Source organism: Sebastes umbrosus, chromosome 3, assembly GCF_015220745.1.
Source record: "Sebastes umbrosus isolate fSebUmb1 chromosome 3, fSebUmb1.pri, whole genome shotgun sequence".
NCBI classification, from domain to species: domain Eukaryota; kingdom Metazoa; phylum Chordata; class Actinopteri; order Perciformes; family Sebastidae; genus Sebastes; species Sebastes umbrosus.
Window position 1 is genome coordinate 29,950,934 of NC_051271.1, and position 102,364 is coordinate 30,053,297.

The window sequence follows — 102,364 nt, forward strand, 5'->3', positions numbered from 1 at the left end:
TATTTTACAAATCGTGAGAAAGAATTGTGAAATTTATGATGTAGAGTAAGAATAACTTTTGAAACCTTAATTTTATTTATTAAATATGCTGTTATTGCAAATAGATGATGTAGTCTACAGTCTGACTTGAGATCACAGTAAATCCTGGATTCATACAATAGTAAAAGGATAACTGTGATTGTACTGCACTGCGTCCCTTTACTTCTTCTGTTCCGTGTCCTCTACATTCATCCACCACAACATTAAACCATTACTTATGCTATTGTAACATGTTTCTTTCCACCACTGCATTGCTGCTCGCCAGGGTTACTGTTGTTAAACTAAGATACGCTTGCAGATACATCTTGTATTGATTCAGTGATCTGTACGCTTGATAATAAGCATTGGACCTTGTGCTATTATGAAGTGGCTGTACTCTGAGGCATGTGATGGCGTGTTTTACAATTTGTAGGTAAAGACAGCATTACGTGTTTAAAGGTAAGAATTCAGCAGCATATGTTTGCCTCTTTGCATCAAGAGTTATGCACATTGAAACTGCCAAAGCCTCTTTCTGTATGAAATGAATGGACTCTGACCATCTTCTCTTGCTCGAGCTAATTAGTCGGTCCAGAGTTCCCGTGAAGGTCATCCGGGCACATTCTGGGTTCAGTTGGATTTCCAGTGATATCCCGTGACAGGACCTGTTGGAGATGGCAGCTCATTTTTGGGAGAAAACACAGATACATCACACAGTATTTTAAAATGCAGATGGAGGTGACGAATCAGTTGCTGCTGAGCATGTGTAGAGATTTACAGTGTCTAATCCCACTCAACAAAAAGTTTAATATAAAAAATGTGTAATTTGAAGATTTAGTCATGTGTGTCTGTGTATTAGTCTCTGTGGAATAAAGTTGGTCATTCATGGGGATTTCTACTTGTGGGCGTACACAACTATAGATTCAACCGTGAGCCTTGGCTATTTTCTAAAAAGGTACATTAAAGGGACAGTGTGTAGATTTTAGTGACATCTAGCGTTGCGGTGTGGCTCGCTCAGAGGCCATCCTTACCATAATAACACTACTTTAGGAGCAAAAGAAGTTAGACGGCGGCTGGCGGTACCACGGTTTTGCACTCTGCTGCTCACGTTACCGAAGATTCACAAGCGTGTCGGAGAACTACAGTGGCCTTCAGGTAACATAAAAACGCGAAAGTCTCTCTCTAGAGCCAGTGTTTGGTTTGTTCGTTCTGGGCTACTGTCGAAACATGGTGGAGCAACATAGCAACTTCCGTGGAGAGGACCCGCTCCCTATTTAGATATGAAGGGCTCATTCTAAGCTAACGAAAACACAACGATTCTTAGTTTCAGGTGATTACACACTAATGAAAATATTTTATTCCATTTCTGCTAATAAGATTCCCCAAAATCCTACACACTGACCCTTTAACACTTCTTCTCACAAAAGACACCAGACTGGCAGCTCTAACATCCGGCCTTCAGCATGCATGACATGATTTATTTCAAAAATCCAGATATTTTACACACATAAACTATATATCATATAAAAGGCTCAAAGCATTTTATTTCCATTCCCGCCTTAAAAAAAAAAGGGGGGAACATGACCGGCGAAAGTAGCCCACAGAAAAACAAAAGGTACCAAAATCTGTCTGCCAAATTGCATCAATATCATGCTCTTTATTATATAATCAGAATTTAGAAAATAATCATTCCTCCTTCATCTCCTTAGTTTGTTCCCATCGTCTTTGCACGTATTAAAAAAGCCGTCACACCTCTCCTTCCCTTCAAACTCATGGCATTCATGAATCACTGAAGCAGACTACTACAGTATCATACAAAGAAAATATACACTGATCCTTCAGATACAAAAACTGTCTGTGAAACTAAAAACAACAGTTACACAAATACAAAAACCCCTAAAATTAGCAAGCAACCAAACACGTTCTCGCACAAGCTTTGAACTGGGAGGCTGTGGGAAAAGAACTAGACTAGGGCTCAGATTGTCTCGTATTTGTGATTAATGACTTGATTTGATTATCTCAGTGGTCACAGTCTAGGTCAAATCAAGTGCCAACGCGACGTTTGATTGTTTCCGAATGTCTACACGCTGGAAAACACAGAATATCAATGAAAAATATATATAAATCCCTGTAGTTAATTTCGCTGGCAAAATTATATTCCATGATTAATCTGAAAAGCCCTTCATTGCCTGTACTTTTACACCATCGTGATGCACATATAGATTACTGAAGTAGCAGCTTGTCTCTACTTTGTCTGTTTAAACCTGCAGTAGGCAGAATATTTCTGGCATCATTGGGCAAAAATTGCATAATAACCTTTCAGCATATTGTAATTCCAGTCGTCTGATAGATAACTAGACTTCTGCACCTCCTCATGGCTCTGTTTTCAGGCATTAAAATATCTAGCCCGTGACGGGAGATTTTGGCCAATCACAGGTCATTTCAGAGAGAGAGCGTTCCTATTGGCTGTTCATTCAACTGAGACAGCTGTCAATCACTCACAAACTCCAATCAAATGGTCGAACTAGAGACTTTGCTCTGGCTGTTGGGCGGTGCTTGGTATTACCTCAACTGATCTCAACATGGCTGCTGGGTCACAAACTTTCTCATTTTACAGCTAAACTACACTACAAGATGTTTCTGAAAACATTTGAGGAGAGAAATAGGCACTACAGTAACAGAATATTGATTCATATTTGATCAGCGCTGCCTAGTTTGACCGCTTGATTGGCGCTCGCGAGTGATTGACGGCAAGACTCAGATACGGCAAGGCTCCAGCTCGACTCTGATTGGTTGTTTTCCTCCAGTCTGTGAAATCTTGCAGATGCCATTAGGAGCACCGGAGGACACAGAGGCACATGATTTTTTTCAGATTACCTGTCTCATGCACTACTGTCAGGATATAGTGATCGTTTTATAAAAATAACTTTCTTTTTAAATCATATTTGCTCCAATTCTACCTACTTCAGCTTTAAGCAGCTTGTCTCTACTTTATTGTCTGCTTTTAAATTTCAGTGGCTATCGCTCTTTGGCAGTGTCCTAGCTCTTCTCCTTTTATTTTAAGTATATTGTGCTCTCCTCTCGTGAATTGAGGTGGTCTGTTGGTGTGTAAAGGGCAATCATATTACTCTGAAATATGCGTCAAACACACACACATTCGCACACACACATACACACATACACACAGTGAAAACACAGCCACAGAGCATGCACACAAAGTAGGCTGGGGCAGGCTACACACCCTTCCAAACTAATTTGCTCCCCTACTGTGCACACATCATATGAACGCCATCGAACTATCCAAAACATGCTCATATAGGCCACGAATAAAGGGAACTCATGCGCGCCAACTCATGCAGGATCTCACACACACATGCAGGATCTCGCACGCGTATACACACGCACACACGCCTCAGCAATATGGCAAAGTTAGTCATTGTAAAAGTGCGGATTAGTCCCAGTTTCACAGAGTTGTTTTTATTTGCCATTTAGTATTGGAATATTTTTGCCAGTCAAAGACACTTAATTTCACAGTGCAACACAGTATGACAAAACGCCGACATTAGGGGTCAAGACATATCATATGGGTGAGGTTAAAAAAAAGTCCATACAAAAAATAACAAAAAGAAAAAAAAGGTAAAATAAAATAAAAAGTGCAAAAACAACTCAACAGTCACTGAAAATAGCATTAATTCCAATATTTTTTTTTTTGCGTTAATTGTGCGAATTTAAGTTCACTATAAACAAAAATTATCAGTAGCAGCAAAAACAAAACAAAAAAAAGAATATGGACCATTTTTAAAACATTATAAAGATCACAATGACATTGCCAATCACTGTTTTACTTAAGATATCAATATGGCATCAAACGGATATCAGTACGAATGTAGACATAAACATGTACGCACGCTCACTCTTGCACGCAAACACACACACACACACACACACACACACATACACACAAACACTTGGTCACAGTTAACAGGTGCCAAGGACATTGCGGTGGGAGTCAAGTTTTAGCTCGGTACCATATCAAAAACAATACATATTTCACACACTGTTAACACAGAATGCCGAAGTGAGGATTTACAAACTGGACATGCACGCTCGCGCACACACACACACACACACACGCACACACATATACGCACACAAAACCTCAAAGAGGACAACTAAGGATGTGATTTTTCTTTCTACGATTTCCTCCCCTCTGGTGAGGAAACTAATGTGTTAGCCCTAATCCTCCCTTCCTAGAGGAATGGTTTCTGTGAAGCCACGAGGAAAGACACTTGCTCTTGTTTTTGTTTTTCTCTCTCTCTCTCTCTTTCTCCTTTTTTTTTGATCAGGTAGAAAATGTGATAGGAATATGTCTGACAAATGGATAGCTCTGTGAAGCAGCACTCTGGTCAAAATGAAAGGTAGGAAACACAGATAGCGAGGTTATCTTACAGCTAAGTAGAATTCAGTGACTACGGATGAAGTAATTCATATTGAATCCTATTTCCCCGGAAAAAGAAAGATATCACCCAGAAAACGAACAGAGTTTAGACCCCTGTCTTGTCTGTCCCTAACTACATGTAGTAGGTCTCAAAAAAGTCTAAATGATAGTAGTGCCACCCACAGTCAGTTTCCATGTACTGCATGTGCAAAGTGTATGTGTGTGAGTCGATGTTGGTCTGTCTCGGTCGGTCTCGAGTTTAAGAATCCCATTAAAATCTCAACTGTCCCTGTCCTCCCAGTAACAGACCTTTCTGTGGCTCTTTTTCCTTGCTGTGTGACTGATTCCCCTCCCGCTCTTTTCCCTGAACTTTCTCTCTGTCGCTCTCTCTCTTTTTCCAACTTGTCTTTCCCTCCGTCTCTCCTCCGTGTCCTTCTCTCTATCTGTCCCTACCAGTTAGTTTTTCTGTGTCGGGTCCCTGCCTAGTTAATCTAGAGGTGTCCCTCTTTCCCACCCTCCCACCCGCCCACCCTCCCTCTATGGACAAACACATAGGGCGTGGGGGCCGTCCGTCAGGGGGAGCGGCCAATAGCGTCCCTCTCCCTCCCCCCAGATCAGGGCAGTGCAATACACAGATGGATGAGTTTCCCATTCACCCTCCTCCTGCTGGTTCACCTGGGAGGACGGATACAAAAAGGGACACAGTGAGGTTAACTTCAGTAGAAACATTTGTATACCTTGGAGTTTAGATAATAATGTGTGTGGGATTACCTTATGGGTGGGTGTAGAGAATCTAAACGCCATAGCACGCTGCCAGTCTCTCCTTCAGCAGTGGGGGGAACTGCTCTGAGAACTGCTGCCAGTTCTCCTCCCCAACCTGCTCCTTAAAACCGTGCAGGATCTGCAGGAAGGGGCAGAAGATGGGGGAGATTTAATTTCAGGCACATCCTCAAGTAATCTTTAACTTCGTAGGGGCTGTACACATGCCGCGTCTAAAAACACGTGGGAAACGCCAGCCATGTCGCTTTCATCCTTTTATCCAAGGTGGTTTGGAGGTTGCCCTCCTGACGCGCCTGCCGTTACTAAGCAACCAAAATGTGCACGCTGCAATGACGATCATTTCTGCACAGTTCTTCAACCATGTATTATGTATGTATACGTAGCTTCATACATCTGAGACATGGCCCTAACAAAAACAAACTAACACTACATTTCTACTGTAAAACGAAAACTAAATACAGTTTATAAAAACTAAAACTTTCTGAAAAATTTAAACTAAAACTAGCAAACGCAAATTCAAAACAATTATAACCTTGCAATGAACACAAAGCAGGAGGCAGGGGTCAATAGTTAATCCAGCTATGGACTGCAAATCTGTTTTAAGCCTGAAACACAGAGTGAATTTGATATGCATCATACTTATTTTCCCAATGTACCCACTGTTAAATTGCCAGTCACACACTCCAGGCAAAAAAAAGTGTTGATTTAAAATGCTGATGGTGTCAAGAAGCAGCCAAACAGGACTAGCTGCTCCAACCGAGCCAGCGCAGCCCTCATCGCAGAGCAGTGGGAGAAGAATAAGTGTGCACTATAAATGTTCCTTACTGGGTGAAACAGAAATAGTGTAAAGATAGTGACACAGACAGGCTTGATCACCAGGTTAATTTGGCCACATGTGGATGCAGTCTGCAGTTAACACACTGGTTAAATGTCCCTAAAGGAATATTATAGAAGTATTGCAGAAATGGTGGATTAGTGTAAATACATGAATCAGTGGATTTTGCCATCACTTCTCTGCAGAACAAGAGCAGCGTCCTTGTTGCTGAAATGAACACAGTCTGCTTGGCCTGAGGTCTGTACACCTCACAGTGACTCATGCAGCAGGCAGAGAGGAGAGTGAGGTGCGTGATGATGTCACGGTGAGTTAAAATCAGCCTTTGGATGGAACTGGTTGTGGAAAAACAAGAACTTGCTCCCTAATATCACCTGGACTTTGTTTCTACCCCTGATCAACAACGTGTCCCCCAGTGAGCCCCTCACCTTATAGAACATGTCTCTCAAATCGTCTTTAGGATTCACCCAGGAGGCCACCGCGTCACAGAAGAAGATGAAGTCCTGAACAAACACAGAGGAAGAGGTGAGGAGGTTTCAACATCAAAACATCTGTGGGTTTACAGCCAAATACAGACTGTGAAAGCCTTAACTTAATGCATACAGTGTGCAATGACTCACCTGCACAACTCCTCCTGGGTTCACACCGATCATCATGCAGATCCCGCGAAAGGCGGAGTCTTTCTCCTCGTTGTCTCTGATGTTCCGCAGGGACGTACACCTGCAGTGTGCAGTTATTAACCAATTAGCAGCTGTTAGACTTAAAGCTGTTACTACTAAGAATCAGCGTTCCTATACATTTTCCATTTCACAATGCCATACTTTCCAGACTCAAATATTCAGTCTTCTCGGTAGATTTTTCAGACCATATTTGACTTTGTGACTTGGGGAGTTTGCATCCAGCTCTCTGTTCCCATTTGGAGTTGTCAACCAACCAGACTTTGTATTTGGGAACATCAAGCCAGCCCTCAGAAAACTTGCATTTACCCATTGTGGCTGTTCAGTTCACAGGCCTACGGAGGAAGTTGGACGACGTTCCACTGTCAAATATCTTGCACTCGGGGCAAGGCTGCTCTATTAGCAACAGGGACAGACTGGGACAGAAATCCATCCAAGGACTTTGAGATTGAGAGGCCTATGCGAGCGAAAACATTTTGCGCAGTAATTTTAACACTAATACAGTTTCTGTGGTATAAAGAGAATCTGATGATGCTGAAGACCTTCATAGTGGATGACTACGAGTTTGTGTAAGCACGTTACCACTGCACTGAATCAAAACCAGACCGGCCAGCCAAGCGGAGTTGAGCTGGAACACAGTTACAGTTCATCACGTTCACCATGTAAATGACTTCAACCAAAATGAGGATCAGTCCAAGTTATTATTATATATATTGAAAGTATTAGATTGGCCCAGTCTGACCGGCAGCGTTCTGCTCTGTGCCGTCAGCCTGCAGTTACTGCTATTGGTTACTTCTTCTTATTATATTATTATTGTTATTTTGCTCATGATGAATAGTTGGCCCACATTTCGCTACCCTTGCCAAAGTGTCACCCTAGGCAATAACCTAGTTCGCCTATATGGACGCATCGGCCCTGGCTATGACGTACAGGCATAGAGGCAGCTCTGCGTAAAGGTGCCATCGCCTACTTCTTGCCTTGCTTTCGACGACATCAAGCTCGCTCTGGCCTGCGCTCTCTCTCACACAGTAGTAAACACTTTGGCTGCACTGGCTGCTCCAAACAAGGGAAAACACTGCTGCTTGTATGATTAATTCACTTTCAGAAATTCTAAATTTTAGAAAACAGAATAGGGGCAACAGTCTGGAAACAGAAACGTATTTCCCATACTCTCTTTTCTTTTTTTCCATTCTTATCCAGACCTGGAAATTATTCAAATCAAATTCCATGCTTTTCCATACAAGGTAGGAACCCTTTCAACTCTCTTATCTTTTTTATGAGAGAACATTTAGGAAATGAGAGTGAGTGAGCTAAAACCAATTTCAAAAAGTGAAATGTAACATCTGGTCATCATCTTACTGTGTGGGAGAACATTTGTCTTTTTCCTAAGCTTGAGAAAACTCACAGATGGAAGAAGGTATAATTCTCACTGTATGCTGATTCCAATCATTTCAAGAATTTATTTAAAGAACGTCAACACTGCGGCCCTCGTAACGCTCTGATTGCAGCAATGTGATCGCACAAAAAAGCACGGAGGAAAAATTAGAAAAATAAGAACAGAAATGTGTAACCCCTGATAGGGACCAAAAAAACCTGCACAAATGTGTCTTGCAAGTACAGATAAGATAACATTATGTGCAGAATGGAAAGAGAGAGAGGAAGAGAGAAATGTGGTGAGACCACAGAGGATAACAGCAAGAGAGCAATATGTGTCTGCTGCTGAGTGTGTGATATAGGGATGTGACGGTGAGGAAATATTCCCACTGGTTAATAAACTTGTGACAACACCGGTGTTGGTAACATCGGGCATTTTACAAGAAAAGATGACAGTCAATATGTGTAATGCGCTTGCATTGATCTTTAACGTTGGATGACTGTGTGTCATTAACGCTAAAGTTCGCTTATTACATTGGGATTAAATCCGAAATATTGCCAAATAGGCGCTTTGCTTTACACTTTGACAAAAATCCTCTGCCATCGTCTTGTCTGTCAACTCTCTCTCATCCCTTGTGTGTGAAATCTGACTCCTGCTACTCTGTGCTGAGACTCCATACGGACCTGACACTTTCTCTTTCAGTTCACAGCGTCTGTCTATATATTGATCACGCTGCTGATTCGTGAGAATTATCTAAATGGATTTTATTTTTATATTAAAAAAAAGCAAAATGACGGTGGGAACAGTGTGCAAGTAATGTAAACACCGTATGCCTGAACACCGTGCAACACCGGTAACACTGACTACCGCGGCAAGCCTGGTGTGATATATGTGTGCAGATGTTGTAAATTAAAATGACGCCACAAATATGTCATAGCATTTGGAATGAAAGACACAGAAAAAAGATCTAACGTTTGCTCACCAGGGTCGGATAAACTGCGGCAGCATGGGCGCCACCTCCTGAGGACACACGTAGCCCAGTCGACCGATGGTGATTGCTGGAGGAGGAGAGAGAGGAGAAGGGACGGCTGTTAGAATAGTGTGCGTGCAGCATGACGCTGAACATCTGTCTACTTCCCTTTGAAAAACAAGTGTTAAAAATAACTGTGTATCTATGTACCGGTGTTCTCCAGCAGGGTCTTGGGGGTGTTGGGTCGATTAATAATCTCAACCAGCTGGTTCAGAACCATGGCGATGTACGGCTGCATCTCCACTCCTGATAAGAGACACACATCAATACACTGCATCTCATATTCAACCACACAGGCACTTAAATGCATCACGCAGAAATAGATTTGCTCCAACTCACCCATCTGCATACAGATCTCTCCTATGGCCCAGGTAGCATTGTTGCAGACAGAGATGAACTCCGGGTTCAGATTTGTCCCGAGGATTGGCATGAATTCAGCTGCAGGACACGCACACAAGAAAAAAAAATATTATCATATTAGACACAGAAAAAAAGAGGATGATGGAACATTATGTATGTACTGTATGTGAGTGAGAGAAGGAGTGAGATAATTACCAATACACGGTTTGACATGAGGGAAGCAAGCCTTGGTCAAGTCCCCCAGCAGAGCAAATGAGCTCTGTCTTACTTCAGGCATCGTATCCTGGGACAAAAGAGACAGAGAGACAAAGACAAATGTGAACACACACCGTTAACAGAGTGGATGGAATTGTTCAGTGTCACCCGACCAACAGGATATTGACTTGGACCTAAAATTGAAAAAGATTACCTGGGCTTACCACTGCCCTCTTTGGAGTTAGACCACAAGGCTCAGTGTGGCCTTCAGGGATGTATAACGTTATCGCTTTTACTTTTCGCGTCTAACTAAAAACCCATTCAAAAACCCATTGACTTCTAGATAAGGGAACCGGAAATGCTAAAATGCTAACTCATTTCCGGGTTTTAGGACTCCTGTAGCATTCTACATAGTTGTTCTCATTTACATATGTTTCTGTTGTCAGATAACAAATATGAAATTCGGTCGCAGTTATATTGACATTTAAAATGAGTGATCACACAAAAGGTTAGAAACAACAAAAGGTTGTCATATTCTAGTATTGCCAAAAGGCATCTGTTACCACATCCAATTGAGCTGCAAACATGTGTTTGTGGTTGTAAAAAACAAAAAATATCGGTAAAACAACTTTTAACTACATTATAAATGTGGCTGCTGAAGAAAACAGAAATGTCGCGGTTGCTGTGTGCAGTCGGCATTACAGTATCAAGTAAATTAGACTGATGAAAAACACACATCGAGTTTGAATGCACTTATTGTAAAAAGGCCTTTGCACACCAAGTAAGTATTTTTTGTCCAAAATTGGCCCCCGTTTAAAAACAAATACGACCTCACGTTGTGTCAATCACGTTGACACACCAGCTCCAAAACCTTTGTCCGTCATTAAAGTTTCCGGAACAAGTTCGATTTCTGCATTTTTTTTTTGCATCCGTCAAAAGGCAAAAGAGGGTTGTTTGACCACTCAGAGCCACTGTCCGTGCAAATGTCACCAAGATGGCATGAATCATTCACTCCATCTCCCAGCACAAAGCACTTTACGATAAAGAAATAAAAGAATACAGAGATGCAGAATTTAAAGATATATTGTGACGGGTGATTGTAGAACAGCTTGGAACTGGGGATGATCACAAAACAAAGGATGTGGGAAAGATTAGACAGCAGTGATTGTGCTCTAGGCAGCTAAAGGATAGCCTCTCTGGCCCCAGTTTGGACTAGCGCTATCCATCGCACCCACTTAATTAATTCAGTTTTGTCTCGTATTGCGAATTTTCACAACGTTTTTTTATCGGATGACAGATTAAAAAAAGGGGGGAAAAAATCATTGAAGGTCAAATTAAGACACACACGGGCTCTCCTCACCTGCATGCACTGGAAAAGCAGCGTCATGATGTTACTGCGGGCCACAAGCGTGTCCACGTGGCCCCCCAGTCCCTCAGCTAAGCCGCTTAAAAGATCCAAAGCCACGATCATGAAGTCCTTGTCGGGTGCTTCGTACTGGTCAGGCTGCTGACTGTACATCTGTGACACACACACAGAAGAGAAGGTGGTGAGAAAAGGTCAGAAGTGGGACGATGGGATGAAATTTCGTGTATGTTAAGCAGCAAAAACATAAATTCCCCCTGCAAAGTCATGCGAGTGTGGCTCACCATGGCCTGAGCCAGTGTCTTCTGGACCAGGGTGACGCAGCGCTGGTAGACGGGCTCGCAGTAGGGGAGGAAGCCGCTCTGCAGTGCCGTGGCAACGGACGACAGACACTCAAGTAGAGGGAAGAGATCTTTGTCTTCGTCCTTCAGCTCGTTCCACTTGGCTATCAGCGGAGGCATCAGCTTCTGGATGTACTCCTGAAAACACAAGTGTGTGATTTTGGGCTTTCGTTTGTTTAATTTAAATGCAAAACAAGGCTGTGTAAATGTGTGCATTTTGTGCTCACGGGCTGGTTGAGATGGTGTCCCACTGAGTCCGCCAGTGTTCCTATAGCATCGTAGAGGATGAGCAGGTTCTTGTGCTGGTACTTCCCAAAAGCAAAAACCAGCGTGTCCAGGATGAAGCTCAGGTAAGGCACCAGCTCCGTACATGCCTCCTCCTCCAGGGTGGCAAACGCGCTGCAGGAAAGACGAGATGGGTTAGACGTATGAGCGGAAAAGCGAGAAAACACAGCAGAGTGGAACACATGGAACTGCTGTACCTGCAAGCTGCTTCCTGTACCCTCTTGTTGCCATCCAGGATGCGTTTGAGCAGCTCAGTCATGAGGGGTTTTAGGTGAGCGTCAGGGGGCTGGCTGACCACCCAGTGGGCGTAGCGGCTGAGGGTCCAGCAGGCGATGGAGCGGACCAGGGCCTTCTTGTCGCACAAACACTGGATGAGGTGGGGGATGAGCTCGGGCAAGTAAGGTACCATGCCTTGCATACAACCTGGAGGGACAAAACAGTTTTATATGTCTGAAAAGGAAACATTTTGAGAATTTTGTTTCCTTGCAAAGAGTTAGATCAGAAGGTCAATGCCGTTCTCATGTCTGTACATCATTTGTTCTGTTTCATTCACATATCTTGAAGTCAGAGGTCAAGGGACCCTTTGAAAATGGCCATGCAAGTTTTTCCTCGCCAAAATTTAGCGTAACTTCGGAGCGTTATTTCGTCTCCTTCCCGAAATGCAAGCATGACATAGTTCGCAAGGTTTTCTAGCTTCATATGATACCAGTACCTTCACTCTAGCTTTACAACTGAGCCAGCTACAACCTCTGAAAGACAGAATAGCGGACAGGTCCACCGGTGGCCGGCGGATTTTTAAGAGGTTAGTTAAAAATTGATACAGCCTTTTGGAGAATCAATAGAGTATTACAAAACATCATTTTGCGATACTCTTGTGTATCGATATTTTCTTACACATTACATCTGGTTTGTTTAATCCGTACAAAAAAAACCTGACAAATCCTAGTTTTACGAGGGGGTTATTAAATGTGTTAATTAGGCTAAAGTAAACTGCATTTCAATAGCAAGTCTGTGCCGCGTCTCACCCTCTGCGATGGCTCCCAGCACTAGGATGCCAGACTCCTTGATGACCCAGTCAGGGTGGAACAGCAGTCCTTTGAGCAGGGGCAGGAGATGGGGAAGCAACTCCTCACGAAACACGTTGGCAAGAACGTCCAGAGCCGCGGCCGAACACTTCCCTGGAGGGGAAAACCACCATCAGCATTTGATAACTTTGAATGTGTAATAATGCTCTGTGGAATCAATGGCACAACACAGCAGAAGAGAATCCAACTACAGATATAGTGAAACAAATTGTGGGTAACACAGATAGTAAAAAAACAATGGTATAAAAAACAATGTACTACATGCCGTATTTATGCCTACATGACTTTATGTTGAGTGTTCATGGAATAGCTACAATGTTAGCATAGCCTGGCTTTGATCGATCCAAACTCCATTCTGAAAACTAGCATTTTAAAAGTTGTTTGCTTGTCGTCTTGCGGACAGACCTGACATGGCATGAATTCAGACTTTTTCCAAATCAGAATTATTATGTAGTTATTTCGGCATCCTTTTGATCTGTTTATTGCAATTAAATCACAGCACAATCTGTTTATTTTGGGTTCATAACACAGTAGCGACATGTGGCTTGCTAGAGACAGTCAGTGCAATGGCACTGTATGTGAAAACAGCTCGCCACCAGGTGATGTTATGAACCCAGACACGACGGTGTTTGGTTTTCTGACATATCTGGGACTTCCACAACATGCACAAAGTAGCAACAGTGGTTATTTCCTCCATGGTTGATGGCGGAGATGGTGGAAAGAAAAATTGTTGGTATCTATGGAGACAAGCCCCTTCTCCTCTCCGGTACATCTAGCGCGAATGAACACAAACAATCCCGGCGTTCCAACTCCTGCGAGTAAAGCGAGGCAAAAATTTGCTTCACCTCTTGGTGTGAATGCAACATAACAATGCACTTTAGGAGTAAGAACTGCCACATGGTCACCAGAGAGGATTACTAAAGCTGCGTGTCTATTACTTACGTAGGTTCCAATCAGACAGAGTATCATCATCGTCGTCCTCGTCTTCATCGATGTCCTCCCCCTCCTCGCCCTCCCCTCCTTCGTGCTGCAGGGTGACGGTGCGGGACTTGTGGAAGCGAGGCTTGATGTCTTGCTCGCTGTCAGGAACCGCTTCATCCTCTTCAACGTCGCCCTGGAGGACAACGGGGAGAAAGGTGAGTGCAGAATGGACACAGGTGGAAAAGGGAGGAAACAAGAAGAAGTATGAGGAGCTGGGATTGTCTGATTTGTCCAGGAGTGGCTCACCTTTAGAAGAATGATGTCAATCTCAGAGTATTTCATCCCATTCACCAGGATAGGGATCAGTCTGTAAGAAGAGACAGACAACGGCATTACTACTCAGATGAAATTCATACAACACTTGATTTTCACTGCCTTGTCATCAACTCAAACTGCTGGCATGTGAGCACTTACTGGACCAGGTGGCCGGACAGGGCCTCTTTACAGATGGGCTGTTCAGCCAGAGTCAGCCAGAACTCACAGGCCTCCAGAGCCACGTTCTCATCTGGGTCTTGGGTCCGCTGCAGCATGTACTGGTGACAGACAATAAGAGGTGATGAGGAGGACGAGGAGGAGGAAGGGAAAGACAAACATTCTCTGTTTAAAGTGGTGTGTAAGATCAAGTCCCACTCTCACCTGGATGATGCTGTGCATGTGTGGGATGAGGCGGTCGATGCGGACTTCCAGCAGCATGACCAGAGCCCTGCATACGTTCTTCCGCACTTCACAGTCTTCGTCACCAGCCAGTGCAAAAAGACTCTGGATACGAAAGAGACCAGGAGAGAAAGGAGAGAAAGAGGTTGGGGGGGGGGGCACCAAATGTGGGGGAAGACAAGAAATGGGGTTAACGGAGAGATATTAGAAGCAGCTTCCAAATATGCACTTTAATCTGTTATGCTTTGCCACATTTACATCTTGACAGTGTTTGAGAAGGACCTGAACAGGGTTTTCAGGGTTTCTCACTGTGTCGTCATAGCCATTGATGATACAAGTCTAGCTGGTCAAAATAGAGGTAGACCGATTAATCGGCTCCGATAGGATCATTATCGGCGGAACTTGTTCCGATAGTGGCCGATGGCTGCGCAGCCACCACCTGTCACGCAGGGATGTATATCACTGTTTTGCATGGAGGCTTCATACACAAAGTTAAGGTAGACGGGGAGAAAAAAAGTTATCTCTTGAATATATAGCGCACCACTATCAGCTCTTTGTCCCAGATACAAGACAGGCAGACAGTGAAGAGAAGAAAGGAAAACATCAATGTTACTATAACTTGTTTACCAATCTGACGTTCTCTGTTCCATATAATCCAGCCATTACCCTGGGAATATTCACTTGTGAATTCACCAACATTAGTTGTTTGTAAGAGCATTAAACAATGTAACGGACGTGCAACAGAAGTAATCCTGGCCCATCACACGCCACGGAACGGCGCATTGCCCATTGCAATGAAATCACACTTCTGGATGTTCTCTTACGAATAATTAAATTCGGAGTGACAAAAAATGTTTTATTAAAAACGGTGTATGCAAAAGTAGCCGACTAGGCTGCTGCAGAGGTAAAGAAGATATCGCAGATTAATCGTCTATCGGCTTCTTCCCGCTCCAAACTATAGTTATCATATCGGATTTTAAAAATCCACTATCGGTCGACCTCTAATACAAACTAACTTGAATACTAAACTAACTTCAACTCTTTTGTATTAGATGGACACTATAAAATGACGCTGTAAATGCTGCGCCTCGATCAGGGAGATTGTTTTAAAGCTTTTAAAGCAGCTTTATCCATTATTGATAAAGTTGCATTAAGTTAAATGGGACAATAGAACATATCCAAAGCAGAGACCTGTGTTTGAAAGTAAAAACACATAACTTTAACAGTAGGGGTGTAAGAAAATATCGGTACACATGAGTATATGAGAATTTTTTTTTTTTTTAAATCGCAAAATATCGCCTTTTTTACAGTGTTGCAATATATCACAATATATTGAATTGTTCCCCCTGTATCATGATACATACCGTATCGCCAGATTCTTGCCAATACACAGCCCTATTTAACAGTTGATGCGTTGTTACATATCCCATCTCTGAAAGGGGCTAAAGGGAAGGAAGTGAGGTTTGAAAACAATGGAAATTAAACCAACACGTAATCCTGTAGTGCTCACCTCAATGAAGGTGTCAATGTTATCCATCAGAGCCTGAGCTCGACCAATGATGAACTGGTTCACACACGCTATAGCATGGGACCTGAGAGAGAGACAAACAAGAGGGATCTATAATGATTCTAACAGTCAAAGTGGAAAGTCTGAGGCGGTGAGATGAGTGCCACTAGAGACAGAGTCAGGAGGCAAAAGACTGGCGTTTCACTGACCTGATCTTGGGGCTGCAGTGCTTGAAAAACTGTAGGAACTTTGGGATCATGATGTTGAGGGGTCTGTTCAGAGCATCACTATCCAACAACTCCGACGAATCTTCGCAAATCTTCTGCAATGCTCCAAAAGAACCCTGAAAGGTGGAGAAAAATCATAAAGAAAGAATGTTACAAAGAAAATGAACAGATATAAAAATCTGATTATCGCATTGCAAAGCTATAAGTGTGTGCAAGCATGTGAGCCCGACCTCGCAGGTGTTATAGTCGTCTGAGTTGAGCAGATTACAGAGCTGAGGCAACAGCTCCGGCCAGGTCTGCAGCTCTCCTTTAGAGGCTATGGTCGTGATCAGGATACCTTTAAGATAGAGAATAGAAAGGTTACACAAGGATAAACATCATTCAATCATTCAAAACATCTTGAGAAAAACGCAGCGCTCGCTCCCACACATTACCTGCAAAAATCCAACCACCTACATAGTAGTCTGACTCACACTGGCTAGAAAACGCAGCCAACACTAGCTTTCTCTTTCTCAATCTTCTCTTTCTCACTCAAACACCCACCGATCGTAGCCCTGATAAGCGGTGAAGGGTCTCCGATGTTGTTGAGGCATTCTCGTTTGATGAAGTCAGCCACATTGGGAGGGAAGTTCTGGTAGTGAGCCTTGACATTGTTCTTCAGTATCAGACCGCTCAGGGAGCGAGTGGGCTCGTCTTGAGAGGGAAGACAGCGGAGAGGAAGAGCATAAAGAAAAGTTTAAAATGGGAAAGATGAGGTAAATATTTGCACACAAGCAATGTTATTCGGTAAACAACAATCCTGATCTATTGTTAGAATCGTTATATTTGACTTGCGCATACATACCCTCAGATTTGAGGCTCGTGAGGACAAAGATGAGATAGTTGTTGAAATCTGGAAACTGGTTGAGTTGCTCCAGTTTCTACAGGCTATGTTAAGGAGCGCAACCATCCGCGCAAACATAGCAAAAGCTCACACACACACCCTCACATAACTTGTTCTCTTTGGCATTTGGGCAGCGTAGAGTAATATACAAATCACAATCAATTGCACCAGTTCACGTGATGCAAACTGCTTGCAGCCACACATACCCACTTTGACACACAAGCTCTCATGCCTGTAGCTAAATCTCACACATTTTTCTCTCACCCTCACAATCACACACACACAGATATAAGGATACTTCTTGCACAGCTCTCTGCGTTGCTGTGTCTGGCGACTGGGAGTCCTTGAGTAGCTGAAGCACTTGCTGCAGACCCTGTTCATCTGGCTGCCACTCCATCCTACAGGACACAACACACACACACACACACACACACGTTAACTGTTTATGAAGCATCTACTATACATGTACTGGTTCCCGAAACCACCTGGCCCCACCTGAGACCTCCAGTACCTTGTTTATTGTTTATTTATTTTTGCACAATTTAAGACTATACAACATAACAAAAGAAATAAATGAATAATATAAAGTGCAGGAAGAGGCAAGAAAAAACACTGGGCTTGTCTGAAGCCTCCACCTAAAGACAAAATGAATATAAAGAAATAATATGACTACATAATACTGATAACAAACAATTAGGACAAAATGAATATAAAGAAATAATATGACTACATAATACTGATAACAAACAATTAGGACAAGATATATATATATATATATATATATATATATAATAACAACAATAACAATACAGTAACTATATAAAAAAAGACAAGTGTGTGTTGCGTGGAAGTGTATGGTTAGTGTTAGTGAGGAGGATATTAACTATTACTTTAATTAATTAATACCGTAATACTCAAATCACGGAGTAACGCAAAGCTACGCAGTAACGATTCCAGAACAACCAGTTACTAATAGCAACAACTAGTCAGATTACTAACCTTCGTTTTAGGGGACAATACTACATGAACTGTGAATCACTGTCTGCAACACAGCACTGCAGTGACTGCGTTCATGTTAATGCACATCGTCTGGCTACATCAGGAAAGCTATATACGCATTTATTAATTAGTTAGTAAGTAGATAACTAAGTTGCATGAATAAGTATCCACACAAACTACTAATCTGGACGTTTAACACAGGAGGCCCGGACGGATCAGACGCTAACGTCTGGCTCATTCAAGCTAGCTTAGCATGCTAGCTTAGCGTCGCTAGGATACCTCACACGTACAACATCCACACAGCTGCTAAACACTATCTTAATAACCAACAGGATGCATTGTTACGCTGTCAAAGTAGTGTTAGTAAGCAAAGCAACACAGATATTATGATTAATCACAACAGTCGCATATCAACCCCCCGGCAGCTAGCAGCTAGCATGGCTAGCTAGCTAGCATCATCTTGAAAGTACCGCGAAAGGTTTTTACCTGGTCACTCCGGTGCGGTAGATATATCTATATTCCTATCGTTACACTGTGACGACTAACATTAAATACAGTGTGACTGCGATGTGTGTGTGTGTAGCTGAATAGCGGACTCTCTGTAGATGTGTTTGGTTGCTATGCTAGCTGGTATGAGACAGAGATTGCATGCCTTGCAATCAAGCCGGGTAATCAGTCTGATCATGTTCGGCTTCCGTACTGGACAGACCGTCTGGCAGGGTTGACCTGTGTAGTGAGGAGAGTCAGCTATACTGAGTTTATCATCTATTAGACAGCCTGGACACAGTGTCAGTATATCAGTGTTTGCTGTTCTCTCAAACTTAGTTAACTAAAGATGAGTCACATATTTCAGATCTGTGAACAATAGACATGTTTTGTGTTGTGTTTCATGTCTGACCAGCAGATGGTGTATGAAGTGCTACAGGGCGTGGACACTAAATCAGGAACACCAGTGAAAAGCTCACAACAATTACTGCCTTTGTGAAGCATGCTGTGGTCAGTTTTGATGATAATATGACTCAACATGACTGTGATAACTTTTTCAAAGTTTTCTTTCTTTATTTAGTTCTTTATCTGTTTATTTATTTATTATATATAAATATATATAAATAATTAAAAAACATTTTTCTTAAATTTTTTTTCTATTCATTTTGTTTTATCCATATTTCATTTTATTTTATTTTGTTATGAGGAAAGGGAAGAAAAGAAAAAAAACGAAAAAAAATATATATATAAACTGGAAAAACAAAGTTCGGAAACTTGTGTTTGGTGGATTATTTCTCTGTTGTTACAAAGCTAATGGTCATTGTATTTTACATCGTTGGAAAGCCTGTTTATTTACCTTCACAATGATGTCCAACTTGTAAGGATCATGCATTTGTGGAATGAGCAGCACAGCTGATTATGTGGGTAGCGCCCAAGAAAAATTTGCCAAAATGCTCTAAACGGTGTATTCTCATAAGGCTACGAGGAAGCCTGCAATGACTGCCCTTCACCGTCAGGCCCGTTTGCGCTGGTGTCGACAACACAGACAATGGAACCTGAACATGTGGGGGAATGTCATGTTCAGTGATGAGTCCAGGTTCTGTCTGCCAAAGTTGGACGGCAGGTCAAAGTATGGAGACGACGCGGAGAACGCTATGCTGATTGTTGCACCGATGGAGTAACAGCTTTTGGTGGAGGCTGTGTCATGGTGTGGGGCGGCATCTCCCTCACTGGCAAAACAAGGCTTGTCATCATTGAAGGCCATCTCAATGCAGTGAGATATCGGGATGAGATTCTGCAGCCAGTGGCGATCCCATATCTCCACAATCTGGCACCTAACTTCATCCTCCAAGATGACAACGCTCGCCCCCACAGAGCCAGAGTTATCACAGACTTCCTCCATAATGTGGGAGTACAGAGAATGGAACGACCTGCCAAGAGTCCAGACCTCAACCCAATTCAACACTTGTAGGATCAGCTTGGGCGTGCTGTACGTGTTAGAGTGACCAACACAACCTCGTTGGCTGACCTGCAACGAATCCTGGTTGAGGAATGGAACGCCATCCCACAGCAACGTGTGACCAGGTTGGTGACCAGCATGAGGAGGAGGTGCCAGGCTGTTGTGGCTGCGTATGGATCTTCCACCGCTACTGAGGCTCCTGACGGTGTATTAAATGAATAAAGTGTAAAATAGTCAATATATCTTGTTTGTTCCTTGTTACTGATAGAGAGTTCAATCATCCAATCCACCAAACAACTCAAAACAAGAGTCAACACCAGCAGGAGAATACACTGTTTTCCGTTGATGGAGCATTTTGGCAAATTTTTCTTGGGCACTACCCACATAATCAGCTGTGCTGCTCATCCCACAAATGCATGATCCTTACAAGTTGGACATCATTGGGAAGGTAAATAAACAGGCTTTCCAACGATGTAAAATACAATGACCATTAACATTGTAACAACAGAGAAATAATACACCAAACACAAGTTTCCAAACTTTGTTTTTCCAGTATAGATATACAGTATATGTATATGTATAAAAAGAAAAGAAACAAGAAAGGAAAAAAAAAAAAAAAAAACTCCTCAACTGGCCTGGCATGGGCCATGATGCCTCTACACCAACTGGGCTCCTCCTCCATCTCCTCTCTCCTCCCTCCAATGATTGTCTATGGATAGAAAAGGGCATAAGCCCTGAGCTATCAAACCAGGCTCACGAATTTACGATACGATACGACTGTGATAATTCATCTCTGCTAGGAGGATGAGCAAATTCCCATGAACACATGCTGATATAAACAACCAAAATCCAACATCATAGGTCTAGTATTCTGTATATATATATATATATATATATATATATATATATATATATATATAGGTATACTGGATATATGTATACTGGATTATATATATAATCCAGTATACTAGACCTACAGTATATACCGAGACTACCGAGAGAATATATATTTAAAAATCTGGAAATCAATTAACAACACAAAACTATAACAAATATTGTCCAGAAACCCTCACAGGTACTGCGTTTAGCATAAAAAAATATGCTCAAATCATAACATGGCAAACTGCAGCCCAACAGGCAACAACAGCTGTCAGTGTGTCAGTGTGCTGACTTGACTATGACTTGCCCCAAACTGCATGTGATTATCATAAAGTGGGCATGTATCTTGAGGTCAGAGGTCAAGGGACACCTTTGAATATGGCCAAGCCAGTTTTTCCTCGCCAAATTTAGCGTAAGTTTGGAGCATTATTAAGCCTACCAGACAAGCTAATATGACATGGTTGGTACCAGTGTTGGAAATTAACTTTTTTGTCCACCTGCCACTGTGGCTGATGAATTCCAAAATCTACCAGCCACTCAATGGATTACCATTGTTTTTTTGGCTGGTGAGTGAAGCAAATCTACCAGCCACTTGTATATTTTACCAGCATTTCGCTGGTAAAATGGTACCCTGGTTGGTACCAATGAATTCCTCAGGTTTTTTAGTTTCATATACCAGTATCTTCAATCTAGCTTTAGCTGAGCCCGCTAGAATTTAAAAGCTGCAAGTTGTTTTAAAGTGTTGAAATAATGTTAAATTGTTAAAAGAAATTTGTGGTGTTAAAAAGAATTTGCGTTTAATTGTTATTATTGCATTAACTTTGACAGCCCTAGTATATATAAATATGTCACATGTGACATCCTTCCCCTGTAAAATCACAGAAAACATCTATAATTCAGTGAATAGGAAGCCACTCTGTGTATAGTCATCCCTACTTCCTTTCATTTCGAAATTCTTGACAAAACTCAAGCTGCATTTCTAAAACAAAGCTTTAGAAAAGCGGAAGTGTTCCAACAGCATGAAATATCATTTTAGTATCACTTTTGTAAAAGGAACAGAGACTTTTTTTACCAACTACACAAAGCTTTATTAAACATATAGTTATGTAAAGAAATCACAGTAAAGACATTTTGACTACACATTCACATTCCTGTAGTAGTCAACACATGGACAGTGAGTTTGATGGGATATTTGAAGAATTCAAAGTGTGAAGACATGAAGGGATCATAAAGGAAAATAGTAGAGCTCTGCATTAGTGACAGGACAAAAAACAAGACTCAGCACAGAGAGCTGATTTCACTCTTGCTACAGCCCCACTTGCAGCAGGCGTTGGACAGTCCGACCACTACGTCTCGTCCTTTCCTGTCTGTGCTCCGTAGAGCCTCCAGCACCTCCTCTGAGATTGGTGAGCGAGCTGAGCGGCTGAATCCAGCAGCCACAGATGCCTCGTTCAATTTTTGATCTCTCCATACTTGGGACTCTGCAGGATCCTGCTCACCGGTAAGTTGAGGGATGGGATTTGTGTTCCATGGGTCAAAGGCCTCTTCTCCAATGCGAGCTGATAAAAAGCAAGGGCAAAATCTTGATACTACTGCTAGGAAAACATGGCACATCACAAAAAAAATAAACTTGTATGCACACTCTTACCTGAGTCTCCTAAGCTTCTCCTCCAGCGAGAACCACCGCAGGTAAAGATGACAGCCCGTATGAACTCTCTTCCACACAGTTTCACCCCATAGAAAGAGGGATGGCCGTCATTGGACTGCACCCTGTCCACCAGTGCCACCAACAAGCCCAGGGTCAAGAGCGCTGCCTTCCACATGATGAGAGTGAAAAGATGCCGTATAGGTGTCTCAAATGCTGCTTGAGGTGTCTGTGTGGTGTGTGTTTCTTTCTGGACAGCTCCTACCTTATATAGGCCTCAGCATCTCAGAGAAGGACCACAATTCACCTCCACTCTTCGTCATGCCCATATGAGATAAGACCCGGAGACCTTTAGGGGCAACAATGCACATTGAGAGAAAGAGAAGTTGTGATAAAGTAGCGAATGATGCCAGAGGTGATGTCAACAGAGCTCTTCTTGGCTATCTAATCACCTGTGACCTTTTGCTGGCCTTTCTGTCCATCACATCAGTTGGGTTGTGCCGTGTGTCACCACCCAATCTCCGGCTTGCTATCTGCTCTGCCGTACATTGGATGGAGATCACTATCCATTCACCTCTAAGATAACTGGGCTGCTATACATTGGTGTTCACTACAAGTGGCACACACATACACACTATGGAGATATTTCAGAGGCCAACTGGTGATGCAGTGACTCAAATCAACAGTTAACTTCTATGTTGTATAAATAATAATAATAATAATAATAATAATAATAACAATAACTTGGATTTATATAGCGCCTTTCAACAAACCCAAGGACGCTTAACATAGACATAATAGACACAACAAACAGAACATAACAGTATAGCTAGAGGCCATAGGCCCTGGTGAAGAGGTGGGTTTTAAGGAGTTTTTTTAAGCTGTCCAGAGATGGGGCGTTGCGGAGCTCTGTGGGGAGAGAGTTATAATAATATATAATAATATTAATTATTTACATGAGCCTATAGAGGGGTCAGAGATCAGAATCCGGTTTATTGCCACGTAGGTTTTCACATACAAGTAATTTTCTTTGGTGTATTGGTGCATAGACAAATGAACAGGGTCTGAAATTAAGTTGTTTCCTGACCTGCCACTGTGGCAGGTCACTGAACATTTCTACTGTCCATTCAATTTTTTTTTGTCTGAAATCTATGTAGAACGCTTTGGAATTGTAAATACTGAATCATCAGTACCTGACATTGGAAATGTGGAATATAATTAATCCCTGCCTATTCTTAATTTAAGATTGCTTTTTAAAAAATAATATTTATTAACATATGGGAAACCTATCTGCCATTGTGGCAGGTGAGCTGGAATTGTAACCTGGTACAGTCAACATTTACCCTGTATTTGGCAGATGCTAATTTCATTCCCTGCACATGAATATAGATTAGAAAATAAAATTACAATAAAAATATTTTAAAATACTTTTTAAAAAGGAAATAGCTAGTCAGGAATGTGCAAGAATATATTCAAGAGGATGTGCAAATTTAATGTTTACAGTATTAATAATAAAAAAATAATATGCAATGTACAGAAATAATAGTCCAAAAAGATGTACGTAGATAGATGATAAGTGGCAGTAGTAACATTTAAGATAAGATATTCCTTTATTATTCCCGCAGCGGGGAAATTTGCAGTGTACAGCAGCAAAGGGGATAGTGCAAAAATAAGATGCATCAGCTAACATAGTAAAAAGTGTGTAAGTGAATTTATGTGAAGTGAATGAAATCACATTATAGATTAGAAAAAAAATTACAATAAAAATATTTAAAAATACTATTTAAAAAGGAAATAGCCAGGCAGGAATGTGCAAGAATATATTCCAGAGGATGTGCAAATTTAAGGTTTACAGTATTAATAATAAAAATAATATGCAATGTACAGAGATAATAGTCCAAAAAGATGTGCGTAGATAGATGATAAGTGGCAGTAGCAACATTTATGTGAAGTGAATGAAATTACATTTTCCATCTTATATACTTGACATCCTGAGCAATCACAAAAGTAACATTAAAAGTGCTCTTTTGACGTGCGGCTCTGGTGAAAGTGACAGACAGGGACCATCAGCCAATGAGCGACGGATTATCTTACATGACGCTGCGACCACCTCCCAAATCAGCCAATCAGCGTTTAGTGTAGGGCGGGTTCGATGACGAGAGGGTAGCAACAGTTGCCCCGGTGAAGGCAAGGCGCCATAGTCACGGTAGTCCTGGCGACAAGAACCAAGCAACGGGAGTCAACAACAACAACAACCTAAATCTAAGGGGAAAAAACACTTCAACGACTAAAAAAAGGACAATATTGGGATAAACAAAGAGGTGAACAAGTAAAATATCTATCTATAATATAGTTTTGTCTTATTGTGTATACGTGGTGCCTGTTTGTACAGCCCGAGCAGCGTTAACGTGAAGCTGCTGGAGCTGGTCGGTGATGGAAGCGGTTGCTAGCTTCTCTCCTAACGCAGACCGTTGTTATGGCGATGTCAGATCTGTGATAAGAGCACAAGATGGCGGGTGTGTTGTAGGGTGCCAATCCTACTTTTGTTTGGGCTCATTTGTTAGACTGTTCTGGGGTTTTCTTACAGTTTACGGTGACATCATAATGAGTTTGGTGGCGTGGTCGTGGATTTCTTAATAACTATCCAACAGGAGTATATCTACTAGCAGCTCGCTCTAGAGTTTAACGTCACAACTCAGCGCGAGCTGCTAGCTGGAGGAAGCTATCACTCTCTCCTCCTCAACTCACTTTCCAAGCAAAGCTATTCACACACATTACATACAGGAAGCTGCACACCAAGCTGCCCACGCACACTCACTCGTTTAGGAGTTTGTAAAACGCTGAAATGTGCGTGTAAGTGTGTTTCATAATCATTTTTTGTGACTTTGAAAAAAGTTTTTTGGGTCTGACATTGATTTCGGGCAAGTCACTCTCCCGTGAACACGATGTGCCGGATGATCATCATCATGTCTTGTTTGCCGTGTTGGTTTACACAGCACAGGAGTGGCTTATCTTCTAAGTGGGATGGCCTACAGTTTTGACTGACAGTGGGTCCAAAGATTAATATGAGTTTATTTCCACATGGTAATATCAGGGGCTGTCCACAGTCTCTTCTGCACTATATTCACTTTTTTAATAGTCGTGTATCACAGTTGTTACCCTGCACTATATTCAGTTTGAACAGTTTTTCTTCATCTCCTTGTATTTTTATATCTGGTATATATTTTTTTGTACTTTGTACTTTGCACTACTAACTTTTTTACTGCCTTTTTACTAACATGTTTTGCACTATGGAGCTGTGATGCTGGAAACTTGAATTTCCCTCAGGATTAATAAAGTTACTATCTATCTATCTATCTATCTATCTATCTATCTATCTATCTATTTTCAATTTGTTTGTTAGTCATTTAGTTGTTTTATTTCACCTGAAAACACCATGGTCAATCAACAAAAACCTTGTTTTGGATATTTAATTCATTGCTTTACTCGTGGTGCTTAAAGCCGCAGTGTGTTTCATACTGAACCAAACAGGAAAAGCTCGAGACATCTCAGACAAAAGCCCTACTTCCTCCTCTGGTTTATGTTCCACGCACACACACACACACGCTACTGTAGGTCTGTGTGGCAAAATTACAGATGGGTGAAATAACATGCCAACAAGGGAGATTGTTATGTATGTATTGTAGCACTTTCATTAATGAGTGCCATCTCTCCTTTTTATCCACAGAACTGGTGCCTCAAAGCATTGGTTGCCATGGCAACTTCTGGATACTCGGAGGACCTTCAGCCTCAGCAGGCCAACGCAGTAACCATAGCAACACCTGCTTCCACCACCACACCCTCGTCTGCAAAGACCGCACTCTTCCGGTCGGAGATCCCACCGAGCTCTGGAACCGGTGCGTCGGCGAACCAATCAGCCGCCGCCTCAAAGACAGGACAGGATGCACTTTGTTCTCAAGCGCCGCCCACCAGCCAGAGCCAGAAGGCAGTGGTTCTGACCACTCCCACGCAGCACTATGTGACCCCAGAAATCCAGCACTCTGTGGTCCAGAAAAGTAACGGTCAGAGCAACTCGCCCCAGTACATCATAGTAACTGTTACAGGTGAGAGACTGACTAATACCTGCATATTACATACTGTGCACAAACACACACAATACACATTTTCTAGCAGCAGTACACCATGATATGGCATGCAGCCTGATCAAGCTTCAGTTTGCCCCGCAATAAGTGTATCTGGGATGTAAGCAACAGGCAGGATCCTGGCTGGAGACTGGCACTTTGTCCCGTACATAGTGGTGGATTCTATTTACCAAACAGCACGGCGGGGAGTTGAGTATAAATCTTTAAAATTACGACAAATGCTTGTCGCTAGCTGCCAGGGCCCATCGCAATCTCTTGAAAGTTAAATCAAAGTTGTATCAAACAGTGCTTAAACAATTAATCCATTAGTTAATTGACAGAACATTAATTGTCAACAAGTTTGATAATGAAGTAATTGTCATTTATCAAGGAAAAGGCCCAAATATTTGCTGTTTCAGGGTTCTCAAATGTGAGGATTTTCTGCTTTCCTCTGTTTTACATCGTTCTAAATTGAATACTGTCATTGTAGAATTGAATATACAATAAATGTTTTCACTATTTTCATTGCATTTTACAGACTAAAAGATTATTTGATTAATATTTTTTACTTGATAAACAACTAGTACCACTAATCAAAAGTATTCTGTATTAGTTGACCTAGGTAATCATTTTAGCGTTTTGAAGCTGAAGGAGGCAAGATTGGAGCAAATATGATTAAAAAAAGTTATTTTTATAAAACGGTCACAATACAGTATACTGTACATGATACAGATAATCTGAAAAAAAACATGTGCCCCTGTGTTCTCCGGTGCTCCTAATGGCATCTGCAAGATTTCACAGACCGGAGGAAAACAACAAATCAGAGCCGAGCTGGAGCCTTGCCGTCTCTGAGCAGCTGTCAATCACTCACAAACTCCGATCAAACGGTCAAACTAGGCAGCGCTGATCAAATATGAATCAATATTCTCTCTCCGTTTGATAAGAGTTTGCGAGTGATTGACAGCTGCCTTGGTTGAATGAACAGCCAATAGGAACGCTCTCTCTCTGAAATGACCTGTGATTGGTCAAAGTCTCCCGTCACGGGCTAGATTTTTTAAAGCCTGAAAACAGATATATTATATACATTCTGCCTACTGCAGGTTTAATGTGCCCCAAGTGCACACCCATTTTTATATCTTTATCCCAAGCCTATATAACACTTCACAAAAACATGTTTCAGTGCTATCCACTGACATTTTGGGGTCTATCTGACTACATTTGTGTATAACCAACTGCATATTAGAATAGTTCTTAGTTATGATCAGTGCTGCTTGGTCATGTAGGTTACAGCTTTTCAGCCCTACCTAGTTGCATTCTTTCTTTATAATAGTCTGATTAGATGGCTAGAATGAAGATAAGCAGAGATCTAAGTCCCACCAGGATCGATAAAAAACACTGATGTAGTTTGCCTGTCTGGTCGGGTGATGCATACATTATGAGGACAAAATAAGCTGATGGACTTGGTTGCTAGGCTGCGTAGTCCCAAACGTGGGAGCATGGAAGGCTGATGGATAGAACCTGACTTCACTTCTACTCTGCTGATTTTGCTGTTATAGAGAGTCGGTGGTATACTGATATATATGTACATATATATTTTTAATTATATTCATCAGCATTGCTTTAAGTGTGCAATTCGTGCAGTGGTACAACAAACGAGATAAACCTTTATCTATGGTAGCTAATGTAATGTAATGTGTGCTTACAAGGCTCTGGACCATTTGCAGTTATTATTAATTTAGACTGTTGCTTTTTCAAAATATATCCTATGGTGTTAACTAGTGGAAATGACAGCGTATTGACCAACAGTGGTGTCTATCTGTATGTTTATTTTGGGGTCGTCTATTCGTAGATCTTTTTGCCTGGTAGTATCAAGTAACACTGTGCACTCTCACCCAGAGAGAGACTCACAGGCCTTGGGCTTGTCTCACTCTCATGAAGTAGGACTACTAAGTTAGCTGAGTAACTGTACTTATTGAAACCTGGCATTCCCTCATATCTATGGACTGCAGTAAATAGGGCTGGGTTCTACACAGTACAGTTATGCGGCTTTCTTAGAAATCATGTTCCTGAAAAGAGAATACACTTTGTGCTTTTTTGTTCTATATATCCACATTTATGACAGCAGGCTAGAATGGTAGCTCCATAAAGTTATCCACTGAATACAATATAACTATACGCAAGGTTTTAATACGGTGATAACCTGCTTCTTTTGAATAGACAGCATCTCTTTTCATCCTCTGTCTGAAACGCTCTGTTTGACCTCCTGTCCCGCCCCCCGAAAAGTCCTGTCTGTTCTTGTTGGTCAGCTGGCCCACTGTTGTGATTGGTCAACCGAACCAAACTCTTTGGACTCCACTCCAGCTCCGCTCTAACTAGCTTTGTTTGAAGGCGTGCCAAACTAGCAGTTATACAAATGTGTTACTTGATGACATCACCACGTTACGCAAAAAAAGGCAGGACTTCAAGCAAGGCGTTTCAGGCAGTTTAAAACATTGTAAGTGTAAACAGCAGTAACCCCTCTTGGACTGAAATTTTGGCTTTGTAACTTTGCATATATTTAACATGCACAAAAAGATATATAACACACTAAAGGAAAGGGAAAAAGCACAAAAGCATAATAGGTCCCCTTTAAGTATTCATTGCTCTTGAATCGTGCTATGGGAGGAAGTTCAGTTGTTTAAATAAAAAGTTGTTATTAAGTGTTTTTCAAACTGCCAAGTGGGAAGGAACACTTAGTTCTGACTTTCCATCACTTCATAATGCTAAATGATATTGAGTGGTGGGCTGTGCAGAGTTGTGCTGGATCAAGTGTAACTACGGGCATGTTTACAGCAGTTAACCCAGGTAGAAGTAAGAGAGCAGGACGGTGCAAAACAGGTTAAGTAAAATGTTTTCCCACCTGAAAGGTACAAGGAAGTGAATATTACCCTCTCCTCCGCCCACCCTCCATCCTCTGTTTTCCCCTCCTCTATCCATCATGCCTCGTGTATCTCTCATTTCCCTCTCTCATCCGATCTGCATGTTTACGAGATGGAGTGATTTCTCTCTCCATCTGGGGAGATTAGCTGTCCAAGGCTGTCCTTTCTGCAGCTAGATATAAGGATGAAAGCAGAGATGGACATACACACTCTCTCTCCTCCCCACTATCAGCCTCTCCTCAGTGGAGAAAAATAAAAAACTTTGTTGCAGGATGTTCTGCGGTGGCTGTTATTACGATTTGGAAGCAGCGTGTCGTGAGTACTGAGCTTGTGGTAATGGCAGCTGGCTTTTCTGTTGATATTTGTTCAATCGTCTGATAAAATCTCTCTCTCTCTCTCTCTCTCTGCCATCCCTAGAGGGCTCCGTTCACTCCAATGACAGCCTGTCAGACTCCAGCCCACCTGCCCCTGGTGTTCCTACTCAGGTGGTCCAACCGGTGCAGACCACCCAACAGGTAAGACGCACACATACAGCATCCATTTACCATTGGACAACATAGGAGCAAGTTACAACAAATAGTTGAGCACCCATAGTTCCATCTGACACTGTGGCTTTACTCACCTGCAGAGGTCAGTGTTGCAATCGGTGTTGCAGGCAGCCAAGAGGATTCAGACTGGCCACATCAACAGCCTACAGTCGGTGCACATTAACCAGGAGGTAAACAGACATACAAAACGTGTCTCTCATCCTGTAAGAAAATATACAATAATTACATTCAGTTAGAAGTGTAAAGGTAATTTGATCATGCGTGTTTTAGTAATGGTCCACTGTTACAGGTAGGTAGAAAGAGAGGGGTGTAGGAGAGAAAGCCCTTAGTGCTCTTTTGACGAAATAAATGATTTACGACCGGTTTTGCATGTCTTTTCACCTCCGTCACTACGGCCTCCCCAGGCTGTCTGACATGTACCTGAACACTGAACTCTGCACGTCATGCTGTTTACCTCTATGAGTGAATGAGGATTGTTTTTGGACCATCATCTTCAATGGCAGACTACTACCCTACTACTTTGTTTTCTACTACGTTGTATTTCTTAATGCCCGTCTTTAAACTATCACGTCTATCAAGAAATGCTGCCAACAACTTGGCTTCCGTTTATGTGTAACAATAACGATGATGAGCTGTCAGACAGGTTTCAGAAATTGTGCCTGCGCGGCCTTTCCTCTGAACATAAACCCTCTTGACCCAGTTATGCAGTCTTTATTCAGTAGAACAACAGTATGTGCTGTAGGGCTGGAACTAACGATTTTTTTCATTGTCGATTAATCTGTCGATTATTTTCTCGATTAATCATTAAGTTGTTTGGTCTATAATATGTCAGAAAATGGCGAAAACATTTTGATCAGTGTTTCCCAAAGCCCAAGATAAGGTCCTCAAATTTCTTGTTTTGTCCACAACTCAAAGATATTCAGTTTACTGTCATAGAGGAGTAAAGAAAACAGAAAATTTTCATGATGTACGCTGATTACCAGGTACTGCGATTGACACTAAGGATGTGTGGTCAGGCCACTTCAATGGGGATTTATTGTAGACATTGACAGGTGGTAGGGCAGGAGCGGCTGGCACAATCAATGCTGGATTTATCTAAACAGAAAATATGTGCCATGTGTCCTTTAACATAAATAACTGAAGCAGCATCAAGGTACTGCAAACATAAATGTGCTAGATTTATTTATGTTAAATGATGACATTGTGTGAAGGCGGGTACACCCTGGACATAGAGACAGACAACCATTCACGCTCACATTCACACCTATATATATATACATATATATATATATATATACACTTATATACAGTGTATATATATACACACAACAGACAACTGTTTGCTAACATGTTTGCCATAAGTTAAAGGTCTTATTGATAACATTTATATGCTGACGAATAACATCCACAGAGCTTCTAGGAAGGTGAAAAAATTATGATTTGATGTGATTTGATTGTGAATTAATCATTTTTAAAATGTCGGCGCGTCCAAAATGAATGATTTGTTCTTTTTGGAAGATATCTGACATTTGGTTCCCACTTCTAACAAGGCCTCTAACAAAGTGTGACATCTAGTGGCTGAATTGTATCAATAGCACCTTTTAATATTGTGTGAATATCTAGTTTACAGCTTGCTGTGCTGCCCCAAAGTGGCCAAAAAAAATCAATGAATGCTGCTTTAAGTCTCCCGTTTGCTTGTTGTCCAGGTGGAGCATGTGTACTCCGGCCAGGTGCAGTATGTGGACGGAGGAGGAGACGCAGCTTTTACCACGTCCTCCATGTGAGTTAGGGAGGAACCTGCTCTGTTGATATAGACATGCTCCCACACACATGATCGATCACACACACCTTGTTACTTTCCTGGTGCCTATTGTGCATTTACGTGTTTGTGTGTGTGTGTGTGTGTGTCTTTTCCTGTACAGTCGATCGAGCAACTACCCTTTCTCCGACTCGCCCCTCTACTCCCAGACCCCTCCCTCCTCCTCCTCCTACTACGAGACCACGCCCAGCACTGAGTCAGACATCACCGGCTCTGTGACCTCGCAGTCGGTTTCTGTGGCAACAGCGGGAGCCAATAGCGGGGGAGTCGCTCCGAGTGGAGGGGGGTACATCATTCAGGGAGGCTACGTGTTAGGAGGAGGAGCAGGTGGAGGACAGAGTTACTCCAGCCCCAACTCTCGTGCCCCACCCGCTACTGTGAGTACTCAAGCTCAAAGTTAACAACATACTGGTTACAATCTAAGACACGAAAGTTCAGAAAATGAAATTCTGTGACCGTCCGTCTTCCCTAGGTGCAATGGCTGTGTGATAACTACGAGGGGGCGGAGGGCGTGAGTTTACCTCGCTGCACCCTCTACTACCACTACCTGCTGCACTGCCAGGAGCAGAAACTAGAACCTGTCAATGCTGCATCCTTCGGTAAACTCATCAGGTCTGTCTTCATGGGGCTACGCACACGGAGATTAGGGACCAGGTATATACACAAACACACACACGCACACACATACACATATATTGATTTTGCTAGACGGGTATGTCAGGGCGTTGTCATAACTCTTTGTGTGTGTGTGTGTTTCAGAGGGAACTCTAAGTACCACTACTATGGTCTGAGGATCAAGTCTGGTTCCCCACTGCTCAGACTGATGGATGAACAACAGCACATGGCGATGAGGCAGCAGCCTTTCTCGCAGAAAAACAGGTATCCACACGTGGCCGCGTACTTGTGTCCCTTAGCACTTTGGTTTCATTTCCCTTTTCATTTGTTCATGTGGTTGGATCGTCCAGACACATTATCGTGCCAAAAGCGAACAGGGCACATGTGGTGGTAGACAAACAGCAAGATGTAACAAGTTGCTTTGCTGACGATGTTATTGCAGCTTGTTTCAAGTGCTCCAAATGACTGTCTCTCTGACCGATGGGTATTCTGTCCAACAGGATAAAGCCACTTCACAAGGCACAAGGGATCTCCAATGGGACATCAGGTGGGCTGGGTCAGCAGGCGGGGGCGCTGTGTGATATTTCAGCGCAGGTGCAACAGTATCAGCAGTTCCTGGGTGAGCAACGCCTGCACTCTGCACAATGTTCGCCGTTTTTCTTGCAATACACAGTCTCTTATTTTATGATTTTATTTAAAGGACCAGTGTGTAACAATTAGTGGGATCTATTGGCAGAAGTGGAATATAATATTAATAACTATGTTTTCTTTCGTGTATAATCACCTGAAATAAGAATCGTTGTGTTTTCGTTAGCTTAGAATGAGCCATTTATACCTACACAGGGAGCGGGTCCCCTCTCTACGGAGTCCGCCATGTTGCACCGCCATATTTTTACAGTACAGAAGAACGGCTTGGGCCAGAGTCGATAACGATACCAAAGAACGTATATTACCAAGAAGTGAAAGTCAGTTGTTTGTTCCATTGCAACATTAGCACCTAGCAGCAAAGCTACGCTTCTGCCATTTTGGACTGAAATTGACTACCGGACGCCAGTAAAGTGTCCGCCTACAAAGTGATGTACAAAAGTAAAATTTGTATTCTATTGTCATATTCTACCGAAATGGCCTGTGTTGAACAATAAAATATTATAAATATTATAAGTGTTTTCAGTCCAAAATGGCAGAAGCTGCTGTTGTAAAAAAAACAAAAAAACACCAGAGTTTCGCCTCTTTGCTTCTATACTTTTTGACAATACTCGCTCCCGTCACCGCCACACTCTCTCTCTCTTGCTTCACCACTCACTTCACCACTCACTTCCCACATACACACACACACTCTATGCACTGGCTCTGCTCCAAATGACCTACGCTACTGTTACAACAACTGGCTCTAGAAAAGGCTATTAATGTTTTTGCGTCGGCCACCGTAGCTTTCCAACGCGCTTGGCACATGGGAGAGTTGGTTGCAATCTCAAACTCACCGCTAGATACCACCAGATCCTACACACTGTTCCTTTAAAAGAAATAAATACTTTTGATTTTCCGATACTTTAGATTTGTATTCTTGGTACTCTTGGCACTCCGCTGTACAAGCTGTGAACAACTGCTGTCTCTTGTGCAGAAGCATCAAGGCCGCTGCCGGACTTTGTGGACATTGATCTGCAAGAGCGAACCCTGCCTGATGGGATCCTTCTAGAACACCTCAAGGCCTTTCAGACTCTCTACAGAGAGCACTGTGAGGTAAGCAGTCATGGCCAAAGACATTACACGCACACTGATGTTAGCTTTTCTCCTCTGTCCACATAACAGATCACAGCCCTCGATGTAGTTACTGTTAAAGGTGCTATTGATAACATTCAGCCACTAGAGGTCACACCTTGTTAGAAGCCTTGTTAGAAGTTTATCTTCCACAGAGATAAACAAAACATTCATTTTGGACCCACCAAATTTTTTAAATGCTTAATTCACAATCATAATTTTTTTTTAGGAAAAGCCATACTTTTATTTGGCACATTTCTAAAAGCTCTGTGGATGTCATATTTTTAAACAGTTATTCATCTACATAAAAATGTTATCAATAAGACCTTTAAGTTATGGCAAACGGTTGTCTATTTACATAAACATCCAAGAGTACGGAGCAACATTAGCATTCAACATATTATTTATTTTTTTTAAATGTTCGTCTATATAAAAATGTTGTCAATAAGACCTTTAAAACCCAGCTTTAATAAACATTCTATATAATGAAAACGTCAGGCATCCGTGAAGGCGGTTTACACACCTCAGTGATTCTATGTGTGATCCCCGCAGGCCATTCTGGACGTGATGGTCAACCTTCAGTTCACTCTTGTGGAGACACTATGGAAATCCTTCTGGAGGTTCTGCCACAGCAGCGACGCAGAGTCACTCAACCTGTAAGTTTCATTAATACAAACAGACAATCTTATGAAAGCATATGCATCTCATCCACTGCTGTGACTGAGTATGAACGGTCTATCTTCACCTACAGGCACGACGAGTCTGAGAAGCGTCTGCCCAAGTCGTGCCTGGTGGTGCTGTGTAAGTACGAGCCAGTGCTGCGCTGGACGAAAGAGTGCGACAACCTGCTCTACCAGACTCTGGTGGAGATCCTCATCCCTGATGTGCTGAGACCCATCCCTAGTAAGTTAGTAATGCCCGTAAGAGGCCTGTATACAAAAATGTCTAGACTAAACGCCTAAATCAAGGCCTCAATCTGGGGGTTTCACGGGTTTCACCTTCTACTACACATCTGCATGTCTAGATATAAATGTAAATCCTCTTTCTGTTTCTCCTCTCTACATCACCACCACCCTTCCCTCAGGTGCCTTAACTCAGGCCATCCGCAACTTTGCCAAGAGTCTGGAGAGTTGGTTGTCAGGCGCCATGATGAACATCCCAGAAGAGATGGTTCGCATAAAGGTATTTGTATGCTTTGGCACTGATCAGATATCAAGAGAGAGCTCTGCCTCCATTTTTTTAGTCTTTCTATTTCATACCCTTACGGCGGGTTCACATAGGCTGCGGAAGCGTGCTTTTAGGTCTATCCAGATGACGTGTAGATCCAGCTCAGACAGTTCACGCCTAGCTTGGCGATTCATCTTAAATGTCTTGCGTGACCACTTTTTATTATATTCGATGGGATCTCACTGTACTCTTGGTGCGTCTTGGTTTGCGTTTACACGTTTTCAGTGCTGTCCTCTTGTGATTGGAAAAGTCCAAGATGCACTTGAGCTCCAGAGTTTGAACTGGGCCTTATTGTGGCTCCTTCCTGACATGCGCCATCTTTCCATGGCTCCCTTCATTCCTTCTCCTCCCTCTGTCCTTCAGGTGGTGTGTGTGGGCTCCTTCTCCCAGACGCTGCGCCGCTATACCAGCCTGAACCACCTGGCCCAAGCAGCCCGTGCCGTTCTCCAGAACTCCGCCCAGATCAACCAGATGCTCTCAGACCTCAACAGGGTTGATTTCACTAACGTACAGGTTTGTGCTACTGTCTCCCCCTCCCATCTAATTACTGTATGTTGGTGTTTTGTGGACTGCCGTTTTGACGCCACGAGTACGGCATTTTGGACGTTGCCATTAGAGGGTGAAGATAAAAACATGCTGAATAAGACATTTTTAGGCTACCAAAATGTTACAATTAACTTTCGTGAACTAAAAACATACCGTGAAAGGGTTAAAGTTGTAAGACGAAAACACGGACATCACCCAGACCGGACAACGACCTGTCAATCACAAGGTAGCCACGCCCTAAAGCGCACCCTGCTTTATGGTCTATTTGACTCTAAATGGGACCATAATTTATTACTAAATGAACATCATGCTGTATTGAGGAAGACTTGAAACTAGCGATTGAAACCATAAACCTATGTTTGCAATGTTTACTGAGGTAATAAATCAAGTGAGAAGTAGGCTCATTTTCTCATAGACTTCTATACAATCAGACTTCTTTTTGCAACCAGAGGAGTCGCCCCCTGCTGGCTATTAGAGAGAATGCAAGTTTAAGGCACTTCCGTATTGGCTTCACTTCCTAGACCGAGGAGTTGCCCACTGGTTTTAGGTGAAATAATGCAGAACCCTGACACTGTCCACCCATGTCCCCCCCTCAGGAGCAGGCATCCTGGGTATGTCAGTGTGAAGACAGTGTGGTACAGCGGCTGGAGCAGGACTTTAAAATGACTCTGCAGCAGCAAAACTCTCTGGAGCAGTGGGCCACCTGGCTGGATGGTGTTGTCTCTGAGGCCCTAAAGCCCTACGAGCACAACCCCGTCGCTCTACCAAAAGCTGCCAAGGTCTTCCTGCTCAACTGGTCCTTCTATAGGTGAGGGGGAAAGAAAAACATGACATAAATTATAGAAAATATTTGCTTTGATGTTGAAGATAATTGTCTTCATCTTGTCTGCTTCCTCACCAGCTCTATGGTAATCCGAGACCTGACTCTGCGCAGCGCTGCCAGCTTTGGCTCCTTCCACCTGATCCGCTTGCTGTATGATGAGTACATGTACTACCTGATAGAACACAGGGTGGCCCAGGCTAAAGGAGTGACACCCATTGCTGTCATGGGAGAAGTACGTGTCTGAACATACAGTCACATAGCAGCAGTCTATCTTCATGATACATATTTATAAATGTCCAACTCTGTGTTGCAGTTTGCCAGCACCATCAAGAGCCGAATCTCTCCGGACATGGAGAAAGGTAACGTCACTGTGGTTCTTGTCCTCACAAATAGGTTTGGTTTCAAGTTGTCAGGTCACTTAAAGGGACATTTTGCCACCTTTTATGTGGATGTCGAATCAGTGCTGATGGTAAATGTAGTCTACTGAAGAGGCTGATCTCTCCGGCTGCGGGGCTGCCAGCTTGCAGGCTGTGCCTACATGTACCAGGAAGCATTGCGCGCGAACGGCGAGTTTGCTACGTCTGATAAATAAACGAAATAAACTCACAAAATGTCAATACAGGAAATATTCTTACACCTACAGAAACATACAACCGTATACCTTCTGTATTCAAGGTTCTCTCTTACACTGAACTAAGACTAGGCTAAATTGTAAAACACATTCATTCAAACTGGATAGAAACAAAATAAAACTCACCAAAACCGTTAGTCTTTCCACTGTTCAAACAATCAGCAATCCTGGCGTGGTTGAAATAAAATAAATAAATAAATCCATTATGCTCTACACACTGTTTTTCCCCCGCTGAGCAGCTTGTTGGCGGCTCTCCTTCTTCGGAGGCAGACCATTAAATTAGCAAAATCCAATGACAAAAATCGCCCCAAAATAGCCCTGCTGGTCTTGGTTTTCATTTCCAGTTTATTTTCGGGATCCTGAAGGAGGTCTTCAGCAGACCCCACTGCTGCAGAAGCCTCGAGCGGCCTCTCTCCGGCTGAATATTGCACCCCGCAGCTACCAAATCTGAAGAAACACTCTGTAATTCTTCCATACACCAAGTACGTCACTGGTATACGGAAGAACTACAGATTTTGCAGCCGGAGAACTTCAGCTTTCTCGGTCAATATAGAGAGGCCAAGTCCCGCCCTCCCGGTAGACCACCAAGGGACCTTATTTTGGAAAAAATATGGACGGGGGTCAACAGCAAGAGACAAATATTTTTTAGATCCTGTTTGAATTGCACCATGAATCACGCATATGATGTTTGTCAATTTTTTTTTTAAATGTTGTAAAAGGAAGTTACAGTTTGTTGTAAAACTGTTGAAGTATAAGATTATCAAAATGCATAATGCAATAGCTCTCGCTCGTTCTTTTGTTTCCCGGCTGAAAAAAAGACCAAGAGTTGCTGGATAAAACACATCAGGTAAACGTTTTGTTTGTGCGTGGTCATAGCTAAGTTAGTTGGTGACGTATATTGTGCGAGACGAGGGATGTAGTTCACTGAGCGGTTTCACACTAAACTAAATGATACTACGACAAACTGCGACTTTCTTGACTTGAAAAATGATGTTTTAAATTGACAAACATCATATGCGTGATTCATGGCGCAATTCAAACGGGATAATAAATGATTTGTCTCTCTCTGTTGACTACCGTTCATATTTTTCCCGAAATAAGAAGAGGAAGAGGAGGGACTTCAGCTCTCTATAGCTCGCACTGAGGAATTTATTGCTTCAATCAACTACATTTACCATCAACATTGATTGGACATCCACATAAAAAAGTGGCGAATTTCTCTTTTAATGCCACGTTTCAATGCCTTTCTTCCATCAGAAGAAGAAGAGGACGACGAGGAAGAGGAGAGCGACGACGAGGGCGGGGATCTCGTGTTGCAGTCCAGCTCCCTGAGCGCGATGGATGACGACAAGGACTCGATGGAGCCGCCCGCCAAGCTGCCCAGGACGACTTTCAATCTGCACACTCTGACCGACAGCTCACCACCTTAGCCGCTCATTTAGCAGAATTATCACACACACACACACACACACACACACACACACACACACACACACACACACACACACACACACACACACACACTTTACACACATTACACACACCTTTGCTTTAAGTTTAACATCATGTCATCTCATTCTGTCACCCTGTGTACGCTTCGGGTTTGCAAACAGCTGATGTTTGGTGTTGAGCGTGTTTTCATCTGGTGTGTGTGTGTGTGTGTGTGTGTGTGTGTGTAAGCGTGTAAGCATGTGAGAAAGTGGGAGAGCTCTTTGCCAATTTTGTACTTTTGTGCTGCTGCCATTCTTTTCCTCTCTGCCTTCACCTGATATTTTACAGTCCTCCCCTCGTTCCCTGTGCCTTCCCTGTTTCTCCAGTGGCTAGCTGCCGGTAGCCGCTCCTGTCCAGCCTCAGCTATATATTGTATACAGTGTTTATATATTCTCGATTCCCTCCTGCCCCGCCTTAACCACTGACCTGATTGCTGTGGAGAGCTGAGAAGACTCCAGTGTTCTTCGTTGTACTCTAAAACTCAAAAATATATCCCTCACCTTGCCTTTAAAGCAACGACTATGCAGCGGAGCTGAATTTAAATGAACGAAACTGTCTGGAATATTATTATTTTTTAATCTCAGAGTAGCATCTGGAATGATACTTCACCATATATTTTGTTGGCACATGGATGTCGCTTGCCAGCTATTTGTGGATGCCATATTTTAATTCCTGTCATTTCTTATTAATTTGGCCAATTAACTGATACCCTGTGCCTTTGAGAGATTTCTTGCCCCTGGAAGAAAAAAAAAGCTTGTATTCTATATATTCTGTATCAGTGGATTAATAAATGAAGGTCCTGTGAAGTAGTCTTGGTGTTGTCATGAACTTTTACTAGCTGTGACAAAAAAACAAAACTGAAATGGTGACAGTCGAGCCTCGTTGTGATGATTCTGCCCAGTTTGCTTCATCCATCCATCCATCCATCCTTTTATCTATTCATCATCCATCGTTCTTTTAAGATCATAATCTCTCTTTTACACACAAACACACACACACACACACACACACACCTTCACAGATACAGTACAAGACGAATAGGCCCTTACTACACTGTATCCATGGCAACCAGCTACAGCTATCTCAAAGCTTTTGTAGTGTAAAAGTAGACGTGTATTTTCTGGGGTATCGATGTTGAACATTTTGAAGATAACCTATATTATGTACCTTTTGTGAACTCTGTCACATGTTGTTTAACCATTATTGCCTTAAGAAATATGTTGTGCTATGTCCATTATCCAGATTATTGAACTATATTTTTATTGTGATGATGGACGAAGCATGTGAATATGGTGACTTTCCAAAGAGCACAAGCTCAACCAGCAGCTTCTCACACGGCATGAGCAGATGTTGGGCTGCCGTTCAGGATGGTCCGTCTACCAAGACCCCACCAAAGAGCACTAAATAGAAAACAAGGGTATATTTACATTTATTCATATAGTGAGGGCAGACTATAAAATAAAATCAACTGCTAACTGCAATGTCACTATTCTAAAAAAATGTGACTTGGATTCTGTCCTTAGCTTGTGCTGCTGAACCTTTTTTAAATGAGGTCCTCTTGATGTCATTCTGAAGACCTTTGTTCTTCAAATCTGTGATCAACGTTTGTAGCTTTATTCTCACTGTTAACTAAAAGGATGTGATTGCTCTCAAAACCTGTGCCAGTTTTTTCTTTTCTTCAGGGGACCGCTCTAGACTTTGTCTTTGCTCAGCCACATCATCCAACCCAACCCTTTGGGCCTGTGAGCCATTAAAGGGTTACTCCAGTGATGTAGTATTACACTTCCAGAAAGTTGGGAAACTCACAAAATATATACAAAAAATAGGGCTGTCAAAGTTAACGCATATTCATTTTAACGCCACTAATTTCTTTAACGCATTAATGCAACTTGCGATTTTTAGGTTGTAGCGGGCTCAGTTTTAGAGCTAGAGTGATACCGGTATCGTATAAAACTAGAAAATCTAAGGAATCCATTGGTATCAACCATGTCATACAAGCTGTTGGGAAGGAGGTTAAATAACGCTCCAAAGTTACGCTAAATTCTGGCGAGGAAAAACTGTCATGGCCATTTTCTAAGGGGTCCCCTTGACCTCTGACCTCCAGATATGTGAATGAAAATGGGTTCTATGGGTACCCACGAGTCTCCCCTTTACAGACATGCAGACATTTATGATAATCACATGCAGTTTGGGGCAAGTCATAGTCAAGTCAGCACACTGACACACTGACAGCTGTTGCTGCCTGTTGGGCTGCAGTTTGACATGTTATGATTTGAGCATATTTTTTATGCTAAATGCAGTACCTGTGAGGGTTTCTGGACAATATTTGTCATTGTTTTGTGTTGATTTCCAATAATAAATATACACATATACTTGAATAAAGCAGTATATTTGCCCACTCCCATGTTGATAAGAGTATTAAATACTTGACAAATCTCATTTTAAGGTCAATGTGATTATTTTGAAATTAGTCGCGATTAAAGTGGCAGTAGGCCGTATATCTTTGGCATCATTTGGCAAAACTTCCATAAAAACCTTTCAGCATATTTTAATTCAAGTGTTCCGAGAGAAAACAAGACTTCTGCACCTACTCATGGCTGTTTTCAGGCTTTCAAAAAACTACATGAGACTTTGACCAATCACAGGTCATTTCATTGAGAGCGTTCCTATTGGCTGTGCTCTGGTCATGTGACCAAAACTTGGCATTCCTTCACCAGATTTCACGATGGCGGCGGCATCACAAACTTTCTCATTTTACAGCTAAACAGTACACTACAAGATGATTGTGAAAACATTTGAGGCGAAAAATAGGCATTAACGTAACATAATATTGATTCATATTTGATCAGCGCTGCCTAGTTTGACCGTTTGATCGGAGTTTGTGCGTGATTGACAGCTGGCTCTCATAGACAGCAGCTGGACAGCGGACCTCAGATCAGCTCTTACTGCTCGTTTTCCTCCGGTCTGTGAGATCTTGCAGATGCTGTTAGGAGCACCGGAGGACACAGAGGCACATGATTTTTTTCAGGTTACCTGTTTCATGTACTACTGTCACGATATAGCGACCGTTTCATAAAAATATCTTTTTTAATCATATTTGCTCCAATCTCTCCTACTTCAGCTTTAACTATAGACAATCATGATTAAATATTTTAATCAATTGACAGCTTTAGTTTTCAAACTTTAGAAAACTGAGTGGTACTCTTCATGATAAGTAAACAGAACTTCATGTGTAAAATCAGTGGAGTGTCCCTTTAAAATGAAGCCTACAGTGTCTAGGACCCCTTGTAACAGGTTGCAATAGTCTACCAGTTGAAACCGGTTCAAGGAAAAAACTGATATATTTTCAGTTTTATTTGAGTAACCTGGGAGATAAAATGATCCAATAATTCTCGAGAAATAAAGCAAGACTTGCAAGCAAGTAGTTCAAGCAACACAACACAATTTTTCCAAACCCCCAGGTTGGACTGTTTTCAGAATTGTCTTAATACAACAGACTACAGAACAGACAGAAAACCTTTCAATGTTTTATTTTCACAAAAATAATAGAACTTCCATGCCAGTAAACATACAGCATGTCAACCAACTGAGCAGCTGATCACCCCCAACAACCCTCTACTTCCATGACAGAGGTTTACAAAAGATCTTACTGGGTTCATTTTAAATACTGCAGCCTTATGAATCAACACAGCCAGACTCTGAACTGGTCCGGGTGAGGAAACAACTTGTTCAAAAGCAGCAGAATCTGTCAAATGTTACATACACATTAAACATGCGTACACATACATACACACAGTCATTCTCTGGATAAAATCCCCTTGTGAACATCACACAGGTGCAGATATTGCATACGCTCAGTTACAGACACACACATCAGAAACATTCACACTACAATAACGGTACGTCTTTCTGTATAAAAACAGAAAAAGTAAAAACTATATCTTCGTTCAGTCCAGCTCTTGTTTTTGGTGGTTGCAATAATACAATATACAATAACGGAAAAAAAAGATGATGAAACCTGTAAAATTAAACACAGACCACCCAAAAAAAACTTCATCTTTACAGCATCCAGAGCGCTCTTTGTTCGGTTTCAATTTGACACGTTTTGAACTACATGTTACCAAAGCGCAGTCGCTGAACGTTTGCAGTTATGCTCCGATTTAAGGTCGAGCTCCGTACTGACGATGAGGCCGTGTCGACGTGTTATCTGCGTGTGCTTTTGTTTCTGTTGCTTTGACACTTCTTCTTTCTTCATAATACGATCCAGGTACATCGGTCACTATCAGCCAACACTTGCAGGGATGAGCCTACGGGTGAGAAGACGAGTTACTATTCACACTTAACGACACACAAATAAAGAAAAAATGAGTTTGCAAAGACTGTAAAACTACCAACAGTGGCTGGGATCTTTGTCTTAAAAACGTTTTCTTTGTCTGAACACACCAAACTCAGTGTTTCTTTTGCCACCTGGGGTCCACACAGTACAGATAATACCTCCTAAGAGTTTCCTGCAATTAAAAACTGTGCCGCTCAAATTTAACCTACACTAACACTAAACACGACAACTGAATTGATCTGAAATAAACACTTTAAAGGACATCAGGACACAAAAAGTGTGCGTAAATGTGTATACAACTCACCTTTGTGTAGAGCTTCGTTGGTCATGCGATTAATGTAGCGGGAGCTGCTCTCGGGAACCAACCACTTCATCACTGTGTTCACACAGGACTTCCTGTAAGAACTCCACACGCTCCCACTGACAAGAGAGATAAAGATTGACACCTTTAACACAACAGAAATAAACAGAGCAGAACAGGAAAGAGACGGACAGAAAGCTGTGTGCGTGTGAGGGGGAGGGGTGGCAGAAGTTCCTCACCTGGTCTGACCCTTGACCTCTGTAAGGTCACCTACACCCACGGTGCAACACACACCTGTGTTTAGGTCCCAGCTGACCTGCAGGTTGGAATGATATGTGTTTGGCCTGGGAACAAAAACGATGAAAAGCAGACTTAGCGGGGACAGGAAAAAAAAGTGGCAGATGCAGGGTTGAAGAAGGCTTTGGGTTTATTTAGGACAAGTACCTGCAGTGCTCCTCGTCCGAGTTGGAGAAGGCCAGTAACAGCAGACCAATGTTGATCATCACAGTGTTGGTTTCAGGACACACCTGGTACACATCAATCACACATCCAGGTCAAATGTAAAATGTTCTCTTCCTTCCTTATTTTTGTCAGCTCAGAAACATGAGAGTTAACTAGAATTAAAACCTCACGGCTGTATGTCTCCACCAACCAGTCAAGTTGCAGTTTACATTCATTTTGTGAGGTCACAGTGACCTTTGACCACCAAATTATAAATCACTTCATCCTTGAGTCCAAGTGGACATTTGTGGTATTCAATTGAGGCATGAAAATGTATTTATCGTAGCAAATACAATACGCGAAACGAGACAGAAATGTGTATATTTTAACATGTTTCTGTGAAGTTAATTATGTGAAAATTCACCCTGGAGTTTATTAAATGCCCTTTGACTTTACCTTTCTGGGACACACTGATAAAAGTTTTATTATAATCCTTAAATTTAAAGACCAGAGAGAACTACGGCTCTAAAGTCAACAACTGTGTACTGGACAAGTCAAGTGATCGTATTGTGTCTAGATACGTAAAATACAGTAAACCCAAAGACTGCAGGTCTAATGAGACTTGTTATTTGCAATCCCATCAATATTGGAGGAAAACGGTGTGTGTGTGTGTGTGTGTGTATATGTGTGTGTGTGTGTGTGTGTGTGTGTGTGTGTGTGTGTGTGTGTGTGTGTGTGTACTGACCTCTAATATCACAACATCGTAGTCGCTGAAGGAGCAGAATTGAGGAGCCCAGGCAGCATCGCTTCTGATCACCTCATTGATAAGATACTCAAAGTCTAGAGTTAACTGCTCCACACACACACTCTGCAAGAGACAACACACAGGTTTAGATGTACGCAAACTTTTTAAAAGGTACCAAGATTAAACACACAAACCCTCACTATTTACACATGTGAATTGCGTTTCTTTTTAGTTAACTGAGCAGAAATCCTGTTTACAGTTACACTAAAATGTGACACTGATTGCAAGCTCTGCTACAGAAGTTACAGGCAGATACATGACATTATTGAAAATGGACTTGTAGAGTTTTGACTGACTTTTAAGTGAGCAAAATATTTCATTAGACTGTGTAACACTGATCTCTGTCTGATAGGCAGCTCTTTAAAAGTTACCAGCATCCCTTCTGCAGCCGACAGACAATAACGTTTGTAACAGTAAAGAATAGGGCTGCACGATTATGGCCAAAATGATAACCACGATGATTTTGATTAAAATTGAGATCATGATTATTCATTGATTTTAGGGTCAAAATATTTTCATTGCACTTTCACATTTAAATCAACAGAGCGCTGCTTTCACTTCCATGTTGTGCTATATTCCTGCAAATAACATAATAACTTTGCATTAAAATAAGAGTTAAAGGCAGGGTTGATTAAGATTTTAGAAACATTTTTGTTATATTAATTGAAATTCTCATTACACCCCAACAGCAATCAATAAATCAAATGCTCTGACAAAAAAAAGGAGGGACTGTAATAAAGCTGATCCTTTCATTTGGCCTGAATGAAATGATTGGATGAACTACCTGTCTGCTTGCAATCTGCCTGTGCACTAACTGGAGTGTTCCACAAGCTGCTAGCTTGACAGCTGTGATTACTAACAATAGCCGTGTCCGTTGTTTACATTCATTATGATGTTTATGTTCGTAATGATAATTGTGGGGGAGTGGCTTTGGAGGGAGGTCTGAAGTGACAGGCTGTCAGTGTTTCTCACTAGATTTAGTGACTTCTGGATGTAGTTAGCAGCTAGTGCTGCTAGCTACTTTCATTGGAAAAGAGTTGGCAACACTGGGCTAGTTTTTGTGGCTGGATCATTTTTAAAAATCTAGTGTACTCTTGCTAGTTTCTCAAGATCACCCACCCCGCCTTTAAAATAAGATTTATCTTCACCTGAATTCAGTGCATTTTAATATACAGTATATTACTCTTCCACTCTGGACCACAGGCACAACATCCAGGTACGTTTCTCACAGGCTGTTGCTGTAGGGTGCGCCTGCAGCGGCAAGACAGCTCCCCAAAAGTGAAGGTGGTGACTGACTATCAGTTTATGAGGCACTTGATTTGATTGAGGTTTCTGTGAGCGGAGTACGCATTTTAATCGTCAATATCGCAGTCCATCATGTTCATTTAATTGTGGGAACCCAAAATTGTGATCAAGATCAATATTAGATTAATTGTGCAGCCCTAGTAAAGATTGATCAACTGTATCAAAGACTTTTATGAATATGGAAGCACAATGTTTCCTATTGTCAAAATTAGAAATTAAATAATTAAAAAACAATTTAACAGTCGAGATGATGCTATGATTGTCTGTAAAATCAGACTGATGCAGTGCTCTGAGATAAATGCCTGCAGCTGATTATTGATTCCAGTATTTCAAGGACTGGTAGGGCAACTTTTCCATTTTTTTTTTATTTTTTTATTGACAGGACAGTGGATAGAGTCTTGAAAGGGGGGAGAGTGAGAGTGGATGCGGAAAGGGCCACAGGCCGGATTCGAACCCGGGCCGCCGCGGTCAGGACCAAGCCTTAATACATGGACGCCCGCTCTACCAACTGAGCTAACCCAGGCGCCCCTGGTAGGGCAACTTGATATATATATATACATGTACTGACGCAAACACGCACCTGTCCATTGTGTGGCCCGGTGACCAGCTGCAGGCTCCTTCCTTTAAGGTCAGTGACTGTGAAAGGTAGCTGAACTTTATCGTCTTCATAACCTGGAGAGACAGAAACAGAGAAGAATGCAGGTCAGCAACTTCGGGCTGACAGACCTGACGAAGGTCATTTTCACTCATTCTGTGTGTCCTCTCCTCTTTCTCTCACCTCCTGCAGCTCCTGTATTCTGCTCTGCTGCCCCTGGCTGTTGGAGGCGGTAGTGCAGACATGAATAGTTGACATATCCAGGCTCGCTGGGGCCGACCTCCTGGGATGAGGATGGGGTCGGAGGGGATGAAGGGGATGACGAAGAGGAGGCAGGAGACATCACTGGTTCAGAGTGCTGTGGCAAACTGTGGCTCCCGCCTGATGTGGACGCTTGTGGTAAACTAGTCCGTCTCTCCTCCTCCCTCCTCTCTCTACAATCCTCCTCCTCTCTCCTCCTCTCTACATTTATCCCTTTGTCTCCTGGTATCTGTGCTGCCTCTTTTTCACCACCATCAGCTGGTCTCCTTTCTGCCTGGACTTCGTTTTCTTTCCCTCCTCCTCCTCCTCCCTGGGCCCGTCTGAAGAGGTCAGCTGCAAACTCCCGGGCTCGCACGGCTGCTTGTGACTGGCTAGGAGATGAGGGAATTGGAGCGGGTTTGCTAGGTGGCAGTCGGCTTTCGGGAGATCCCTGAGGTAGTGAGGAAGAAGAGGCCGAGGAGGTGGAGGGACAAGATGCGGCGGGTTGACTTGACAGAGCTGCTCTCTTTGTGTAAAGGATCTGCGATGACTGACCCTGCTTACCTGCAAGAGACAAGATGCAGATACAAAGAGATGCTGAAATACGGCTACACAACGTCAGCCTGATATTGAAAACTCTTACAGGCCTGGATTAATGAGAATGAAAAGGAGTATCAGGAATAACATTTGGTCATTTTATCTTTATCATTTTAACACAGCGGAACCAATTTGGCATTTTGGACACAACAGATTATCACGTCAGAATTCTCTGGCCTTTGTTGCCCTGGTGCGACATTACTCCCTCCTCCCACCAAATCTAGTTCTTCCTCAAAATGGCCCAATTAGACCCTGAGTTGTGCATCATATCTGGAAACAAAGTCTAACTAGAGATGTTCTGATACCATGTTTTTCTTCCTGATACCAATTGTGATACCTGAACTTGTAGTCTTGTAAGAGTAACGATCCTATACCAGCGTGATAAAAAAATATATATAGTTATTGTTATTTAACAGCTGTTTCCTACTGACCATGTATGGATGTGATATGATTACTATCTTTGTTGTATGGCCTGGCTCAGGGTAAACCCTTTGGAAAACATGAACAAATACATACTGAGAATGAATGCAATAGAACTTTCTTTTATTATTCACTTAGTCCGTTACAAAGAACGTAAATAAATGAAGCTAGGAATAAATAACAACTCCGTATTCTCTTAGCTGTCTCCTCAGTGGACAGCCTGTGTGCTAATTTGTCCTGCAGGGTGCAATATTGACACACCCTACCAGGGCACTACTACCTGGAAACGGAAGCCTTACTTGCTGTACATATTGCTGTTTTACTTGTTGGATTTTCCACTGTGAAATATTGCCAAATGGCTGACATTTTCCTCGCTCTGACTACCGTTACCGTTACACTCTCCACTAGCACCACACTATTGTTGTTTGCTATTGTCACGTGACAAACTACCTGCAATCACTTCTTCTTCACTGTTCTAAAACAGTAGTTGCCAGTGGTAGCCATGATACATCCGAGGCGACAGCACATGTCTACGTTAAGCGGCCTTGGGTTTCTTGAAAGACACTATATAAATCCAAGTTATTATTATTCTTATTAGTGAAGGCTACTGTTTTGGAGCGACGAAGAGGAATTGATTTCCGGTTAAACAAGTAGATTTTTTTCTGAGTTAATGAATTGGATCATAGAGTGGTGTACTCGCTGGATGCATTTCCGATACTGGTATCGGTATCGGAAAGACTCTAATGCATAGTCTGATTTTAGACATAAGAAAAAGACAAGGATAAATAAATTAGCTGATACGGCTATTTGTGTATGTGTGTGTTACCTGGGCAGAGTGAGATGCCGCAGGCCACCAGAGAATAGCTGGTGTTTAGCAGGATGACCTGGTCCTTCTTCAGCTGGAACGCTGGCTGGAAAGTGGGGAACGGGTACACCACCTGGTACCTGCTGTTGAGCACATAGCCATGCTCCAGACACTCGCCACTCCCTGGGGAGAGAAAAGGATGAAGTCGGATGAGGGAGAGACAGAGAGGCGGACGCAGTGAGAACAGTAAAGTAGCATGTGTGTGTGTGTTTACCTGTGCGTATGGTAGTGGCTGAGGGAACTGGGCAGCAAAAAGAGCAAGGTTTAGGAGGAGGCATGGAGGCAATAGTGATGTAGATGTCTCTGTTGTTTTCATCACTCATCATTAAGTTCATCAGAACGGAACTTGAACTGCGTGTACTGTCAGGAAGAACCACACATGAATCATTTATCATGACCTACACACTGCAATAACATAGCTTAAACTGAATCATCTCCATATGGCCGTTGATCAATGTGTTTATTATTTCTTACTTGAAGCCAAAGATGACAATTTTGGAGTGGTCATTTGGCCACTCACACACAGTCAGGTACAGGTCACTGTAGATTTCCTCTCCTGCAAACAGACGAACATGATGGACCTAAAGAGAAAAGGCAGACATGAGACAAAGAACCAGGTATCTATACATTAAATTGACTTATCTAAGTTCTCCAGTTATAACTCTTACAGGAGGATAAGGTAATGCATCTAATTAGCCCTCCTCTGTTTACATGTGAATCTTCAGGAAGGAACACATTGAGGTTTTAGCAAGTACATTTCCTTTCCTTTACCTGTTTGAGTCTACTGTGCAGGTTGAACTCCCACCAATAGAGATGGTAGGTATAGAAAGAGAAATCATCATCTTCTCCACAGTCGCTGGTGTAGGACAGAACGTAGCGGCCGCATTTGGTGAAGCCGAGAAAGACATGACTGGAACCAAAAAAAGTGACACATCGCTGTCATACATGTCGCAGCTTGAACAATATTACACATGTCAATCCTTATTCTGGATGTAATGGTCACTAGCAGGTAGGGATGCAACAAAGCTGACATGTCAGATTACTACTGGCACCAATAGTGACGTTATAAAGCAGATCAGGTTTCGGCCATGATGTGATAGATCCATATTAAATTAAGTTTTGTTAGTCAATGTCATTATAAAATTCACAATTCTCGTTTCCACTATCAGTTACATTCATTGTTTTTTATTGGGTTCAATTTATGCCAAAATGATGTCACATGCGCACTATGTCGATTGACCATGAGACAAAACATTTGTCTATTTCTATGTAACTTTGAACTGTACTTCATTTGCCACAAAATGACTTTGACAATCTAATTGTCTGTGTCGATTGCTCACTTGACAAAACATTTGTCTGTGTCAATTCAACTATAAACTGTACTTCTGTCATCTTGTGGCACTCCCTGTTGTTGGACTGTGCTGTTATGAATGTCGTCCTGATGTAATATGTAAGATAATCGTATTGCAAGAGGAAAGGTTGCATCCCTACAAGCAGGATCATATTCAGAGAGAACATCAACAATCCTGATTCACACACCATTTGGTTTGACATGCTCTCAGTGTACTGCAGTCCACTGTGTAATACAACGTGCTTAATGACAACAAACTAATTTTGTAAACACACCGAACTGACCCTGCTCTCAGGAATTCCTCGCTGACAATGTTCTTCAATGGGACACACACTCGAGGTGGCAGCTTCCTGAACAGCCGCTGAGAAAACTGTCCCGACAGCTGCAGAACAGACAGGAGAGTGGATTCAGATAAGATACAACTTTATTGTCAGTTTGCACTGAAATTCATTTTGCATCCATAGGCAGCTCAGTTTGATATAAAAGTACACATACAATAGACATACTGTTACCATAGACAGACAGACAAGTAAGACCCATCAGACAAAAAAACAACATTATTCCTACATAACCCATTACAAAATGATCATCTCTCCTCTGGATTTACATGTCTTTAGCAGCACATTCATTATTATTTAGCAACAAGATGGGACACAACTACTAAACTTGCATATTGCAGTAATAATAACCTCATACATAGTGCAACACCAAGCATAGAAATGTGTGTAGAAAATATGTAAATAGCAGTTTTAACGTTAAGAGCCTTGTTGGTGGTGTTCCTGGATACAAAACAAACTACAACTGCTTCATTCAATGTCCTGCACAGTAACACACCTTTAAATCACACATACAGTATGCAGGTTGTCTATAAAGTAGGTGGTTACGTTGGTTAAGCATCTATAGTAACGTTACTGTGAGTTGCTGCAGAGGTCTTTAGCTGAAGCTAACTGAACGTTGACTTAGCTAGCATGCTAACAGTGTTCATATACATTCAGACTGTCTACGAGCATGTTAGCAACCTACACCAAGAGAGACACATGCAGACACACACTGGTAGAAAGCAGAGGACACGACATACTTTGTAGCATTGGTTAATTACTAGCCAGCTGCCTGCAATTAGATGTTAGCTTCCTAGCAGCTAAGCTAGCATCAGTTAGCAGCTAAGCTAGCTGCAGAAGCTCCTGGCAGCAAGGCTTCACCGGAGCGGCTAAACTGTGTTTAAGAAACAGCGTTTCTGGGTTTTATGTGCCACGTTTTGTGGGTTTATAGCTTACCTTCCCACGCAGCAGCAGCTTCACGACATGGTCTTTGTGTTTCCTTTGAGCTTTCTGTTTGCTGTCGTCCTTCTCTGATTTGGAGCTGGGCGCCATCTCCCACTCAACTGTTGTCCTCTCGAGGCAGCAGGCAGCCTCCTGATTGGTCCACAGGCTGCAACACACTCACCTCGCTCACCAGTGGAGACATCCATCAGAACCAAAACAAAGGTAGGGCTCAGTGAGGCACAGGTGAGGAGACATCCTGCAGGAAGGCCACTACAACAAGATCCAAGTATTTCTGACATCAATCAGAACCAAAACAAAAGGTAGGGCACAGTGAGGCACAGGTTAGGAGACATCCTGCAGGAGGGCCACTACAACAAGATCCAAGTATATCTGTTGTATCACTCTGCACAGGTGAGGAGACATCCTGCAGGAGGGCCACTACAACAAGATCCAAGTATATCTGTTGTATCACTCTGCACAGGTGAGGAGACATCCTGCAGGAGGCCACTACAACAAGATCCAAGTATATCTGTTGTATCACGCTGCACAGGTTGGAGACATCCTGCAGGAGGCCACTACAGAAAGATCCAAGTATGTCTGACATCAATCAGAACCAAAACAAAGGTAGGGCACAGTGAGGCACAGGTTAGGAGACATCCTGCAGGAGGGCCACTACAACAAGATCCAAGTATGTCTGTTGGATCAGTGTCACTTCCAGCATGAGAAATCAAGTTGGCGTTTCATCGGATAAGACTTTGGGTCTAAAATGGGGAACAACCAACTCCCACAACCACACAAGAAACAAAAGAAACTTGTAATTTGAATGTTTTATTTTAAGTATTTAAAAACAAGCAGTAAAAAATAACATCTAAAAAAATCAGCATACAGTAACGGAACCTATTGGAACAAAAAAAACAACAACAATAAAGATGGAGAAATTAAATTGAGGGCAGTCAAGCACACAAACACAGACATGCACACACAACCAACCCACAATCTGTTCGGACAGTTTGTGCCTTATTACAGCCAACTTGCACACATTTTTCTGTTCAGTAGCATACACTGTATACAGACACACACGACCCTCTTAAAAAGGAAAATAATTACAATGAATAAAATTAAAATTAAGAAATCATGACAGCAGGGAGAAATACACCTGCAACTTAAACACGGGGAATGTTTAAAAAAAAAAAAAAAAAATGTTAAAGGTACCAAGAAAAAAAAAAAAAAAAAAAAAAAAAAACCAAAAATGTTTTTTTTCTTACAAACAATTTCTGAATATATTCAAAATACTGCTAGACAGTTTTTTACCCTCAGGAAATTGAAGGGGAAAAACTACTTAAATGTGAGTCAGTGTTGAGATGTTGTTGTGCTAGCTTGCAAACTAAGATGTTTATTATTTCACATTTAAAAAAAAAAAAAAAAAGTATTACAAGGTGTGGGTGAGGTGAAGGGGCAGACTGAATAGTAACCGAAGTAGATATTTAGTGCTTTGTTCAATGCATGGGCAAAATGTGTTCCCTTTCTCCTTCAATTTTGACTTTAAAAAACAAACAAGAAGGTTGGAATAGAAAATGTCTGGGTGGATGAGTGAACCGCGGTCTTGTCTTGCCAAAAAGGAAATCTCTTGATAGAAAAAACAAACAAGTCCAGAGAGCCATCGCAACCTTCCAAGTGGCCGATCCAATCGTTTACTGGGCCTGAAATGAGACATCAGACAAAATGCAATCAGTCTTTGTTTTTGTAAAGGAATGTAAAAATGATCTCACCATGGTGTTTGTGTAAAGTATATGAATACACAGTTTCATGCAGGATCAATAATTAACACCTGCCAAGTGCCAAATAGTGTTAAAATGGTCTTTTGCAATAGGTTTGAAACAAACTTTGAATGCATTTGGTTTTTGCATGTTCTTCAGTTGACTGCCTGGATGGTTCTCTTAAGCCAGTGGTTCCCAACCTGGGGTCCGGGCCCCCTTAGGGGGGCACCAAAGATCACAGGGGGTGCGCCAGGATTTGTCTACTCCGAGGGTGTCAAAATCAGATTTGCTAATTTATAACTAAAATCATAATACACTACCTGGATAATTTAGACAAACGTCTGTACATAAAACTGTTTAAAAAGACAATTTTTTGCTACTTAGAAGCAAAACCTAACAACATATTCTGCTTCTATCCATATTTGTTGCCGTTTAGCCGTTCAAAAACAAATTTCACTGCAGTCAAAAACCCATTTGCTCTCCTGCTTGACGCATACAAAGGGAGGATCCTGTATTACCGGGGCGTTCTAGCAGCAATCTAACAACAACATAAATTACATTTAGTTAACCACAATAATAAAAAATCTATTTTTGGCACCAACACCATTATAGTAAATTAATTAAGGCATTACAAAAATATTATTATTATGTATATCTGCATTTGCTTGGTGAATCCATGAAGACGTAATCAGTTTATTTATGTTGACGAAACTGAAGATTTACATTCATTATAGAAAGTTGATTTGTTTAAAAAAAAAAAGACTAACTCATTTAATAGACTGAAGCACTTTATTCAAATTGAGGATTTTGTTCCAGGATTTGTAATTTCTTTTAGGGTGATGTCAGGGGGGCTCAACTTTTCTTAGATACAAGTAGGGGGGGCTTCAAGGAAAATAGGTTGGGAACCACTGATCTAAGTTACAGCCATTTTACTAGAATCCTCATGTTATTTTATTTGGCAACACCAGGGATCACCCAGAATGATTAAGATGAAGATAAAAACTATGCAAGTGATTTATACCTACATCTGCATATTGATTCTGTCACAGTATCTCATTCTAAAACACAAAAAGGCACAGACAACACAGTTGGGGTTAACATTTCTATAAAAAAGGGGTATTCATTATTTTCGCCCATGAATGTATTCTTAGCAGGCAATTGTTTTTAGCTCACTAGACCTTGGCAGCAACAAAGTTAATTTTTGGATGCCGGTCATTGTTGTGCTACCTGTTGTCCCTGCTGTGGAGCAGATGCCTGTCCAGGCGCCTGCCCTGGCTGTCCATAGTAGGCAGCCTGCTGTCTGTAATACTCAGCCCAGGCTGCACTGTAGTCCTGCTGGCCTCCAGCTGCACCGCCGCCTGCTGCTGCTGCTGGGGCGGCTGCTGCTGCGCCTGGAGCAGCTGCAGCACCTCCAGCTGGCTGGGCTGAAAAAAACAACAACAACACACACTTTGTACTGGATGCACACACAGTCATGTTCTGGTTTCATTTAACAGTATACTACTGACATCAGTATGACTGATTCATTCAATAGTACTACAAGCAATACTCCATTCTCCCAGATAGAACCCTGTAGTTTAAAGCTCACTTTACCCAAATACATAAAACTGTCTCAGACCCCACTTACTCATGCCCATCTTCTTGTAGTACTCTTCCCAAGCTTTAGTGTAGTCCGGCTGGCCCCCAGAGGCCTGCGGCGCTTGGCCCTGGTCCCCTGGTGCGGCTGCTGCAGCGCCCCCTGGAGTCTGGGCTGCCATGGCGCCCCCTGGCTGTTGGCCGTAATATTGTGCATAGTATGCTGCCCATGCTGCGTTTGGGTCTGCTGCCGCCTTATCTAATGAGGGTAGGGAGAAGAAATAGATTTATGTACCTCAAACTATTCACAAAGTGCCTTACAAGATTTCTAAATATGACAACTTTTGAGGAGAGTACAAAAACTGAATATTTGGGAAGAATGGAAGTCAGTGCACAAAACAAGGGACTCACTGGGATCATGTGGACCTGGGGCTTGCCACTGTTGGTAGTTACTTCCCCAACCCTGAGGACAGTACTGGGGGCCACCAGGTGCAGCTCCACTGTAGAGAAGGACAGGACCATTTAAACACAAACTGTTTATGTATCAGTCTCCCCTAGAGGAAAATCCCTGCATTCAAGTGTCATTTGTGGGTTGTACTTACTGGGGAGCACCACCAGGAGGCCCTGCATTATAAGGGTTGGGATTATAGGGACCCATAGGACCGCCTGGGCCTCCTGGACCAGGACCAGGACCACCCCCCACTGGACATAATGGAGCCTGGAAAAAAGGAGAAAAACATTCAAATTGCAAATCAGTTAAGTGTTATCTTTTGACAGCGGTTTGAACTATGTATTCCCTCTCCGCTCCGCGAGTCACTTGAACGTACCTCAATCTTCTCTTCTATGAGCTGCTTTGCGTGGTCAATCTGTTGTGGGGACCCTCGGATGATGAACATTTTGAAGTTCGGGTCGCCGTTTGGTGGTGGCTGACGAGATATCTCCACAAATGCTCCGGTCTGTTGGTTGATGGCCTTGACGTTCTCTCCTCCTCTGCCAATGACGAGCCCACATTTGTGCGCAGGAATGGAGAAGGTCATCTCGCCTCCCGGAGGACCCCAGTTCCCCTGGCCTCTACCTCGTCCGCGCCCCCCACCGGGTGGCATTCCACCACCGGGACCACCTTGGGGGCCCTGTGGAGGAAACACACCGTACATTAGGTTTCACTGTTCCACAGCAGAGCCCGGTTTCTGTTTTCTGTCATCAGCACAGAAATCAAGATCAACACTTTAAAGGAATTAAACACCTACCCCCTGGCCACCCTCCTCTCGTGCACGGATGCTCTGTAGCAGGTCGGTGATGATTGATGCAGCATGCTGACACTGGTCTGGTGGACCCATAATATGGGCAATTTTATCAGGACCTGTACCATCATCTGTAAGGGATGACAAAAGGACAGGCAGGTTTAATGGTGGGGGTCTGTACAGGGACTGAAAACAAAAAGGATTAACTAGCCTATTTGAAAATGTTAAAGACGTTGAAATGACAGCACAATTGAGCTAAGTACAAAATAAAACCTTACGTTGCCTTTTCCTGCCAAAAAAATGGTAAAAAAAAAAGACTTATTTTGGACAGAAGCTTTAGCATCTTTAGTAGATTTGAACTTTTCTGCCCAGCTTTAGCTTTAAACTGTTTTGTTTTATTAGATAGTATATATTTTTCTCCACCTCTGCATAAACACTACTTAGCAGGCCAAAAGGGAAGACCATTAGTTCTAATTAAATCTATGGCATGTAAAGAAATAGGGTGCAGTTTAATCCCCCAGCTCACCTGGTTTGAACTGTATCTTCACTCCAGCATCGCTCTGGATCTTCTTGATCATCTCACCACTTCGGCCAATTACAACTCCCACAGAGTGGCGGGGCACAGCTATCTGTAGGATTACAAATACAATTGTGATAACTGCTCAAAGCAATTAAGTCTCACCCATTAATCAAAATGATGGTTAACATGCATTCACACATTATTCTTCTACAGTACAGATACACGATTGCAATTTCCTTGGCCGATTCTATTTCTAAGATCTATAATTGACAGCAAGGCTCCAGATTAACTTTTCACCACCGTCCCGAGAAATTATTTCAGTCAGTGGCTGAAGTCAGTGTACACCGTCAAATTCTAAATGTCCTCCTTTTACCTTGTAATTGTCACTTACAGTGGTTATTTTCATAAAGCACACAACTCAAAATCATTAGGCAATAAATAATTACATTTTTATTTAAATAGGCCTACTTGCTTTGATTAAAACATATTTTTGTGTTTTCATCTTACAACTTTAACATTTTCCCAGAATGTTTTCAGTTCATGAAAGTTAATTGTAACTTTTTGGTCGCCTAAAAAAATGTCTCATTCAGCGTTCTGTTGTACTTAGCTCCACCTGCTCGTGTCGTGCAAAAAAACAAAGATGGCTACAGCCAAAATGCGAACTCGAGGTTTCAAAACGGCAGTCCGCCAATGGGTGGCGTCATGTTGACTACGTCTACTTCTAATAGACAGTCTATGGTTATAAGCTGCTTAGAGCCAACATTACAACTACAGTTATTCACATTTCAACAAAAACTAAACTTTGCAAGATTAGATTTGAGCACATCATGATAGCGTTACATGACAGTTGAAAACTGTCCGGTTTGGTTCGGCATTCGATGCATCTCTACTTTACTGTCATTCAATTATGTTCATTTAATGCAATTTGATCTCTGCTGTGGTCAGGAGAAAAGCAAAGTTAAGTCTAACTGCTGTAATAAACACAGATTACTTACATCGATGCCGCCGCCGCCGCCACCAATACCACCACCTCCTCCTCCTCCACCACCGCCACCTCCACCGCCGTTGTTGTTGCCACCACCTCCTCCGCCTCCACCACCTCCTCCTCCTCCCATCCTTGATCCGTATTCATTCCGGTCTCCAAAGCCTGCATGATCCCGGTCTCGTAGAATCTCATTGACCATCTCCTTTGCTTGCTACACCAAAAGAAAACAATGATTTGAGGGTTAAATAGGGGCATGAAACACCTCCCACTTAGCCAAAACTATCTTGACTGTGCTTAAAGAGTACCTGCACTTTGTAGGGGTCTCCAATGATGCGAAGGGGTTTATCTATGTTGGGTGGCTGGGATCCATCTTGAATAAGAATCATTTTCACTCCAGCTCTCTCCTATGATTTTGCAGGAGAGAAATGTTGGATTGATCACACAAGGAAAATTCACCTTATCCCAACATGAACACGTTACACCGTTTACTGGTTGCAGTGCACTTTTAGAAATCAACACAGAACTTTACGTCCCCCTAATGATCATTTTCTTTCTAATATTTGTACAGTAGAAACACTCAGAATGAAGTGATCATAGAGATATGTTAAGGTACCGTGTGATTCTCACCTGTAGCTGTTTAATGGTCTCTCCTCCTTTACCAATGATGAGGCCGGCCTTGCCTGCAGGGATGATCATCTCCTGCATGGAGCCTGACTGCCCGTTGGGTGTGTCATGACCCCTTGACACTATGTCATCTATAAGTGCCTTGGCTCTCCTGGAGGCAAATTCAAATGAAAGAAGGGTGATGAAATGATTGAAGTAAGGGTGGGCGATATATCAAATATACTCAATGTATTATGAGTTGTACTACGTGGGATGTAGTGAATGACTATCGCAAACATAGAGTACAAATCACCATGTCATTTTTTTTAAGCCCCTGGCATGAGACTCACTTTGGCATTTCGCTTCTCCCGCGGCTCTCTACCTCTCTTAAGCTAAATTCACACTACAAGAATTTCAAAGTCGGCAGATCGCTGTACTATTCACACTACACAACTTGCTGTCTTGTAATCTGGAGTCTTTAAGTCGATGTGGTTTTCACACTACATAACTGACCAAAGACGGGGGGGTCACACACTACGAGGTCTTTCATCAGGAGGAATCTCTGATGAGGCCTCAAAACTACTTTCGTCACAAATAAACACGAGAAATACACAGTATATAACGTGAAATCATGCACGAGACACATGTTCAAAAAAAGTGTTTTTCCATTGGTTTCCACACTTTTTTTTTTTTACTATTTATTCCTCTAGGTGCAACAACAACTTTGCTCCATGTTGCAAATGCAACACGTACAGTAAGTTCCTATTTTTATAGGCGACCCCTCCTCCCCCAGGTTTCCCCTCAACCCGTGTCTTGGACTCTCATTGGCTGTAGCTTGTGGCTGGACGATGCTTTCACCCTTCGGCTACCAAGGCACACTATTGTGATTTATTACAGGCAGTGCAAGAAGCTCCAGCTGCGCCAACAATAATGCCATAGTCTTCAGCAGCTGCAAAGTTTTGAACAAAACTTTACTTTGGTGTTTTTTTTTTGCGCACTTTCAAGTCAAGCTGAATTATGGGCTTTGCCTAGCTTGGCTCAATTCATGGAAGTCTACAGGATAAGTAGCATCTCCTATCAAAAAAGCAGAAAAATGCATCTTGCTAAAAGCTGAAAGTGTAGCTTTTGATACTCATTAATCTATTTTTAAAATTTTAATTTCATTCTTAGAAGTTAAACAAAAAATCCTAACATTACATTTTGTTGTCTGGTATGGTTGAGACTTTTGTGCCACAAGGGAAGCAGGCTGTTAACCACCACCAACTTCCACTAATCACACAGTTATTCATGGGTTAGAAATGATTAAGATTAGTGTGAGGACCATAGTTGGGGTTTAACTTTGGCAATCTTTGCAAAGGACATTTTGTACACCGCCTGAGAGGAAATGATGCCTTAGAGGCAAAATTCTGTTAGAAAAGTCCCAATAGTGCTAACTGTTGCCATGGTAGTGGCTAGAAGGGAACCAACAAACTAACTTAAGGTTAGGCATTGATCTTGAACAGTTTAAGTTGGATATTGACCTTGAATAGTTAAGGTTAGGATAAGTTGTTTAGCAGTGAGTCTCGCAAGAGTTTTTGCAGATCTCAGATCAGATTTGACAATTTGCGGGCGCCTTAAGATACTAAACTTTATTAATACATTAAATGTAGTCCGATTAGGCCGGCCATCATTTTCTGGTAAAGTTTATATTGTTACTTCTTTACCTTTGAGCAGAGCTGTTACTTGATCCCATAGACATCTGTTAACGAAAAGTCCCCAGAAACCAAACTTTTCCTTTGAAAGTTAAGTGGAGTAGTTGCATTGTAAATTAAAAGGTAACAATTGATAACTTTGGACAGCCTGATGGAGACACCAGTGTCAATCTCAGCCATTTATCTTTTTTTCCACACTAACTGACGACCCAGAGATACCACATGACACCAATGTTGTTATACTATTGGCTCACAAGCCTCATTAGAAGTGGGAACCAAACATCAGATATCTTCCACAGAGATAAACTAAACATTCATTTTGGACCTGCCCAGATTTTCAAAATGATTAATTCACAGTCATAACAATTTCTTTGAGAAAAGCCATACTTTTATTCGGCGCCTTTCTAAAAGCTCTGTGGCTGCATTATTTAAAAAAAAAAATAAAAATATTTGTCTATATAAAAATGTTATCAATATAACCTTATTATTTTACATGGGAAAACCAACTTACCCTATGGCATCTGGTGACCCTGTCAGAGAAACAGTTCTGTCTGGAAGCCCGGCACTGTCTGTGAATGAATAGGAAAATATATATCAATCTAAAAGATGAAAAAAACATGATAATTTGTTGATTTAGAAAATCTGGGGTTAGCACGCATATCTCACCATGCGCAATCTGGACCTTGCAGCCAGAATCCTGCTGTATTTTGTTGATCTGTTCACCTCCTCGGCCGATGACTTTAGGAACAGCAAAGAGATTCAGAATTTAGTTTGAACACATGTAACGCAGCCATCATGTCAATGGTTTAGGAAACTTGTGTGCATGTACTTACTGAGACCGACCATGCCATCAGGCACCCTGAACTCTTCTGTCATTGTGGAGGACCTGACACTGCAGACAAGTTTAAAAAAAACAACAATGATATATGAAGGTATGTCATAACCAGAAGCACCAAAAGTTTTAATGTAAAAGAAACAAAAAATAAGTCTTACCTTTGTTGGGACAGGGCCGCCAGCTGAGCTCCAATAGCTGCGAGAGAAAGAAAAAAATGTGTTGAGTGTTTGGAAACTGAATCGAGGGAGTGTTTGTAATAGGATCAATGAGTGATTAAACGTACACAATGCAGAATCAATTTCACCCTGTGATGCTACCTTCTTGGCATCGGGTTCATCTGAAAACAAAAGAAAAAGTGAGTCTGCCATGTGGACTAGCAAATGCAGACAAACTGCCCGTTTGTGCTGGATTTTCACCTGCTTCCTCCAGGGATCGTTTCTGTGCTGTGAATGGATAGTTCTCAGCTCCTCCGTTGTTGCTCACTGAGGGAACACCGTCTCCACCGATTTTAGCTGCAATCTAGAAAGAAATACACTGGATGAAGTGTTTGCAATACACCCTGAAATAGTGAATATAAAAGGAAGATCATCTCATTTAAAGTGGCACTCTGCAGGCACATGAAGATCAATTAACTCAGGAGGAGCACTACACTGATGTTGTCATCTGGGCTTGGAGACTACAAATTTAGAACAGAAAGCCTTTGTTGGGGAGATTGAAAGACATACGCATTTACCAGGCAGGGAGGGTCTAATGCTGCGTTCCATTTACTTCGGAAATTGGAAGTTGGAGCTGGGAATGACGTCACAACCGAGTTGAACGCATTTAAGTACAACAAGTCGGAAAAAATTTAATGGGGTTTGCTCCAGGCAGGTTAGCCATTGTTAGCAATACCAGTTGATAACACATTACGCCGGTATTTTACACATACAAACACCGTAGCAACATGGCCACAGATTGGACAAGTTGGACAGTACTGATGATGCACGAAGCAGCCATCTTGGATTTTGAAGCCGGGTTTGGTGAGGTTCAATCGACTCTCCAAGTTGGACCTCCGACTTCAGGACGCGTTCCAGTTGAAATTTCCAACTGGGAACTCGGAAAAGCCAACTTCTTGGTTCAAATGGAACGCAGCATTAAGTAGGACGGTATTGAGGTGCATTATGGGAAATGTAGGATCTTGAACCATACTATGACTACAAGTCTCTGCTGCATCCATTTTGACCTTTCACTTTTAATCTCTCTAACAAGTGCCTCAATTTGTGGAAGTGCAATACTAAATTGATGGAGGAGGGGGGACGACAACGACAAAGGAGGACAGATAATGCACTATACTCATTTTTAACAGTCTCTTCTGCACTATATTCACTTTTTTTTAATAGTCCTGTATCACAATTGTTAACTTGCACTATATTCACTTTTTTAATAGTCGTGTATCTCAGCTGTTACCCTGCACTATATTCAGTTTTAACAGTTTTCTTCATCTCCTTGTATTTTTATATCTGGTATATTTATTTGTACTACTAACATGTTTTGCACTATGGAACTGTGATGATGGAAACTTGAATTTCCCTCAGGATTAATAAAGTTACTATCTATATCTATCTATCCCTTTAATATTCCTACACAAGTAAAAAAAAAACAGATGGTCTAAAATAAGACAACCTTTATATTTATTTATTATAACAGTGCCTTCACAACACCTTGATTAAAGCTGAACCAATTAATTGATTAATATGTAACAATGTTGCTGGATAAATTAAGAAAATGCAAAAAAAACACCAAAAACAATCTACTTTCATTTTCTCAAATGTTAAATTTTACTATTTGTTTCTGTTTTATGTGTCTGTTAATTGCACATTTGGTTGTTTCCATCGAGTAAAACAACCAGTATAGATGAGTAATGAATGAATAAAGCTACACTAGTCCTAGCAGCAGGCTGAACCCTGATGACCACAAAGAGCCGTGAGGTAACGTGTTAGCTTCAGTCTGGCCGCCAAGCAAACATTACACTAAATAACCCACCAGCATCTCTTTGTCCATCTAACGCGACTTACAAACACAACAACAAGCCCGTCGGCTGACCTTTTAACCACAGGAGCCGTGATAATTGATCTATTCTTCTAAAATGGCGTGTAACACATGGAGGAAACTTCATGATCAGCTTACCTACAGTCACTAACCGAGGCTAACGGAGCTCCAGTAGCTGGTAGCTCAGTGCTGGTAGCTCACCCTCCGGATCACGGCTGTCCACTAGTCCTAATGTGGATTTAGCTCACGGTAAATGAGATACTAGTGAGCTACGGTGCTGCTGCTGCTCAGTCCAACACCCCGACTAAAGACTCAACCTGGTGAGACAAATGAATGGTGATGCTAGTTAGCTCTGTTAGCACTAGCAGCTAGTTACCTAAAGCTAACGTCACGGGTGATTAAGCTAGCTGCTGGTTCCTCCTCCAGCTAACTACCGCGAGCTCGTCTCCGGCTGTGTGTCCTCGCGCTCACTACCTGATTTACCTGTCTGGCTCGTTGTACTGCATCAGCAAAAGCGTCGTTTTTCATCCCAGCGCCGACTCCGTTAGTCGGCAGACCGCCGTAATCAGACATGCTGCTCACAAGGGGCGAGTAGAGAGAGACACAGGGGGCAGGCTGTGGAGGCTGTCTGTGGCCGGGTCGAGCTGCGCAGAAGCGGGAAGAAGGCTGAAACAAGAGCGGAGCGGACGGAGAAACACCAATGTGCGTGATGAGACTCTCTGCCTTACCACGCCGGCAAAACTCCCACTGCTTAAAGGAGCCAATCAACGAGTCCTGCTGCAACTACCCGCGTCTTCTGCTTCTTCTGCTGCTCCTGCTGCTTCTCTGGTGGTTAGTGGTGGTGGTGAACCAGCTTATAGCTGCATTAGAGCCACCTACTGGACTGGAAGGTGGAGCAGGAGATTGGCAGGAAAAATAAAAATAAAATAAAATAAATAAATAAATAAAAAACAAAAAATAATTATTAATAATTATTATTAATAATAATAATAATAATAATAATAATAATAATAATAATAATAACAATAATAATAATGAAATTCTCTCAATTATTCCTGTTGCCCTTAAGTAATTTTTAACAGTCTCTTCTGCACTATATTTACTTTTAACAGTCTCTTCTGCACTATATTCATTTTTTAACAGTCTCTTCTGCACTATACTCATTTTGTAACAGTCTCTTCTGCACTATATTCACTTTTTAACAGTCTCTTTTGCACTATATTTACTTTTAACAGTCTCTTCTGCGCTATATTTACTTTTAACAGTCTCTTCTGCGCTATATTTACTTTTTAACAGTCTCTTCTGCACTATTTTTACTTTTAACAGTCTCTTCTGCGCTATATTTACTTTTAACAGTCTCTTCTGCACTATTTTGACTTTTAACAGTCTCTTCTGCGCTATATTTACTTTTAACAGTCTCTTCTGCACTATTTTGACTTTTAACAGTCTCTTTTGCACTATATTCAATTTTTAACAGTCTCTTCTGCACTATATTCAATTTTCTAATAGTCGTGTATCACAGTTGTTACCCTGCACTATATTCAGTTTTAACAATTTTCTTCATCTCCTTGTATTTTTATATCTGGTATATTTTTTTGTACTTTGCACTACTAACTTTTTTACTGCCTTTTTACTAACATGTTTTGCACTATGGAACTGTGATGATGGAATCTTGAATGTCCCTCAGGATCAATAAAGTTACTATCTATTTAGCTATCTATCTATCTAATTAATAAGAAGAGTGTGTACTTTGTGGAGCAGTAGCTTGGCAGGAAAAAAACCCCAATAATAATAATACTAATAATAATTAAATTCTCTCCATTATTCCTGTTGCCCTTAAGTAATTAATTATAAGATTGTGTACTTTCTTAGATGTCTTTCCTAGCAGATTGTAATATTTCCATCATCTACTCCTGATATCAATTCCCTTCTTTCTTTGTCATATTTGTTGCACTCTATAAGAACATGTTTGACAGTTTCCAGGTTTATTACAGTTCGTGCATAGTCCAGTTGGGTGCTTGCCTATTCTATGGAGTGTTTTGTTTAATCCTGTATGTCCTATTTTCAGACGGGTAATGACCATCTCTTCCTTTGGGCTCCCGCTCTGTGTTCCACCAACTCCTACATGTTTCTGAATACTGTACAGATCAGATGTCTCCCTGTGTCACTTAAGTCCCAGTATTCTTGCCAGGTTTTGTGCATGTTTCTTCTTCTTCTTCTTCTTCTTCTTCTTCTTCTTCTTCTTCTTCTACTACTACTACTTCTTCTTCCTCTTCTTCCTTGTACTATTGGGTGTTGACGTCCAACATCATACAGCAACATTACAGCCACCTCCTGGGCTGGAGGAGAAGTGTATACTAGACACTGTTGAGGACAGGCCTGTATTTAGGTATAACATTTAGATGCAGACTGCCATGAAGATTATGGGGGTAAAAAAAAACACCCTAAACCTCCAGATGCTTTATGAGCAGTCTGTCATCAGACAGGCACAGAAAATCGTGTCAGATCCAACTCACATCTTACACCAGGAGTACCAACTTTTACCTTCCGGCATGAGATATAGAGTCCCACGGTGCAGATTGAACCGTTACAAACATTCATTCTTGCCGATGTCTATTAAACTTCTCAACAACTCGTAACACAAAGCTATCATAAGGACAGTGCAATATGGTTAGACAGTGCAATATGTTAAATAGGGACAGTGCAATATGTTAAATAGGGACAGTGCAATATGTTAAATAGGGACAATGCAATATGTTGCATCTGTGTAATATTGGACTATTGTCTGTGCCATATGGGCAAGACGGTAGACGGTGCAGTGCACTACCTGGGTGCAGTACCTGCCATGGTGTGTGTGATAGTATATGCCATTATGTACATGGACTGTGTATGTGTTGAAACGTCTGTTTCTGTGGAACTGTTTACCTGTCTTATGTGGAATCGTTTATTATTGTTGTTGATGCTGTTTTAATTTAGTTTTTGTAACTGCAGTTGGACGGAGTCCAGGAAAATTTCCCCACGGGGACAATAAAAGTATATCTTATCCTACATTATCTAGTTCTTAATTGTCTAGTTGCATTAGGCCATTTATTATTTAGAAACAATTTTACAATATTATCATATTTTTGTTTTTTAACAAGTGAGGTTGGAAACCCGAACTTGCACTCATATGAACATATTAAACCTGCAGTAGGCAGAATGTTTTTGGCATCATTGGGCAAACAAATTCCATAATAACCTTTCAGCATATTGTAATTCAAGTGTTGTGAGAGAAAACTAGACTTCTGCACCTCCTCATGGCTCTGTTTTCAGGCTTTAGAAAATCTAGCCCGTTATGGGAGACTTTTACCAATCACAGGTCATTTCAGAGAGAGAGCGTTCCTACTGGCTGTTCATTCAACGGAGGCAGCTGTTAATCAGTCGCAAACTCCGATCAAACGGTCAAACTAGGCAGCGCTGATCAAATATTAATCAATATTCTGTTACTGTGATGCCTATTTCTCGCCGAAACATCTTGTAGTGTACTGTTTAGCTGTAAAATTAGAAGTGTGCTCCGGCTGGTGGGCGGTGCTTGGTATTTCCTCAACTGATCTCAACATGGCGGCCAAGTCACAAACTTTCTCATTTTACAGCTAAACAGTACACTACAAGATGTTCTGAAAACATTTGAGGAGAGAAATAGGCATTACAGTAACAGAATATTGATTCATATTTGATCAGCGCTGCCTAGTTTGACCGTTTGATCTGAGTTTGCGAGTGATTGACAGCTGCTCAGAGACGGCAAAGCTCCAGCTCAGCTCTGATTGGTTGTTTTCCTTCGGTCTGTGAAATCTTGCAGATGCCATTAGGAGCACCGGAGGACAAAGAGGCACATGATTTTTTTCAGATTATCTGTCTCATGCACTACTGTAAGGATATAGTGACCGTTTTATAAAAATAACTTTTTTAAATCACATTTGCTCCAATTCTACCTACTGCAGCTTTAAAGATAGCATATAAGGGTTTCATACATTATCTGAGTCACTACATTGTGTTTTTTATAACAACAAATGATATGTATTCCTATAAGTCAATAGGTAGCAAAGTCAACATGACGAACTTAAACAACTCAATCAACATTTATTTATTTGACACTTCTAGGAAATTATTTGGAAATTACAGACCTTTAAAATAAAGCTCAATGGCATTTATTCAATAAAATCAGCACCATGCATGCATTTATTTGCACCTTCCATAATAAATACTAACGCATCAAATATGTTCATTGGCAGTAAATCTCATTTCTTCTAGTTTCATGATACAGACAAAGCAAACTCTTTACCAGTGTGAAAGCTGCATATTGTGCACATACAGTTTGTGAAAATACTGTGTGGCACTGGACCCTGTAGTGTTTCAAACATAGGAACACTTAAAAAACGTGAGCATGAGAGGTTATCGTGAATCCTCTAACGCTTCTTGATATGGCTTTGGCAGTTCCACTCCTGTAAAATATAAAGTCTTTTGGTGTGCTTTACTCAGTAGTAATCCATCCAGGAAAGAGGAGATTGACAGTGTCTGTTGTTTCACTATCCTCCGTTTCAATCGTCATTCAAAAGTTAAAGGGGAACTACAACCCATTTTTAAAATTCATACATGTTATTCCTATGGTCTAAGACAGTCCAAGAATATTAGTAAACATGAACAACTCTCAAACTAGAGTGCTAAAACTCAAACTTGTGATGTCATCGGGTATAAAGTCTGGAGCTGCTCGGCTGATTTTGTGGACCCACAGAATGTTTGTTTTCTACTTCGTACCCAAATGAGCTTTATTATAATGTAGTGTTGTCAGTTCTGAAAGAGAAAATATTCCCATATAACCAAAACATCTATAACATCTCTTCCAATTCATTGTTTATGGAGCAGCTCCACACTTTATACCCTATGACATCACAAGTTTGAGTTTTAGCACTCTAGTTTTTGGATTTGGGAGAGAGTTGTTCATGTTTACTTATATTTTTTGGACTGTCTTAGACCATAGGAATAACATGTATGAATTTTGAAAATGGGCATAGTTCCCCTTTAAGTTTAATAATTGTTTGTTGTTTGTTGTTGTTTTCCAATTATCTCCGTACTTTAGTATTTGTAACACTTGTTTAAGACATCCACCGATGTGCAGCGACTTCCGGTTCCCCTCACTTACAGAACAGGAAGTTGCATCAGTCCTCCTATCAATCCTGTATCTTCTCTATAGACCACCTAGGAGGAAAAAATAATGCTGTAGGAATGTAACATAGAACTTTTACCTGTTCGTGCTCAGGCAAGTTCATGCAAGTCTTCATCTGTCCAAGTCAATGCAGTAGCAGGAGGCTAGTGGATTAGCTTTCACACAACTGTTGGCATGCACTGCAATGCAATACATCACACAGGAAACTCATCACAGCAGCTGCCAGTTCAGGTGAGGTCCTCCAAATGTGAGGCTTTCACAACAGATTACATATAGTCTGCTGTTTTTGTCTTGTCCTGCCGTGGTCTATTTTCCTTCCTATATCATCCTCATCCTGAAATCTCCTGACTTGTGATCACAGGACCATTCGTCCACAGTCAAGGCCCATTTCTTCATGCATTGCCAACAGATCTGTACGTGCTTGCAGTTGAATGCCACCCCAAACCATCAAACCTTTTTTTCTACCCCTTGCCTTTCCCACCCCTCCTACCCTCAATGTCCACTCCCAGGACTATCCTTGTGTATTCATAGACGACGTAGGAGACGCTGACCGCGGGGATGACTTTCAGCAAGTTGGGGGAAATTCCTCGATAAAGTCCGGCCACACCCTCCTGGGTCACGATGTTGTGAAGCAAGGCCAACATGGAGGGTTTCGGGGCTCCCTTCACTAGAGCTGAAGGCAGAGAAAAAGATGAAATTAGATGAGTTCCACCAACACTTTCTGGTCTCTCACTACATGTGACTGTGGCACCTGGTGCTAATGCACACAAGTCATGTTTGCTCTTGATTCTAATTGTAAGTTTGTATAAATAAGTTAAGGCAACATCCTGGTGGTTTAGCTTTTTTTCTTAGCTCACAAATGTGGTAAACAATTTGGCATTTTATGTATTACAAAAGACAGAATAGATCTGGAATTACATTACTGCCAACCGTTTTCCAAAGCATATCATGCATTGAGAAAGACTTTGGAAACAGTAGTTTGACAAAGAAATCTCAATCTTAACTCAAGGTCCAAGACAAGAAATCACAATAAACATTTAGTTTCCTTTATTATTGTTTTGTCAAATTCACGTCAGTGTCAAATGGTAATGCAGTTGTGAGCAGCCGGTCCCTGCATTCAAGACAAAAGTTTGGTTCCTGAACAGCAACATTTTTAATGCGAGAGGGAGACTGGTGCACCTACTAGCTTTTTCCAGAGCTTTCAAGAGCATTTCACGGTCTTCCTCATCGCATGGAGTTGGCTCAGTTGTCATCAGTTGACCATGTATGGAACTTTGGTCACATGATGACAAGTGAGCAAACTCTATCCCACGAAGGGGACCGTGGGATGCGATTGAAAGCTCCGGTAAAAAGCTAGCAAGTGGGCTGTGAATTATTATTTCATTTTTTTTACCTTTTCACAATTCGATATTCCATAGTGCTTGTCATCTGTGTTTGATTGTCTGACAACATTGGTAAAATACATTGTTTATCAGACAGCAGGCTCTGAAATGAATATGAACCAATGGCTCACAAGGAGGAATGAGGTCAATCTAGTAGTTTATGGTATGCTTTGGAAAATAATACGAAGAAAGTTACGGAATACACAATCTTATTCATTTGGTTAAATCATTAGTAAGGTCCTTAATTCATAGTTATACAGTGTTTGGGTTTGCAAAATAAGCACACTCCTTTTACATACAGATTGGTGACGAATTAAAGGAAAAACATGAATAAATTGGCATCATTGTCAGGGGTCATTGAATGGTTGTATAAGTGTGAAAAATACATCCATCTGGAATATCTTCTTGTCTTAGGTCTTGTGGAGGCTCACTGTGGCCCAACACTTAACTAAGGCCCTTTATGTTGTGTTTTCCTGCAATTTGCCACCAATCTGTATCTATGTATATTAGTATGTACAACCACAGTTATCCTGACCTTGTGCTTGCATTCGAGTGCGGATCAGTGCCAGCGGGTAACTTGCCAGCTGTCCACAGGTGCTGGAAACGGCACCACAGCCGACCAGCACCGTGACCCCCGGGTCAGCTAAACCTCTGTTCCTGTTCAGCCAGGAAAACTTCAGAGTCTGTGGAATAGAGGGAGTGAGAGGAAGGTAGACACTACGGAGATGCACTGTGACAGCTGTGAGCTTTTATGTCTCTCTGACCTCGTAGACAGCCAGGTCGATGCCGGCGTAAGGGACAATGCTCAGCAGGTTGGGTACATAGCCCTTGTAGAAGGCTGTGACACCTTCTTTTTGTAGGATCTGTTTGGCACAGTCTGCTATTCCTGAGTATTGGCCTGTTTTTCTTATTGTTAGCCGGGTCTTCAGCACCTGCGGGGAAAAGAGAGGAGATGGAAAGGAAAGAAGGAGGAGGAACAGAAAGAGAAAGTAATTTTACTCGTCATGCATTTTCTTGACGCTACATGAATGTTTTTTTTTTATGTGTGTATTATTACCTCCAATGGGTAGATGGCTGTCTGAGCTATAGCTCCAGCCAAAGAACCAGCAACAAACCTCTCATGAACCCTTAGATTTCTTGTTTCATGGCTGCTACGCATCACATTCTTGATCTACGAGTTACAGAGCAAAGGAAAGAATAAAGTAAATTAGGGCTGTCAAAGTTAACTCGTTAATAACGCATTAACGCAAAATCGTTTCAACGCCACTAATTTCTTTAACGCAATAACGCAATCAGTCTTTCAGAGGTTGTAGCGGGCTCACTTTTAAATCTAGAGTGAAGATACTGGTATCATATGAAACTAGAAAACCTAAGAAATCCATTTGTATCAACCATGTCATACTAGCTTGTCGCTCCAAAGGAAAAACTGTCATGGCCATTTTCAAAGGGGTCCCTTGACCTCTGACCTCCAGATATGTGAATGTAAATGGGTTCTATGGGTACCAACGAGTCTCCGCTTTACAGACATGCCCACTTTATGACAATCACATGCAGTTTGGGGCAAGTCATAGTCAAGTCAGCACACTGACACACTGACAGCTGTTGTTGCCTGTTGGGCTGCAGTTTGCCATGTTATGATTTGAGCATATTTTTTATGCTAAATGCAGTACCTGTGAGGGTTTCTGGACAATATCTGTCATTGTTTTGTTTTGTTAATAGATTTCCAATAATAAATATATACACACATTTGCATAAAGCAGCATATTTGTCCCCTTCCATGTCGATAAGAGTATTGAATACAAATCTCCCTTTAAGGTACATTTTGAACAGATAAAATATGTGTGATTAATTTGCGATTAAATATTTCAATCGATTGACAGCCCTAAAGTAAATATACTGTAATTCGAGAGAGTTCATAGATCATAGAGAAATGATAATACTCCACCTGTTCATAAGCTGTGAACTTGATAGCAGTTTCTGGAGCAATTTTAAGCACATTCATTCCATTGCCCCTCCACAGTGACCGCATTCCTCCTTCTTTCAGCATGAACTTAATACTGCTCAGCACAGTCCCTTTAAAATCTTCGAAACCATGAACCTGGAAGAACAGAGCCAGAGAGGAACACTTTGTGTGATGCAGGAATGGCTGACTGAAGGTTCGTCTCAAAGCTCTCTGCCACCAATCAAAGATAAACAGAAAACGTTCACACATAAGCATGAATGGTCATGTGGTTCAGACTGATCCAAGAGATGATGAGAACATAACTGTCCCTGACTCACCTGTCGGAAGACCTTGAGGCGGTCCAAGGGGGCAGTCGCAGTCCGAGACACACCTCCAGCGAGAGCTCCAGCCATCAGCTGCCGCCACACGTAGCCAGACTTCTTCTCCTCATCAGAAAACTCATCTGGGATTGTCAGCTGCTCACCTATATCCAACATCTACTGAACCCGTGGCGAATGGAATGAGGATCAGATATTATGATAACAAAGAGGAGAAAGGAAGAAAGAACGAGTTGGAACAAAAAAGGCACTATGTGACAAATCAAATTATTAAAGGTCTTATTGATAACATCTTTATATAGACGAACAATTTAAAAATAAATTATACATTCACAGAGCTTTTAGAAAGGCGCCGAATGAAAGTATACCTTTTCCTTCAAAAAAAATATTATGATTGTGAATTAAGCGTTTAAAATTTTTTGCCAGATCCAAAATGAATGTTTTGTTCATCTCTGTGGATATCTGAAGGCTTCAAACAAGGTGTGACATCCAGTGGCTGAATGTTATCGATGTTATCAATAGCACCTTTAAAATCATGTTTCTCTTTGTTGAATAGTATGTAATCAATGTTAATATTTATCATTACACAGCTTTGTTGAATACTCGATTCTGATTGGTCAATTACGGCATTCTATGGTCTGTTATTTCTTTACAGCAGACCGCTGCTTTGGACGCAAAAATGGAGGACCATTTTTGTGTCAAATTAGTGATTATTATTATTAAGTAAGTAGCCAAATAAATAGGAGTGATGCAAGACCCCTCCGCATCACCCTACCAGGGTTTATTTCGTAACAATGACCTATATATGTATATATATGTATATATATACATAAATATACTGTATGTCTTTTTTTTTTATATTTGTCTACATAAAAATGTCATCAATAAGACCTTTAAATGTAGTGTTCCATTGTTTGTTATATGACAGGAAGTGCTGCAAAGAATATGCGTTTGTTTGGCAAGCATTGCTTCACAGATGCTTTAAGCAAATAATGCTTCAACCCGACCATGTCGTAATTTAGAGATGCTGTTCTTGTTCAAGGTGTGTAAGTTCAAGTGTGTGTGACCTCACCATTGAACGTTTCCAGTAGCGCGCTACGTCCTCCATGTTAGTGAGAGGCTTAAACAGGAAGTAGTCTCGCCACTCATTCCAGTTAATGGTCAAGGAACCGTCTTTGTCCATACTAAGTGACACAAACACAAATAAATAAATAATGCAATTCATATAGACACTAGAATCATTAAGGTACCCGCTGAGTTACAGAGCATCAATTATTTAGTAAATGGCAATCAGGAATCCTTTAATGCCTTTAGCAGTATAACAATGTATATGAGGAGATGATTTTGAGAGAAGCTATTATCAAGACACTAAAGTAGGAAATGCAGCACCTACTCAAAGTAAAAGGAATATTGAGCTCTAAAAATGCAGTTCAACAATCAAGCCACAGGTGCAGGAAAGTTGTGAAAACCTTGATCTTCACTTAAGAAAACTTGCGTGCAACAAAGCAACAGCATTAGAAAAGCAGAAGCATGTAGTTCAGCGGACTGGGTAATTGTAGGGCTGACCATAGTGCTTCGAAGCTTTGACTGTTGCCATGGTAATCGACCTCCAAATCAGTATTTGAATGCTATATTTCAATATGATATTTGAATATTTCAGCTTAGCTGCCCAACTAGTTTGTTGTGTGTAGAGGTGCGTGTGTGTACAGTAGTGCGTCAGCGGCGTTGTCCCAGGCACTGAAACGGGGGAGATGGAGGCAGACAGAAGAACATGTCAGCCTGCTGCGCCGCACTGCGAAGCTTTGAATACCTTAGAATATTTCTAGAAGGTAACCCGCAAATTGCAAAATCTGATCTGAGATCTGCAAACACTTGCAAAAACTCTCGCGAGACTCTGCTGCCCGACGACCTACTATTCGAGATCAATGCCTAACCTTAACCATCTTGCGAGAGTTTCACCAATTTGCTGGTTCCCTTCTAGACACTACCAGGGTCAAGTGGAAAGAATCCTCCAGGGTTTGATTATCAGAGCAACCACCATGTTCTGCCATCATCCCAAAACCTCTGGACCTACTCTAGTCACATGTTCGTTTTGCATTTTGAATGACAGAGCTTATAGCAAGGTAAGAAACTATCAGCTTCAATGTTTCAAACCATCTGACAGCCCATGTGTAAACATACGAGGGCAATGCGCATGAATTTTCAGAGCTGGGAGTTGTTAACATGCAAGACAGGTTTGTTGATGTTCTTACTATAGATCCTAATGTGATGTAATATCAGATATCAACTACTGTTCACAGACCTTAGCAGAATCCTGGTGGCGTCCTCGAGGCTAACGTCCACACCAATGGTGTGTAGAGAGTGCTGGATCTCTGCTGCATCTATCCGACCTGCAAATATCCACCAGTGAGCCAGAGAGCATGGAAAAGATTTTAAAATGATCTCAATATGAACATTTTGAAGTAATAGTGCCATCAGTTATTATTTCAACTGTGTACTGTTGGCTGCTACAGACCGTCATTGTTCCTGTCCAGGCTTCGAAACATGAGCTTGAGCTCTTTTTCATGGGTGCTGAGATACTGCGTGAACTCTTCAAAGTCCAGCACTCCATCCTGGTTGGTGTCCCCGGCCTCCACGAACTGAAAACACAGACAGCCAGGTCAATGAAAAACAAATGTCTGGGCATTTGGCAGATATTTGGTCAGGGAATGAAAAAGTTACAATTAGCCAGATGGTAGGTAAGTGCAAAAATGCTTTAAAAAGTTACAGTCCAAAACCCTAATAAGCCTGCATGGTACTGGACAGAGAGCTGCTGTGCCCTTCTTTCTTACTGGGACAAAAATATATATTTTATCTTATCCAAACCAGGGTCATCAGAATCACGTTGTGTGGATATTGTAAAGGCAGTCTATGATTAATTCTGTGCAACAGCACAAGTTTGTCTAGTCTATCAGCGCAAATACAACAGAGGTGACCCACACAGCTGCAAAATACCACAAGATCAAGATTGCACTCCATGTTCGTAGTCTTTAAATACTCTTCTACCAGGCCAACATGTTGTGTAGTCGAGGAATGACCTACATAGAAAAGTGTAAAATATTGTATAGTTTGTGTTAATTTAATTAATTTGTCTGTTGAACTAAACAACACATTCCAATGTTACGAAAGATACAATAATAATTGCATCTGTCAGTGACCATGCAGTTGGTAGCTTTGCATTTGCAGTTGTTCATGAGAGTTTATTTAAAGGTGTTTATTAAATAAAGTGTATGCTATTTTAAAAACATATTGAAGGTATACTGTAGTCTGTATTTTATATGATCAGAATCTCATTTATCATTCTTAAAAAAGGTAAAATGTTCACCTATGGTCCAGTCCCATTACTGACGTCTTCTCAGCATTTGGAAAAGAGGGCCCAGCCAAATATAATGTCGCCTCTGACATAGCCTAAATCAGTGGTTTCCTAACCTATCTTGGTTTATGACCCCTTAATGCAGAGCTATGTCTATTTGTGACCCCCTCATTCCTGGTTGCATAAGACTACTGGTTGTGGTCCGCTCAACCAGAAAGTGAAAATTTCCTAAGTTAAATTATCCTTTATAGGAAAAAAAAAAAGAGCAAAGATTAGAGGAATTTATGGAAGGAACTTAGGAAATAATGAACATTAAAAAACTTTGTGTGCATAAATATACACAAAATAAATGTGGATTAAAAGAGGAGAAATGCAAATTGCTCCAATAAGAATGTTGACGCAACCAATAAGAAATGGTGGAGAAAAAAAGGTCGACAATGATCCATATGTGAAAAGAGATCAAGTGTTGGACCAAGAGAAAGGTTATCGCTCTCATCTTACCAAGTCCTGCTCCTTACTTACTTACGTACTAAAATAGACTACATACTGCCCTTGACATGTGCGCGCACACACCCCAACCCTAACCTAGAACCTTTAAAAAATGAGTATTTAACCTTTATTTAACCAGGGGATTCTCATTGAGGTTTGAAGATGAGTCGCTGGCCAAGACAGCAGCAATGGGGTGTTTCAAACAATATACACACAAACATTTAAAACAAGTAAAACAACAATACAGTACTCCAGATAACATACACACAAACAGTTTAAACACATAAAACAGACGTGCAGTGTCAAGTAACAGTAAACAAAATACACGCAGATGTTAAAGTCATATGCCGACTAGAAGAAACATATCTAGCTACGGAGGCAATTACAAACTCCAACTGAATTGGCCTCCAGACCCCTCACTCAATTTTTAAAAACTCTAGTTGATATCAACCTATCAAGCTGCAAGTCTGTCTGCAAACGGTTCCAGGCTGCAGGGGCAGAGAACATAAAGGCCTGTTTGCCCATTTCAGTGCGAGCCTTAGGGACAGACAGTAAGAGGGTGTCATTTTAGCGCAAACAATAATTACTAGTTTTAGTGGAGATATACCCACAAAGATAGGAGGACGGACTTATAAATAAATATATTGCCAATGAGTGAAACTGCGCAAGGCCAATGACGGCCACTGAACTCTGGCATAGAGGATGCAATGGTGGGTGAGAGCTTTGCAGCCTGTGACAAACCTCAGAACGCCGTAGTACACCGTATCCAGCCAATGCAAGCATTGGACAGAGGCGTGCATGTACAACTTTAAGTAAAGTTAAATAAGAACTTTATGGGGACCTGCATTTTGTCCCAAAGAGGGAGGCGAGTCCCCACAATGTGGCTGTGTAAACATATTTACGTCCCCACAACATGAGTACTATATATTCACATACACACACAGAGAAGAGAACGAGGAAAAGCAGAACAGGAGAAAGTGACGGTGAGTCTTCTGGGCGACCCACACACTTTTTGCCAAAACAAACAGTCAAAGACAGACTGGCAGGAGAGAGACAGACTGTGTGTATTCATAATAAAGTTATGCTGTTGATGTTCTTGGCTTCTGCTGTTGCACAAACAGAAACGGCAGGTCAGACAGCCTGTTCTCATTCCCGGGGCGTCAAATCCTGAAGTGGTCGGGGAGTGTGGTTACGTAGTTTAAAGAGCAATAAAACACACACTGGGTGGGCGGGAGGGTTGAGGTGGATGGGTCCAACAAACACAGGGCTTTCATCCAGGAGACCGCTGTTTGTGTCATTTTAAAAATGTTGGCGGGTCCAAAACGAACGTTTTGTTTATCTCTGTGGAAGATATCGGACGTCTGGTTCCCTCTTATAACAAGCTTTATGAGCCAATAGTAAAACGACGTTGGTATCACGTGGTATCTCTGGGTCGTCAGTTAGTGTGGGAAAAAACGGATACATGGCTGAGATTAACGGTAAGTGCCTGGCAACGACTTGTTGTGAAGTAAATGCAATGGAGCGGGGGGGGGGGGAGAATGAGACATCTAGTGGCTGAATGTTATTAATGTTATCACTAGCGCCTTTAACACCGTTTTAGTAGAGAACAAATAAGGGATTATTTATTGATTGACTTGAGGTGACACTGTGTCAGATGACCGGCCCTATCTCTTTATCTCCACTGAAGACTGATGCTGGGAAGTTATTTAAATGCCACGATATTAAAAACTGTATTTGTTTAATGTGCTATAATATATATGCATACTACACCTCACATACATGTCTCTGCAGGGTATCCCAGTAAACAAACTGGTGCGTGTGTGTGTGTGTGATACAGGTGTCCTGCTGTCTTACCTTCTCCAGGGAGCGTCTGGAAAGCCCTTTGCCCGCCAGCCCTGTCCGCAGCTCGAGGATGTCGATGTGTCCATCTTTGTTGATGTCCAGCTGATCAAACAGCTCAGCCCAGCGCTTCTTCCTCTCCTGGTCCGAACCAGGGGATCTGCTGTCCTGGCAGTGTGCCCGAGGGAACCAAGTCCATTGGAGTCCCATAACTGGTGCCAGTCAGAGGCAGCTGATGGAAGACAGGGGCATCAACTCAATCACCACAGCCTGACACAGAACAGTACTTACATCTACCGAAGCCTCCATCCCTTAATCACTTAACTTGTGCAGCAAATTCAAAAACTTAAAAAAAATAAGTGTAGTACAATCAAAGAGTATAGAAGCAAAGAGACGAAACACTGGTGTTTGTTTTTTTACATCAGCCGCTGCCGCCATTTTGGACTGAAAACGCTTATTACATTTATAATATTTTATTGTTCAACACAGGCCATTTCGGTAGAATATGACAATAGAATAGAAATAATTTTGTTTTACTTTTGTCCGGCACTTTTTAGGCCTTCAGTCCAAAATGGCGGAAGCTTAGCTTTGCTGCTGGGTGCTGATATTGCAATGGAACAAACAATTGACTTCTTGGTAATATACGTTCTTTGGTATAATCAATCTAATCCAAATTTGTGACGTACATTTACATTATTAGACCAGTGAATCCCAACCTAGGGGTCGGGGACCCCACAACGGGTCGCAAGAATATTCTGAGGGGTCATTAAAAGAGAACTCCACTGATTTAACATTGGACTCACAATGGACCTTTTTATTAAAATGGATTCAAATTGATGCAGCAGAACCAGAGATATTGTTTTCAACACAGTCTTCTTCCTTGTCAAAACCTGGCGCCTACATTACCCATAATGCAACTTGGCTGCCGACAGTTCTGGTGCCTTCAAAAGGGGTCGCGTTCACCATGGCTATATGAACGTCTCCTTCTTGTGGTATTCACGACCTTCTGAAAGCTCAGAGTTCACGGGTTGCAACGCGTTTGTTGACGTTGTCAGAAATGGCGGAGGCCTTGGAAGTAACTTGAACTTCGTAATTTTATAATATGTCTGAGGGAAATAATATGAAATTCCCAACGGCCTGATCTTTTTCCTCCGTCATTATGCTTTTGCATTTACTGCATTATGTTACCCGCTTGCTAGCTTGTTAAATTGTTAACTTCTGTGGCTTCAAGACGCCAACAGTAACGTTAATATTACCGTTGCTTAGCAGCGGTGTTCTCACGACTTAACCACTTGAACGCCAAGCATATCATGTACACGACTTCCCATGTTGTAAACACGAGCTCATGAGTTTCATTTGAAGGCACCATTCAATTGGGGATTTTATGCTATTGTTGGCTAACGTTGCCTCAAGCCTAAAGCTCCAAGCAGACATGAGGAAGTCTTTCTGATAGGATTGCTGTAAAAGATCATTTTAAATTTTTGGGACAACAACTAGGCTAGCCTATTCAGCTAGAATATAGGAACAATGTCACTCCCTGGATGAATGACCACATCTGGTAGACTTATGCAACCGGTGATATGGGGTCACAAGCAGACATAGCTTTGTTTTCAGGGGTCATAGGTCAAGACAGTTAGAAAGTTTGGTGTGGCTAGAGAGGCGATGCTCCAATTTTATAGAGCAACAGTGGAGAGTGTCCTGGTCTTCTCTGTCACAGTCTGGTACGGCAGCATAACCGCCTTGGAGAGGAGACCGTTAGAGAGAGTGGCGCGAACTGCCTCTAAAATCATAGGATGTGACGTCCCATCTGTGGCCTCCATCTATGCCACACGGATCAGCCACAGGGCGCAGGAGGTGATTGCTGACCCCTCCCACCCTGCTTGTTGTCTCTTCTTAGAGTCTGAGGTGTAGGACATCCCGCCTCAGGAACAGCACGTACCCTGATGCTATTAGGCACCTAAACTCTTATGCATAGGCTCTTTGCAGAAGGAATTGCCCTCCAGACAACACGCACTTTAGGAATGCTTTGCACTAGACACTTTAGGGGAAGATGTAATATGAAAAGGCTCTTCACAGTATTTTAGCATTTTAGTATTTTATCGGTCTGAATGATTGTATAAATGTAGGTGGTTGTCTGCTATGTACACTTTGTTTTTTATATGTGTGTGCTTTTGTCTTTTGTCTGTTTTTAATGAGCACTGCACCGAAACAAATTCCAATCAACTGTGGGTTGAAATGACAATAAAAGTATTGATTGATTGATTGATTGACTGATTAGGTAACCACTGATTTAGACTATGTCAGAGAGATTACAGTATATGTGGCTGGTTACAGTCTGGATATGCAGTGAGTTCCTGGTATTTTGTCCTACAACATAGTGCATAGGGGCAGCAGAGCACCACAGCCAATTAAAGTTGAATGAACAAGCTTCAAACGGTCAGTTTGTACCACAGGATCTGGTTTGTATTATAACATAATGTCTCTGAATATTTATTGCAGCTATTCTGGCAGCCACTGTTTTTAATTTCAATTTTTTTTATCAAGGTCTGAGGAATTCCTTGATTTGCCAAACACACTGTTGAGTGGAGCAATAACTGATGAATGTATTAGTTATTACTGATATATTAATAATAAAGCCATATGCTGGCTGGCGCAGATTAACGCAGCTTGATCCACATTTAGCCTCCTTAGTCATGCATGACTCAATCCCTGCACTACTGGTCCAACTAAAGAAACCATGAGACCATTTTGTGACTCACTCAGTGTTTCTATCTGCAGACCGAGCCGCCACCCATGCTGCTCGGTGCACAGGAACCGAGACTCAGGAGGAACCAGCGGGTCCGGAGCTCCGTGTCCTGGATCCCTGGACACCAAAACGAAGAGCTGCCGTCTGGATCCAGCAGGTCCCGAGTGTCTATCTGTCTGTCTGTCTGTCCTGTGGTCAGCACTATCGATGGATAGTCCGTCTTGTAGATTTCACAACAGACTGTTGTTGATGATGAAGGAAGCAGGAAGCGAGAGAAACGCAGAAACACTCCCTGCTGCTGCTGACGGCCAGCTGCCAGAGGATCCTACTGCTGCTGGCTGTGTGACAGCTGGGACACCACACACACACACACACACACACACACACTTAAACATTAGACAGCCTAGTGGCCACTACTGCTCGTGTCTTGTATCAGCCACTTATAGATATTGTTTATTATTTATATGATGAGCTTATTTAGCCCTGACATCATAGAGTCCTCACCCAGGGCTGTAGCCAGCTGGGTTTTAGAAATACTGAGGTCACAAGTCCAAGATGACAAATTCTGACCACACACCAAAAACAAAGTCTATAAAAATATTATTATTAATTTAGAAATTGTGTAAGGCTGTCAATCAATAAAATATTTAATTGTGGTTAATCGCATGATTAGTTATCGCATTGTACCTTAAAGGGAGATTTGTCAAGTATTCAACATGGGAGTTGACAAATATGCTGCCTTATGCAAATGTATGTATATATTTATTATTGGAAATCAATTAACAACACAAAACAATGACAAATACTATACAGAAACCCTCACAGGTACTGCATTTAGCATAAAAGTTATGCTCAAATCATAACATGGCAAACTGCAGCTGTCAGTGTGTCAGTGTGCTGACTTTTTTTTTGTTTGTTACCTTTATTTATTCAGGGGGAGGTTCACTGAGAACAATGCTCTCTTTTTCAGGAACGCCCTGAGCACATTCACACAGTTACACATTCACACCTGGAAGCTGCCCAGTACAACCAGTCGGATCTGTTGGCCACTGAGCAGCTCCACTGGAGCGGTTGGGATTAAGTGCTTTGCTCAAGGGCACCTCAGTGGTGGTAATGAGGGAGGGACTCGCTCAAGCTCGCTTCTCTAACCTTTATGCCACCACTGCCTTGACTATGACTTGCCCCAAAACTGCATGTGATTATCATAAAGTGGGCATGTCTGTAAAGGGGAGACTCGTGGGTACCCATAGAACCCATTTTCATTCACATATCTTGAGGTCAGAGGTCAAGGGACCCCTTTGAAAATGGCCATGACAGTTTTTTTTTACCAAAATTTTGCTTATCCTGCAACTAATCTTTTATAGTGTCTTTATAGTAAGCCTAACTTTTTTATATTTTTATTGTAATTTTTCTATTCTATATTTATGTTCTTGACTCTTGCAGCAGCCTACTCTGCCTGTATTTTTATTGCTGTTTATTGTTTACTGTATGCACCAAACACCAAGGCAAATTCCTTTTAAGTGAAAAACCTACTTCTCAACAAACCTTATTCTGAGTCCGACACATTATTATAGAAAATGAAAAAAAGCAAGTTATGCAGTGAAAAATTAAAATAATAACCCAGTGATATAATAATATATATACAATAGGTTATATATATTGATAATATATTTGTCCTTTTATGTAAAATTTTAGAGACAGCACCTTTTCTTGTAACAGAGTATTTCTACATTTACTGAAAGATCCCCTTCAGACATGATTATAACAAAATGTTAAAGGGGAACTATGCCCATTTTCAAAATTCATACATGTTATTCCTATGGGCTAAGACAGTCCAACAATATTAGTAAACATGAACAACTCTCTCCCAAATCCAAAAACTAGAGTGCTAAAACTCAAACTTGTGATGTCATAGGGTATAAAGTGTGGAGCTGCTCCGTAGACGATGAATTGGAGAGATGTTATAGATGACACTGAGAGCACCCAGGGGAATGATCTGAGTATATGGGAACATTTTCTGTTTCACAACTGACAACACTATATATATATATATATATATATAAAGTTCATTTGGGTATAAAAAAAGAACACAAACATTCTGTGGGTCCACAAAATCAGTCTCCCGTTCACTGTCTATGGAGCAACTCCACACTTTATACCCTATGACATCATAAGTTTGAGACTCACTTCTCTGGTTTCTGTCGTTGAGAGAGAGTAGCTCATGTTCACATGGAAATAACATATTGGAATTCCTCATTTAGGTGGCATTCCCCTTTAAAACCTTCCTCGTTGCCTACGAAAACAAACTGAGCACATACAGTCCATCATTCTGCACAGTGAAGGTGAAACGTCCAAGTGAAGGATAAAACACGTTTCTGAGTGAAGGGGGGCTTTAAGTAAAAGATCTGAGTACTTCTTCCACCACTGTTAATAACAACACAAGCGCTGCTACTTAGAGACTTTTTTCTCTCTGTCTCTTTGTCCCAGATACAAGACAGGCAGACAGGGAGGGAAAAAAATTATTCACTGTTACTTTAACTTGCTTACTATACCAATTTGGCGTTCTTTGGCGTTAAATAATCCAGCCACGTAACCATCCATTCATGAAATGAAATCGCACACTTTAGGATCCTCCTCACCCCGGGAATATGCACCAACATTAATAGTTTGCATTTAACAATGTAACAGGACGTGGAACAGAATAAATCCTGGCAAGTCATAAGCCAAACAACAGCTCATCGCACATTGTAAATAAATACAACATATTACAGTGATGTAATCCACCAAATCACACTTCAGGATATATTATTAATGATTTAATTCAGAGTGACAAAAATCAGTTTAATAAAAGCAGCGTATGTAAATGTAGCCGACTATGGCTGCTGCTGAAGTAAAGAAGATACCGGACGATTAATCGTCTCTCAGCTTTTTCCTGCTCCAAACTATCGTTTCTATATCGACCTCTAAATAACATGATTTGCAGGGATATATAGATATGCATTGCCTGCAGAGAGACACATAAGCGGTTTACAAAACAGACAAAAGTAACAAATCAGAACAAAATGAGAGAAATGAGTAAGGAAAAGGAGAAGAAAAACATAGTGGTATTATTGTTATTGCAGAAGTGCTGTATTTAATGATCTTGTCAGGTGTTTTTTTGTGGTATTTTCTACTCAGTGATGTTGGCAGCCCACCTGCCTCTCCTTCATCACTTTAATCTCTTGAGATAAACACTCTAAAGGTCAGTCTAGGTTTTGTTTAGGATTGAATTTTAAGACAGTTAATGATGCCTGACCACACACACAATGGAGCTCCTCCTGCTTTAATTATATGTGCTGATTTGCCTTCTATGTCCTGTTGACAGTCCTACATGGCCTGTAAGCACGTACGCATTCGCCTCTATTCAGCTCCCGTCCCATCTCTGCACCTGCTGGTCTGAGGGGAGCAGATTGACAGATCAGATAGCAAACAGGTCGGCTATATAAGAGCAGCACGCTGTAGTTTGGGAGTCTGACTGACTGACTGGCTGAAAAACTCAGACTATATTGTGGTGAAATACAGCTCGGTCTGTTCATTTTACCTTTGCAGGTTTCCTCAAACTACACGCCTCAATGTGCAAGGGGCTCTCCTACCTGCCCTCCTCATGCCTGGAGAGGTGAGTACGCAACTGGGTCATCATGTTTTCTATGTGAATAAGTGATTCCCTGATTGCAGAGTTTGTATTATGAAGTGTTGTACGTGTGTTTCAGGGCAAAAGGGATGCGGGTGATGCTAAGCCATCTGGCTGAAACACACCATAAGCACAAGTAAACCTACTGAAACCTTCATTTCAAATAAATCCACTCATTATCACAGTGAAGCTGATTGTTTGTGTGTCTTCTCAGGGTTCAGGATGGAAAAGCTCTTCAGGACCTGGAGACTGTGCTAAACAACAAAGGTAAGAAAGCTTTTTCCCCCTTTATTTATTTTTGCACCGCTTCCAAAGTCACTTCATTGTTTCAACAACACACACAAACAGGTGTTTTTCACAGAGGACATTTTGACAAGTCACAGTAGGAAAAGCACAAGTGTAAATGATGAAAAATTAATAAAGTTTGATTTTACCTCATTTAGCTGCTTCAGTTTCAGGGTGCTGGTATTTTGCATGCTGACTCAATGTCACAGCTCACTGGGACACCTGAATACAAGAGCTTTCGTTAATGTTATTCATACTTCTCCTAATGTGACAAGTCAAAATGTCTGCTGTGAAAAAGTATTTCATACTCTTATCAACATGGCAGTGGGCAAATACATGCTGTCAGTGTGTCAGTGCGCTGACTTGACTATGACTTGCCCCAAAACTGCATGTGATTATCATAAAGTGGGCATGTCTGTAAAGGGGAGACTTGTGGGTACCCATAGAACCCATTTTCATTCACATATCTTGAGGTCAGAGGTCAAGGAACCCCTTTAAAAATGGACATGTCAGTTTTTCTTTGTCAAAATTTAGACTAAGTTTAGAGCGTGATTTAGCCTCCTTCGTGACAAGCTAGTATGACATGGTTGGAACCAATTGGGCAGTGGTGGCCTAAAGGTTAGAGAGGCAAGCTTGGGACAAAGAAAAAAAAAAAAAGATTCCTTAGGTTTTCTAGTTTTCTAAACTGAGCATGCTACAACCTAAAAATTGCGAGTTGCGTTAATGCGTTATTATTGCGTTAACTTTGACAGCCCTAATAAGTATTAAAAAAAAGGAACGGTGGCTAATGTTAGCTAACTTTAATTAGATGCTGCTGTATAACTGATGCTACTGAGCCTGTTCTCTTGACTTACTGACTTCTCTACTTGTGTTACTGTTACATAACATTTTAGCATTTACCATTATTTCCATTAAAGGGTCCAGATGTAAGAATCAGAAATTGCTTGTTAACAAGGACACCTGTGGCCGTTAAGTCAACGACAGTCAGCGTCTGGTTGCTCGCACTACATAGAGCGAGCATCGGTCAAAACAGTGAGGCGACACCATGGATGTATTAAGAGAACTGGATACAGCGTTGTAGGCGGGGTCCCATTCATTCCTATGAAAGTTGCTCAGTGGCGCATGAAGCCAAAATGGCTCGACATCCGACCGGAAAAGTACCCGGATCTTCCGCATCCATTGGGCCCAGTGGCGTCCGTTCGTTCACAAGGCTCTGTCACGGGGTCATAGCCATCCCGCTGCCGTCACGCTGTCATGACGCTGTCGTCACGCTGTCGTCAAGCTGTCGTCGCGCTTTCGTCACGCTGTCGTCACGCTGTCGTCACGCTGTCGTCACGCTGTCGTCACGCTATCGTCATGGCTTGCTAACCCCGCCTCCCAGCCCTCGGTCTGGGTCTCATTCACATGAACGGAGGAAGGGAAATAACTCTGGATTGGGCTATTAGTGCGTTTTACAACTTCCAGGACCTAATGATTTAAACAAGGACTATTCAAGTGTTCGTACTGAGAAGTTGATTCACCTAAAAAAAATTATCCTCTGAGTAACAGATGTCTCTTTCCCAATGTAAACCTATGGGAAACAGTCTTTTTGGGCCAGCTCGGGGCCCGTTTTGATACCAAAAACCAAACGAATGTCCCTCCATGAATCGAAGGCCAGACCAAAGTTGATCCTAGTTTTTGCCCAACGTCGGTCACAGCTCTGATTTGATATTTGTGGCCTGAGTTGCTTGCAACATGCTTTTCCTTCTTCCCACATTGACTGGTCTCAATTTATATCATCCTCCCTCTGGCTCGTTCTTCTCCCTCTCTCACTTTCATTCGTCTCTCTCCCAGGCGGCCTGCAGGCGTTTCGTGGGTTCCTGCGTTCAGAGTTCAGTGAGGAGAACCTTGAGTTCTGGCTGGCCTGCGAGGACTACAGGATTTCTCCTTCAAACCTGCAGAAGACCAAGTCTGGCAGCATCTACAGCCAGTTTATCAACCCTGATGCTCCACAGGAGGTTGGTGGAGAGGAGAGTGATGTGATGTACGCAGTCAGGATAAAGAGTAGACTCTTCTGATCATCTGTTTCCCCCTCAGGTAAACTTGGACGCCGAGACCCGGGAGGCTCTGCTGAGTGTGACGGACTCTCTGTGTGCCGACACATTCAACGAGGCACAGCAGATAATCTATAATCTGATGGCGAAAGACTCCTTCCCGAGGTTCCTGCGCTCACTGCATGGAGGCCATTAAAGCTTTCTAAACATACACTGTTTATTACCACAGACCTGCTTTAGAAATAAGTGATGATGAATCTGTACCGCTTGATATGTTGATTGTATTTTATCACTTATTTTAGTGTGTTTCGTGATTGTTTTCCAGGTGGAAGTGCTGTCCTTCTGTCCATAATGCATGCTGTTATTGATTTTATGACAAAGAGTTGTAGACATAGTTAAAAAGTCTCACATAGAAACCTCAATTAGATGCTACACTACAATGTGCCTCTAGACTGTATAAGCTACAAGTGACATCCACAAAGGACTTAAATAAATAAGTATAAGTATTTAATGAAAATCAGTATTTTTTTTTTACATATATATTGTATGAGCACTATACACTATAAGCTTGCCAAACTTGTTCTGGCGCGGGCTGCTTGAGAGCATTATGTTGACATTAAAACAGTTCAAACAGTGTTCGCCCGTATCACTGGCTAGTCTGCGGTCACAGTGCCGGTCTGTCGCTAAATTGGTGACCTTGAGAAAATTTTTCCTTTGAAGATGGTGATTGGTAAAGACAACCTTGAGCATGCTTCCTTGGCTTTTTAGTCCAAAGCTAAAGCAAGGTACAATGGTGCATCATCAGTTCATCCTTGAGTCCAAGTGAACATTTGTGCCGAATTTGAAGAAATTCCCTCAAGGCCTTCCAGAGATATCGCGTTCACGAGAGTGGACTGGACGGACACGTACTTACAGACGGACGGACGGACGGACAACCCGAAAACATAAAACCTCCGGGCGCAGCAGTCACCGGCACCTAGGCATAAAAAGCTGTATAAAAGCTGTTTGTGGCTCCAGTGGGAGCTGCACTAAATGTGATAAATTGCCTCAAATTATATAATTTGAGTGAGCGCTGGTTGGGGCGGAAGACGACAAGTTTGAAAATGAAAAAAATTCTGGGGGTCTGGAGATAGAAAGAAGTGAGGTTACCAGACGTCTGTAGCCCGCTGCTCATCTCTGGTTGAGGCTCGAGGCTACCTTACCTGCTGTACTAGCATAACACAGCTGAATCTCTGACCGAACTGTTGGCGGTCTAGTGCAGTGGTTCCCAACCTTTTTCCTTAACGGACTCCTTTTCTATCATTGAGTAAACTGATGACCTTCTGTACACAACATAGTAAACAGTACACCACTGAGCTGAAGAACGAGTGAGAGCCGCTGCTTTAAAAAAATGTGTCTATGTAAAAATGTTATCAATATGACCTTTAACCCTGTACGGGTGATTGTATGCAGCAGCTCGCCACCCAGACCAACAGATACACGCACAGTAGACAGGAAAAGAACCACAAAACTAAAAACAGGTATAAGCTTAAAAACTATAATAGGAAAGGGTAATAAATATGTGAATAAAAAAATTGAATTATCTTAAAAAACAAGTTATAATGTTCATTTTTTGTTGAAACTGTTTTAGAGAGGTGTTAATTCAACTCTGTTTATTTTTGGAGGATGTAGTTTGCGGTGCTGTTAAAACTACTGTATTGTGTTATATTTGACTCAAATCTGTTGACCAGTTTAAACACGTGGCTGCTGTTCCCTTTTCTTGACGCTGTTTTCCTGTGTTGAACCAACAATATGATGGCGTTTAAAACTGCTTCGCTTGAATAGCATGACATGGGACAACTTTCAAATTAAAAGAATGTTCTTTTTATTTATTTATTTAATAAAGAACATGACTCCAGATCAGATGTCCATGTGTGGAGAGGAGGACAGCTGAAGCTGTGAGGGGAAGGTGGCTGCTCCATCATTGGGAGACACCTGTCCTCCTCTAAGTGTGCGGACTCTGTCTGTGTTTGAGTCGGTGCGGCAGGAGAGGCCAGCGACGTGGCCTGGAGGATTCAGCCAGCAGGCAGGGCCGACCTTATAGAGCTGTGGCAGGTGACACATGTCGCACACAGGCAGAGTCACTGTAGTCTGTGTTTGTGGCTGCAGCACCGGGACTGTCTCAGTGTGAGGAAGCGCCGCCGTCACAGCTGCTCGTGAGGAGGAAGGCTCCATCAACGCTGTCTGCACTGACACACACAGCCTCCGGGGCTTCTTATTCTTTTTGCCCTACACACAAAAACACATTTGATTTTCCATCAGATATCAGCTGATAACATTTCTTTGCAGTGACTGTGTTTCATCAGCTCGTGTTAGTTGAGTGTGTAGTGATATAAACATGTATGAGGGTGTACTTGCATAGTTATTGCTGCTTGTCCATTCAGGGTTTTGCTTGGCGTGGAGCAGTCTTTCCTCATTGGCCATGTCATAATATTTGACCTGCTCCTCACTGGTCAGTGACGACCACTGTGGACAGACAACAACACACTGTTAGCGCGCGCACACACACACACACACACACACACACACAGACTGACACACAACTACAGATGTGACGATTTAGAATTAGAGGATTTTTTTACAAGCTCTGCTGCAGAATTTTTGAAACTTTGATCGAGTTTGTGACACTGAGTGTCTCAAACATACGGAGCAAACACACTTACCACCTGTCCCAGCACTGTATTCACGGCCGCACTGCCTCTGCCTCCCATGTTTATTTGGGCATTCACATTTGCCCTCTGCTCCTTTATGAAGACCATGAATGCATTTGGAGGCTTCTTGACGTACGGCGGGTCTGCCTCCTGCCTTTCACGCTTTCCCATCTGGAGAATCTGCAAACAACAGAATTTTAGCTCCAACTCTGATTTGTTATGAAAAATGAGCTGACCCTGAAAAAATATCCACCTTTTAGATTTCTGCCCAAAATTATTTCTTTTTGGGTTTCAAAGCTTCTGGACAAATACTCACTAACTATTGCAAACTTCAGTGGATGTTTCTAATTATTACTGAATGACACCAAAAACCCTGACACACACACACACACACACACACACACACAGCCTTATCGCCTTATCTAAACATGTATAACTGGACACATAAATACAACTGAGCTACAAGAGTGAACAGCTTCTCCCTCTATTTCATATATTAATTTTTAACAGTCTCTTCTGCACTATATTCACTTTTTTAATAGTCCTGTATCACAGTTGTTACCCTGCACTATATTCAGTTTTAACAGTTTTCTTCATCTCCTTGTATTTTTATATCTGGTATATTTTTTTGTTCTTTGTACTTTGCATTACTAACTTTTTTAATGCCTTTTTACTAACATGTTTTGCACTATGGAACTGTGATGCTGGGAACTTGAATTTCCCTCTGGATCAATAAAGTTACTATCTATCTATCTATCTATCTATCTATCTATTTAAATAGCTCTAAATTGCAACATTTTTCTATTGCATTGATATCTTTCTCATACAGCAAAGCTACTAAACCTGCTATCTGCTGCAACCAAACAGTGGAGATGTTCAGAGTGAGCGTGGTGAACCGGGGTCTTACCGGGTGATGATGAGGAGGAAGAGAGGGACCGACGGTCAGGGGGTTATCTACAGGTCACTGATGGGGCAGGTAGGCCTACTATGGAGACAGAGGGACACACAGCTACTTACTGAAGAAATCAAGATTTTTACACAAGACGGTCCTCTAGCATCCGACATCTGAACTGCGCCCATAGCAACGGTCTGTGATGGACCAATCAGAATCGAGTATTCAATAACACCCACTCAATATACCCTTTCATAAATCAACACTCATCTTTCATGCATGTGATGTAACCACACAATCTTTACTGTAAACTGACACATAAAAACACAATACTGGACTTATCAGACATATAGCACCACAGGAACAGAAACTCGGAAAAAAAAGTTTGGAAATTTGTGTTTGGTGGATTACTTCTCTGTTGTTACAATGCTAATTGGCATTGTATTTTACATGGTTGGAAAGCCTGTTTATTTACCTTCACAATGATGTCCAACTTGTAAGGATCATGCATTTGTGGGATGAGCAGCACAGCTGATTGTGTGGGTAGCGCCCAAGAAAAATTTGCCAAAATGCTCTGCTAATGGTAAACAGTGTATTCTCCTGTTGGTATTGACTCTTGTTTTGAGTTGCTTGGTGGATTAGATGATTTAACTCTCTATCGGTAACAAGGAACAAACAAGACATATTGGCAATTTTACACTTTATTCATTTAATACACTGATTTCCAAACTTTTTTTTCCGAGTTTATTACTGTTTGCTTGTGTGTGTCATCCTTGAGTATCTGAATCTTCACCAGATCACTGTATGACAATGAGGAGACTGTATTACCAACATACATTTAAGCAATAATTGGGGGCTCATCACAAGGATGGGAAAGTCACCATCACCACGTGTGTCGTCTTCTCTGGTTTCTTATCCAGAAAAGTGTTGAACCAGGACAAAGTTACAGTCACTTAACAGCTTCACTAAACTGAGCTCTCTCGAATTATTACTTTTAGATCAATTGGAAGTTATTAAGTTGATTGATCAGGATAGAAGAGGTAAGGCCTGAGAAAGTTGTCATTTGTTCAGACTCTACTGCAGCTATTAATAGTTTGAATTCAAAAGAAACAAGAAGAGATGATTTATTGATGGAGATATTTACGATAATGCTGAGAATACAAAGAGTAAGTAAGCTCAGTAATGTACAGTTTTGTTGGGTTCCTGCTCATGCTGGTGTGGAAGGTAATGAGAGGGCAGATGAGATTGCAAAGAGAGCATTGAAATTAAATGATGATGAAATAATGAAAGTTTCTTTTGGAAAAGGTGAGGCCAAATCGTTAATAAGAAAGGCAGTGAGGGAGTTGTGGCAGAAGAAGTGGGACACGGATATCAAAAGGAGACGCTATTACAGTATACAGAAACCGTAGCAAACAGTAGAACCCATTTATAGAAGTTGAGCTATTTAACCAAAGTGGTGCTCAGCTACGTGAGTGCTGATTTTATTTGAGGAGACTAACGTATAGGTTAGTGGGAAGACACCCAAAATCTTGAGATACCCTTTACCGGAGGTAGAACAAAGCACAACAATGTATTTCATATTCTCTTAGGTCTCCTACTGTAACTAGCGTTAATAGTTTGTTTTAATGAGAAAGGCAACGTTTATGTTAATGTGACTCACTGTATGTGTAGTGTTTCACTGAGGGACTTTACATATGGCCTTTAATGTATCTGTGCACCTAGTTTAAACTATTGCAGTCTAATACAATAGCCCTGCAGTAAAGCCTACCTTCATGAAGGCTATGATGTTTCGTTTTTGGTGAAACTGTTAAATAGCAATTTTGTTTTCTTTTATTCTGTGAACCCTCTTTATGTCACAAAATATTGGTAACACTAAAGTTACAGTGTAACGCCATAAAATTAAACAACACTCCCATCTAAACAACAGCCTCCAAAATGACCACAAAGGATTTGTTGCAGGGCTGTGGTGGTAGATTGCATTAGTTTCAGCTTGATGTACCCAACAAACTGGCCACTGGGTCTATACTTTGTGGTCACGATCAAGATGAAAATATTGACCTTATTGGTTAATTGATCATGTTAAAGGTCGTATTAATAATAGTTTTATGATGATGAATCCTTTTTTTTTTTTAAATAATGCATCCATAGAGCTTTAGAAATGTGCCATATAAAAGTATCGCATTTAGGGACATACAGATACCTGGGCTTTGGATATCAGTCGATACCGGGTACCGATCCGATACCAGTGTTAATAATAATTAATTAATAAGCTGTATGCCTCACTGTGTGGAAGTGATTGGGATCATTCTTTTATGTGTTAGGCAACATCAGGCTTGACTTAAACATTGCTTTCCTCACTTTCGCTTTCACTCTCGGCTACAATTATTTATCTATTTATATGTTTCCATATTTAGTTATTAAAGAATGTATATCTCCATTACAATATTTGAGCGTACATACATACTGTGCAGACCTTATAATTTATGGATCTCATATAACCCTTTTGGCATTATCCAGATGCAGCTGTTGTATATATTTTTACATGACTGAGTGTAAAGTGTTGTGGAGCAGAGAGACCACAGACTCTCACACACCTGCAGGTGGAGACAAAGACCGGAGGACAGATCTGATCAAACCAGAGAGCGGAGGACTGCTCACTGAGGCTGCTGGTCATCATGAGATGTTACCATAGTTAGATAGATTAGAAAAAGCAGCAGTTTGGGAAATGGGTAACTGGAATTTAAAGTAAATGTTAATTATGGTAAATGGACTAACATTACAAAGTTTGACACAAAGTTTACTACTGAAAAAATAAAAGATGTCACCGAGCCTTCGCTACTACAACAGTTTATTACTTAGTCTGTGTGTTCAGTGTCCCAGAACACTATATGGTCCTCTCTGTTATGGGCTTTTGTCATTTGTTTGTTTCACATTTTGGAAAAATCACCAGCTTTGCAGTTCTCCTGAGTCCCTCATCAGTCACTCACTACATACAGTATACCGCTCCACTTGCTTTGTTGCCCTGTCAGCTCATCAGTGTTGCCATCTGATTTTCTGTCAGTGATTTTGAGCCTCTGGTGTCTGTTACCTGCCTGCCTGCCTTACTGACTCATTTGGACTCATTTTGCCTGCTCCCAGCATGGTCCGGTCTGCCCTCCTGCCTGCTTGTAAGCCCATGTAAACTTACTTTGGCAATAAATCACAAAACAGAGCTGTAAGGAGAGTGAATATTGGACTTAACATTCATCAGGTGACCGGAAACACAACTTGAATGAATGCTGTTGCTGCCCGTCTGCTGTGTATATAGATGACTCTTTGCTAACTCTTTGTTGGCCATAATAACTTTATAAGGTGATAATACATCAAAGTTGTATTTACAGTTTGTTATGCTGCCCCCAAGTGGCCAAAAATATAAATTAATACAACTTTAAATAATGAGCTCTGAGGTATGGATGATGCTGTATTGAGCCCCAAAGTGTTCATTATTTAATACATAAGACATTGTGTATTATTTAGGGTAAAAGTTAACGTAATAATAACGCGTTAACACAAATTTGTTTTAACACCACTAATTTCTTTAACGCAAATTGTGATTTTTAGGATACAGTGGGCTCAATTTTAAAGGAATAGTGAAGATACAGGCATCATATGCCAATTGGCATGGCCAATTTCAAAGGGGTCCTTTGACCTCTGACCTCAAGATATGTGAATGTAAATGGGTTCTCTGGGTACCCACGAGTCTCCCCTTTACAGACATGCCCACTTTATGATAATCCCATGCAGTTTGAAGCAAGTCAGCACACTGACACACTGACAGCTGTTGTTGCCTGTTGGGCTTGAGTTTGCCATGTTATGATTTGAGCATATTTGTTATGCTAAATGCAGTACCTGTGAGGGTCTCTGGACAATATGTGTCATTGTTTTGTGACGTTAATTGATTTTCAATAATAAATACATACATACATTTGCATAAAGCAGCATATTTACCCGCTCCCATGTTGATAAGAGTATTAAATACTTGACAAATCTCCATTTAAGGTACATTTTGAACAGATAAAAAATGTTTGATTAATTTGCGATTAATCGTGATTAACTATGGACAATCATGCGAATAATCGCGATTAAATATTTTAATCGATTGACAGCCCTAGTATTACTGGGGTTCATTTTTATATTATATTCAAAATGCTCTTTTTTATTTTATAATACCATGATTCACAAGTACATTTTTATTTCATGACACATTTTATTTATTTAATAATAATAATCAGGAGCTTAAATGATTTCTTAAATTATTTCACAATGTATTGGTTCATTAATATATTTGACACTATTTATTCATGTTTAATTTATAATGTATCAATTATTTATTTATAGAGTACTGATCTCTAGAGGCTCCATAGATGAGAGGCCTACTTGAGCATGAATTATTGGCTCTTGTGCAGAGGGGGTGGGGGTCGTTGAAAAACTGGTGATGAAAGCAGGAAGGAGTGTTAACCTTTAAATGCAGTTTTTTCATTGCTCAGATCTAACATCTCTCTGGTCATGTCAGCTATGTAATTTAATCTTATATTGGTCCTGATCTGTGCACTCTGTGACACCGTGGGATCGGTAATCGAACCTCATTCCACAGGGCCTGCAATGTGTCTGCGTGCCCCGACTCCACGCCCAACCACATGTACACATCCCTCCACCAACCATGTGCTGATGGCCCAACCCTAAATAACTTCCACTGTGGTGTGAGTGAACCTGCAGCACCCCTTCCTCACAGCGCAGAGAGGGACAGTGACGAAGGAGAAAGTGTGTGAGGAAGAGTGTGTGACAGAGAGAAGGTAAGAAGATGAGAGTTGACATTTGAGGAGAGCTGATGCGTGTCTTTGACTCACGTGGCCGCATGGATTCACACAGTGCGTGTTGAACAGCAACAGAAACCAAACAAATGTGGATAATAGATTCAAGAAGATCTGGACCGGACCATTTCAGCTGAAGAGTTGGAGCTGTTTCCCAGTAGACTCGACTGACGACGGCTGGATAAACATCCTGGACTTTCAGTTCTGAGTCTGGATATTAGTGATTGATGAGTCAGTGAGGTCTCTCAGCAGAGAGGTGAGTGTGTGTGCCTGCCTGGACAGCTTGAGCTCTTACAGAGGATCTCAAAGAGAGATTTCCCCTGTGTTTGTCATACGTTATGTCTGTGAAATGCTCTGATTCATCAACACAGAAATATATATAGAGTATCAGAAAGTCCCCACCAAGTCTGTAAACACGGCCTGGGTGGGGACAGAATAATGCACCCAAAGCCCAGAGCCCATCCACCCACACAAGGTACCAACAGCAGCTTCCTGACCATCTGGATATCCTGCCACACTTTCATCAAGGATCTAGAATGAGAAACACTCCAGGCTGGATTTGATCTCTGGATGTCATAATCACATCTTTTGCACCAAGACGCTTCTCAGTTCTTGTTTTTGTGGGACTGCTTTGGACTTGAGCTAAAACTTTGATCTGCTTAAGACTTCATCATCTTCTAGCGGACATCCAGAATCCTTCTGAGGTCCTGAAGGCTTTACCCCTTGAAGAACTCACTGCTGAATATTTATTTCTTCTCCCACGCTCACCCAGTTATGGATTCACAGGGTGGTCCATACCTCAACAAGAGGGCCCTCTGCTCACCTCTGGGTGCTGCCCGTCTCTGTCAGTTAGCCATGGGCTGTGCTGTGATTGCCATGGTAACCCACAGTGCCGGCTACAGTGGTTCACAAGGTGTGTTTTGCATGGCGGCTTGGTGCTTCTGCTTCGCCATGACGGTCGTGGTGTTTTTTCTGGACGCCACTCGCCTCTACAGCTGCCTGCCCATATCCTGGGACAACCTCACCGTCACATGTGCCGCCTTCGCCACGCTCATGTAAGTCACATGTTCAGGTGTAGCTCTGTCCTTCAGTTAAGTTTGGGGTGCTGATGTTCAGACTAAACTAGACTCATGGCTCTGCTTCCACATTTTTTGTTTGCATCATGTGAAAAAAATGAAAAATGAATGAAAATGACACTTTCACTTTCATCTCAACCCTCAATACCTCCATATACACAGTATATATATATATATATATAACAAATGTGTGTCCACCAATCCACAATTCAAATTCACTGCAAAGATTCATTGACTCATTTATCGTCCCAGACCGAGCCAAACTTTTAATATTGTATATTAATAACATGTTTATCGTAAGTGGAAAATTATTGAGGAATACTGTGTTAGATTATAAAGGTTGCCAAAAGTCTTACATAGTTGTAAGATATACCGTCGACGGTGTTAAAGGTGCTATTGATAATATTGATAACATTCAGCCACTAGATGTTACACTCCCTTCTCCGTTCCATTGCATTCACTTCACAACAAGAGGTTGCCAGTTTGTTGCACAACCTGCATATTTTTTAGTGAGTTTAGTGAGACTCAGACATGCAACATATTCTCATGCAACTCATGCTATGTATGATATCTTACAAAAAAGTTATTCCTCCTTTTTCGTTTGTTTTCCTACAAATATCCAGCAACACGTCAATATCCGTTAGTTACATGCACACAGTCTTTTCAAAATATACTTCCGTTTTCAAAGGAAACAACTTCCTTCGGTTTAGGCAATAAAATGTCTTAGTTAGGCTTAGGAAAAGATTGACTTGGTTAGGATTAGGCAACAAAAGTACTTAGTTAGGTTTAGAAAAAGATCATGGTTTGGCTTAAAATAAATGCAGAAGTGGCGTTAACTAAGTACGTAAGTTAACGTGACAAATAAATCAACTTTGACTTCTGGTTTCACACGGGACATGAACACAGGTCTCCTGTCCGGAAGTCCGGTATTTTTTGACCAACCCATCCATCCCAACTTCCTCCCTATGCGGCGTTCGCCACTATTTGTACTTCCTGGTTCACGAATATGTGAATTAAACACAAATTGATTTCGGGGGATATACAAATTACAGTGCATTACTTTTCATAGGTATGCTACGAACAGTGTATGAGACCAGCCTGAGACATGTGATACCAATGTCGGTTTACTATTGACTCACAAGCCTTGTTAGAAGTAGGAACCAAACGTCAGATGTCTTCCACAGAGATAAACAAAACATTCATTTTGGACCCACCAATTTTTTTTAAATGCTTAATTCCCAATCATACAACTTTTTTTTTTTAGGAAAAGCAATAATCTTATTCGGCACCTTTCTAAAGGCTCTGTGGATGCATTACTTTTTAAAAGATATTTGTCTAGATAAAAATGTTAGCATTAAGACCTTCACAAAGCTGTCATTAACACTAGCTGGTAAACGAAGCAGAGCATTTAACAGCTAAAGAGCCAGATGTTGCTAGAGAGCAAACCAGAGCTAAAACGAGAGTGAATATTAGACAAATGGACACAAACACAACTCTCAATGAATGCTAATGTTGAGGTGTAAATAAACCATAGTGCACCATATCAACTTTATAAGGTGATAATATGTTAGTGTTGTGTTTACAGCTTGTTGTGCTGCCCCAAAGTGGCCAAAAAAATAAATTAGTACAGATTTAATTACAAAAAAAATTGCAATTTAAGGTCCACTTGCTTTGTCAGACCTTTTAAATGCATCTCATGGTCTATTTGCCCCAACTATCCCTGGTTGGTGGACATCATATCTACACATGTTTTTCTGTCTTCTTCTTCTTCAGGTATGTGACAGCCTCTGTGGTCTACCCACTCTTCTTTGTCCGATCCGAGTGCCCCTACGCCGGCTGTGATGTCCGAAATTTCCGCATCGCTGTGACCGTCTGCTCCATCCTGGGTGCTCTGTCCTACGGGGCTGAAGTGGCCTTGTGCCGAGCCAGACCAGGCCAGGCTGTGGTGGGCTACATGGCCACCGTGTCTGGCCTCCTCAAAGTCGTTCAGGGCTTTGTGGCCTGCATCATCTTTGGAGCTCTGGCCAACGGGAGCGAGTATTCCCGTTACGCCGCCACAATCTTCTGCGTTGTCGTTTATGCTTTCTGCTTTGCTCTGACTGCACTGGTGGTCGTCATGACTGTGTGTGGGCGGACTAAGGCTGTGCGCTGCTTGCCCTTTGACCGCTTCGTGGTGGTGTGCACCCTCCTGGAAGTTCTGCTCTACCTGAGCGCGTCAGTGGTGTGGCCGGTGTTCTGCTTCGACACAAAATATGGCTCTCCATGGAGACCGTCGTCATGCCCTCAGGGGAAGTGTCCATGGGACAGCAAGGTCGTGGTGGCGGTGTTTTCCTTCGTCAACTTTGTACTGTATGTGACGGACCTGACCTACTCCCAGAGGATACGATTCGTCTCCTCACATGTACCCTCTAACTCACGAATGTAGCACCATATGGAAGCATATTATTATTATATTGGCTTAACAGGTTTAAGTTATTATATGCTTCACTGTTTTTGATTTTGTTTGTGAATCTTTTTGATATTTAAAGACACAGAAAATGTATTGAGGGGAGAGATGGATATGAGTCAAAGAGCCCAGGACATCACTGGTGCTACACATTGTCAAACACTGAGGTGCCCCATATTCGATGTGAAAGCACTGTGGAATTTTACCGCTACGTCCGCTCTCTCTGCCACGTCCCTCTGAGGTGACACCCCATCTCTTTAACTCACCCCTGCTGCCCTCTGAGGGATTTTGGGAGAGCCTCACCCAAGCAGCCAGGGCCCACTGGTATGTCCAGCCAAATCCTCATAAACCAAGACACTCCCGCTATTCTTGACCTGCAGCATAACACACACACACACACACACACACACACACACACACACACACACACACACTTGCTGCTGATATTGCGGGCTGTATTATAAAGTGTTACCAAGTCTTGAATATAAATAGTAAATCTAGCATTGGCATCTGTGGCATGCCTGCGAACCCCTCACCGGCGATCTACCGGCATTACTCAGGCTGCCAAAAATAAACACGAGCTGTCTGCACTCATATTGAAGCAGTGAGACAGCATTTATAAGAGGCCGCTGTCTTTAAAACCTCTTTATGAAACACTTCCTTCAGTCTTCAGTTTGACTGCCACGTTTGAAAACGCACAATATTCACAATTTCACAATTTCACAATTTCACAATTTCACCATTTCACAATCTGAACATGGTCATCGTGACCGAGGAATGTTTGCACATTATCACAGAAGATGGATCGTGTGACCTGTACTACATTTACACTGGCAGTTACAAATGATCTGTGTGGTTAGATGTTTTTTGTAGATTGTATTGAGACACTACTGGTACATACTAGTTTAATATGGACTTGAAATAATCAATATTTTTATATTCACAATGGATCAAATGACTATGTGTGGATATGAAAGGTTTCGCTCATTATTACCAGTGGTGGAATGTAACTAAGTACATTTACTCAAGTACTGTACTTAAGTACAAGTTTGAGGTACTTGTACTTTATACTTCTACTTCACTACATCTCAGAGGCAAATATTGTACTTTTTACTCCACTACATTTATTTGACAGCTTCAGTCACTAGTTACTTTGCAGATTTTGATTATCAATACAAATTATAAATCAACTAATAAATTATGATATATTATTATGGATTAAACTACGCAGCAGTATATAAAGTAAATACAATTAGCTCCACCTTTACCAGCTGAAACATTAAAGTGATGAACACATTAATGCATCAATAATTATAATCCAATATTATAATACACATTCTGAAATGAGTCCTTCTGCATAATGAGTACCTTTACTTTTGGTACTTTAAGTATATTTTGATGCTAATACTTTTGTACTTTTACTTAAGTAAGATTTTGAATGCAGGACTTTTACTTGTAACAGAGTATTTTTACGCTGTGGTATTGCTACTTTTACTTAAGTAAAAGATCTGAGTACTTCTTCCCTGCACTGATCATTACCAACACTGCAGTTCCCCTCAGCTTTACAGAGCGTTTTAGCCTCATTCAGCTCCTTGTTTTGGTTTTAAAGCTCGCAACTTTACAGTTTTGGTTCAGTCTCACCGCTCTCAACCGCAACATTGAGCAGCTGTTTTCAGTGATAAAGCTCTAGTAACCTATTATAGTCTACCTGTCCAGCACCGAACAACAGACAGACACAGTTAGCGACTAGCTGGTGAACATAGTGGCACATTTTAGCTAAAGAGACAGATATTTCTCTCAGGAGTTGGTAGAGACCAAAAACAGAGCTAAAAGAGAGTGAATATTGAACTTACAGTCGCCAAGTGACCAGAAACACGACTCCAGATGAATGATGATGTTGCTCTGTGTAAATAGGCAAGTGTTTGCTAACAAGTTCATCATATCAAAGTTATCAAAGTTTAGAAGGTGATAATATGTCAATGTTGTGTTTACCCCCAAGTGGCCAAATCAATGAATGCATATTCAGATATAACAATACAAACATATAAAATGATTTTATATGATAAAATAAAGACGTATGGTCCAAAAAATATTCCATATACCATGCAGGCCTGACTGTCTTTTGTATCTTGTGGTTTAACACTTTTTTTCTATCTCCATTTTATACTTAAATTTAAGATTCCTGAAGTCTGAGGATGTAATAGTCTGTTATTCTGTATACCAGCGCCACACAAAAGGCTGGTTCCATACACTATTCATAGCTATACCTACGAAAAGTAGGGCACTGTAATTCATGTATATCCCACAAAATCAATTTGTGTAGCCTAATTAGCTTAATCGTGGATCAGGAAGTATAAATAACATTTTATGCTGCATGGGGAGAAGGTCGGGGTGGAAGGGTGGATGGGTTCGATGGGTGGGTCAAAAAGTACAGGACTTTCGCCCAGGAGACCAGTGTTCATGTCCTGTGTGAAACCAGAAGTCAACATTGATTTATTTGTTATGTATTTAAGTTACGCCACTTCCGGCATTATTTTAAGCAAAACCACAATCTTTTCCTAAACCTAACTAAGCTGTTTGTTGCCTAAACCTAAGGAAATTGTTTCCTGTGAAGACTGCAGGCTATGCAAGTAACGAGCGGAAATTGACACATGTTGCTTGACGTTCGTAACTTTTTCGTAAGATATCATACGAACCGTGCAAAACCATGGTAACGCCGTTTGCCTCGCTCAGAGGCCATCCTTACTGTAATAACACTACTGTAGGAGCAACGGAAGTCAGATGGTGGCTGGCGGTACCACGGTTTTCAAATCACCAGCACTCACAGATAAAGTGTCTTTTTTAGTTTATTCTGGGCAAACGAACAAACGTATTTCAGCTATAAGCCGTCATCAGTGTGATCACTCAAGACGTAATGCCAGTTTTAAATATTCAGGTGAGGCACAGACACCAATCAGGAAAGAGACTACATGATTACACGGTTTTGCAGCCTGCGGCTCACGTTACTGCAGTTTCACAAGTGTGTCGGAGAACTACGGTGCCCTCAGGTAACGTAAAAATGTGAAAGGCTCTCTCTTGAGCCAGTGTTTGGTTTGTCCGTTCTGGGCTACTGTAGAAAAATGGTGGAGCAACATGGCGGACTCCGTGAAGAAGACCCACACACTAAGCTAATGAAAACCCAATGATTCTTAGTTTCAGGTGATTATACACTAATGAAAACATAGTTATTAATATTATATTCCATTTCTGCTAATAGATCCCCTGAAACTTTACACACTGTTTCTTTGAATGTAAGACTTAAGTGATCTTCAGGGTCTACTGTTTGTGTACAATTAAACATAATTAATTCAGGGTTTAGTTCATACTATGTCTTAGTTGTGCTTCCTCCTTTGTTCCTACCGTTTGTATCATCTCTTCTCGGTCACCTCTGCTTGTACCGGTTGTGAGTTCATGACATGATTTTTATGTCTAGTCAGTTTGAGTGCGTAACCCAACAAATACTCCTCATAAACACTCTTTGACCAGCATTTATTTGCAGACAGTGTGGATTTTTACCCCACTATCTGTGCACACTCTGGCTTAAAGGAGGGGAGACAGAGGCCTTCTCTGTCAGCACTTGTTTCACAGGAATAAACCAGAAGAAGACATCTAGCTACCTCACCAGTCTCTCCTTGTCCTCCTCTTTTTCTCTTGATTTAGATTTTTCTCTCTCCTCTGACTCTGTCCCTCCAGATTTTCACCCTCACATTTCTCTCTCACACATCCTACCTCCTCCTCCTCCTCTCCATCCTTCACTCCTCTCTGCTTTGGTCACCTCATCTCTCTAATCCAGGATCAATGTATTCCCCTGTCACATCTGTGAGTGCTGTGGACGTATTATATTAAGTCCTTGGGAAGCCACTGTGCCACAGCATACGTGAAGCAAGGTGCTCAGCAGCAAATCCAACACCAGTTGGCTGCTCTTGTATCCAAATCTGTCTAAGACCACAGAAAACATCATTGTGTGTTTGACAGATTTGCTCTTTTAGACATTGTGCCAATTTTTGTAAATCAGTAAGCAAATACGAGTGAATAACATGGACATACAGAAAGAGCAGATGAGCAGTGGATTATACATGGGTTTATGTAAACTGCTGGCGATTTTTTGCAGCAATATATAACTTTGTGTCGTAACAACGTGTGTGTGTGTGTGTGTTTGTTGCTTTAGAAAGCGTTTTCATCCTCTGATAAGTCCTGCAGAATTATTTCAGGCCCTCTGGAGGCAGCGCTCGCTCGCTCCACTTGCACTCTGACTAATATTTCCAAAGTAGGATTCAACATCAGTGGAATATGACAGAGCCCAGAGAAAGCTGCCACTGAAAGTGACGGACAGTGTTGCCACACAG

The 102,364-nt window shown here is 41.6% G+C and overlaps 9 protein-coding genes across 26 annotated transcripts; 3 read left to right on the top strand and 6 right to left on the bottom strand.

The window, feature by feature from the left end:
* Positions 1–3,470: 3,470 nt before the first annotated feature.
* On the bottom strand, positions 3,471–18,899 carry LOC119485363 (transportin-2). Of its 2 annotated transcripts, none has more exons than XM_037764915.1 (24): positions 18,514–18,899; positions 17,327–17,426; positions 16,990–17,065; positions 16,689–16,838; positions 16,376–16,482; positions 16,128–16,261; positions 15,922–16,003; positions 14,394–14,516; positions 14,172–14,290; positions 14,004–14,064; positions 13,719–13,890; positions 12,717–12,869; positions 11,889–12,114; positions 11,634–11,805; positions 11,350–11,544; positions 11,063–11,221; positions 9,703–9,796; positions 9,487–9,585; positions 9,298–9,393; positions 9,100–9,175; positions 6,686–6,785; positions 6,494–6,568; positions 5,225–5,354; positions 3,471–5,128 (listed from the first exon to the last, which is right to left on the bottom strand). In XM_037764915.1, exons 2-23 carry the CDS (start codon positions 17,423–17,425, stop codon positions 5,247–5,249), a joined length of 2,676 nt encoding a protein of 891 aa, XP_037620843.1. In that variant the 5' UTR covers position 17,426; positions 18,514–18,899; the 3' UTR covers positions 3,471–5,128; positions 5,225–5,246. The 2 variants fall into 2 exon arrangements, with proteins under 2 accessions (XP_037620843.1, XP_037620844.1); XM_037764916.1 differs by having other exon boundaries at positions 9,703–9,790; positions 18,514–18,897.
* Positions 18,900–21,941: 3,042 nt separating this feature from the next.
* On the bottom strand, positions 21,942–22,750 carry rln3b (relaxin 3b). The gene is made up of 2 exons (XM_037765029.1): positions 22,500–22,750; positions 21,942–22,410 (listed from the first exon to the last, which is right to left on the bottom strand). The coding sequence occupies exons 1-2, from the start codon at positions 22,672–22,674 to the stop codon at positions 22,130–22,132; spliced, it is 456 nt and encodes a 151-aa protein (XP_037620957.1). The 5' UTR covers positions 22,675–22,750; the 3' UTR covers positions 21,942–22,129.
* A 1,897-nt stretch (positions 22,751–24,647) lies between these two features.
* On the top strand, positions 24,648–39,804 carry rfx1b (regulatory factor X, 1b (influences HLA class II expression)). Of its 7 annotated transcripts, none has more exons than XM_037765226.1 (19): positions 24,648–24,817; positions 26,224–26,599; positions 29,953–30,050; positions 30,164–30,253; positions 31,790–31,863; positions 32,006–32,279; positions 32,375–32,556; positions 32,662–32,781; positions 33,018–33,136; positions 34,139–34,257; positions 34,828–34,931; positions 35,027–35,178; positions 35,360–35,457; positions 35,866–36,015; positions 36,645–36,856; positions 36,950–37,103; positions 37,185–37,230; positions 38,760–38,953; positions 39,008–39,804. In XM_037765226.1, the coding sequence occupies exons 2-18, from the start codon at positions 26,251–26,253 to the stop codon at positions 38,930–38,932; spliced, it is 2,514 nt and encodes an 837-aa protein (XP_037621154.1). In that variant the 5' UTR covers positions 24,648–24,817; positions 26,224–26,250; the 3' UTR covers positions 38,933–38,953; positions 39,008–39,804. The 7 variants fall into 7 exon arrangements, 3 of the variants coding, with proteins under 3 accessions (XP_037621154.1, XP_037621152.1, XP_037621153.1); XR_005206302.1 differs by having other exon boundaries at positions 24,649–24,817; positions 38,760–38,991; positions 39,028–39,804; XR_005206303.1 differs by having other exon boundaries at positions 24,649–24,817; positions 38,760–38,985; positions 39,028–39,804.
* Positions 39,805–42,507: 2,703 nt separating this feature from the next.
* On the bottom strand, positions 42,508–51,727 carry dcaf15 (DDB1 and CUL4 associated factor 15). 2 transcript variants are annotated; one of them, XM_037765235.1, is made up of 13 exons: positions 51,524–51,727; positions 50,525–50,631; positions 49,670–49,808; positions 49,373–49,479; positions 49,113–49,258; positions 48,860–49,021; positions 46,960–47,580; positions 46,762–46,853; positions 44,817–44,939; positions 44,075–44,157; positions 43,870–43,974; positions 43,634–43,749; positions 42,508–43,300 (listed from the first exon to the last, which is right to left on the bottom strand). In XM_037765235.1, the coding sequence occupies exons 1-13, from the start codon at positions 51,617–51,619 to the stop codon at positions 43,245–43,247; spliced, it is 1,953 nt and encodes a 650-aa protein (XP_037621163.1). In that variant the 5' UTR covers positions 51,620–51,727; the 3' UTR covers positions 42,508–43,244. The 2 variants fall into 2 exon arrangements, with proteins under 2 accessions (XP_037621163.1, XP_037621164.1); XM_037765236.1 differs by having other exon boundaries at positions 50,534–50,631; positions 51,524–51,720.
* LOC119485570 (calcium-binding mitochondrial carrier protein SCaMC-3-like) lies at positions 50,410–80,383 on the bottom strand. Of its 4 annotated transcripts, none has more exons than XR_005206306.1 (12): positions 80,051–80,383; positions 77,307–77,523; positions 74,127–74,250; positions 73,914–74,001; positions 72,684–72,795; positions 71,612–71,770; positions 71,277–71,429; positions 70,389–70,502; positions 70,096–70,263; positions 69,867–70,014; positions 67,610–68,622; positions 50,410–50,464 (listed from the first exon to the last, which is right to left on the bottom strand). XR_005206306.1 is itself a non-coding variant. In XM_037765238.1 (12 exons), the coding sequence occupies exons 2-12, from the start codon at positions 77,499–77,501 to the stop codon at positions 67,971–67,973; spliced, it is 1,455 nt and encodes a 484-aa protein (XP_037621166.1). In that variant the 5' UTR covers positions 77,502–77,523; positions 80,051–80,382; the 3' UTR covers positions 66,846–67,970. The 4 variants fall into 4 exon arrangements, 3 of the variants coding, with proteins under 3 accessions (XP_037621166.1, XP_037621165.1, XP_037621167.1); XM_037765238.1 differs by lacking the exon at positions 50,410–50,464 and having other exon boundaries at positions 66,846–67,981; positions 68,440–68,622; positions 80,051–80,382; XM_037765237.1 differs by lacking the exon at positions 50,410–50,464 and having other exon boundaries at positions 66,846–68,622.
* LOC119485567 (far upstream element-binding protein 2-like) lies at positions 52,324–63,627 on the bottom strand. 7 transcript variants are annotated; one of them, XM_037765229.1, is made up of 19 exons: positions 63,230–63,547; positions 61,135–61,237; positions 61,002–61,055; positions 60,877–60,913; positions 60,717–60,775; positions 60,550–60,621; positions 60,395–60,452; positions 58,217–58,364; positions 57,895–57,993; positions 57,600–57,800; positions 56,611–56,713; positions 56,091–56,215; positions 55,671–55,973; positions 55,446–55,561; positions 55,255–55,343; positions 54,896–55,102; positions 54,496–54,692; positions 54,290–54,326; positions 52,324–53,211 (listed from the first exon to the last, which is right to left on the bottom strand). In XM_037765229.1, the coding sequence occupies exons 1-18, from the start codon at positions 63,317–63,319 to the stop codon at positions 54,312–54,314; spliced, it is 2,076 nt and encodes a 691-aa protein (XP_037621157.1). In that variant the 5' UTR covers positions 63,320–63,547; the 3' UTR covers positions 52,324–53,211; positions 54,290–54,311. The 7 variants fall into 7 exon arrangements, with proteins under 7 accessions (XP_037621157.1, XP_037621156.1, XP_037621158.1 ...); XM_037765228.1 differs by having other exon boundaries at positions 54,294–54,326; positions 63,230–63,546; XM_037765230.1 differs by lacking the exon at positions 54,290–54,326 and having other exon boundaries at positions 63,230–63,546.
* A 3,151-nt stretch (positions 80,384–83,534) lies between the features above and the next one.
* Positions 83,535–86,531, top strand: si:ch211-196h16.12 (regulator of G-protein signaling 5). The gene is given in 6 exon segments (XM_037764632.1): positions 83,535–83,692; positions 83,787–83,843; positions 83,922–83,974; positions 85,826–85,989; positions 86,069–86,199; positions 86,201–86,531. Coding segments are annotated over 6 exon segments (480 nt in total). The 5' UTR covers positions 83,535–83,648; the 3' UTR covers positions 86,232–86,531.
* A 1,334-nt stretch (positions 86,532–87,865) lies between these two features.
* Positions 87,866–89,794, bottom strand: LOC119485236 (transcription factor 7-like 1). Its single transcript, XM_037764631.1, has 4 exons — positions 89,623–89,794; positions 88,728–88,895; positions 88,423–88,530; positions 87,866–88,293 (listed from the first exon to the last, which is right to left on the bottom strand). Exons 2-4 carry the CDS (start codon positions 88,884–88,886, stop codon positions 87,925–87,927), a joined length of 636 nt encoding a protein of 211 aa, XP_037620559.1. The 5' UTR covers positions 88,887–88,895; positions 89,623–89,794; the 3' UTR covers positions 87,866–87,924.
* Positions 89,795–94,299: 4,505 nt separating this feature from the next.
* LOC119485235 (myeloid-associated differentiation marker-like protein 2) lies at positions 94,300–99,045 on the top strand. The gene is made up of 2 exons (XM_037764630.1): positions 94,300–95,512; positions 97,307–99,045. The coding sequence occupies exons 1-2, from the start codon at positions 95,232–95,234 to the stop codon at positions 97,956–97,958; spliced, it is 933 nt and encodes a 310-aa protein (XP_037620558.1). The 5' UTR covers positions 94,300–95,231; the 3' UTR covers positions 97,959–99,045.
* Positions 99,046–102,364: the final 3,319 nt, after the last annotated feature.

What these genes read in the sequence shown, in the direction of transcription:
- LOC119485363 (XM_037764915.1), bottom strand. Translation starts at nt 17,425, where the DNA reads ATGGAGTGGCAGCCAGATGAACAGGGTCTGCAGCAAGTGCTTCAGCTA. An exon ending in GCTTATCAGGGCTACGATCG is followed by an intron (nt 16,483 to 16,688) that starts GTGGGTGTTTGA and finishes TCTATCTTAAAG; the next exon opens with GTATCCTGATCACGACCATA. An exon ending in GTACAGGAAGCAGCTTGCAG is followed by an intron (nt 11,806 to 11,888) that starts GTACAGCAGTTC and finishes TCTTTCCTGCAG; the next exon opens with CGCGTTTGCCACCCTGGAGG.
- rln3b (XM_037765029.1), bottom strand. Translation starts at nt 22,674, where the DNA reads ATGTGGAAGGCAGCGCTCTTGACCCTGGGCTTGTTGGTGGCACTGGTG. An exon ending in GAGAAGCTTAGGAGACTCAG is followed by an intron (nt 22,411 to 22,499) that starts GTAAGAGTGTGC and finishes GCTTTTTATCAG; the next exon opens with CTCGCATTGGAGAAGAGGCC.
- rfx1b (XM_037765226.1), top strand. Translation starts at nt 26,251, where the DNA reads ATGGCAACTTCTGGATACTCGGAGGACCTTCAGCCTCAGCAGGCCAAC. An exon ending in GCTTTTACCACGTCCTCCAT is followed by an intron (nt 31,864 to 32,005) that starts GTGAGTTAGGGA and finishes TTTCCTGTACAG; the next exon opens with TCGATCGAGCAACTACCCTT. An exon ending in CCTTTCTCGCAGAAAAACAG is followed by an intron (nt 32,782 to 33,017) that starts GTATCCACACGT and finishes TCTGTCCAACAG; the next exon opens with GATAAAGCCACTTCACAAGG.
- dcaf15 (XM_037765235.1), bottom strand. Translation starts at nt 51,619, where the DNA reads ATGGCGCCCAGCTCCAAATCAGAGAAGGACGACAGCAAACAGAAAGCT. An exon ending in CGGCATCTCACTCTGCCCAG is followed by an intron (nt 47,581 to 48,859) that starts GTAACACACACA and finishes TGTCTCTTGCAG; the next exon opens with GTAAGCAGGGTCAGTCATCG. An exon ending in TCGGACGAGGAGCACTGCAG is followed by an intron (nt 43,975 to 44,074) that starts GTACTTGTCCTA and finishes TTTTGTTCCCAG; the next exon opens with GCCAAACACATATCATTCCA.
- LOC119485567 (XM_037765229.1), bottom strand. Translation starts at nt 63,319, where the DNA reads ATGTCTGATTACGGCGGTCTGCCGACTAACGGAGTCGGCGCTGGGATG. An exon ending in CAGTACAACGAGCCAGACAG is followed by an intron (nt 61,238 to 63,229) that starts GTAAATCAGGTA and finishes ATTTCTTTCTAG; the next exon opens with ATTGCAGCTAAAATCGGTGG. An exon ending in TCATAGAAGAGAAGATTGAG is followed by an intron (nt 55,562 to 55,670) that starts GTACGTTCAAGT and finishes CCTTTTTTCCAG; the next exon opens with GCTCCATTATGTCCAGTGGG.
- LOC119485570 (XM_037765237.1), bottom strand. Translation starts at nt 77,501, where the DNA reads ATGGGACTCCAATGGACTTGGTTCCCTCGGGCACACTGCCAGGACAGC. An exon ending in GCCACCAGGATTCTGCTAAG is followed by an intron (nt 72,796 to 73,913) that starts GTCTGTGAACAG and finishes TGTGTCACTTAG; the next exon opens with TATGGACAAAGACGGTTCCT. An exon ending in GCCTCAAGGTCTTCCGACAG is followed by an intron (nt 71,430 to 71,611) that starts GTGAGTCAGGGA and finishes CTGTTCTTCCAG; the next exon opens with GTTCATGGTTTCGAAGATTT.
- LOC119485236 (XM_037764631.1), bottom strand. Translation starts at nt 88,886, where the DNA reads ATGGGAAAGCGTGAAAGGCAGGAGGCAGACCCGCCGTACGTCAAGAAG. An exon ending in ATACAGTGCTGGGACAGGTG is followed by an intron (nt 88,531 to 88,727) that starts GTAAGTGTGTTT and finishes GTCTGTCCACAG; the next exon opens with TGGTCGTCACTGACCAGTGA. An exon ending in GGACAAGCAGCAATAACTAT is followed by an intron (nt 88,294 to 88,422) that starts GCAAGTACACCC and finishes TTTTGTGTGTAG; the next exon opens with GGCAAAAAGAATAAGAAGCC.
- LOC119485235 (XM_037764630.1), top strand. Translation starts at nt 95,232, where the DNA reads ATGGATTCACAGGGTGGTCCATACCTCAACAAGAGGGCCCTCTGCTCA. An exon ending in GCCGCCTTCGCCACGCTCAT is followed by an intron (nt 95,513 to 97,306) that starts GTAAGTCACATG and finishes CTTCTTCTTCAG; the next exon opens with GTATGTGACAGCCTCTGTGG.